The sequence below is a fragment of the Oncorhynchus mykiss genome, chromosome 21, assembly GCF_057628025.1.
Source record: "Oncorhynchus mykiss isolate SJ-2025 chromosome 21, ASM5762802v1, whole genome shotgun sequence".
NCBI classification, from domain to species: Eukaryota; Metazoa; Chordata; class Actinopteri; order Salmoniformes; family Salmonidae; genus Oncorhynchus; species Oncorhynchus mykiss.
This window is the reverse complement of record NC_143042.1, coordinates 6,969,993-7,080,000: the sequence shown is the minus strand read 5'-3', so window position 1 is coordinate 7,080,000 and position 110,008 is coordinate 6,969,993. Positions and strand designations below refer to the sequence as shown.

The 110,008-nt window shown below is 43.8% G+C and overlaps 1 long non-coding RNA gene across 1 annotated transcript; it reads left to right on the top strand.

The window, feature by feature from the left end:
- Positions 1-28,360: 28,360 nt before the first annotated feature.
- On the top strand, positions 28,361-90,101 carry LOC149972963 (uncharacterized). The gene is made up of 3 exons (XR_016490126.1): positions 28,361-29,054; positions 44,655-44,842; positions 88,021-90,101. It is a non-coding gene; the product is annotated as an uncharacterized LOC149972963 (long non-coding RNA).
- The last annotated feature ends 19,907 nt before the right edge of the window (positions 90,102-110,008 follow it).

Here is a 110,008-nt window from a genome sequence, read left to right as displayed (position 1 = left end):
CACTCAGATCACACCCTGACCAAACAAAACATAGAAACATACAAAGCAAACTATGGTCAGGGTGTGACAAGGGCTGATTTCTGGGCTCAGTCCATCCCTTGTAACAGTCCGTTATTGCAAAGTGAATTCAGCCTTTTTCAGCGCCCAGCCAGGCAAGCAACCCATTTACATTTTAGTCATTTTAGTTAGAGCTTTAAGGGTTAAGTGCCTTGCTCAAGGACAGATTTCCCAACTAGTCGAATCAGGGATTTGAACGAGCAACCTATCGGTTATTGGCCCAACCCTCTTAACAGCAAGGCTACCTGCAGCATTTCCAACTGTTCCTTTTTATTCCAAATGTTATCCCAGCGGGGACTTTTCCCCCCCATCAATTCCCCTCAAATCCTCCTTTACTTACACATACTACTTGGAACATTCCCTCCATTCTTCCATGAAAATAAATTGTAATGAAACACCAAATTGCAGTCCATTCTTCCTCAAACATGTTTTTATCCATTCCCAAGGCTACATATGCATAATAAATCATCCATAATAACTAATCATAAAGAAACCCAGAGTGTGAGTTCCGTGGTTAGCTGGTCTCCCCAGTGTTTGGTTGAAAAGTGACAGTTCTAATTTGGACTTCTCTAAGAACTCCCCCCACCTCTCTTCCCAGTCTCTGCCTGGAGCCGAGGCAGCGGTGGGGGGGTTGATACTCCATCTGATCTCCCTGTGTGGGGTAGATTCCCTCCAGGGACGGGCCTCTGTGGCTCCTTCGTCTCTCTAAGTGTGTGTTTAGAACCAGAAGCAGGCTTCATCCATTGGGGAGCCAGACGGCAGCACAGAGGGACCACGTTTCACACACTGTGACCACCTCGAAAAACATTTACGAGTGAATGGTAGCACTGATGAGCGTGTACTCGGAGGGGAGGTGTGTGTGTCTGTGTGTGTGTGGGTGTGCGTTCCTGCATGCGTGCGTATGCGTGTACATGGATGTGTGTATATGACTGTCAAAGACACTACTGATAGTGATATGTTTGTACAGAGCAGGTAGATGAGGCAGGTCAGTAGATACTCTGTAACATAGCCTAGCCACACTGTGGTTTTGTGTAACTGTCAGTCAACTTCATCAGCTAGGGCTCTGGGGAGGGTACCGTTGGCATGGAAACACACTTTTCATTAAGACATCCTATTGGCTCTTTTTGACTCCCGGATTTCTTTAATTAAGTGATAATGCCAGAGATGCCGTGGTTTGGAGGATATATTGGTATGTAGGTTGTTATTGAGCTAGCTAGCAAACTACACAGCTAACAATCACTTCAAACTGAAGCTGGAAAGACCGCAAACAAGCTGCATTTCATTTAGTTTGCTGTTCATTCTCTATGATATGGCTCCCAAACTTTCTACACTCAGGGCCCCCTTCCAGGATTGGGGAACATTCCACATCCCCCCTGCGTGTGCAATCCACTTGTATTCTATGAGCACAAGCATTGTTCATGACAAACTGTTTACTCCGCTCTTATTGGCGTAGAGAAAACGTTTAAAGCTTATTTCCTGCGATTCTACGGATTTTGTCATGAGGTGTAGAGACCATTTAGTCGTTTTAAAGCACATTTTTCTTGCAATTCTATTCATTTTGCCATGTCTAATGTTCATTCATGTGATATTTGAGTGACTCAAACATTATAACAAAATCTATGGGCTAAAAAACCTAGCTAAAAAAACATTAGCCGACATGGGCTAGTTGATCTGGACATTTTTGATGAGTTATAAATAGCTCTCTAAGGTCTGCAATGACTGACACGACAAGAGGAAAACTGATGATGCACTACCCAATTTCAAAGTTACACCTGGTGCATTCTACTATTACAACTTTCAAGATTAAGTTGAAAGCCGTACAGATTTAGTTGTTGTTTGGGGGGGTGTTACAAGACACACAGGCTCATGGCAGGACGTCTATTGAGCTGGGTCATGAGCAATGTAACGGATCCGACAACGCTTTATTAAGAATTATTAAAAAGTTATTTTTCAGTTACAGGTTTAAAACCAATTAGGGCTCGGGGTGTATCACCGCCTGGTACGGCAACTGCACCGCCCGCAACCGCAGGGCTCTCCAAGAGGTGGTGCAGTCTGCCCAACGAATCACTGGGGGCACCCTGCCTGCCCTCCAGGACACCTACAGCACCCGATGTCACAGGAAGGCCAAAAAGATCATCAAGGACATCAACCGCCCGAGCCACTACCTCTTCACCCAGCTACCATCCAGAAGGCGAGGTCAGTACAGGTGCATCAAAGCAGGGACCGAGAGACTGAAAAACAGCTTCTATCTCAAGGCCATCAGACTGTTAAACAGCCATCACTAGCTGGCTACCACCCTGTTACTCAACCCTGCACCTTAGAGGCTGCTGCCCTAATATACATAGACATGGAATCACTGGTCACTTCAATGATGGAACACTAGTCATTCTAATAATATGTACCTGCTTTACTCATCTCATATGTATATACTGTATTCTGTTCTGCTGTATTTAAGTCAATGCCACTCCGACGTTGCTCGTCCTAATGTTGATATATTTCTTAATTGCATTCTTTTACTTTTAGATGCCTGTGTTATTGTTGTGAATTATTAGATACTACTGCACTGTAGGAGCTAGGAACACAAGCACTCCGCAATAACATCTTCTAAATATATGTGACCAATACAATCTGATTTGAATACATATGGTGGCTTGAGCACTACTGAGACAGCTAGGATTACAATTACCTCACTGTCACCTTATGAGCAATCATTTACATTGTTACATAATTTCATCATCATAACAACTTTACCTGGCGAAGCCACCAGCATCCCGAGCATCGGGGAGCGCGAGGAGTGGGCACGAGGAGTGGGCGCGAGGAGTGGGCGCGAGGAGTGGGCGCGAGGAGTGGGCGCGAGGAGTGGCGCTTGGAGCAAGAACCACAAAATAACAAATGACAGACTACAACCCTGAACGTAGGGTGAACTACCTTCAGGACGGACGCCACTAGGAGCTAGCTTCAACCAGAGATCCGCAGCTCAGTTTGGACCGACAGCTCAGACATTTGAAGTTTGGACCGACAGCTCAGACATTTGAAGTTTGGACCGACAGCTCAGACATTTGTAGTTTGGACTGACAGCTCAGACATTTGTAGTTTGGACCGACAGCTCAGACATTTGTAGTTTGGACCGACAGCTCAGACATTTGTAGTTTGGACCGACAGCTCAGACATTTGTAGTTTGGACCGACAGCTCAGACATTTGTAGTTTGGACCGATAGCTCAGACATTTGTAGTTTTGACCGACAGCTCAGACATTTGTAGTTTGGACCGACAGCTCAGACATTTGTAGTTTGGACCGACAGCTCAGACATTTGTAGTTTGGACCGACAGCTCAGACATTTGTAGGTTGGACCGACAGCTCAGACATTTGTAGTTTGGACCGACAGCTCAGACATTTGTAGTTTGGACCGACAGCTCAGACATTTGTAGTTTGGACCGACAGCTCAGACATTTGTAGTTTGGACCGACAGCTCAGACATTTGTAGTTTGGACCGACAGCTCAGACATTTGTAGTTTGGACCGACAGCTCAGACATTTGTAGTTTGGACCGACAGCTCAGACATTTGTAGTTTGGACCGACAGGTCAGACATTTGTAGTTTGGACCGACAGCTCAGACATTTTTAGTTTGGACCGACAGCTCAGACATTTGAAGTTTGGACCGACAGCTCAGACATTTGTAGTTTGGACCGACAGCTCAGACATTTGTAGTTTGGACCGACAGCTCAGACATTTGTAGTTTGGACCGACAGCTCAGACATTTGTAGTTTGGACCGACAGCTCAGACATTTGTAGTTTGGACCGACAGCTCAGACATTTGTAGTTTGGACCGACAGCTCAGACATTTGTAGTTTGGACCGACAGCTCAGACATTTGTAGTTTGGACCGACAGCTCAGACATTTGTAGTTTGGACCGACAGCTCAGACATTTGTAGTTTGGACCGACAGCTCAGACTGGCATTTGGACGTCAGTGGCTGGAACACGGTTTTAACCAATCAGCCTCCAGGATTAGACCCTCTTGTTGTATAATTTCAGGTTTTATGCAGAATCTAGTGTGTGTTTGTATGGAAGAATGCTCTCTGACTGTCAAATAAGTATATAATTCAGCTTTAAAGAATTAATTTGACTTATTCTAAGTCATTCATCCAAAGTGTGAGCAGCATATCAACATATAATTTGTGATGAAAACGGGATTGGATAACATTGGCACATACTGTTCTCCAAGGTATGTTTAAGCAATAAGGCATAAGGGGGTGTGGCATATGGCCAATATACTATGGCTAAGGGATGTTCCTATGCATGATGCACACACATAGTGCCTGGATACAGCCCTTAGCCGTGGTATGTTGGCCATATACCACAAACACCAAGGTGCCTTACTGCTATTATAAACTGGTTACCAACGTAATTAGAACAGTAAAATTCATGTCTTGTCATACCTGTGGTATACGGTCTGATATACCACGGCTGTCAGCCAATCAGCATTCAGGGCTCGAACCATCCAGTTTATAATTTCACTTTAGCAACTGTGTGTGTGTGTGTGTGTGTATGTGTGTGTGTGTGTGTGTGTGTGTGTGTGTGTGTGTGTGTGTGTGTGTGTGTGTGTGTGTGTGTGTGTGTGTGTGTGTGTGATGCTTTTAGAAAGAACTGACATCTGCTGTCCTGTTTGTTGGTGTACAGTGATATCCTTCAACATTCCCCATATTGAATTTCCATTTCATCATCAGCTATTTTGACACACGTACAGTACATAGCCCACAGTACAGGTGGTGGCTGTTAAAAGTGGGACGAAATAGCTGTCCTTGGCTTTTCCTCTAAGAGTAAGGGCAGCCTTGTTGCATCTCCGAACTGAAGTCACCGATTGCACTGCAACCTCCAGCATCAAAGAAGTGCATCACATTTGACAGAGAAAACGTACTGTCAACAAACAGCGAGGTAAATTATGAGAGCACAACAACAAAAGGTTTGTTAACTCTGAGCTTTGTGCTTTCAAGACTTCCATTGAACTAGCTACCGAGTACAGACGCATAATTGAATGAAAGCAGCTTCGGTTTGAAAAGGAGCTATAGAATGAGGAGATATAGAATCCTTTCACGGTGGTAGAGAAGGAACATGCCTTGCAATGGATCATCTTGGTGAATGTATCCTTTGTTTTTAGTTCCAACACGTCCTTATCTAGTCAAATAGAGTCAAGTTCTGCATCCCATTTGGCACCCATTCCCTATGTAGTGCACTACTTTTGACCAGGACTCATAGCTTATAGAGTGGCATTTGGGATACACAAGAGGTCTCTGGTCTGACATCAGCAAACTTCCTCGTTCTACTGTTACTTCCTCCATGTCTGTGATGGAAAAGACTGAGATGTGTCTTCGTCACTGAGTAATGAACTCTCTTTGGGCTGCAAGTGATTGTCCAGAGGGGGTGGTGTTGTTATTATAATTCTTTACTTCAAGGCAAGAATCTGACGGATGTTATTTCTGTTCACCCATTCAACCATCCATAAACTACGTAGATGTGACGTGGGAGAATGAGGTAAGCATCCCTTGTGCTGTGGTCTCTCTGGGGGCAATAACATGCACACACAGGTATGCACCCACACACAGACGCACATGCACTCCCTCTCACACACACGCTAATTCATGCACACACACAAGCACAAGCATGCGCTTCCACACATACAATCTCTTTCAAACACACACACACACACACACACACACACACACACATAAACCACACACACACACACACAATCTCCCTGTCACGCCCTGGTCGAAGTATTTTGTGTTTATCTTTATTTATTTGGTCAGGCCAGGGTGTGGCATGGGTTTTTGTATGTGGTGTGTATGTATGGGGATTGTAGCTAGTGGGGTGTTCTAGCTAAGTCTATGGCTGTCTGAAGTGGTTCTCAATCAGAGGCAGGTGTTTATCGTTGTCTCTGATTGGGAACCATATTTAGGCAGCCATATTCTTTGAGTTTGTCGTGGGTGATTGTCCTTAGTGTCCTTGTTCCTGTCTATGCGTTAGTTTTTACAAGTATAGGCTGTTTCGGTTTTCGTTACGTTTATAGTTTTGTAGTGTTTGTGTTTAGTGTGTTTTTTTTCATTAAACATGAATCGCAATCGACACGCTGCATTTTGGTCCGACTCTCCTTCACATAGAGAAAACCGTTACACTCCCAGTCTGTCTCCCCAATTCATATACACACTTTAAAGAATAGAAGGAAGTGATGAGCTGCGTCTAGGGAGAACCCACTTTCCTCTTGTCTCCCTGTTCCATCGACTCTCTACACTGTTCATGTTTATCTATCTGGCAACAGAGCAGTTAGCCTTCATTTCACTTTTTAATCACCATGCACTCATTACCAAATGCAAATGAGAGGAAGACATTATTCTCATCATCTGGGTACCATAACCACTGTGTGCTGGTAGGGAGATGGGTTTGGAATGAATTGAATTGGATTGGTGTCTCTTTGGCTTCTCATTGGTTAATCTGTGAGAGATAATGAAGATACATTTTGATTCTTCTTTGAGAAGATTGTACAAGAACTGTACAAGTAAAGAAGCATTTCCTATATTTTCCAATGGAAAAGTAGACTTTGTAAACACAGAAAATGCATTTGATCTCTTGCTATAACATGAGTGCAGTATAACATAACACTGATAATACAAGTGATTAGGCATTCCTATTATGAGGTAATCAGCCACAGTGTCTGAATCGTATGTAACAGTACCAGTAATGTACAGGCCACACTTACCCCCATTTACCCCCATTTCCCTCCCTCCCCCATTCTATGAAGTGAAGCCACCTGATTTCATACAACAGCAGGAGGATATAGAGCCCCGCTGGGTATCTGTCATTACATGCAGCTCTATCCCCTTCCCACAGATACACTATGGTGGCTGTGTTGCTGCCACACCACCACGACCGCCCCCATGCTGTCAAAGTCGCTCACTTTTGAATGTTCATTTGTGTCCTCCACTCTGCAGTCTTGCTCCATTACCTGTGCAGCCAGAGTAGACAGAGTCCAGGGAGCTGCTCCATTACCTGTGCAGCCAGAGTAGACAGAGTCCAGGGAGCTGCTCCATTACCTGTGCAGCCAGAGTAGACAGAGTCCAGGGAGCTGCTCCATTACCTGTGCAGCCAGAGTAGACAGAGTCCAGGGAGCTGCTCCATTACCTGTGCAGCCAGAGTAGACAGAGTCCAGGGAGCTGCTCCATTTCCTGTACAGCCAGAGTAGACAGAGTCCAGTGAGCTGCTCCATTACCTGTGCAGCCAGAGTAGACAGAGTCCAGGGAGCTGCTCCATTACCTGTGCAGCCAGAGTAGACAGAGTCCAGGGAGCGGCTCCATTTCCTGTACAGCCAGAGTAGACAGAGTCCAGGGAGCTGCTCCATGTATTTTGTCTTCGTCCTCCAGTCCTCTTGATGTTGGACCACCAGAGGTGGGTCAGCCATCATCCCCCGGACCACCCACTGCGGCTGTTCGGTTCCAACCACTGGCCTTTGACCTCCCTCTGCTGCGGGAGGAGAGACACACACAGGCAGGCAGGCAGGCAGGCAGGCATTTACACACGCACACACCAGCCACTCTGTGTCTTTGACTTTACTGCACTCTGGGTTCATGCACACGCGCACACAAGGACACACTACTATGACAGACACACACACACACACACACACACACACACACACACACACACACACACACACACGCACACGCACACGCACACACACACACACACACACACACACACACACACACCCCATGTCTACTTGCTCCTCTAGCTCTGTACATGATAAGGAAAGAAAAGCCCATAGAAGTATTGATGTTTCTAAGCTATTATCCCTGTAGCTCAGGTTGCCTACTCTGTGCATCCGTAGCTTCTCTTTGGGGACTCTGGCATGTAAAGCATGAGGATATGTGTAGGGAAGTCTCCTAAAAGAGAGTGAGAGGCTGCATCTGAAATTAGCCCCTATTCCCAACACAGTGCACTCCCTTTGACCAGAGACACAAGTAGTGTGTCAGGGAAGAAGAGGGTGTATTTTCAGACCTAGTCTGAGACAGAACGAGGACAGAGACTTGAAGCTGAACTGCTTGGCTCTCTGACAGATGTTATTGTCGTTGCAGAGAAATGCCCTCATTCCCGGCGACGGCGCTGCGGCGAAGTAATTACCGGAGTGTCAGATCCGCTCCAAAGCAGTGCCGGCACCAGCGCCAGCACCAGCACCAGCACCAGCGCCAGCACCAGCCCCTCTGCTGTGACATTTCCCCTTCCGGGCAAGAACAATACCGAAAGGCATACCCCTTGGTTGGCATAACAGAGAGAAGAAGAGAGAGGATGCATCAAATTAAATCATGACTTATCACTGGGGCTCATTAGGAAAAATGTGTTGTGAAAAAATGACCTACCTGTTGCATCGTTTAATTGGCTCAACCTGTCTCCTCACCCTTTTGTTTTCCCATAATTTCACGCTGACGCCCCGCGGGCCAATCGAGTGATAGGGGGATGTTACCTAACGCGACAAGAAGCAGACTGTGAGGAATAATGAAGAAATAAGAAAAGCAACAGGGAAGGACAACAACCCAACAGGCTCTTCTCTTCCTCTTACTCTGATTGTGTAGAAATGTGGACAGGGATGAAGACAGGGTGGCATGCACCTCTCAAATGTCTGGATGTAGCCATTATCCTACAATGATTACCAAATGTAAAATCACTGAATCAAAGAAAGGAGGACTGTTTGCTGTGCAGCTTTAATTATTCTGGAGCTCATTTAATGTGCTGGGAGCCCGCTGTGTTGACGCAGACACAGAGAGAGAACATTGAGGGAAGAGATCATCTTTACGATAGCACTTGTTGTTCTCTCTCGCTGTTTCCATTGGTCACCCATTAACATGAAAGGCAATGCATCAAATCATTTTCTCTACAAAATGTTTGTTGTTTTTTGTGACACAGATTAGGATAATATGACTTGGTGTGTGTGTGTGTGTGTGTGTGTGTGTGTGTGTGTGTGTGTGTGTGTGTGTGTGTGTGTGTGAGTGTGTGAGAGTGAGAGTGTTTGTGAGAGTGAGAGTGAGAGTGTGTGTGTGAGAGTGAGTGAATGTGAATAACACTATTATTATTCTCGAGGGTTTTGTTGCCAATCTACGGTAAACAACAGTGATACAGAGGTCTGGGGCATCTGCTGTTATCAAAACTGTGGGGGTGGTGTCAACTACAAGCATATGGTTTGTCAATACGCACCCACACATGCACGCACACACGTACACACACACATCCTCTGGCCTTGGGCCTTCAGCGCAAAATGAGTGTGTGTGTGGTTGGGTGTGAGTAGTGGTGCGTGCGTGCATTTGTGTGTGTGTGTGTGTGTGTGTGTGTGTGTTTGTGTGTGTGTGTGTGTGTGTTTGCATGCATGCATGCGTGCATGTGTGTGTGGTGTTGACAAGGGATTCCAGACATAGGGCAGGTGTGTAAGCACCGTTCAGAGACACCTGAAACCCCATAAAGGGTGTCACGTTCATCCTAGCAACAGCCTCGTTGAAGGGTAAGGTGAACTTGTCGGTAAAACACCTGCCTCCGGGCGTTGGTAGTCTTTCAGAAGGTGTACTTAGTCTATCCTAAAAGTGATACTGCGAGACTTCTAACTTCCTGCACACTGCATGCAGGGACATGCACAGTCGTGGCCAAAAGTTTTGAGAATGACACAAATATACATTTTCACAAAGTCTGCTGCCTCAGTGTCTTTAGATATTTTTGTCAGATGTTGCTATGGAATACTGAAGTATAATTACAAGCATTTCATAAGTGTCAAAGGGTTTTATTGACAATTACATGAAGTTGATGCAAAGAGTCAATATTTGCAGTGTTGACCCTTCTTTTTCAAGACCTCTGCAATCTGCCCTGGCATGCTGTCAATTAACTTCTGGGCCACATCCTGACTGATGGCAGCCTATTCTTGCATAATCAATGCTTGGAGTTTGTCAGAATTTGTGGGTTTTTGTTTGTTCCCCCGCCTCTTGAGGATTGACCACAAGTTCTCAATAGGATTAAGGTCTGGGGAGTTTCCTGGCCATGGACCCTAAATATCAATGTTTTGTTCCCCGAGCCACTTAGTTATCACTTTTGCCTTATGGCAAGATGCTCCATCATGCTGTAAAAGGCATTGTTCATCACCAAACTGTTCCTGGATGGTTGAGAGAAGTTACTCTCGGAGGATGTGTTGGTACCATTCTTTATTCATGTCTGTGTTCTTAGGAAAAATTGTGAGTGAGCCCACTCCCTTGGCTGAGAAGCAACCCCACACATGAAGGGTCTCAGGATGCTTTACTGTTGGCATGACACAGGACTGATGGTAGCGCTCACCTTGTCTTCTCCCGACAAGCTTTTTTCCGGATACCCCAAACAATCAGAAAGGGGATTCATCAGAGAAAATGACTTTACCCCAGTCCTCAGCAGTCCAATTCCTGTACCTTTTGCAGAATATCAGTCTGTCGCTGATGTTTTTCCTGGAGAGAAGTGACTTCTTTGCTACCCTTCTTGACAACAGGCCATCCTCCAAAAGTCTTCGCCTCACTGTGCGCGCAGATGCAGTCACACCTGCCTGCTGCCATTCCTGAGCAAGCTCTGTACTGGTGGTGCCCCGATCCCGCAGCTGAATCAAATTTAGGAGACGGTCCTGGCGCTTGCTGGACTTTCTTGAGCGCCCTGAAGCCTTCTTCGCAAAAATGTAACCGTTCTCCTTGAAGTTCTTGATGATCCGATAAATGGTTGATTTAGGTGCAATCTTACTGGCAGCAATATCCTTGCCCGTGAAGCCCTTTTTGTGCAAAGCAATGATGACGGCACGTGTTTCCTTGCAGGTAACCATGTTTGACAGAGGAAGAACAATGATTCCAAGCACCACCCTCCTTTTGAAGCTTCCAGTCTGTAATCGAACTCAATCAGCATGACAGAGGGATCTCCAGCCTTGTCCTCATCAACACTCACACATGCGTTAATGAGAGAATCACTGACATGATGTCAGCTGGTCCTTTTGTGGCAGGACTGAAATGCAGTGGAAATGTTTTTGGGGGATTTAGTTCATTTGCATGGCAAAGAGGGACTTTGCAATTATTTGCAATTAATCTGATCACTCTTCATAACATTCTGGAGTATATGCAAATTGCCATCATACAAACTGAGGCAGCAGACTTTGTGAAAATTAATATGTGTCATTCTCAAAACCTTTGGCCACGACTGTACATCTCACAAACAAAACACTAACTGTCAGAATCTGTAGTATCCCATTAACAGTAACACTTAAAGTTATGGGAACCTGAGAGCTTCAGTCCACATTCTGAACTCATACACAACACGTTCATAAGTACTGCCATATTCTAAACTCATACACAACACGTTCATAAGTACTGCCATATTCTGAACTCATACACAACACGTTCATAAGTACTGCCATATTCTGAACTCATACACGACACGTTCATAAGTACTGCCATATTCTGAACTCATACACAACACGTTCATAAGTACTGCCATATTCTGAACTCATACACGACACGTTCATAAGTACTGCCATATTCTGAACTCATACACAACACGTTCATAAGTACTGCCATATTCTGAACTCATACACAACACGTTCATAAGTACTGCCATATTCTGAACTCATACACAACACGTTCATAAGTACTGCCATATTCTGAACTCATACACAACACGTTCATAAGTAGTGACACAAGGTAACAGGCGTATCCCCTTAAGGTAATGTTCATTTTCTGCCAATAAATGCATTATGTATGAATGTTTATGAATGTGTTATGAATGTGTTTTAAGGGTCATAAGTACTCACCTTTAATGAGCCCCTTCACTTGGGGAAACACCCATATAAATCAATGAATTTATCACTGTTGTATTCTTTACCCAAGTTGTTTCTTTTGGCTAGTTTAATCCCTCTTAAAAAATCTTCCCCCCCAAAGACATCTTGTCTTAAAAACAGACACGTTTTACTTTTTCATTTAACCTTTACTTTTGGTCACTGGCCCAATGCTCCAACCACTAGGCTTCCTGCCGCCCCAAATAGATTTTATTTATACGTTTCCACTGAAACCGCTTCTACCAGAGCCCACAGAGGCCAGAAAAGACAACTCTATTCTGCTTCCTTCTTTAAATCCATTTGTCATGATACAGTAACAGTATATTGCATTACCAGGTCCGTGTAATAGAGCCATATCTGTCCATCAGTTTGTCAAACTGATAGCAATCAATAGATAGTACTCCCTGAGCAGTCAACAGTGGTCATCAATCCACATATAATTGAACATAATAATTGAACATAATGTATGTGTGTGTATGTCCGTGTGTGTATGTCCGTGTGTGTATGTCCGTGTGTGTATGTCCGTGTGTGTATGTCCGTGGTAATGCTTCTTATCCAAACATGTTATCAGGTGAATAGGTTGTGGTTAACACTAGTTGACACTGGCTAGGAATGACCTCTCAAAACACCTACAATTCAATGTTCCATCTTACAAGGACATGTCAACAACATACCAGTACTAAACGCATTGCTCAAAATCAACGTTCCAAAGCACGTAACCTATTACCCTGGCTTTGTTACCAGCACGTTTACCTTAATAAAACCATAAGAAAAGCGTTGAGCGTTGGACTAGTAACCGGAAGGTTGCAAGTTCAAACCCCCGAGCTGACAAGGTACAAATCTGTCGTTCTGCCCCTGAACAGGCAGTTAACCCACTGTTCCCAGGCCGTCATTGAAAATAAGAATTTGTTCTTAACTGACTTGCCTGGCTAAATAAAGGTAAAAAATAAAAAAAAATTTAAAAAAATAAAATAAAAAAAAAAAAAAAAAAAAAAAGTCCTTGACATGAGTTCAAATCACTCCGCTCGCAGTAAGAGATAGATAGAGCAAATCTGTCTTCCCCAGATGAGTACGAGCCGCCCAGATAAAAAGCAGGGATTCAGATAGTCAGTTTGTCTGATAATAAATGAACGAATTGGAGACGAATTGAGACATGTAAATTGGGAAAGAATCTATAAATATAAGGTGTCAGCCCTTTTAGAGAGGGGGTAAAGAGACAGGGAAAACGACTGCTCTCCAGAGTCATTAGAGGGGGTGATGTTGTGGGGTGATCTGGCTGTGCTTGTGTCTTGTTGCGTCTGTACCCTGTCTACTGCAGTATCACCAGGTGGTTATTATAGCTGTAGAACAATACTCAGCGTAGGCAAGAGGTCGGGGGGGAGGGGGGAGGAGAGAGGGAGGGAGGGGGGAGGAGAGAGGGGGGAAGGGGGAAGGAGAGGGGGGGGGGAGAGGGAGTGGGGAGGAGAGAGGGGAGTGGGGAGTGGGGAGGAGAGAGGGGGAAGGAAGAGGAGAGGGGGGAAGGAGAGATGGGGGAGGGGGGAGGGTCAGGAAGGAGGAAAGAGAGAGGGAGGCTACTGTCTCCACACAAACTCCCCGACAGACAGACAGCCAGCAACAGATCTGATCCTTCCTACAGCAAGCAACAAATCTGATCCTTCCTACAGCCAGCAACAGATCTGATCCTTACTACAGCCAGCAACAGATCTGATCCTTCCTACAGCCTGCAACAGATCTGATCCTTCCTACAGCCAGCAACAGATCTGATCCTTCCTACAGTTCCAACAGATCTGATCTTTCCTACAGTTCCAACAGATCTGATCCTTCCTACAGCCAGCAACAGATCTGATCCTTCCTACAGCCAGCAACAGATCTGATCCTTCCTACAGCCAGCAACAGATCTGATCCTTCCTACAGCCTGCAACAGATCTGATCCTTCCTACAGCCAGCAACAGATCTGATCCTTCCTACAGTTCCAACAGATCTGATCTTTCCTACAGTTCCAACAGATCTGATCCTTCCTACAGCCAGCAACATATCTGATCCTTCCTACAGCCAGCAACAGATCTGATCCTTCCTACAGCCAGCAACATATCTGATCCTTCCTACAGCCAGCAACATATCTCAGGGCTTGTCTTCACTTCCTCTATTCCCAGTGCAACAAGCTCCACTTTGCTCTTGGTACATTTTTCTATTAAATGAACCAGCATGTGTTTGACCGAGCCCTTTTTGCAAACACAACTTCTCTCACTCAAGGGACAGAAATGAGCTGATATCTTTCTTGTAAAGCAAGGTGACTGGTACTGTAACACCTTAGAGGTTGGACTATGTTAACACTGATGTTGTTTCAGTTTGTTAGCTCACTGTTCTATGTGGGAATAGCTTCCATAGCTTCTTCCACAGCTACTCTTGTCTCAATTTGCACTCTGATAGGGTCTGTGTCAGAATAAATAATTGAATATGCCTCGTTGGCAGGGTAAATGGCAGAACAACAATATGAACACTCTAGACAATCATGCAACATCGGGACTTGCAGCTCTGCGAGCAAACAATACACTGTGTTGGTTAAAGTCAATGCTCATGGATGTTGTCTTCTATTGGTCTGAGTGCTCTGGGTACTGATGCACCTTCACACAGGAAGGAACGATAGAGAGAGGGGGGGGGAGAAGGAAGATAGAGAAGAGTGGTAGAGATATAAGACGAGAGAGAGAGAGAGAGAGAGAGAGAGAGACCCCAAAACATTCCATCACACAGCTCTACAATGTCAAGAGATGAAAAAAGAGAAGAGTCCCCTAAGCCAGCTGGTTCTGAGGCTCAGTTCACCAACTCAAACCAACCCCATAGAGCCTCAGGACAGCAGTCAGCCAGCTGGTTCTGAGGCTCAGTTCACCAACCCAAACCAACCCCATAGAGCCTCAGGACAGCACTCAGCCAGCTGGTTCTGAGGCTCAGTTCACTAACCCAAACCAACCCCATAGAGCCTCAGCACAGCACTCAGCCAGCTGGTTCTGAGGCTCAGTTCACCAACCCAAACCAACCCCATAGAGCCTCAGGACAGCACTCAGCCAGCTGGTTCTGAGGCTCAGTTCACCAACCCAAACCAACCCCATAGAGCCTCAGGACAGCACTCAGCCAGCTGGTTCTGAGGCTCAGTTCACTAACCCAAACCAACCCCATAGAGCCTCAGCACAGCACTCAGCCAGCTGGTTCTGAGGCTCAGTTCACTGACCCAAACCAACCCCATAGAGCCTCAGCACAGCACTCAGCCAGCTGGTTCTGAGGCTCAGTTCACTAACCCAAACCAACCCCATAGAGCCTCAGGACAGCACTCAGCCAGCTGGTTCTGAGGCTCAGTTCACTGACCCAAACCAACCCCATAGAGCCTCAGCACAGCACTCAGCCAGCTGGTTCTGAGGCTCAGTTCACTGACCCAAACCAACCCCATAGAGCCTCAGCACAGCACTCAGCCAGCTGGTTCTGAGGCTCAGTTCACTAACCCAAACCAACCCCATAGAGCCTCAGGATAGCACTCAGCCAGCTGGTTCTGAGGCTCAGTTCACTAACCCAAACCAACCCCATAGAGCCTCAGGACAACACTCAGCCAGCTGGTTCTGAGGCTCATTTCACCAACCCAAACCAACCCCATAGAGCCTCAGGACAGCACTCAGCCAGCCTGTTCTGAGGCTCAGTTCACCAACCCAAACCAACCCCATAGAGCCTCAGGACATCAGTCAGCCAGCTGGTTCTGAGGCTCAGTTCACCAACTCAAACCAACCCCATAGAGACTCAGGACAGCAGTCAGCCAGCTGGTTCTGAGGCTCAGTTCACCAACCCAAACCAACCCCATAGAGCCTCAGGACAGCACTCAGCCAGCCTGTTCTGAGGCTCAGTTCACCAACCCAAACCAACCCCATAGAGCCTCAGGACAGCACTCAGCCAGCTGGTTCTGAGGCTCAGTTCACTAACCCAAACCAACCCCATAGAGCCTCAGCACAGCACTCAGCCAGCTGGTTCTGAGGCTCAGTTCACTGACCCAAACCAACCCCATAGAGCCTCAGCACAGCACTCAGCCAGCTGGTTCTGAGGCTCAGTTCACTAACCCAAACCAACCCCATAGAGCCTCAGGACAGCACTCAGCCAGCTGGTTCTGAGGCTCAGTTCACTGACCCAAACCAACCCCATAGAGCCTCAGCACAGCACTCAGCCAGCTGGTTCTGAGGCTCAGTTCACTGACCCAAACCAACCCCATAGAGCCTCAGCACAGCACTCAGCCAGCTGGTTCTGAGGCTCAGTTCACTAACCCAAACCAACCCCATAGAGCCTCAGGATAGCACTCAGCCAGCTGGTTCTGAGGCTCAGTTCACTAACCCAAACCAACCCCATAGAGCCTCAGGACAACACTCAGCCAGCTGGTTCTGAGGCTCAGTTCACCAACCCAAACCAACCCCATAGAGCCTCAGGACAACACTCAGCCAGCTGGTTCTGAGGCTCATTTCACCAACCCAAACCAACCCCATAGAGCCTCAGGACAGCACTCAGCCAGCCTGTTCTGAGGCTAAGTTCACCAACCCAAACCAACCCCATAGAGCCTCAGGACATCAGTCAGCCAGCTGGTTCTGAGGCTAAGTTCACCAACCCAAACCAACCCCATAGAGCCTCAGGACAACACTCAGCCAGCTGGTTCTGAGGCTCAGTTCACCAACCCAAACCAACCCCATAGAGCCTCAGGACAACACTCAGCCAGCTGGTTCTGAGGCTCATTTCACCAACTCAAACCAACCCCATAGAGACTCAGGACAGCAGTCAGCCAGCTGGTTCTGAGGCTCAGTTCACCAACCCAAACCAACCCCATAGAGCCTCAGCACTCAGAAAATCTGGCCCAACCAAATCACCACAAAACAAAAAGAAAAATATATCACCTATTGGAAAGACACCACAAAAAATCAAAGTAAACTTCAATGCTATTTGGCTCTAAACAGACAGTACATGGTGGCAGACTATCTGACCACTGTGACTGATAGAAAACTGAGGAAAACATTGACTAGGTATAGACTCAGTGAGCACAGTCTGGCTATAGAGACCGGTCGTCACAGACAAACCTGGCTGCCCAGAGAGGACAGGCTGTGCTCACTCTGCTCCAGGGGAGAGGTAGAGACAGAGCTGCATTTCCTATTACACTGTGACAAATACTCAGACCTAAGAGAATATTTCTTTCCCAAAATTATAATTCAATACAAAGAATTTGAAACTATAAAATATTATCAATAAATATCAAATAGTTATTGGGTGAAAAGCCAAAATGTGCAGTTTTGGCAGCCAAATATGTGTCCTCCTGCCAAAACCTGAGGGACAGCCAGTGAAAAGTGCAAAGTAATGTCGATAATATTTCCCATCTTGTTTTATTTTGTCTTTCATACCATGTCATGTGTCTTCTCAGTCATGTTGACACTGGTCTACTACCATTTATTTAATGTATTGTTGTTCTTATTAATATTGTTGTTGTAGTTGTTGTTAATGGTAATCCCATGTCCACTACGACTATTATTATTGCTGTTGGTCCCACCATTTATTTATATATAAATATATATTTTTATTTTATTTTATTTGACAATGTAAGTAATAATGAACTTGCCATGTCAATAAAGTCAATTGAATTGAATTGAGAGAGAGAGAGACAGAGACAGAGAGACAGAGAGAGAGACACAGACATAGAGAGAGAGAGAGAGAGAGAGAGAGAGAGACAGAGAGAGACAGAGAGAGAGAGAGAGACAGAGAGAGACAGAGAGAGAGAGAGAGACAGAGAGACAGAGTGAGACAGAGACAGAGAGAGAGAGAGACAGACACAGGGAGAGAGAGACAGAGACAGAGAGACAGAGAGAGAGACAGAGACAGAGAGAGAGACACAGACACAGAGAGAGAGACAGAGAGAGAGAGAGAGAGAGAGAGACAGAGAGAGAGACAGAGAGAGAGAGACAGAGAGAGACAGAGACAGCGAGAGAGACAGACACAGAGAGAGAGAGAGAGAGAGAGAGAGAGAGACACAGAGAGAGAGACAGCGAGAGAGACACAGAGAGAGAGACAGAGAGAGAGACACAAAGAGAGAGAGAGACAGAGACAGAGAGAGAGACACAGAGAGAGAGACACAGAGAGAGAGAGAGACAGAGAGAGAGACAGAGAGAGAGAGACAGAGAGAGACAGAGACAAAGAGAGAGACACAGACACAGACACAGAGAGAGAGAGAGAGAGAGGGAGAGAGAGGCAGAGAGAGAGAGAGAGAGACAGAGAGAGAGAGACAGGGAGAGAGAGAGAGAGAGAGAGAGAGAGAGAGAGAGAGAGAGACAGAGAGAGAGAGAGACAGAGAGTGAGACAGAGAGAGACAGAGACAGCGAGAGAGACAGACACAGAGAGAGAGAGAGAGAGAGAGAGAGAGAGAGAGAGAGAGAGAGAGAGAGAGACACAGAGAGAGAGAGAGACAGCGAGAGAGACACAGAGAGAGAGACAGAGAGAGAGACACAAAGAGAGAGAGAGAGACAGAGACAGAGAGAGAGACACAGAGAGAGAGACACAGACACAGAGAGAGAGAGAGACAGAGAGAGAGACAGAGAGAGAGAGACAGAGAGAGACAGAGACAAAGAGAGAGACACACACAGACACAGAGAGAGAGAGAGAGAGAGAGGCAGAGAGAGAGAGAGAGAGACAGAGAGAGAGAGACAGGGAGAGAGAGAGACAGAGAGAGAGAGAGAGAGAGAGAGAGAGACAGAGAGAGAGAGAGACAGAGAGTGAGACAGAGACAGAGAGAGGGAGTTGGAGAGCAAGACAGACAGAGAGAGAGACAGAGAGTGAGACAGAGAGAGAGAGACAGAGAGAGAGAGTTGGAGAGCAAGACAGACAGAGAGAGAGACAGAGAGTGAGACAGAGAGAGAGAGAGAGAGAGAGAGAGAGAGAGACAGAGAGAGAGAGTTGGAGAGCAAGACAGACAGAGAGAAAGAAAGAAAGTGAGAGAGGGTGTTGTGACTATAAGCAAAAACATTGACTTGCTTTCATCAATGGTGAAGAGAATTCTCAGTGGTTTTGTCAGTACCACTCTCCTCAGTGACGATGATCTAATTCTGCAGAAGTTGCAGGCGAGTTGTAACTAACCCGGCTTTCAGTTTAAATCAGATCAGGCAAAATCACACACAGGCAAGGCAAGGGCACACACCCTTACACACTCCCCCATCCTCTTTGTCACCGTTTTTCACTGTTGTGGGGATGTGTGTGACATCTGTACACTCTTAGAAAAAAGGGTTCCAAAAGGGTTATTCAGCTGTCCCCATAAGAGAACCATTTTGGGTCCAGGAAGAACCGTCTGTGGAAAGGGTTCTACATTGATCCCAAAAGGGATCTATCTGGACCCAAAAAGGGTTCTTCAAAGGGTTCTCCTATGGGGACAGCCGAAGAACCCTTTTAGGTTCTAGATATCACTCTTTTTTCTAAGAGTGTGTGCTAGGCTAGTTCCTTCAGGCAAACCTACTGGGTCTCTCTTGACGATGCTTTGTTTACTGACAGGGCCACTTTGACCATAAGCTAAGGGTCTCCTTTGAAAAGTTGGATTAGGATAGATTTAATTTATACTCAATTAAGTGTGTGTGTGTGTCTGTGTGTGTGTGTGTGTGTCAGTTTTACTTACAGCATGGAGCATATTTGAGTTTACACGCCATAGAGCATCAAATGATTTAATCAATTTAAGGTCAGCGGGAGCAATGATGAGTGTGTGTGTGTGTACGTGCATGTGGGTGTGTGTGTACGTGCATGTGGGTGTGTGTGTACGTGAATGTGGGTGTGTGTACGTGCATGTGGATGTGTGTGTACGTGCATGTGGGTGTGTGTGTACGTGCATGTGGGTGTGTGTGTACGTGCATGTGGGTGGCATAATTTACTGCAAGACTTCTGTCACATTTGTGCAACTATACTCAGTCCTTTGTTCCTAGTAAATCCACAGAATCACACTAGAGAAATAGAAAGAATTAGAAGAGGAAGAAAAAGTAGAGAGAGAGGGAATGAGAAGAAAAAGAGAGAGAGAGAGATAGAGAGAGAGAGAGAGAAGAGAGAGACAGTGAGAGAGAGAGAGAGAGAGAGAAGAGAGAGAGAGAGAGAGAGAGAGAGAGAGAAGAGAGATTTGTATTATTATTTACTACCATTTTATATTATTATTTGCTATCATTTATAATTTTGTTACAATGTATATTGTATACATTGTTGCTTTGGCAATATTGACACAATGTTTTTCATGCCAATAAAGCAGCTTGAATTTGAATTTGAATTTGAATTTGAATTTGAGAGAGAGAGAAGAGAGAGTAGAGAGAGAGGGAATGAGAAGAAAAAGAGAGAAAGAAGAGAGTAGAGAAAGAGAGAAGAAAGCGGGAGAGTGGCAAAGAGGAGAGAGAGACAGAGAGAGAAGAGAGAGTAGAGAGAGAGAAAGAGAAGAGAGAGACAGAGAGAGAAGAGAGAGTAGAGAGAGAGAAAGAGAAGAGAGAGAGAGAGAGAAGAGAGAGTAGAGACAGAGAGAGAGAATAGAGAGAGAGAGAGAGAAGAGAGAGTAGAGAGAAAGAGAGAGAAGAGAGAGACAGAGAGAGAAGAGAGAGTAGAGAGAGAGAAAGAGAAGAGAGAGACAGAGAGGGAAGAGAGAGACAGAGAGAAAGAGAGAAAGAGAGAGAGAGAGAGAGAGAGAGAAGAGAGAGACAGAGAGAAAGAGAGAAAGAGAGAGAGAGAGAGAAGAGAGAGTAGAGACAGAGAGAGAGAATAGAGAGAGAGAGAGAGAGAAGAGAGAGTAGAGAGAAAGAGAGAGAAGAGAGAGACAGAGAGAGAAGAGAGAGACAGAGAGAAAGAGAGAAAGAGAGAGAGAGAGAGAGAGAAGAGAGAGACAGAGAGAAAGAGAGAAAGAGAGAGAGAGAGAGAGAGAGAAGAGAGAGTAGAGAGAGAGAGAGAGACAGAGAGAGAGAATAGAGAGAGAGAGAGAGAGAAGAGAGAGTAGAGAGAAAGAGAGAGAAGAGAGAGACAGAGAGAGAAGAGAGAGTAGAGAGAGAGAAAGAGAAGAGAGAGACAGAGAGAGAAGAGAGAGACAGAGAGAAAGAGAGAAAGAGAGAGAGAGAGAGAGAGAAGAGAGAGTAGAGAGAGAGAGACAGAGAGAGAGAATAGAGAGAGAGAGAGAGAGAAGAGAGAGTAGAGAGAAAGAGAGAGAGAGAGGCGAGAGAGAGAGATCCTGCTATGTTGACTCTCGTTCCATGTGATGGTTCCCTCTACCCCCACTACATACATCTGATTCACTTTGCTGTAACATAACACAGCAGTCTGTTCTAAGAACCTTATTGTGTTGGAGTTTAAGATAGGCGTCTGTGTGTGTGCAAACACGCTTGTGTGTGTGTGTGTGTGTGTGTGTGTATGTGTGTTACCATGTTGTGTATGTAGGAACATTGGATGCATTACACCTTAGATGGAGTGTTTTCCTCCACACTTATAGTATGTAATGATGTCTGGATCACTGTTGACACTGGTTGGAACCAGGAGCCCCTTAAGGCACAGCATGTGTACATATACAACAAGATGAAATGGTGGAGAAAGAGGGTGAGATGGAGAGAGGGAGCAGAGAAAAGGACAGAGAGAGAAAGAAGGAGAGATGACGTGAGGGAGGGAGGTAGAGGGAGGGAAGAGGACAGAGAGAGAAAGGGTGAGTCTATGAGTCTATGTTAGCCCCTCGGGTCTCCTCTGCCCTGTCTGTGAGGGGATGGGGGGGGGGGGGGTGAGTCTATGTCAGCCCCTCTGGTCTCCTCTACCCTGTCTGTGAGGGGATGGGGGGGGGGGGGGGGGTGAGTATATGTTAGCCCTCGGGTCTCCTCTGCCCTGTCTGTGAGGGGATGGGGGGGGGGGGGGGGTGAGTCCATGTTAGCCCCTCGGGTCTCCTCTACCCTGTCTTTGCTGGGGGATAGAGTCTATGTTAGCCCCCCGGGTCTCCTCTACCCTGTCTGTGGTGGGGGATTGAGTCTATGTTAGCCCCCGGGTCTCCTCTACCCTGTCTGTGGTGGGGGGGTGTGAGTCTATGTTAGCCCCCCGGGTCTCCTCTACCCTGTCTGTGGTGGGGGGTATGAGTCTATGTTAGCCCCCGGGTCTCCTCTACCCTGTCTGTGGTGAGGGATTGAGTCTATGTTAGCCCACCGGGTCTCCTCTACCCTGTCTGTGGTGGGGGGTATGAGTCTATGTTAGCCCCCGGGTCTCCTCTACCCTGTCAGTGGTGGGGGTATGAGTCTATGTTAGCCCACCGGGTCTCCTCTACCCTGTCTGTGGTGGGGGTATGAGTCTATGTTAGCCCACCGGGTCTGCTCTACCCTGTCAGTGGTTGTGGTGGCGGTGGTGGGGGGGGGGGGGGGTCTATGTTAGCCCCCGGGTCTCCTCTACCCTGTCTGTGGTGGGGGATAGAGTCTATGTTAGCCCCCCGGGTCTCCTCTACCCTGTCTGTGGTGGGGGATAGAGTCTATGTTAGCCCCCCAGGTCTCCTCTACCCTGTCAGTGGTGGGGGGGGGGATGAGTCTATGTTAGCCCCCGGGTCTCCTCTACCCTGTCTGTGGTGGGGGATAGAGTCTATGTTAGCCCCCCGGGTCTCCTCTACCCTGTCTGTGGTGAGGGGGTATGAGTCTATGTTAGCCCCCGGGTCTCCTCTACCCTGTCAGTGGTGGGGGGTGTGAGTCTTTGTGAGCCCCCAGGTCTCCTCTACCCTGTCTGTGGTGGGGGTATGAGTCTATGTTAGCCCCCGGATCTCCTCTACCCTGTCTGTGGTGGGGGGTATGAGTCTATGTTAGCCCCCGGGTCTCCTCTACCCTGTCTGTGGTGGGGGGTATTAGTCTATGTTAGCCCCCGGGTCTCCTCTACCCTGTCTGTGGTGGGGGTATGAGTCTATGTTAGCCCCCCGGGTCTCCTCTACCCTGTCTGTGGTGGGGGGTATGAGTCTATGTTAGCCCCCGGGTTTCCTCTACCCTGTCAGTGGTGGGGGGGGTGAGTCTATGTTAGCCCCCCGGGTCTCCTCTACCCTGTCTGATGTGGGGGATTGAGTCTATGTTAGCCCCCCGGGTCTCCTCTACCCTGTCAGTGGTGGGGGGGGTGAGTCTATGTTAGCCCCCCGGGTCTCCTCTACCCTGTCTGTGGTGGGGGTATGAGTCTATGTTAGCCCACCGGGTCTCCTCTACCCTGTCAGTGGTGGTGGTGGTGGTGGTGGTGGGGGGGGGGGGGGGGGGGGGGGTGTCTATGTTAGCCCCCGGGTCTCCTCTACCCTGTCAGTGGTGGGGGGGGTGAGTCTATGTTAGCCCCCCGGGTCTCCTCTACCCTGTCTGATGTGGGGGATTGAGTCTATGTTAGCCCCCGGGTCTCCTCTACCCTGTCTGTGGTGGGGGGGTGTGAGTCTATGTTAGCCCCCCGGGTCTCCTCTACCCTGTCTGTGGTGGGGGATAGAGTCTATGTTAGCCCCCCGGGTCTCCTCTACCCTGTCTGTGGTGGGGGATAGAGTCTATGTTAGCCCCCCAGGTCTCCTCTACCCTGTCTGTGGTGGGGGGGGGGGGGGGGTGTATGAGTCTATGTTAGCCCCCGGGTCTCCTCTACCCTGTCTGTGGTGGGGGATAGAGTCTATGTTAGCCCCCCGGGTCTCCTCTACCCTGTCAGTGGTGGTGGGGGGGTGAGTCTATGTTAGCCCCCCGGGTCTCCTCTACCCTGTCAATGGTGGTGGGGGGTGAGTCTATGTTAGCCCCCCAGGTCTCCTCTACCCTGTCAGTGGTGGGGGGTGTGAGTCTATGTTAGCCCCTCGGGTCTCCTCTCCCCTGTCAGTGGTGGTGGGGGGTGAGTCTATGTTAGCCCCCCGGGTCTCCTCTACCCTGTCAGTGGTGGGGGGATAGAGTCTATGTTAGCCCCCCGGGTCTCCTCTACCCTGTCTGTGGTGGGGGATAGAGTCTATGTTAGCCCCCCGGGTCTCCTCTACCCTGTCTGTGGTGTGGGGAGTGCTCCACATTTTCACAGCCAACATCTTAATATGTTAGCATTCTAGCTAATAGGGAATTAGGCTAACTGTAGGTTTTTGCTATCTTTTCTGTTAGAATAGGCCCATAGTTATTTAAAAAAGTGAATGTTGGTAATGAAGGATTTTGTTTTAAAGGACTGTCTTTTGGGGCATATTTTCACTGGTGACTGTTTTTGTTAGTTTATACATTTTTATATGGGCTCTCATCTGAATATGTGAATCAATTTCTGAATTTGGCTAAAAGTAGGATAAAAATGGGACAAAAACTTGCCGACTAGCCTTTCATTTTGTTTTCATTAGCATCAAACAGCCCTCAATAAGCTGCTACCTTTTGTTAGTCACTATAGTGTATTCATAGTTCCACAGTCATCTATTTACAACAGTGTCAGCTCCCAGAGGAATTTGTTGAGCTTTTTATTTATGGATACATTTTATGCTAAAAATATATTCCTTATTGAGTGGCAAGGCAGAACCTGTGGCGAGGTTTTGTCTATTTCCATGTCTCTACTTAGTGTAGACGACTCGCATGCTTTCAAACACATTGTGAAACACCTTGATCTGCAGGCCTTTGTTTCATGGAGAAGGCACAAGCATGCATAATGGAAACTATTTTCAGATTATTTTTTTTGCCTGCATAATTTAGTTGTTGGTATGATTAACAAAGCTGTGAATCACTCAGTGTGCATTCAACTGCCTCTGACTAACTGTAGTCTCTCTCTCCCTCCCTCACTACCTCTATTCATCCCTCCATCCTTCCATTCCCTCCCTTTTTCAGCCATCTATCCGTCTTGTAGAGGTTTGAGGGCCCACCTCTCGGCCAATACGACTGTATCTGCAATCTCCTCCTCCCTCCGGGCCCTCTCCCCTTTCCCCCATTCCCTATATCCCTTATTATATCCCTCTCTCTCTCCCTCCCTCCATTCCCCCTCTCCTTCCTCTCCCCTTTCCCCCCTCCCTATATCCCTTATTATATCCCCCTCTGTCTCCCTCCCTCCATCCCCCCTCTCCTCCCTCTCCCCTTTTCCCCCCTCCCTATATCCCTTATTATATCCCTCTCTCTCTCCCTCCCTCCATCCCCCCACTCCTCCCTCTCCCCTTTCCCCTTTTCCCTTTCCCCCCTCCCTATATCCCTTATTATATCCCCCTCTGTCTCCCTCCCTCCATCCCCCTCTCCTCCCTCTCCCCTTTCCCCCCTCCCTATATCCCTTATTATATCCCTCTCTCTCTCCCTCCCTCCATCCCCCCTCTCCTCCCTCTCCCCTTTCCCCTTTCCCCCTCCCTATATCCCTTATTATATCCCTCTCTCTCTCCCTCCCTCCATCCCCCCACTCCTCCCTCTCTCCTCTCCCCCATTCCCTATATCCCTTATTATATCCCTCTCTCTCTCCCTCCCTCCATTCCCCCTCTCCTCCCTCTCCCCTTTCCCGCTCCCTATATCCCTTATTATATCCCTCTCTGTCTCCCTCTCTCCATCCCCCCACTCCTCCTGCTCCATCCTTCCCTCTATCCCTCCTCCATCCTTCCCTCTATCCCTCCTCCATCCTTCCCTCTATCCCTCCTCCATCCTTCCTTCTATCCCTGCTCCATCCTTCCCTCTATCCCTCCTCCATCCTTCCCTCTATCCCTCCTCCATCCTTACCTCTATCCCTGCTCCATCCTTCCTTCTATCCCTGCTCCATCCTTCCCTCTATCCCTCCTCCATCCTTCCCTCTATCCCTCCTCCATCCTTCCTTCTATCCCTGCTCCATCCTTCCCTCTATCCCTCCTCTATCCTTCCCTCTATCCCTCCTCCATCCTTCCTTCTATCCCTCCTCCATCCTTCCCTCTATCCCTCCTCCATCCTTCCCTCTATCCCTCCTCCATCCTTCCCTCTATCCCTGCTCCATCCTTCCCTCTATCCCTCTTCCATCCTTCCCTCTATCCCTCCTCCATCCTTCCCTCTATCCCTCCTCCATCCTTCCCTCTATCTCACCTCCATCCTTCCCTCTATCCCGCCTCCATCCTTCCCTCTATCCCTCCTCCATCCTTACCTCTATCCCTCCTCCATCCTTCCTTCTATCCCTCCTCCATCCTTCCCTCTATCCCTCCTCCATCCTTCCCTCTATCCCTCCTCCATCCTTCCCTCTATCCCTCCTCCATCCTTCCTTCTATCCCTCCTCCATCCTTCCCTCTATTCCTCCTCCATCCTTCCCTCTATCCCTCCTCCATCCTTCCTTCTATCCCTGCTCCATCCTTCCCTCTATCCCTCCTCCATCCTTCCCTCTATCCCTCCTCCATCCTTACCTCTATCCCTCCTCCATCCCTCCCTCTTCTAGATCTTTGAGGGGCTGAACACACTGCTTGGGCAGGATGATGTAATCCCATGTGAAACAGCACGTCACTCTCAGAGTTGAGGATTACGGTGCTAGGCTGTAAGTGTCTCCTCTTCGCCCCGGCGACTTCACAGCACTTGTCATTTCCTCTGGTGTGTGTGTGTGTGTGTGTGTGTGTGCGTGCGTGCGTGCATGTGTGTGTGTGTGTGTGTGTGTGTGTGTGTGTTGCGGTGGGACACGTGAAGATGTTAATAGAATAGTGGGTTAAGGAGCTTTAGTTGAGAACTAAATTGAGAGCCCCTCCGATGCACTTCCACTACGCTTGTACGCACACACACACACACACACACACACACACACACACACACACACACACACACACACACACACACACACACACACACACACACACACACACACACACCTCTCTCGCTCAATACCCTCCCATGATTGGCTCTTCTTCTCCCTGGCCCTTCACTCCAACAGTGGAAGCCCCCCTGGTCCATTGAGATAACATAGCTGTTGGATGAAGTCATTAGGAATGCTTGACATTATAGAACTAGACACTATTATGTAGCTATATGCACTACACACTATAGAATGGAAGAGTCTGCATCAAATGACTGTAGTATCTCTCGTTGAATGGGGACAGTGCTTGTGTTGGATAATTATTTTATTGGCAGGAATGACGGCTGGTTGAATTTGTCAGCTGGTTGTTCCGCGGAAGTGTGGCCTCGTTTCTTAGAGAATAGGCAGGTTAAATTTAGGCTGCCACTGTTTTACAAAGGATCTTCTCATGTGGTTTTCTCCCATTCTGTTTATCTACATGCACACAGTAGCTGACACTGGAACAGTTTCAACTGTCTTGACCACAGCTTGGGCTGAGATATGGCTCAGGATAGTTTTTACACATTAGCGAGTATGCATGAAAATCCAATTCAAGTGTCATCATAGACTAATGTCCCAATGGCCTGCTGTAATATCACTACCTGTCACCTACAATAGAGAACAGTTCAAGGGCTTATTATAATGCAAGCCTATTTTGTTATTTAACTAGGCAAGTCAGTTAAGAACAAATTCTTGTTTACAATGATGGCCTACCACAGCCAAACCCAGACGACGCTGGGCCAATTGTGCACCACCCTATGGGACTCCCAATCATGGCCGGTTGTGATACAGCCTGGAATTGAACCAGGGTCTGTAGTAACGCCTCTAGCACTGAGATGCAGTACCTTAAACCGCTGCACCACTTGGGAGCCATGTCTGTCAGGTGCTGAGTTCATTGTCCTACCCAGCGACCCCAACAGCCCCCTTTGTATTACGTCTTTCCTCTCAGTCCGTCGACACGCTATCTCTCCTCCGCCACTGCCTTCTCTCAGCACGCCGTCGATAAGACTCCCCCCCCCCCCGCCCTGCTCAGTAGGGAGAAACCATGGCAACTGGCCAACCTCGTGTTGACATCACAGAGCGTTAAATATAACCGCCTCACTATTCATTCCGCGATTTATCCCTGGCTCGCTATAAATACGTGCTTTACTCCTGATAATTGTAGCTCCGCCAGGCTTGTTTGGAGGGGAGGAGGGTTAGGGGAAAGGCCTGAAAGTGTGTTTTTCTGCGTGTGTGTGTGTTTGTTCTCCCTCTCTTCCCACTCCTTCTCATTAAGGCTCCATCAGGGAGATCTGTATGCATATTACAGAGAGTTTAGCCTCTATGAGATCATTCTGATCTTAATGACGATGGACTAGACTAGGTCTCTTGTATTTGGAATGCAGGGGTTGTTTCAGTGTACTCTCCTTAGCATGGCAGGATATACAGTATACTTCCTGATACATTATCTTGAGACATCCATTTGGTTAATTCTGTTGAAATTGTCTCAGCTCTGTGCCTTTGGCTCTGCAGGCTAACATAGTCATTTGGCACACTGGATGAGACCTGGACTCGAACACAAAAGGTCACATTTGCCGGTTTGTGTGAATATAAATACGCTGTTGATAAGAGACTGTTTTCTGTCCATCAGAAGTTTGATGTGTTTTTGTTTTCAACAAACAGCTGAACTGGGTTGGTGAACATCAGCAGTGTGATGTCTGTGTGATATTTTCTTTGGCCGAAGCTGCATTCTAGTGTGTGGGAGAGAAAGAGAGGGTGGCGAGGAAGAGAAAGAAGGACAGGGAGAGAAAGAGAGAGGGAGGAAGAGAGAGAGGGGTTGAGAGAGAGGGGTTGAGAGAGAGGGATTGAGAGAGAGGGTTTGAGAGAGAGGGAGATTGTGTGTGGTTTGGAAGAGGAGGGGAGGGGAGAAGAAGAGAGGGAGAGGAAGAGAGTGAGGGAGGAAGAGAGAGAGGGAAAGAGAGGGATTGAGAGAGGGAGATTGTGTGTGGTTTGGAAGAGGAGGGGAGAGGAAGAGAGAGGGAGAGGAAGAGAGAGAGGGAGGAAGAGAGAGAGGGATTGAGAGAGAGGGAGATTGTGTGTGGTTTGGAAGAGGAGGGGAGAGGAAGAGAGAGGGAGAGGAAGAGGGAGGGGGAGGAAGAGAGAGAGGGAAAGAGAGGGATTGAGAGAGAGGGAGATTGTGTGTGGTTTGGAAGAGGAGGGAGAGGAAGAGCGAGAGGGAGGAAGAGAGAGAGGGATTGAGAGAGAGGGAGATTGTGTGTGGTTTGGAAGAGGAGGGGAGAGGAAGGAGGTTGCGTGCCATGAGTCGGCTGGCCTTCCAGCAGCCACTTCCTTCGTCACGGCCCTGGGGGGTCTCTGGGGGTCAGTTTAAGGTCGACCAATCACACTGAGAATCACTCATGGTAAGTGGCCTCACTTGCTCTTTAAATGACGCTGGGCTGACTCCAATGGGATAAAGGGCCTCAGTCTGGGCAGTGTGTGTGTGTGTGTGTGTGTGGGGGGGGGGGTTAGGCAGTCTGCTGTTTTCCACTATCTATTAATCTAGTCTGGTCTCATTTTAAACCACACACACACATACAGACACACATACACACACACAGACACACAGACACACTCCTCCCGTCTAGTCCAGCTAACTCCTCACTAGACATCTCTGACACGCAATGGAATACACACACCTCTCTGTCTCTCTCTCTCTCTCTCTCTCTCTCTCTCTCTGAGTGATTACTCACCATCCTAATGGCATTTCCAATGTTACTAATGTTACTGATTGCTACTAATATAACATTTTGCTAAGACTGCTGTAATTTGAGAATCGCCAAATATGTGAGGGCAGCTCAACTTGATAACGCGCAACAGTAGAGTTATGGGAAATATGTGATGAAAGGGTTTCCGAGAAGCAAAGAAGGATTACAGTATATATTGGATTGATATCAAGATAAGTAGATTCGGAATCAATGGATATCAAATATTCATGCTCTATTTGCAAACTTTTTCCCTGTGGATGAATTGTATAGACTCAGCCTCTCTGTTGAACAATATCTCTCTCTCTATTTCTCACTTTCTGTCTCTTTCCCTGTCTCTCCCTCTTTTCTCTCTCCCTGTCTCTCGCTCCGTCCACAGCCTCTCTCTCCCTCTCTCTCACACTCTCTCGATATTCCGCTTCTGTCAGAATAGCTTTTTGCTACAGGCTTGTATGTGGGTCTAGTGACGGGGTTCAACTACTGTCAAAGATGCATGCTGTGTCTCAATGATTATGGATCCTCAGTATTCTATCCACTGTGTCTCAATGATTATGGATCCTCAGTGTTCTATCCACTGTGTCTTAATGATTATGGATCCTCAGTGTTCTATCCACTGTGTCTTAATGATTATGGATCCTCAGTGTTCTCTCCACTGTGTCTTAATGATTATGGATCCTCAGTATTCTATCCACTGTGTCTTAATGATTATGGATCCTCAGTGTTCTATCCACTGTGTCTTAATGATTATGTATCCTCAGTATTCTATCCACTGTGTCTTAATGATTATGGATCCTCAGTATTCTATCCAATGTGTCTTAATGATTATGGATCCTCAGTATTATATCCACTGTGTCTTAATGATTATGGATCCTCAGTATTCTATCCACTGTGTCTTAATGATTATGGATCCTCAGTGTTCTATCCACTGTGTATTAATGATTATGGATCCTCAGTTTTCTATCCACTGTGTCTTAATGATTATGGATCCTCAGTGTTCTATCCACTGTGTCTTAATGATTATGGATCCTCAGTGTTCTATCCACTGTGTCTTAATGATTATGGATCCTCAGTATTCTATCCACTGTGTCTTAATGATTATGGATCCTCAGTATTCTATCCACTGTGTCTTAATGATTATGGATCCTCAGTATTATATCCACTGTGTCTTAATGATTATGGATCCTCAGTATTATATCCACTGTGTCTTAATGATTATGGATCCTCAGTATTCTATCCACTGTGTCTTAATGATTATGGATCCTCAGTATTATATCCACTGTGTCTTAATGATTATGGATCCTCAGTATTCTATCCACTGTGTCTTAATGATTATGGATCCTCAGTGTTCTACCCACTGTGTCTTAATGATTATGGATCCTCAGTATTCTATCCACTGTGTCTTAATGATTATGGATCCTCAGTGTTCTATCCACTGTGTCTTAATGATTATGGATCCTCAGTATTATATCCAATGTGTCTTAATGATTATGGATCCTCAGTATTATATCCACTGTGTCTTAATGATTATGGATCCTCAGTATTCTATCCACTGTGTCTTAATGATTATGGATCCTCAGTATTCTATCCACTGTGTCTTAATGATTATGGATCCTCAGTATTATATCCACTGTGTCTTAATGATTATGGATCCTCAGTATTCTATCCACTGTGTCTTAATGATGATGGATCCTCAGTGTTCTATCCACTGTGTCTTAATGATTATGGATCCTCAGTGTTCTATCCACTGTGTCTTAATGATTATGGATCCTCAGTATTATATCCACTGTGTCTTAATGATTATGGATCCTCAGTGTTCTATCCACTGTGTCTTAATGATTATGGATCCTTAGTGTTCTATCCACTGTGTATTAATGATTATGGATCCTCAGTTTTCTATCCACTGTGTCTTAATGATTATGGATCCTCAGTGTTCTATCCACTGTGTCTTAATGATTATGGATCCTCAGTGTTCTATCCACTGTGTCTTAATGATTATGGATCCTCAGTATTCTATCCACTGTGTCTTAATGATTATGGATCCTCAGTATTCTATCCACTGTGTCTTAATGATTATGGATCCTCAGTATTATATCCACTGTGTCTTAATGATTATGGATCCTCAGTATTATATCCACTGTGTCTTAATGATTATGGATCCTCAGTATTCTATCCACTGTGTCTTAATGATTATGGATCCTCAGTATTATATCCACTGTGTCTTAATGATTATGGATCCTCAGTATTCTATCCACTGTGTCTTAATGATTATGGATCCTCAGTGTTCTATCCACTGTGTCTTAATGATTATGGATCCTCAGTATTCTATCCACTGTGTCTTAATGATTATGGATCCTCAGTGTTCTATCCACTGTGTCTTAATGATTATGGATCCTCAGTATTATATCCACTGTGTCTTAATGATTATGGATCCTCAGTATTCTATCCACTGTGTCTTAATGATTATGGATCCTCAGTGTTCTATCCACTGTGTATTAATGATTATGGATCCTCAGTTTTCTATCCACTGTGTCTTAATGATTATGGATCCTCAGTGTTCTATCCACTGTGTCTTAATGATTATGGATCCTCAGTGTTCTATCCACTGTGTCTTAATGATTATGGATCCTCAGTATTCTATCCACTGTGTCTTAATGATTATGGATCCTCAGTATTCTATCCACTGTGTCTTAATGATTATGGATCCTCAGTATTATATCCACTGTGTCTTAATGATTATGGATCCTCAGTATTATATCCACTGTGTCTTAATGATTATGGATCCTCAGTATTCTATCCACTGTGTCTTAATGATTATGGATCCTCAGTATTATATCCACTGTGTCTTAATGATTATGGATCCTCAGTATTCTATCCACTGTGTCTTAATGATTATGGATCCTCAGTGTTCTACCCACTGTGTCTTAATGATTATGGATCCTCAGTGTTCTATCCACTGTGTCTTAATGATTATGGATCCTTAGTGTTCTATCCACTGTGTATTAATGATTATGGATCCTCAGTTTTCTATCCACTGTGTCTTAATGATTATGGATCCTCAGTGTTCTATCCACTGTGTCTTAATGATTATGGATCCTCAGTGTTCTATCCACTGTGTCTTAATGATTATGGATCCTCAGTATTCTATCCACTGTGTCTTAATGATTATGGATCCTCAGTATTCTATCCACTGTGTCTTAATGATTATGGATCCTCAGTATTCTATCCACTGTGTCTTAATGATTATGGATCCTCAGTATTCTATCCACTGTGTCTTAATGATTATGGATCCTCAGTATTATATCCACTGTGTCTTAATGATTATGGATCCTCAGTATTATATCCACTGTGTCTTAATGATTATGGATCCTCAGTATTCTATCCACTGTGTCTTAATGATTATGGATCCTCAGTATTATATCCACTGTGTCTTAATGATTATGGATCCTCAGTATTCTATCCACTGTGTCTTAATGATTATGGATCCTCAGTGTTCTACCCACTGTGTCTTAATGATTATGGATCCTCAGTATTCTATCCACTGTGTCTTAATGATTATGGATCCTCAGTGTTCTATCCACTGTGTCTTAATGATTATGGATCCTCAGTATTATATCCAATGTGTCTTAATGATTATGGATCCTCAGTATTATATCCACTGTGTCTTAATGATTATGGATCCTCAGTATTCTATCCACTGTGTCTTAATGATTATGGATCCTCAGTATTCTATCCACTGTGTCTTAATGATTATGGATCCTCAGTATTATATCCACTGTGTCTTAATGATTATGGATCCTCAGTATTCTATCCACTGTGTCTTAATGATGATGGATCCTCAGTGTTCTATCCACTGTGTCTTAATGATTATGGATCCTCAGTGTTCTATCCACTGTGTCTTAATGATTATGGATCCTCAGTATTATATCCACTGTGTCTTAATGATTATGGATCCTCAGTGTTCTATCCACTGTGTCTTAATGATTATGGATCCTTAGTGTTCTATCCACTGTGTATTAATGATTATGGATCCTCAGTTTTCTATCCACTGTGTCTTAATGATTATGGATCCTCAGTGTTCTATCCACTGTGTCTTAATGATTATGGATCCTCAGTGTTCTATCCACTGTGTCTTAATGATTATGGATCCTCAGTATTCTATCCACTGTGTCTTAATGATTATGGATCCTCAGTATTCTATCCACTGTGTCTTAATGATTATGGATCCTCAGTATTATATCCACTGTGTCTTAATGATTATGGATCCTCAGTATTATATCCACTGTGTCTTAATGATTATGGATCCTCAGTATTCTATCCACTGTGTCTTAATGATTATGGATCCTCAGTATTATATCCACTGTGTCTTAATGATTATGGATCCTCAGTATTCTATCCACTGTGTCTTAATGATTATGGATCCTCAGTGTTCTATCCACTGTGTCTTAATGATTATGGATCCTCAGTATTCTATCCACTGTGTCTTAATGATTATGGATCCTCAGTGTTCTATCCACTGTGTCTTAATGATTATGGATCCTCAGTGTTCTATCCACTGTGTCTTAATGATTATGGATCCTCAGTATTCTATCCACTGTGTCTTAAGGATTATGGATCCTCAGTATTCTATCCACTGTGTCTTAATGATTATGGATCCTCAGTATTATATCCACTGTGTCTTAATGATTATGGATCCTCAGTATTATATCCACTGTGTCTTAATGATTATGGATCCTCAGTATTCTATCCACTGTGCCTTAATGATTATGGATCCTCAGTGTTCTATCCACTGTGTCTTAATGATTATGGATCCTCAGTGTTCTATCCACTGTGTCATAATGATTATGGATCCTCAGTGTTCTATCCACTGTGTCTTAATGATTATGGATCCTGTCACGTATTAACAAGGTAGGTGGAATCAAGCGCAGAGAGCAGGTGCAGTGAGTCGATAGTTTATTCTCCGGAACAAACACTGAAAACCCGAAAACAGGGTGAAATAATCCAACACAGGATTAAGATAATTCGGAGCAAATAACACAATACGTATTCACTAAAATACATGAAACCAAAACAATCCCGCACGAAACAAGGGCGGGACAACCTACTATAAATAAGGACGTCAATAAACTAAAATACACACAGGTGAAACTAATAAGACAAAACCAACAGACAAACGAAAAAGGGATCGATGGTGGCTAGTAGGACGGTGACGACGACCGCCGAGCACCGCCCGAACAGGCAGGAGAGCCAACTTCGGCGGAAGTCGTGACAGTACCCCCCCCCTGACGCGCGGCCCCCGCAGCGCGCCGCCACCGTCCTCGAGGACGACCCGGAGGACGAGGTGCTGGGCGATCCGGGTGGAGGCGGTGGAAATCACTCAGGAGAGAAGGGTCCAAAATGTCCCTCACCGGAACCCAGCATCTCTCCTCCGGACCGTACCCCTCCCAGTCCACGAGGTACTGTAGGCCCCCCACCCGGCGTCTCGAATCCAGAATGCCCCGAACTGTGTACGCCGGGGACCCCTCGATGTCCAGGGGGGGCGGAGGGACCTCAGGCACCTCACCTTCTTGCAGGGGACCAGCCACCACCGGCCTGAGGAGAGACACATGAAACGAGGGGTTAATACGGTAATACCTAGGAAGTTGTAACCTGTAACACACCTCGTTTATTCTCCTCAGGACTTTAAACGGCCCCACACACTGCGGCCCCAGCTTCCGACAGGGCAGGCGGAGGGGCAGGTTCCGGGTCGAGAGCCAGACCCTGTCCCCCGGTGCAAACACGGGGGCCTCACTGCAGTGTTGGTCAGCGCTCCTCTTCTGCCGTTCGCCCGCTACCCGTAGTGAGTCCTGAACGGCTTTCCATGTGTCCTTGGAGCGCTGTACCCATTCCTCCACCGCAGGAGCCTCGGTCTGGCTCTGATGCCATGGAGCCAGGACCGGCTGGTAACCTAACACACACTCAAAAGGAGACAAGTTAGTTGAGGAGTGGCGTAGGGAGTTCTGAGCTAGTTCAGCCCAGGGAACATACCTTGCCCACTCACCAGGCCGGTCCCGGCAATAGGACCGCAGAAACCTGCCCACCTCTTGATTTACGCGCTCCACCTGCCCATTACTCTCGGGGTGAAAACCTGAGGTTAAGCTGACCGAGACCCCCAGTCTCTCCATAAACGCCCTCCATACTCTGGACGTGAATTGGGGACCCCGATCAGAAACGATGTCCTCAGGCACCCCATAGTGCCGGAAGACATGGGTAAACAAGGCCTCAGCAGTCTGCAGGGCCGTAGGGAGACCGGGCAACGGGATGAGACGACAGGACTTAGAAAACCGATCCACAACGACCAGGATTGTAGTACTTCCCTGGGACGGGGGAAGGTCGGTAAGAAAGTCCACCGATAAGTGTGTCCACGGCCGTTGTGGAACGGGGAGGGGTTGTAATTTCCCTCTAGGCAAGTGCCGAGGAGCCTTGCTCTGAGCACACACGGAGCAGGAGGAGACATAAAATCTCACGTCTTTAGCTAGCGTGGGCCACCAGTATCTCCCTCTCAGACTCCGCACTGTCCTCTCGATGCCAGGATGACCCGAGGAGGGGAGAGTATGAGCCCACCGAATCAGCTTGTCCCGGACCCCCCTCGGTACGTACTGGGTTCCTACTGGACAGTTGGGAGGGGCCGGCTCTGACCGTGAGGCCCCCTCTATCTCTGCGTCCACCTCCCATACCACCGGTGCCACGAGACATGACGGTGAAATGATGGGAGTTGGCTCAACGGGCCGCTCCTCGGTATCATAGAGGCGGGACAGCGCGTCGGCCTTGGTGTTTTGGGAGCCGGGCCGGTATGAGAGGGTAAACCGGAATCTGGTAAAAAACATGGCCCATCTAGCCTGACGTGGATTCATTCTCTTCGCTGCCCGGATATACTCGAGATTACGATGGTCAGTCCAGATGAGAAAAGGGTGTTTAGCCCCCTCAAGCCAATGTCTCCACACCTTCAGAGCCTTGACTACAGCTAACAACTCCCGGTCCCCCACATCATAGTTTCGCTCTGCTGGGCTGAGCTTGCTCGAAAAGAAAGCACAAGGGCGAAGTTTGGGTGGCACGCCCGAGCGTTGGGACAGCACGGCTCCGACCCCAGCCTCGGACGCATCCACCTCCACTATGAACGCTAAAGAGGGGTCCGGATGCGCCAACACGGGTGCATTGGTGAACAGCTCCTTCAAACGAGTGAATGCTCTGCCCGCCTCTGCTGACCAGCGCAAGCGCACCGGTCCTCCCTTCAGCAGCGAGGTGATGGGAGCAGCTACCTGACCAAAACCCCGGATAAACCTCCGGTAGTAATTGGCAAACCCTAAAAACCGCTGCACCTCTTTCACCGTGGTCGGAGTCGGCCAATTACGCACGGCTGTAACGCGGTCATCCTCCATCACCACCCCAGAGGTGGAAATACGATATCCCAGGAAGGAAACGGACTGTTTGAAAAACTCACATTTCTCCGCCTTGCAATACAGATCATGCTCCAGCAGTCGCCCAAGTACCTTACGCACCAGAGACACATGCGCCGCGCGTGTGGCAGAATAGATCAAGATGTCATCGATGTACACTACCACTCCCTGCCCGAGCAGGTCTCGGAGAATCTCGTCTACGAAGGATTGGAAAACGGCTGGAGCATTCTTCAACCCGTATGGCATGACGCGGTACTCATAATGACCAGATGTAGTACTGAATGCAGTTTTCCACTCATCCCCTCCCCGGATACGCACCAGATTATACGCGCTCCTCAGGTCCAGTTTTGTGAAGAAGCGCGCCCCGTGAAATGATTCCACCGCCGTGGCGATGAGAGGTAGTGGGTAACTAAACCCCACTGTGATGGAATTTAGACCTCTATAATCAATGCACGGACGCAGACCTCCATCCTTCTTCTTCACAAAAAAGAAGCTCGAGGAGACGGGTGATGCGGAGGGCCGAATGTACCCCTGTCTCAGTGATTCAGTAACGTATGTTTCCATCGCTACCGTCTCCTCCTGGGACAATGGATACACGTGACTCCTAGGAAGTGCAGCGTTCTCCAGAAGGTTTATCACGCAGTCCTCTCGACGATGAGGTGGTAATTGGGTCGCCTTCTTTTTACTGAAGGCGATAGCCAAATCGGCATATTCAGAGGGAATGCGCACGGTGGAAACTTGGTCTGGACTCTCCACCGTAGTCGCACCAACGGCAACTCCTCTACACCTACCTGAACACTCCTCTGACCACCCCTTAAGAGCCCCCTGTCGCCAGGAAATCACCGGGTTGTGTTGAGCTAACCAGGGAACCCCCAACACCACCGGAAACGCAGGTGAATCTATAAGGAACAGACTAATCTGCTCCTTATGATCCCCCTGCGTTACCATGTCCAGTGGCACCGTAGCCTCCCTAATCACTCCTGACCCTAATGGTCGGCTATCTAATGAGTGCACGGGGAAAGGTTGATCTACCGACACCAGGGGAATCCCTAGCCTTAACGCAAGCCCACGATCCATGAAATTCCCAGCTGCGCCTGAATCGACTAGCGCCTTATGCTGTAGAGAGGGAAAAAACCCAGGGAAAGAAATCAAAACATACACATGACCGACAGGAGGCTCTGGGTGAGTCTGGTGCTTACTCACCTGGGGTGATCGAGCAGTGCTCCGCCTGCCCTCCCGACTCCCAGACGAGTTCCTCCAGCACCGGTCTGACGTGTGCCCTCGTCGACCACAACTGGTGCAGGAGGACACTCCTCCTCCGGTCTCCCTCGAAGCTGCCCCTCCTAATTCCATAGGGATAGGGGCAGGAGGGCTGGGAAGTGGAAACGACAGGGCCTGATCCGAACGCCCGCGAGCAGCCAGCAGATTGTCGAGACGGATAGCCAAGTCAATGAGCTCATCCAGTGTGCAGGTGGTGTCCCGACATGCCAGCTCCCTGCGGACGTCCTCCCTGAGACTGCATCTGAAATGGTCGACCAAGGCCCTGTCGTTCCATCCTGCTCCTGCGGCCAAGGTCCTGAACTCCAGAGCAAAGTCCTGAGCGCTCCTCGTCTCCTGCCGCAGGTGGAACAGCCGTTCACCCGCCGCCCTACCCTCTGGTGGATGGTCAAAAACAGCTCGGAATCGGCGGGTGAACTCTGGGTAATTATCCCTCGCCGAGTCCGGGCCATTCCATACTGCGTTGGCCCACTCGAGGGCTCGCCCAGTCAAGCAGGAGACGAGGGCGCTCACGCTCTCCTCTCCAGAGGGAGCAGGACGCACGGTAGCCAGGTATAGCTCCAGTTGAAGGAGGAAACCCTGGCACCCAGCCGCCGTTCCGTCATACTCCCGTGGGAGTGTCAACCGCAGAGCCCCGGAGCCAGATGTGGTCGTAGGAACAGGAGGTGCTGGAGAAGGGGGTGCTAGCGATGATGTGGGAAGACCACTCCTCTCCCATCGATCCATCCTCTCCATCATTTGGTCCATGGCAGAACCAATCCGATGGAGCACGCTGGTGTGGTGGAGGACTCTCTCCTCCATCGATGGGAGAGGAGACGCGGCTGCTCCTGCTGATTCCATGGCGGTGCGGGATTCTGTCACGTATTAACAAGGTAGGTGGAATCAAGCGCAGAGAGCAGGTGCAGTGAGTCGATAGTTTATTCTCCGGAACAAACACTGAAAACCCGAAAACAGGGTGAAATAATCCAACACAGGATTAAGATAATTCGGAGCAAATAACACAATACGTATTCACTAAAATACATGAAACCAAAACAATCCCGCACGAAACAAGGGCGGGACAACCTACTATAAATAAGGACGTCAATAAACTAAAATACACACAGGTGAAACTAATAAGACAAAACCAACAGACAAACGAAAAAGGGATCGATGGTGGCTAGTAGGACGGTGACGACGACCGCCGAGCACCGCCCGAACAGGCAGGAGAGCCAACTTCGGCGGAAGTCGTGACAGATCCTCAGTGTTCTATCCACTGTGTCTTAATGATTATGGATCCTCAGTATTATATCCACTGTGTCTTAATGATTATGGATCCTCAGTATTATATCCACTATGTCTTAATGATTATGGATCCTCAGTGTTCTATCCACTGTGTCTTAATGATTATGGATCCTCAGTATTATATCCACTGTGTCTTAATGATTATGGATCCTCAGTATTCTATCCACTGTGTCTTAATGATTATGGATCCTCAGTGTTCTATCCACTGTGTCTTAATGATTATGGATCCTCAGTATTATATCCAATGTGTCTTAATGATTATGGATCCTCAGTATTATATCCACTGTGTCTTAATGGTTATGGATCCTCAGTATTCTATCCACTGTGTCTTAATGATTATGGATCCTCAGTATTCTATCCACTGTGTCTTAATGATTATGGATCCTCAGTATTATATCCACTGTGTCTTAATGATTATGGATCCTCAGTATTCTATCCACTGTGTCTTAATGATTATGGATCCTCAGTGTTCTATCCACTGTGTCTTAATGATTATGGATCCTCAGTATTCTATCCACTGTGTCTTAATGATTATGGATCCTCAGTGTTCTATCCACTGTGTCTTAATGATTATGGATCCTCAGTGTTCTATCCACTGTGTCCTAATGATTATGGATCCTCAGTGTTCTATCCACTGTGTCTTAATGATTATGGATCCTCAGTATTATATCCACTGTGTCTTAATGATTATGGATCCTCAGTATTATATCCACTGTGTCTTAATGATTATGGATCCTCAGTATTCTATCCACTGTGTCTTAATGATTATGGATCCTCAGTATTATATCCACTGTGTCTTAATGATTATGGATCCTCAGTATTATATCCACTGTGTCTTAATGATTATGGATCCTCAGTATTCTATCCACTGTGTCTTAATGATTATGGATCCTCAGTATTATATCCACTGTGTCTTAATGATTATGGATCCTCAGTATTCTATCCACTGTGTCTTAATGATTATGGATCCTCAGTGTTCTATCCACTGTGTCTTAATGATTATGGATCCTCAGTGTTCTATCCACTGTGTCTTAATGATTATGTATCCTCAGTATTCTATCCACTGTGTCTTAATGATTATGGATCCTCAGTATTCTATCCACTGTGTCTTAATGATTATGGATACTCAGTATTATATCCACTGTGTCTTAATGATTATGGATCCTCAGTATTATATCCACTGTGTCTTAATGATTATGGATCCTCAGTATTCTCTCCACTGTGTCTTAATGATTATGGATCCTCAGTGTTCTATCCACTGTGTCTCAATGATTATGGATCCTCAGTATTCTATCCACTGTGTCTCAATGATTATGGATCCTCAGTGTTCTATCCACTGTGTCTTAATGATTATGGATCCTCAGTGTTCTATCCACTGTGTCTTAATGATTATGGATCCTCAGTATTATATCCACTGTGTCTTAATGATTATGGATCCTCAGTATTATGTCCACTGTGTCTTAATGATTATGGATCCTCAGTGTTCTATCCACTGTGTCTTAATGATTATGGATCCTCAGTATTACATCCACTGTGTCTTAATGATTATGGATCCTCAGTGTTCTATCCACTGTGTCTTAATGATTATGGATCCTCAGTATTATATCCACTGTGTCTTAATGATTATGGATCCTCAGTATTCTATCCACTGTGTCTTAATTATTATGGATCCTCAGTGTTCTATCCACTGTGTCTTAATGATTATGGATCCTCAGTATTCTATCCACTGTGTCTTAATGATTATGGATCCTCAGTGTTCTATCCACTGTGTCTTAATGATTATGGATCCTCAGTATTATAACCAATGTGTCTTAATGATTATGGATCCTCAGTATTATGTCCACTGTGTCTTAATGGTTATGGATCCTCAGTATTCTATCCACTGTGTCTTAATGATTATGGATCCTCAGTATTCTATCCACTGTGTCTTAATGATTATGGATCCTCAGTATTATATCCACTGTGTCTTAATGATTATGGATCCTCAGTATTCTATCCACTGTGTCTTAATGATTATGGATCCTCAGTGTTCTATCCACTGTGTCTTAATGATTATGGATCCTCAGTGTTCTATCCACTGTGTCTTAATGATTATGGATCCTCAGTATTCTATCCACTGTGTCTTAATGATTATGGATCCTCAGTATTCTATCCACTGTGTCTTAATGATTATGGATCCTCAGTATTATATCCACTGTGTCTTAATGATTATGGATCCTCAGTATTATATCCACTGTGTCTTAATGATTATGGATCCTCAGTATTCTATCCACTGTGTCTTAATGATTATGGATCCTCAGTATTATATCCACTGTGTCCTAATGATTATGGATCCTCAGTATTCTATCCACTGTGTCTTAATGATTATGGATCCTCAGTGTTCTATCCACTGTGTCTTAATGATTATGGATCCTCAGTATTATATCCACTGTGTCTTAATGATTATGGATCCTCAGTATTATGTCCACTGTGTCTTAATGATTATGGATCCTCAGTGTTCTATCCGCTGTGTCTTAATGATTATGGATCCTCAGTATTATATCCACTGTGTCTTAATGATTATGGATCCTCAGTGTTCTATCCACTGTGTCTTAATGATTATGGATCCTCAGTATTATATCCACTGTGTCTTAATGATTATGGATCCTCAGTATTCTATCCACTGTGTCTTAATTATTATGGATCCTCAGTGTTCTATCCACTGTGTCTTAATGATTATGGATCCTCAGTATTCTATCCACTGTGTCTTAATGATTATGGATCCTCAGTGTTCTATCCACTGTGTCTTAATGATTATGGATCCTCAGCATTATATCCAATGTGTCTTAATGATTATGGATCCTCAGTATTATATCCACTGTGTCTTAATGGTTATGGATCCTCAGTATTCTATCCACTGTGTCTTAATGATTATGGATCCTCAGTATTCTATCCACTGTGTCTTAATGATTATGGATCCTCAGTGTTCTATCCACTGTGTCTTAATGATTATGGATCCTCAGCATTATATCCAATGTGTCTTAATGATTATGGATCCTCAGTATTATATCCACTGTGTCTTAATGGTTATGGATCCTCAGTGTTCTATCCACTGTGTCTTAATGATTATGGATCCTCAGTATTCTATCCACTGTGTCTTAATGATTATGGATCCTCAGTGTTCTATCCACTGTGTCTTAATGATTATGGATCCTCAGTGTTCTATCCAAAGTGTCTTAATGATTATGGATCCTCAGTATTATATCCACTGTGTCTCAGTGATTATGGATCCTCAGTATTATGTCCACTGTGTCTTAATGATTATGGATCCTCAGTGTTCTATCCACTGTGTCTTAATGATTATGGATCCTCAGTATTATATCCACTGTGTCTTAATGATTATGGATCCTCAGTATTATATCCACTGTGTCTTAATGATTATGGATCCTCAGTGTTCTATCCACTGTGTATTAATGATTATGGATCCTCAGTATTATATCCACTGTGTCTTAATGATTATGGATCCTCAGTATTATATCCACTGTGTCTTAATGATTATGGATCCTCAGTATTCTATCCACTGTGTCTTAATGATTATGGATCCTCAGTGTTCTATCCACTGTGTCTTAATGATTATGGATCCTCAGTGTTCTATCCACTGTGTCTTAATGATTATGGATCCTCAGTATTCTGTCCACTGTGTCTTAATGATTATGGATCCTCAGTATTATATCCACTGTGTCTTAATGATTATGGATCCTCAGTGTTCTATCCACTGTGTATTAATGATTATGGATCCTCAGTGTTCTATCCACTGTGTCTTAATGATTATGGATCCTCAGTATTATATCCACTGTGTCTTAATGATTATGGATCCTCAGTATTCTATCCACTGTGTCTTAATGATTATGGATCCTCAGTGTTCTATCCACTGTGTCTTAAGTCTCGTCATATCTGCTTTATTAGCCCTCAAGTGTTTTTTTTTATGTTATTTGTTGCTTGCTGGCTACTCTGCTAACTAGCTTGTTAATTGTTTACAAACAAATGAGTGAATGTGCTATAAAGCTAAACAGCTAGCTAACTGACTGCCGTGGCTATCCAGAAAGGATCCGTTTTGAAAGTTGCATAATCTTATCCTTTGAAGCTTTAAAAATATCCTTTCACTTTGATTTTGAACATTCAAAGCAACTGTGAAACGTCCATGGCAGAACTTCTGAGTGACAGGAAGCACCACCACCAGTCACCGTACGACACACAGTGCACACACCCGCCGTTACTATGACAACTAGTGTAGCCATGTCAGAAACTGACTGCTGTCTGAACACACACAAATACGATTTGGTAACTTGTAACTTGCTGTTGACAGTCAGTATTTCAGAACCGGATTTGAAAAAAACAACAGTTGATTTGAGCGTTAAGGCCTGCGGTGTGAACAGGGCTTTAATCCGTTTGGATCCTCAGTATTCCATACACTGCCTCTGCTACTTTCACTTTTAACCAGTAGCAAGGCTCAGTGTTTGTGTGTTGTAAAGCCTAAGGTGATTCTCTTTGGACAGAACCTCTTAGGACATCCAGACATGCACGTTTATACCTTCAGTGTCCACCACAGTCAAGCCTACAGCTTACAGAAGGCCTAGGCAATACAACAAGTTAGTTCTGCCCAACCAAAAAGTTCTGTCATATTATCATGTTTTTGTTGGGAAATATGCATCAGATGACATTAAAATGCATTTGTGTTGATTTTCTAGCAAATTTGAGTAATCAGAGCAAAGCAAATGTATTTATATGACAACAACATAATGTGGTGGCCCTTTAGGGGTTTAAACCCAGGGTTTAGATATGCTTGGCCCACTGTGACACCAATCAGATCAGAGTCCAAAGACTTCTCTGTATCCTCATCATCATTACGCATCATCATTAGTCACCTCCATCACAGCCCAGAAGGACACAGAAGTCAACACAGATCCAAACAAAAGGGAAAATCAGTGGTCAAGTGTTTCAATGCTGTGCATGTGAATAGAGGATGACTAACTCGTCTCGTTATGTATTTCTATGGCGCCCTGGGAAGAAGAATGCTATGACTCACACACAGGTGTGATTTCTGAACTGGACATTGGTTTCTGCTGCGGCACGAAATGTAATGTTCTATTCATCCTCCATGCAGAAATGAATAGCCTCCATGTATGTGGGTTGGATACATCTGTAGCTTACACAATGGAACTCAGTCTCTCTCTCTCTCTCTCTCTCTCTCTCTCTCTCTCTCTCTTCCCTCTCTTCCCTCTAGACATGTTCACACTGCAGCAGTACTAGCTGGAACTGACCCAGTTTAGCTTGGCTTGACTTGCCTTGACACAAAGGGTTAACCATAGAAATGGAATGACTGCATTTCTATTTCTCTGGGGTTAACGTTCATCAGTTCCTCTGCCACTCCCTCTTCTACACTGTCTCGCTCGTCACTCAACAAGGTCAAAGGTAACTAAATGAAGCATTTTCTCCCCCCATCTCACCCCCAGAAGGAGCACTGGGGTCCATGTCCAAACTGGGCATGTTTAGCCTGTGGAATGCCTGGAACTCAAACATGAGATAAACACAATACGAACTCTGACCCCTCTTGGATTCTCGGTCCAATGCTCAAGACGGTATCTGAGCTTTCTTATCTACCCCAGAATGGGGCCCTGTGCTGGGCTTGAGTGTAGATAGTGTAGACCCCCACCACCACACCCCCCACGTCCCGTTCCACAATGCTTTGAAAAGGATAAAAGCTTCACAAAATTGAGTGCACAGAGAGAGAGATTGAGAGAGAGAGGGGGAGAGAGAGAGAGAGAGAGAGAGAGAGAGAGAGAGAGAGAGAGAGAGACTAAACTCGAGTCGGGTCCAGCTCATACTGCTGCAGTGTGAGCGTGTTGACTGCAACTCAACCACAAACACACTTCATTAACCTGACCAAACCTCACTTCATTGGCCTGACCAATAATTACCTATTAGGCTAACCAAGAATGTCCTATTAGCCTGACCAAACACACTTCATTAGCCTGACCAAACACACTTCATTAGCCTGACCAAACACACTTCATTAGCCTGACCAAGAATTACCTATTAGGCTGACCAAGAACGCCCTATTAGGCTGACCAAGAACGCCCTATTAGGCTGACCAAGAACACCCTATTAGGCTGACCAAGAACGCCCTATTAGGCTGACCAAGAACACCCTATTAGGCTGACCAAGAACACCCTATTAGGCTTTGGCGATCATCTCTCATTGAGCAGGTTAAACATCTACACACACTCTCTCCCTGACCAAAAACCTTTCTTCCAGAGCGATGAGGAATATTCCCTAGACCACCTCTCTCTCTGTGGGTATACTGCCTACGTATGCAATCATACCTCAGACCTCATAGATAATTGCCTGGATCTTGGATATTGGCTACTCACTAACATGCCATGGATTTACGCTGAGCTTTCCTATACCCCCGTTAAACATTGCGAAATTGCATTTCGGGAGCCCGGAGGCTCATTGAAAATCCTCAGGAATAATGTTTGAAGCTTCCCCCGTGATCACATAAATATATATGAGAAGCTTGACTGGCACAAGATAGAAATACAGACAGTTAAGTGAGTGAGATGGTTTGCAGTTGGTTGGTTGTCAGCATTAGCGGGCTGCTGTGAAAGTTACTGCTGTTCTAGTTCTGAAACTGGACTGTCTGACTGTATTTAAGTATTTGCTTCCTCCATCCTTGTTTCCGCATCTCCTGGCCTCCCTCTCAAACCTCATTGCTGGAGGAAATCCAGGGGAGGGACTTTGGATTCTCTGTTCCAATGCCATTAGAAAGAGAGGAATTGGAGGAAACAAGGACGGAGGAAACAAGGATATGGCGGCTAGTAACATTTTCCTGGGAGTGACTGCCCTATACCACCTCTGTTGAATTAACAGGTCTATTCCAGCCCACCCTGCCCACCACCAGATCCACAATCCCAGCTCCTGTCATGCTGTTTTAAAAGGCACCGTACTATAGCTGGGGATTATTGTTAAACTCTCTTGGTAGTTCTGTACTTTAAACGCTCTCTTCCCTCTCCCTCTTCCTCTCCCTCTCCCTCTCTATCTCTCTCTCTCTCTCTCTCTCTCTCTCAGGCAGAGAGAGGGAGAAACAGAAACAGAGAAACCAAGAGGGAGAGAAGGGAGGAAAAAACATAGAGAGAAATGCATTATGACTGGAGAAGGTTCTAGACCTCACAGGGAGAGGGAGAAGGAGAGGGAGAAGGAGAGGGAGAAGGAGAGGGAGAAAAGCAGGGTCCCCATGGTGTTCCAGACCGAGGCAGGGCATTAATAAAAGCCTATCAGACGTCTCTCTCCTAGAGGACACACAGTACAGGCATGCACCGAGACACCACAAATAGCTACCACTGAAAGGAACAACTGGCCGGCTAATGTGTTCCCCAAGACAGACAGGGTGAGGGAGAGAGAGAGAAAGAGAGGGACAAAGGGAGCAAAGAGATAGACAGGTGGAAAAAGAAGGAGAGAGAACATGGGGGGAGAGAAAGAGAGAGAGAGAACATGGGGGAGAGAGAAAGAGGGTGAGGGAACATGGGGAGAGAGAAAGAGGGAACATGGGGAGAGAGAAAGAGGGAACATGGGGGAGAGAGAAAGAGGGTGAGGGAACATGGGGGAGAGAGAAAGAGGGAGAGAGAAAATGGGGAGAGAGAAAGAGGGAACATGGGGGGAGAGAGAAAGAGGGAACATGGGGGAGAGAAAGAGGGAACATGGGGGAGAGAAAGAGGGAATGTGGGGGGAGAGAGAAAGAGGGAACATGGGGGAGAGAGAAAGAGGGAACATGGGGGAGAGAAAGAGGGAATGTGGGGGAGAGAAAGAGGGAGAGAGAAAATGGGGAGAGAGAAAGAGGGAACATGGGGGGAGAGAGAAAGAGGGAACATGGGGGAGAGAAAGAGGGAGAGAGAAAATGGGGAGAGAGAAAGAGGGAACATGGGGGGAGAGAGAAAGAGGGAACATGGGGGAGAGAAAGAGGGAATGTGGGGGAGAGAAAAATAGGGAGAGAGAGAACAAGTAGAACATGGCAGAGTTTGATCTTGAGTGACTTGCTTACTTTACTGTAATCTGTATTTATTCAAATGGTGCGTGTGTATGTGTGCGTGTTTTTGTGTGTGTTTGTTTGCATCTGTGTGTGTGTGTGTATGTGCCTGCCTGTTTCTGAGTGTGTGTGTATGTGCCTGCCTGTTTCTGAGTGTGTGTGTATGCGCAGGTACCCCTGGGTGTGTGAGGTATGCTGCTGACCTTACAGTGTCATAGCCAGACCCTGTCCAGTCCCTCCTCGGTGCCAGATACGGCAGAGCTATGAGCCTGACCAGTCCCTCCTCTGTGCCAGACACGGCAGAGCTATGAGCCTGACCAGTCCCTCCTCGGTGCCAGACACGGCAGAGCTATGAGCCTGACCAGTCCCTCCTCGGTGCCAGACACGGCAGAGCTATGAGCCTGACCAGTCCCTCCTCGGTGCCAGACAGGGCAGAGCTATGAGCCAGACCAGTTCCTCCTCGGTGCCAGACACAGCAGAGCTATGGGCCTGACCAGTCCCTCCTCGGTGCCAGACACGGCAGAGCTATGAGCCTGACCAGTCCCTCCTCGGTGCCAGACATGGCAGAGCTATGAGCCTGACCAGTCCCTCCTCGGTGCCAGACACAGCAGAGCTATGAGCCTGACCAGTCCCTCCTCGGTGCCAGACACGGCAGAGCTATGAGCCTGACCAGTCCCTCCTCGGTGCCAGACACGGCAGAGCTATGAGCCTGACCAGTCCCTCCTCGGTGCCAGACACGGCAGAGTTATGGGGTCTCCCCTAATAGGTGAAAGCTTTACACAACACACATATTGGATTCTCAATCTGAGGTCACCCGCTTGTTAAAAATAACAGACCAAATGAGACCAAGGGTTTGACATTTCCAGACCAGGGTATCCCCTTGTTTGTGTACTTTACTGATATGTGATTCTCTATTCTCAAGTGATTTCCCACAGGGTGGGCTCACCCGTTTATGCTGAAAGTAACCATGAGGGTAACAGAAAGGAGGGAGGGTGTTGATATTTCCAGACCGGGGTATCCCCTTCTTTTTTGCTCCCAACAGGAAAAACCCTGCAAGCATACATACTGTAAATCCCTGCTAGCATACATACTGTAAAACCCTGCTAGCATACATACTGTAAAACCCTGCTAGCATACATACTGTAAAACCCTGCTAGCATACATACTGTAAATCCCTACTAGCATACATGCTGTAAAACCCTGCTAGCATACATACTGTACATCCCTGCTAGCATACATACTGTAAAATCGTGCTAGCATACATACTGTAAAACCCTGCTAGCATACACATTGTAAAACCCTGCTAGCATACAGACTGTAAAACCCTGCTAGCATACACACTGTAAAACCCTGCTAGCATACACACTGTAAAACCCTGCTAGCATACATACTGTACATACCTGCTAGCATACAGACTGTAAAACCCTGCTAGCATACACACTGTAAAACCCTGCTAGCATACACACTGTAAAACCCTGCTAGCATACAGACTGTAAAACCCTGCTAGCATACATACTGTAAAACCCTGCTAGCATACAGACTGTAAAACCCTGCTAGCATACAGACTGTATAACCCTGCTAGCATACAGACTGTAAAACCCTGCTAGCATACAGACTGTATAACCCTGCTAATATACAGACTGTATAACCCTGCTAGCATACAGACTGTATAACCCTGCTAATATACAGACTGTATAACCCTGCTAGCATACAGACTGTAAAACCCTGCTAGCATTCAGACTGTATAACCCTGCTAGCATACAGACTGTATAACCCTGCTAATATACAGACTGTATAACCCTGCTAGCATACAGACTGTATAACCCTGCTAATATACAGACTGTATAACCCTGCTAGCATACAGACTGTAAAACCCTGCTAGCATACAGACTGTATAACCCTGCTAGCATACAGACTGTATAACCCTGCTAATATACAGACTGTATAACCCTGCTAGCATACAGACTGTAAAACCCTGCTAGCATACAGACTGTAAAACCCTGCTAGCATACAGACTGTATAACCCTGCTAGCATACAGACTGTAAAACCCTGCTAGCATACAGACTGTATAACCCTGCTAGCATACAGACTGTAAAACCCTGCTAGCATACAGACTGTATAACCCTGCTAGCATACAGACTGTATAACCCTGCTAATATACAGACTGTATAACCCTGCTAGCATACAGACTGTAAAACCCTGCTAGCATACAGACTGTATAACCCTGCTAGCATACAGACTGTAAAACCCTGCTAGCATACAGACTGTATAACCCTGCTAGCATACAGACTGTAAAACCCTGCTAGCATACAGACTGTATAACCCTGCTAGCATACAGACTGTAAAACCCTGCTAGCATATAGACTGTATAACCCTGCTAATATACAGACTGTAAAACCCTGCTAGCATACAGACTGTAAAACCCTGCTAGCATACAGACTGTATAACCCTGCTAGCATACAGACTGTATAACCCTGCTAATATACAGACTGTAAAACCCTGCTAGCATACATACTGTATAACCCTGCTAGCATACAGACTGTAAAACCCTGCTAATATACAGACTGTATAACCCTGCTAGCATACATACTTTAATGACTTTGGCTCAATTGCAAAAAAAGTGTGTTTATATTTCATAGTTTGTGAAAAGGAGGCAGTGGAGAGAAGAAATGTCTCTCTCTCTGTCAATTAAATACAATTTAAGAGGCTTTATTGGGACGGGAAACATATGTTTACATTACCAAAGCAAGTGAAACGGATAAACAAAAGTGAAATAAACAACACAAACGTGAACAGTAAATATTACACTCACAAGTTCCAAAATAATAGAGACATTTCAAATGGCATATTATGTCTCTCTCTCTCTCTCTCTCTCTCTCTCTCTCTCTCTCTCTCTCTCTGTCTCCCTCTCGCTCTCTCTCTCTCTCTCTCTCTCTCTCTCTGTCTCTCTCTCTCTCTCTCTCTCTCTCTCTCTCTCTCTCTCTCTCTCTCTCTCTCTCTCTCTCTCTCTCTGTCTCCCTCCCTCTCGCTCTCTCTCTCTCTCTCTCTCTCTTTCTCTCTCTCTTTCTCTCTCTGTCTCCCTCTCTCTCTCTCTCTCTGTCTCTCTCTCTCGCTCTCTCTCTCTCTCTCTCTCTCTCTCTCTCGTGCTCTGAGGGATTTCCCCCTCTTGCTGTTAGCACAGCTCTTCTCTGTCAAGAGGCACCTCAGCCGTTTGTCATTGACGTTTCCATGGCAACGTCGCTTAAAAAATACAATTGTATTATTTCTTCTGTAGGTTTAGGCCACTAATAGTAATGACGGTTTAGTTGTGGGAACGTTGTGGGAACGTTTTGGGGAAGTCGGGGGGATTCCAAGACTGGAATTTCCCAGACTTCCCAGCTTCTGTGATATCAAAGCTGGGTATCAGAACTTGAAATGTGAGTCAAATATCCCCCAGCCGGTGACCGTCTGTCCATCCTCCTCGTGATTCACTCTGTTCCAAGTTATGTCACCAATGTCTTGGTAAAGGTTAGGAACTACTAGAAATAGTAACAGACTTACACAGTCGGATTGGAAAATCCTTAAGATGTATAGCCCCCTAACTTGTCACTGGTGACTTTTAGGAATCTACCTCGATCTGTGTACGGTTGACATTTAGGCGACGTTGTCTTAGCATTTAGCCTCTTCATAATGCTCCTATCAATCTGGTTTGCACTGGTGCAGAGAAGTGACGAAAACTCCATAAAATATCAGATATATTGCAGAGCCTGACTAGGTTAGAATGGTCCCATTGAAATGTCCTCTCAGGAGGGGCATTGATTTCCATTTCAAATGTGTCTTTTTACTGTGCATGTTATCCACTGCATGTGCTTCATTATGTTGGTTGATGTGTCTGCATGTGGGAGGTAGTTCCCCATCACTGAATAAGCGTGTATCCTTTGTGTGTGTGTGAGGTAGGTTTCTCTGGTCGTTTCCATGGTTTCTGTTGACTTCAAGGCCAATGTGTGTGTGTGTGTGTGTGTGTGTGTGTGTGTGTGTGTGTGTGTGTGTGTGTGTGTGTGTGCGACTGTGCATGTGTGCATGTTTGCCTGTTTGATTGCCTGTGTGTGTTTAAGTTTGTATATGCCCGTGTGTGTGTGTGCCTGTGTCTGTGTGTGACCATATACCCAGGCTCACTGTCAGAGGAGGGTTGATTCTCTTCCATTTCCATCTGCCCTCCTTTACCACACTGCCTGCGTCTTTGTGTCATGGAAAACCCCTGTTATTTAAACATCATTCTGTGGATCGTCAGATATGATAGAATAAGATCTACAGGCCAGATTACTCACACACACACTCTCTCACACACACACAATCTCTCACACTCAAACACACACTCACACTCACACACTCACTCACTCACACACACTCAAACACATAAACCTTGAAATCAACAGAAACCACAAAAAGGAACAGGGAAACCACTGGTGACACTACCTCACTGTATAGACTGCAGAGGCAGCCTGTGTTGTGTTCCATTAGACTTCAGAATACAGAGTAGTCTCTGGGTCACCCTGACACCTCGGTCATGTAAGCAGTGTAACAAAGGATGCATTTTCCCAGCCAGTGGAAACCTCCCGTCATCGTTCCACTAGCAGGTGGCAGGTCATCCTCTGAAATAAAGTGTGACTGTGTGTGCATTTAGGATGACGGCAGGTGGATAATTGATATTTGATGGGATGATAGGAGTTTGTGTTGTTAACGGAATGTGACTGGCAGAACGGGTGTTGTGGAGGATGAGGGCTGCAGTAGGTATCTCAGATAGAGGGGAGTGAGGCCTGTCTGTCTGCCTGTCTGTCTTTCTACATGTCTGCTGGTCTTTCTGCCTGTCTGCCTGTCTGTTTGTCTGTTTGCCTCTCTGTTTACAGCCCATATACATTGTAGTTCATTAAAAGTTATCCCCAAAGCACACACATTCCTGGGTCGCGCCTCCTTTCAGTTTGCTGCAGCAAGTGACTGGAACGAGCTGCAAGAAACACTCAAACTGGACCGTTTTATCTCCATCTCTTCATTCAAAGACTCAATCATGGACACTCTTACTGACAGTTGTCGTTGCTTGGCTTAATGTATTGGTTGTCTCTACCTTCTTGCCCTTTGTGCTGTTGTCTGTGCCCAATAATGTTTGTACCATGTTTTTTACTGCTACCATGTTGTGCTGCTGCCATGTTGTGTTGTTGTCATGTTGTGTTGCTACCATGCTGTGTTTTCATGTGTTGCTGTCGTGCTATGTTGTTGTCTTAGGTCTCTCTTTATCAGAGATTAAGACCCTGATGCAGACTGTCGAAGTAACAATGTTCAATGTTCCAACGGAGACAAGCAGTAGACAGGTCAAGGCAGGCTGAGGTCGGTAAACCAGAGACAAGCAGTAGACAGGTCAAGGCAGGCTGAGGTCGGTAAACCAGAGACAAGCAGTAGACAGGTCAAGGCAGGGTGAGGTCAGTAAACCAGAGACAAGCAGTAGACAGGTCAAGGCAGGCTGAGGTCGGTAAACCAGAGACAAGCAGTAGACAGGTCAAGGCAGGCTGAGGTCGGTAAACCAGAGACAAGCAGTAGACAGGTCAAGGCAGGGTGAGGTCAGTAAACCAGAGACAAGCAGTAGACAGGTCAAGGCAGGCTGAGGTCGGTAAACCAGAGACAAGCAGTAGACAGGTCAAGGCAGGCTGAGGTCGGTAAACCAGAGACAAGCAGTAGACAGGTCAAGGTAGGCTGAGGTCGGTAAACCAGAGGGAGGCAGAGGTACAGGTCGGCAGGCAGGCTCAGGTTCGAGGGCAGGCAAAGGGGTCAGGCAGGCAGGCTCAGAGACAGGACAGGCAAGGGTCAAGACCAGGAGGAATAGCATAAAGAGAATAGATGCAGGAGTACTGACCACAGTTCATTACCTACACCCTGACCTCAGTTCATCACCTACACCCTGACCTCAGTTCATTACCTACACCCTGACCACAGTTCATCAACTTCACCCTGACCTCAGTTCATCACCTTCACCCTGACCTCAGTTCATCACCTACACCCTGACCTCAGTTCATCACCTTCACCCTGACCTCAGTTCATCACCTTCACCCTGACCTCAGTTCATCACCTTCACCCTGACCTCAGTTCATCACCTTCACCCTGACCTCAGTTCATTACCTACACCCTGACCTCAGTTCATTACCTACACCCTTACCACAGTTCATCAACTTCACCCTGACCTCAGTTCATCACTTTCACCCTGACCTCAGTTCATCACACATTTAATCTATAATGAACAACTCCCAGAAAAGGGATGAAAAAGTGACTCATAATCCCCTCAGTAGGACGTTGATCATCAGGTCTGTTTATCAGTACAGTGACGTGATGTGGCTAGGCAGCAGTCCCATGGTGGCTTGCTGGCTGCTCTCTGCTGGGATGCTGAGAGGACCATCCCTTCTGCCCAGCCATGACATAATGGTCACAGTGCTGCATGGCCTCATCAGCCTGACATTGCCCTGTGTACAGTACCAGCATCCCTAGAGGACCACAGGCTGAAGTGCTTTTTCATACCCTCGGAGTGTGGTGTCAGGAAAATAACCTCACACTCAACATCAACAAAACTAAGGAGATGATTGTGGACTTCAGGAAACAGCAGAGGGAACACCCCCCTATCCACATCGATGGAACAGTAGTGGAGAGGGTAGCAAGTTTTAAGTTCCTCGGCATACACATCACAGACAAACTGAATTGGTCCACTCACACAGACAGCATCGTGAAGAAGGCGCAGCAGCGCCTCTTCAACCTCAGGAGGTTGAAGAAATTTGGTTTGTCACCAAAAGCACTCACAAACTTCTACAGATGCACAATCGAGAGCATCCTGGCGGGCTGTATCACCGCCTGGTACGGCAACTGCTCCGCCCACAACCGTAAGGCTCTCCAGAGGGTAGTGAGGTCTGCACAACGCATCACCGGGGGCAAACTACCTGCCCTCCAGGACACCTACACCACCCGATGTTACAGGAAGGCCATAAAGATCATCAAGGACATCAACCACCCGAGCCACTGCCTGTTCACCCCGCTATCATCCAGAAGGCGAGGTCAGTACAGGTGCATCAAAGCTGGGACCGAGAGACTGAAAAACAGCTTCTATCTCAAGGCCATCAGACTGTTAAACAGCCACCACTAACATTGAGTGGCTGCTGCCAACACACTGACACTGACTCAACTCCAGCCACTTTAATAATGGGAATTGATGGGAAATGATGTAAATATATCACTAGCCACTTTAAACAATGCTACCTTATATAATGTTACTTACCCTACATTATTCATCTCATATGCATACGTATATACTGTACTCTATATCTCGACTGTATCCTTATGTAATACATGTATCACTAGCCACTTTAACTATGCCACTTTGTTTACATACTCATCTCATATGTATATACTGTACTCGATACCATCTACTGTATCTTGCCTATGCTGCTCTGTACCATCACTCATTCATATATCCTTATGTACATATTCTTTATCCCCTCACACTGTGTACAAGACAGTAGTTTTGGAATTGTTAGTTAGATTACTTGTTGGTTATTACTGCATTGTCGGAACTAGAAGCACAAGCATTTCGCTACACTCGCATTAACATCTGCTAACCATGTGTATGTGACAAATAAAATTTGATTTGATTTGATTTGATATTCTACTTGGAAACAAGTACACGGTGCTTTCCTATTGGTTGAAATCTGTTTCGAGATGCTTTCCTATTGGTTGAAATGGGTTTTGAATATTTGAGATTCTTTCCTATTGGATGATATCCTGCTTAAGTATTTGAGATTCTTTCCTATTGGTTGAAGTGGGTTTGGGATGTTTGAGATGCTTTCCTATTGGATGATGTCCTGCGTAAGTATTTGCGATGCTTTCCTATTGGTTGAAATTGTTTGCAAGTAATTGTGCTTGGATACTCGCTGAGATCTGTTGCAAGCAAGTATTCAAGGTGGTTTCATGTTTTGGCGAATGAGACATACAGAACTACTAGTGCTGCCTCAATAGTGAATGTATTGCCCTTTTAAATAGGAATCATTAGCGATGCTATTTAGTAGGTAAATACATCCCTTCTAGTGAAATGGGAAGCTATTGGTGCTGTGTGTATCCAGTGGGTATTCGAACCCTTGTAATACCTGGCATTGGTGCTGCTTCAATAGGTAGATGGCAGCCAGCCGATTGACTGGGAGGAGGAATTGGAGCTGTTTTATTATGGTAAACAGGCTGTGCTGCAGAGATAGCACTGAGGCCATTTACCCAGATGACACTGAGCTGATGATAGCCAGGCACACACTGGAGCTCTCTGCCCGAGCAGGCGGCATGCATACATACATTCATGCACGCGCAGATGCTCACACACACACACAGGATTGCAAATGCACGCTCACACACGCACACTGCCTGTCCTACTGTCCTCCATGTTCTGAGTCTCTCTCCCTTTTCTCTTTTCCAGAATAACACACCTCAGTGCCACTGGAGATATCATAAACCACAACGCAACACAACAGAATCAAATGTCATCACAATAAATCTGAATGTAAACCCTTCAAATACGGTTTTAGTTTGGGGCAGTTCAGAGTTTATTTATTTTTTTGGCGTTTCATTATCTGTGTCCTATTTGCGCTGGTGGTTGGATTTTGGGGGGGATGACCTCATGCCGCAAGACAGCTGCCATCATCCACCAGACTGCTTATGATACAGAGCCACTCTAGACTTAATACGCTGGGTTGTAGAATGGCCGGGACTGAGGAGTGACACCATGGTTAAACCAGTGTGATTACATAATGAGTGTAGGAGTGATGCTGTGGTTAATCCAGTGTGATTGTAAGGGTTTTCGTCGGGAGAAAGAGAGGAGGACCAAAGTGCAGTGTGGTAAGTGTTCATGATGATGTTTAATTAAACCTCAGAACACTAAACAATAAATGACAACGTGAAATTACAAAACCGAAACAGTACCGTGTGGCCCAAACACTCACACGGAAACAAACACCCACAAACCAAAGGTGAAACCCAGGCTACCTAAGTATGATTCTCAATCAGGGACAACAATTGACAGCTGCCTCTGATTGAGAACCACACTAGGCCGAACTCAAAAAACCAACATAGAAAAACAAACATAGACTGCCCACCCCAACTCACGCCCTGACCATACGCCCTGACTGTGGAGAGGTGCTTAGAGAGCAGCCCTCTGAGTGCTATGGTATAACACAGATGCATGCATGCGCTCAAACGTGCATGTTCACACACATACTGTGTGTACTTATGCATGCACACACGCGCGCACACCCACACACACTTGACAATTTCAAACCCCTTCTAAATGACCTGGCCAGGAAACAAAAAGAAGATAGAATGTTCTCTGTCCTCCAAACGCAACCAGACCATGTTACACACCAATGACCACTATTCACTGACTGCTGTCGTCAAATGCCCCTACTATAATCCCAGGACCAGCTGGTGTCCATGTATCCTATAGAGATCTGTCTGGATGAATCCCTGGGCTGTGTGCTCTGTGTTGGCTGAGACGTTGGTTCCTGGAAAGATTTATTCTATCAGTTATTTCATATTATTGAAAACCAAGTCTCCTTTCAATCTTTGTATTTGCAGAATAACCCCAGAAGATAAAGTTAGCGGAGATCTCTACTTTATTATACTGTAGCAGGTATTTTATGTGACACGTTTCGATTTGTTCCCTGTGTAATGTAAGGTACCCCTGTGTCACCAGGCGGAGCTGGTGGTCATGTTTCAGCTTGGGGACAAAGTGACACTGTGCCTCACATGCCCATAATTCCCCTTGGTACTAGTAACTCTTGAACTCCCTCCTTCTTTCCAAAACTTCTCTTTTCCTCCTCTCCTCCTCCTAGAAACTTTAAATAATAGATAGGTGCCTTGTGTCACCACAATGTTGGCATGTCAACCCATGGCATCTGATTGCCACTTCCAATGACATGATGGAATATGTTTGGCTGGTGTTGGTTTTCACCACGTAAAAGCTGCAATATTGATGAAGGGGTGAGGTTGATTTTTCCACTGCCTCAGTCCCCTGCTCTCTCTCTTCCTGTGCCTGTCCCAATCACCTGATACGGGTGGCGTGCTGCCGGGGCAGGGCCTGGCTACTGGGTGGATGGTTAGGCGGACGAGCAAGAAGAGGAGAAGAGCGAAGGAGAGAAGAGAGGAAGTGTTGTACATTTTCCATCTGCTGTGAAAGTGGAGCAGCTCATTATGGCAGAGTGCTCTCCACTGAGCTGATCTGAAGAGAGAGTGGGAGAGAGAGAGACAGAAACAGAGACATAGACAGAGACAGACAGACAGACAGACAGACAGACAGACAGACAGACAGACAGACAGACAGACAGACAGACAGACAGAGACAGAGACAGATAGACAGACAGAGAGAGAGAGAGAGACAGAAACAGAGACAGAGACAGAGAGACAGACAGACAGACAGACAGACAGACAGACAGACAGACAGACAGACAGACAGAAACAGAGACAGAGACAGAGACAGAGTGTAGGAGTTCACAGAGGCGTGCATGTATGAATGTATCTTTGTTCATGTTTACGGTTGTATGAGTATGCCAGGGTTTGTGTCTGTCTGAAAATGTGCACTCATGCGTGTCAGTGTGGCGCCTGAGTGTTTGCCTTTGGGTGCTGATTCTGAACACTGAGACTGAGCAGTGTGTTAGATCCATAAATTAGGCTATTTGCTCTAGTCTTTGTTGAAGCGCCGTGGCTATAGTATCCCCCTGGGCATTACCTACAATATACTGGCCAACCCCTGAGACACTAACTTAGGCTTAGGGCTATGTCTCACACAATCACACACAAACACACAGCCTGTTTCTTTCTTTGTGTCTGCCTGTGTCGTCCTCCTCCTCTGCAGTGTGTTTCAGCTGCTTAGATAGTTAATGCAATTGGGTCTCACTGAATAAATCATGCTCTCAGAAGTGTGTAAATAATGAAGGGAGTTTGCAGTCATACTGAGGGAGGTGCTTAACAGGATCAGTTAGAAACTCAGAGGATAGGACTCCAAGACATGGTCTGGTGGCCTGGTGGTCTGGTGGTCTGGTGGCCTGGTGGTCTGGTGGCCTGTTGGTCTGGTGGTCTGGTGGCCTGGTGGCCTGTTGGTCTGGTGGTCTGGTGGCCTGGTGGCCTGGTGGTCTGGTGGTCTGGTGGCCTGGTGGCCTGGTGGTCTGGTGGCCTGTTGGTCTAGTGGCCTGGTGGTCTGGTGGTCTGGTGGCCTGGTGGCCTGGTGGTCTGGTGGCCTGGTGGTCTGGTGGCCTGGTGGTCTGGTGGCCTGGTGGTCTGAAGGCCTGGTGGTCTGGTGGCCTGGTGACCTGGCATCTTAATGGAAGAGAGACATGGCCTGGCATCTTATTGGAAGAGAGACATGATCTGGTAACCTGGCATCTTAATGGAAGAGAGATGTGGCCTGTTGGCCTGGCATCTAAATTGATCAATGGAAGAGAGACATGGCCTGGTGGCCTAGCATCTCAATGGAAGAGAGACATGGCCTGGTGGCCTGGCATCTCAATTGAAGAGAGACATGGCCTGGTGGCCTGGCATCTTAATGGAAGTGAGACATGGCCTGGCGGCCTGGCATTTTAATGGAAGAGAGATGTGGCCTGGTGGCCTGGCATCTAAATTGACCAATGGAAGAGAGACATGACCTGGTGGCATAGCATCTCAATGGAAAAGAGACATGGCCTGGTGGCCTGGCATCTTAATGGAAGAGAGACATGGCCTGGTGGCCTGGCATCTTAATGGAAGAGAGACATGGCCTGGAAGAGAGACATGGCCTGATGCCCTGGCATCTTAATGGAAGAGAGACATGGCCTGGAAGAGAGACATGGCCTGATGCCCTGGCATCTTAATGGAAGAGAGACATGGCCTGGTAGCCTGGCATCTTAATGGAAGAGAGACAGGGACTGGTGGCCTGTTTTAATGGAAATGGGGCATTGTCCTCTCCTCTCTGTTGTCCCCAACCCTGTGATTAACACAAAGCAATTCCCTGGTGAGAGTTTCAAAGAGAGTTTCCTTCTGTGCTTTTTGTCCCTTGGGCTTGATGTCACACTTAAAGATTCATCATGGCAAGCAATCATGTCCCTCTGCTGCTGGAGGGCACCATGGAAACACGGATAAAAGAATGACAGAGAGAGAGAGAGAGCAAGAGAGAGAGAGCAAGAGAGAGAGAGAGAGCAAGAGAGAGAGAGAGAGAGAGAGAGAGAGAGAGAAAAAAAAAACCCAGAGGAAGATAGAGAAAGAGGGAAGAGGGAATTCCTCACAGACATGCTGCTGAGAAGACGTCCATTCCAGAGTATGTAAAAGTTATTTCAAAGTGTTTGAATTGTTTTATTGCCACAGGCTTGGTCACAGGCCCAGTGGAGGTTTGTCAGGAGGACAGATAGAGGCACAGGAGCCTCATTAGAAAAACCAGCACCAAAGTGCTCACTGTGGATACATTCACATATCCTTGTCCTTGTCAGGAACGGATCTCCAATCCCCGAAGGTTGAGTTCCTGCGCCGGACCTCTGAGATTATATCGTGTTGAATTCATCTTTCAATATGTTTTCAAATCGGCCCCCTCTTCTTCACTGAATTACCTACCCCCTTCAACTGTAATGATTGATTTCAAGGTCTGGCTGCCAACCTCCCTGAGCTCAGCGGTGCACACAGTCCCACAGGATTCTATTCTCAATAGCCACAACAGCCATTTTATATTCGTCCCCCCACCATTTTGACAGAAGGGATAACACAGAGACATAATTGATTATCCGCTGTGACCCTGTTATGTCTACAACATCAGACTTGGAGAGCTCCAGATGTCTCGTGTGGTATCGCTAGCCATAGCAGCAATAGAACCACGGCCTCATCTGTGGAAAAGAAGAGCAGGCCTAATCCTGCAGGTAAACTGGGAATTGAGTGCATTTGTAGGTATGGTGGTGAACTTTTTGGAGCAAAATGGCCGCCTGGCATCACCCAGGTGGGTGCTACACAATTGGTAGTCGTTCAGATTACAAGGGCCCGGGGGAGAGTACGGCAATCCCATAACAAATCAGTCCCCCCCAAATGTCAATGTCTATTTTGGTAGCCTTATGGGGTGAGTTTCTGGTTCCCAGTCCCCCTTACTATTCAACTTAATGTGTTATCACTGTGCTTCATCTAATAGCACAACCACATGACCTGGATTGCAATTGAGATGATTAAAGTGCATGTGACGAATGATCAATGCCGTTTGAGATTCTGTGCAGATTATAACAGTTGTGAACATTTCCACCGACCTGCGACCCTGAACATACACACTTTCTATGATTACATAAGAATACATTTATTGTTACAGTAACCTCAAAATATGGCCATGCATGTGTTATTCATTTTAAGGTTGAATAAATACGGTTGAGTTTGTAAGATAGCCTTAATATTAGGCTCTTTACTGTCTTACAAAAGTCATATTGACTTGTGTTTGGTTGATAACAGCCAAATATCAACATTTAAAGGAGATGTATCTACTGCTTGGATAGTGCCATTAATCCCATTCTTTATTGGTTTGTTTTTGTTGAGATATTAATCCATCATTTGTTAATAGCCTGTTTACCGTGTTAAACAAGTGATGTTGAATTGTGTTGAGTTGTCAATGCAACCAAATTCAGACTTCTGAAAGATGTGTATCTTCTGTAGCGTCATTGATGAGATGCACTGTGTGTACAAAACATTAAGAACCTGCTCTTTCCATGACCAGGTGAATCCAGGTGAAACCTATGATCCCTTATTGATGTCCCGTGTTAAATCCACTTCAATCAGTGTAGATGAAGGGGAGGAGACAGGTTGAAGATATGATCCCTTATTGATGTCCCGTGTTAAATCCACTTCAATCAGTGTAGATGAAGGGGAGGAGATAGGTTGAAGATATGATCCCTTATTGATGTCCCTTGTTAAATCCACTTCAATCAGTGTAGATGAAGGGGAGGAGACAGGTTGAAGATATGATCCCTTATTGATGTCCCTTGTTAAATCCACTACAATCAGTGTAGATGAAGGGGAGGAGACAGGTTGAAGATATGATCCCTTATTGATGTCCCTTGTTAAATCCACTACAATCAGTGTAGATCAGGGGGAGGAGACAGGTTGAAGATATGATCCCTTATTGATGTCACCTGTTAAATCCACTTCAATCAGTGTAGATGAAGGGGAGGAGACAGGTTGAAGACATGATCCCTTATTGATGTCCCTTGTTAAATCCACTTCAATCAGTGTAGATGAAGGGGAGGAGACAGGTTGAAGAAGGACTTTTAAGCCTGGAGACAATTAAGACATGGATTGTGGATGTGTTCCATTCAGAGGGTGACTGGGCAAGGTCAAAATAAGTGCCTTTGAACGGGGTGCGGTAGAAGGTGCCAGGTGCATCGGTTTGTGTCAAGAATGCTGCTGGGTTTTTCCCACTCAACAGTTTCCCGTGGTGATCAAGAATGGTCCACCACCCAAAGGACATCCAGCCCACTTGACACAACTGTGGGAAGCATTGGAGTCAACATGGGCCAGTATCCCTGTGGAACACTTTCGACACCTTGTAGAGTCCATGCCTCGAGGAACTGAGGCTGTTCTGAGGGCAAAAGGGGAAGTTAGGAAGTTGTTCCCAATGTTTGGTATACTTCGTGTATGATTGATAAAACATGGTTACATTTCATTTGCTCTGTTGAACCTGCCCTTTGGGATGACTTCGATAGCGACAGTGAATCTACTTAGTTATTAAGGATCTCTCAATAATCATTCTCATGATAGCACATTGGTAATAGTCCGTGACAAATGTCAAAGCTAAGCAGGGCTGGGCCTGGTTAAATCTGGATAGGAGACTAAAGGGATATCTGTAGGTAGATCATTCAGTAGGAGGTGCTGCCCAGCCTGTAGGGTTTTTTCTTATAGTGGATATTACGTTGAAGATCTGTAGCTGTTCCAAAGGTACAAATTCTACATATTTTATGCAAGGTTTGTCTTTGTTCAAAATTGGTTACCATCGTGACAATTCTGTGGTTGAAATTTTACCCTCAAAACAACAGATTACTTTTTTCAAATCCAATGTATATTCCACGTCACGACGTTGACAAATTACGTTACGAAACAATATTGATTTAACCAGTTGGTGCTCAGTGGGTTACGATCAACATTTGCAAGGCAGAGCATTTTCATAATGTTCCTTCATAGCTTACAACCAAATGATGACATGCTACTTGTATTGACTATAATCATCTAGTTCATAACAAGATTTTTATTTATTTATTTTTATTTTATTTTACCTTTATTTAACCAGGTAGGCAAGTTGAGAACAAGTTCTCATTTACAATTGCGACCTGGCCAAGATAAAGCAAAGCAGTTCGACAGATACAACAACACAGAGTTACACATGGAGTAAAACAAACATACAGTCAATAATAAAGTATAAACAAGTCTATATACAATGTGAGCAAATGAGGTGAGAAGGGAGGTAAAGGCAAAAAAAGGCCTTGGTGGCAAGGTAAATACAATATAGCAAGTAAAACACTGGAATGGTAGTTTTGCAATGGAAGAATGTGCAAAGTAGAAATAAAAATAATGGGGTGCAAAGGAGCAAAATAAATAAATAAATTAAATACAGTTGGGAAAGAGGTAGTTGATAGGGCTAAATTATATGTGGGCTATGTACAGGTGCAGAAGATGAACCATCTCATCTTAAAACCTGAACTATCTTGCATTTGCATTGTATTGCTTTGTTTGCATTGTATGTCCTACAGTCTGTGGGTAGAACACTTGTAGCAAATCCATCTCAAACACATCAACTGCTTACAGGAAGTGAACTTTAGCACAGAGAGAGCTCTTCCTGTTTCAGTTCCTTGTGGCCATAAAGCGCTGACAGCTTCATAAATCTCAGCACTGTTCTAACATCAACAACAGTAGACTTCCTTGCTTATCTTAATGGGATTTTATCAAATCAATGTCACCAATTTATTTTCTCTCTTACAATGGAAAAGTAATTTGTTTGGACATTTTTCAAAGATCAGCTATCTGACCCTCTCCATCCTACTCTTTCTTACTAAACATTTAACCCACCTATTTAATCATTTATTTTCCCGCCATAAAAAATCTAAAGCACTTTGGCAGTGGGTGGTGTTATGTAGCGTGCTGTGCATCCATGACCAAAGGTAGCAGCTAGAAGATTCAGTGAACTTGGTATTGGGTCACCTGGGGTGAAGTCCGCTTCTTTATAAGCCAGGTCAGTGGGTTTGTATCATGCATGCAGGGCTGTTTACTTAACCTTATATTGTTAGATGGGGATTTTTCTTCACATCGATCTTGAATGTGACTTGAACCCATAAACCTCAAGTAGATACGGTGGATATCGTTGACCCGGTTATTTCATTTATTGAATGTGCTCCAATTTGGATGATTGTTATGTAGCTATGAGAGTTCTTCACCTTGTGAAGTGCAGGTCGAGGTGTGTGTGTGTGTGTGTGTGCGTGCATGTATGTGTGCGTGTGTGCGTGTGTGTGTATGTGTGTGGGTGCGTGTGTGTCTGTGTGTGTGCTTGTGCGCATGTGACAGATGTTATTTGTCACATGCGCCGAAAACAACAGGTAGACCTTACAGTGAAAATAACAATAGCGAGATAATAACAGAGAGTAGCAGCAGCGTAAAGGGGGGAGGGGGGAGCAATGCAAATAGTCTGGGTAGCAATTTCATTAGATGTTCAGCAGTCTTATGGCTTGGGGGTAGAAGCTGTTTAGAAGCCTTTTGGTCCTAGACTTGGCACTCCGGTACCGCTTGCCGTGCGGTAGCAGAGAGAACAGTCTATGACTAGGGTGGCTGGAGTCTTTGACAATTTTTAGGGCCTTCCTCTGACACCGTCTGGTATAGAGGTTCTGGATGGCAGGAAGCTTGGCCCCGGTGATGTACTGGGCTGTACGCACTACCCTCTGTAGTGCCTTGCGGTCGGAGGCCGAGCAATTGTCATACCAGGCAGTGATGCAACCAGTCATGATGCTCTCGATGGTGCAGCTGGAGAACCTTTTGAGGATCTGAGGACCCATGACAAATCTTTTCAGTCTCCTGAAAGGGAATAGGTTTTGTCGTGCCCTCTTCACGGCTGTCTTGGTGTGCTTGGTACATGTTGCATGATATGTGTGTTTATCTTGCAATTGAACTCCATATGACCTCTTTGGACCTGGGTGTGTGGAGGAGTGGGGGGGGTTCATAACACATCAACACTCTGCTGCAACTCTTACTGCCAGCGCCATCACACTAATGTGTGTAAAGAAGTCATTACAAGCACCCCTGCTCTCTCTCCCTTTAGTCATTAAGCTTCTCAAGGGGCTTCGCACCATTTAGAAGGAGATTACAGATATTATTATGTTGCAGCTAGTATTTGTTTGGTTTCTTTAAAGCTTGTTGAGTTATCACCCAGAGGAAGCTAAAGCTGTACGCTTCCCATAACCATTGACAGCATAGGTACTTTGTGGTTTATTCAGTTGTGACTTGATTCTTGACTTTGTTAGCATGCTAGCTCCTAAATAGCTAGCACAGCAGGCTAGCAGCTGTGGCCCATTGCTCTACATGTTGAATGGCACTGTGTTGTCACTGTGATGCTCCATGTAGACACACAACCATTACAGTAGTATCAGCCCCCCCTTCGCTAGCCCCATTGTCTCCTTGGTATTATAGTCATTAGCGGCGATAGCTGTTAGATCATGCTCATGAAGTCAAAGCTGCCTGTGGTGGCAATTAAAATAACCATCACTGTCTGTGGTGGGACGATGGATAGGAAGGGGAGGGTTCTTGGGATCATTTGGAATAATTGGAATGGCTGGAGCTGTCCCAAGAGATGGGTGTGTGTAGGGAGACGAACTGTGTGTGTGTGGTGTGTGTGTGTGTGTGTGTGTGTGTGTGTGTGTGTGTGTGTGTGTGTGTGAGATTACCACCCTCTATGGGTGCTTGTTTCCAGTCTTTCTCCCTCTCCCTTTACATGCCCCCCATCCTGTTCTCCCTCTCCTCTCCTCCTCACCCCTCCCCCTCACTCTCCCACTCACTGTCTCTGTCTCTGTCTCTCTCCCTCCACCTCCCCTACCCCTCTCTCCCCCTCTCTCTCTCTCCTCCCCTCTCACCTCTCTACCTCTCCCTGTCTCTCTCTCTCTCCCTTCTTCTCTTCCTACCCCCCTCTATTCCCCTCTCCCATTCTTTGCCTCTTTCCCTCTCCTTCCCCCTGTCTCTCTCTCTCCCTCCCCCCTTTCCACTCTCTCTCTCTGTATCTCTCCCCCCCCCTCTCTCTCTCTCTCTCTCTCTCTCTCTCTCTCTCTTTCTCTCTCTCTCTTTCTCTCTCCCTCCCCCTCTCCACTCTCTCTCTCTCCCTCTCTCTGTCTCTCTCTCTCTCCCTCCCCCTCCTCATCTCCCATTTTCTGTCTCTCTCCCTCTTGCTCCCCCTATCCCTCTCCCACTCTGTCTCTCTGCCTCTCGCGCACTCTCTCCCTTATGGCCACAGACCCTGGCATTCCACTCACTCAGCACTAACAGTTTAACTCAGGGAACGACAGGCGTGTTTTTGTGTGCGTGTGTGTGCACCTGTGCACGTGCGTGTGTGTGTGTGGTTGGCAGTGTGGCAGGCAAGCAGAAAGGCAGGCAGGCAGGGCACATATGTCCCGACAGCGATACTAGGCCATGGCAACACATTAACACTTGTTAATATCAGCAGGATGAGCCGTGGTGGCACAGTGACAGGTAGTGATGTAACGTGGCCCTCAGGGCACCCAGTAACTGGCAGCAGTGCCCGCTGTGGTGAGATCTCTTTCCTCTTCACCTTTCCTATTAAGAAGAGGAACTCATGTGCTAGGATAGTGTAATGCTAATAATGATAATAACAATAATAATAACACCACTAGTAAGTAGAGCGATGTTCATTTACAGACAGAAATTACAAAGTGCTTTACATTGTGAGCGACCATTAAAAAGTTACTTTCAAAAACAGGTAACAACATTAAGCGGGAATTAAAAGATCACTAATGGCCTAGTTAAATACAAGATACACAAAATAATAAAGGCTTGTGTAACGCTAGCTGTGTGCTATGCTAGGCTGGATGTAGTGTGGTAAGGCTTGTGTAATGCTAGCTGTGTGCTATGCTAGGCTGGATATAGTGTGGTAAGGCTTGTGTAATGCTAGCTGTGTGCTATGCTAGGCTGGATGTAGTGTGGTAAGGCTTGTGTAATGCTAGCTGTGCTATGCTAGGCTTTATGCGGTGTGGTAAGACTTGTGTAATGCTAGCTGTGCTATGCTAGGCTTTATGCGGTGTGGTAAGACTTGTGTAACGCTAGCTGTGTGCTATGCTAGGCTGTGGTCATGTATTCCAATCTGTTTGCTGATATGGAAGGCTTCAGTTTTCCAATGGATGATGTCATTTAGCCAGAGGAAGAGAACTTCAACCCAGTTAACGTTGCTCCTATTCAAGACTGCCAGAGATACTGTCCTGAATGCTTGTAGGCCCATGTGTCAAGGTGTACATGTCTGTGTGAGAGGGTGAGTGTATTGCATAATCACTTATGTATAGCCTAGTACCTGCATAATAAACCTGCCAGCCATATATAGTCTCCATTTCTCAGGTTGTTTCCTTCTACAGATGTAGGATCTTAATTTGAGCCAGTTGCTACAGAAGGAAAATAATCCTGAAGCGACAGGAAATGTGAATTATTATTATAATTAATGGAGGAAAGCAGCTTGTGTCGTACATTTGACTGCTGTGTGATATCATTTCAAGACTTGAACCTGAAGATCAGTCAAGGAGTTTTACCATGTACAGTGAGCTCCAAAAGTATTAGGACAGTGACTCATTTTTTTAAATGTTCTTTGTACTACAATCACTATGAGGTTAAGGTGCAGACTGTCAGCTTTCATTTGAGGGAAATTACAGCACTTTTTGTACATTGTCCCCCCATTTTATGGGTCCAAAAGAATTGGGACAAATTCACCAATTTGTTTGTTAAAGTAGTAAAAAATGTCGTATTTGATCCCGTATTCCTAGCACGTTGGAGGCATTGCTGTTTGTTTTGGTTGTGTTTAAAATTATGCATGGTAAATAATGTATGAACTGTGACTAATGATGAGTGAGAAAGTTACAGATGCATAGTATTGATACTCACTTATCATTATTCACCATTCATTCAGGACTATCCATAATTATGGTAGCACCCACGTTAATGTAGAAGTGTTTAGACACATATTCTATTCTTCTTTGACCCCAAAATGACACAATACAATTATTTACCTTTGTCCAAGAAACCGAGCTTGGAAACAAGCTAGGTTTCCATCCAATTGGGGATACATTTTAATGCGAATATTCTAAATCTGCATAAAAACACTATGCTAATTTTCTCAACATAAATGTGTTTCCGTCAAATTGACATGTTGTCCATCACAGGCTGTGCGTGCATATAAAAAGTACTCTTGTTGTGATGTTCTCATGTACAGCCTAAACAAGACCAGTTGGTTTCCCACTGCATTTTCAACCCCACTGATGGTTGTGTCACTAAAAATGTTGCATTATATAGTGAAGGTGCCCACTCTGGTCTTGGTACCTCCACTCTAGGCAACGGCTCACAGATACAGTGAGATTATAGCCGACATGATGACATTATTATGGGCTCACAGATACAGTGAGATTATAGCCGACATGATGACATTATTATGGACTCACAGATACAGTGAGATTATAGCCGACATGATGACATTATTATGGACTCACAGATACAGTGAGATTATAGCCGACATGATTACATTATTATGGGCTCACAGATACAGTGAGATTATAGCCGACATGATGACATTATTATGGACTCACAGATACAGTGAGATTATAGCCGACATGATGACATTATTATGGACTCACAGATACAGTGAGATTATAGCCGACATGATGACATTATTATGGACTCACAGATACAGTGAGATTATAGCCGACATGATGACATTATTATGGACTCACAGATACAGTGAGATTATAGCCGACATGATGACATTATTATGGACTCACAGATACAGTGAGATTATAGCCGACATGATGACATTATTATGGACTCACAGATACAGTGAGATTATAGCCGACATGATGACATTATTATGGACTCACAGATACAGTGAGATTATAGCCGACATGATGACATTATTATGGACTCACAGATACAGTGAGATTATAGCCGACATGATGACATTATTATGGACTCACAGATACAGTGAGATTATAGCTGACATGATGACATTATTATGGACTCACAGATACAGTGAGATTATAGCCGACATGATGACATTATTATGGACTCACAGATACAGTGAGATTATAGCCGACATGATGACATTATTATGGACTCACAGATACAGTGAGATTATAGCCGACATGATGACATTATTATGGACTCACAGATACAGTGAGATTATAGCCGACATGATGACATTACTATGGGCTCACAGATACAGTGAGATTATAGCCGACATGATGACATTATTATGGACAAAATATTATTTATTTTTGTCAAATGGCAGCTAAGCATCGGTCATCATGTCACCAAAATTCGACCTTCGATATTTAGCGTTTTAGACCCTCGATATTTACAGATTTTGCCGATTGCTTTACACACTGAAAGTGAATGCTTAGATAAAAGCATCAAAGCCATGCCTTAAAAGTACAAACACATGTTCTGCTTTGCACTTTATTTGCAACACACTTGCAAAACACTACACACTGTTTCTTACATTAGACACTTCATTCAAGAATGAAATCTCTTGCAATCATTGGGAAAACACTTCTATTCAAAATGCAAAACATATGGAAGGCCACCTGAATCCTCCAGGCATTAAATTGATGTAATCAGCAATCACACATTATCAGAAGTCATTCATATGCTTGTATGAAAGTGGCTGTTGAGAGTCAAGCCTTAAAGTGTGTGTGTGTGTGTGTGTGTGAGCGTGTGTGTGTGTGTGTGTGAGCGTGTGTGTGTGTGTGTGTGTGTGTGTGTGTGTGTGTGTGCACGCGCTCCATGGCTTTATGATGTTTCACTTATTTCTGTAGCCTAATCCCTGTGAGCTGTTATTATCGGCATTCACTGTGTGTGTTAAGATGAGAACGCATGTGTTAAGAGGAGAGCGCGTGTGTTAAGAGGAGAGCCCGTGTGTTAAGAGGAGAGCGTGTGTGTTAAGAGGAGAGCCCGTGTGTTAAGAGGAGAGCCCGTGTGTTAAGAGGAGAGCGCGTGTGTTAAGAGGAGAGCCCGTATGTTAAGAGGAGAGCCCGTGTGTTAAGAGGAGAGCCCGTGTGTTAAGAGGAGAGCCCATGTGTTAAGAGGAGAGCCCGTGTGTTAAGTGGAGAGCCTGTGTGTTAAGAGGAGAGCCCGTGTGTTAAGAGGAGAGCCCGTGTGTTAAGAGGAGAGCGCGTGTGTTAAGAGGAGAGCATGTGTGTTAAGAGGAGAGCCCGTGTGTTAAGAGGAGAGCCCGTGTGTTAAGAGGAGAGCCCGTGTGTTAAGAGGAGAGCCCGTGTGTTAAGGGGAGAGCCCGTGTGTTAAGAGGAGAGCATGTGTGTTAAGAGGAGAGCATGTGTGTTAAGAGGAGAGCATGTGTGTTAAGAGGAGAACGCGTGTGTTAAGAGGAGAGCCCGTGTGTTAAGAGGAGAGCGCGTGTGTTAAGAGAGCCCGTGTGTTAAGAGGAGAGCCCGTGTGTTAAGAGGAGAGCCCGTGTGTTAAGAGGAGAGCCCGTGTGTTAAGGGGAGAGCCCGTGTGTTAAGAGGAGAGCCCGTGTGTTAAGAGGAGAGCATGTGTGTTAAGAGGAGAGCATGTGTGTTAAGAGGAGAACGCGTGTGTTAAGAGGAGAGCGCGTGTGTTAAGAGGAGAGCATGTGTGTTAAGAGGAGAGCCCGTGTGTTAAGAGGAGAGCCCGTGTGTTAAGAGGAGAGCCCGTGTGTTAAGGGGAGAGCCCGTGTGTTAAGAGGAGAGCCCGTGTGTTAAGAGGAGAGCATGTGTGTTAAGAGGAGAGCATGTGTGTTAAGAGGAAAGCGCGTGTGTTAAGAGGAGAGCCCGTGTGTTAAGAGGAGAGCATGTGTGTTAAGAGGAGAACGCGTGTGTTAAGAGGAGAGCCCGTGTGTTAAGAGGAGAGCGCGTGTGTTAAGAGAGCCCGTGTGTTAAGAGGAGAGCCCGTGTGTTAAGAGGAGAGCCCGTGTGTTAAGAGGAGAGCATGTGTGTTTGCATCCCGTCTTCCCTCTCTATATCTCTGTGGTGCAGCACCTAGCCAGCTGTCTGACGGCTTGTCAAACTGTGACTAACGGAATACGTCCTCCATCTGAGGTAAATTGATACAATGCTGGGCTAAATTGGACGAATCTTGTCGAAAAAGATGATCCTCTGTAACTGTAATGCCTTCACAGGCAGGGAATAGGAAGAAGAAGAACAGTGTAAAAAATATCAGGAGATGAAACACTGTGGCGAAGTGTGTTGGTATTATTCTGGTTGTTTCCTGGTGTTTGAGGTTTCCAAGCATTAACTTGAACCCCTAATGTTATGTGAGATATACACACGTACACACACTCACATGCTCACTAACACACACACACACACACACACACACACACACACACACACACACACACACACACACACACACACACACACACACACACACACACACACACACACACACACACACACACACACACACAGCCTTTTCCCTCCTGGTTTGAAGACAGAGGAACACACACACACACACACAGCCTGCTCCCTCCTGGTTTGAAGACAGAGGAACACACACCATACATACACAGAGAGAATTCAGTGTTGATGGAAACAGGGTTTTTCATTGTTTTATTTTGGAAAAACACAAAATTGCAAATGTGTTACAGATACAGGCTAAGTGAAGAAAGCTCTGATTTTGCTTTGTGGAAATGTGCTTTTCTTTTCTTCCTAGTTTCCTACAAAACACAGAATGTTCTGGTACAAACTCCCTGCACCAAGACTTGACATCTGGGCAATGGTTTACAGTATTTTGTCAGCCCTCCGCAAAGTCATAAGCTGTGTGTGTGGGTTAGAGACGGGGAGCGAGGGAAAGAGAGAGTTGCAATGACATCATCGAAGTCACTGTGTGTGTGTGTGTGTGTGTGTGTGTGTGTGTGTGTGTGTGTATGTGTGTGTGTGTGTGTGTGTGTGTGTGTTCTTTCATCTCTATTTCCACTGGCAGAGGTTCTCACCTATATGACAAGACCCCCGTTCTCTTCTGTCTTCATAATATCTAAAGGAGATTAGATATGTTGTCACTTCAGATGTGTATAACATTGACCAGATGAAAAGCTATAACCAGCTATCTCTCCTATCATGAAGGAGCCTATTACCTTTTGATGACTGTTTTCTCTTGTCTTCCAAAGAGGCAGTCCTTTATGTACTTTTTGTACATGTACCCATCCTCCCCCCATTCCCTCATCCTCCCCTCCCCCCCATTCCTCCTCCTTCCCCTCTACCCCCGTCCCCCCTCCCCTTCCTCCTCCCTTTCTCCTCCACCCCCGTCCCCCCTCCTCTTCCTCCACCCTTTCTCCTCCACCCCCGTCCCCCCTCCTCTTCCTCCTCCTCCTCACCTTCTCCTCCACCCCCGTCCCCCCTCCTCTTCCTCCTCCTCCACCCCCCTCCTCCTCCTCCACCCCACCCCACTCCATTCCTCTTCCCCTCCCCTCATCCCCCTCTTCCCTCTCCTCCCTCTCCTCCTCCCCTTTCCCCTCCTCCTCCCATCCTGCTCCTCCTCCTCCTCCTCCTCCTCCCTATCCTGCCCCTCCTGCTCCTTCTCTACCTCCATCCTCCCTCCATCAAAGTCCACCGCTCTTTGTTTCCCTCCTCTGCATCCTCCTATGGTGCTTTGTGTGTGTACTGCTGTGCACCCTGGGAAGGCAGTGATGGTGCCAGATGGCGAACGTGGTCGGCTTCACGGTGGGGGATCCTAATGCATGCTGGGAGATTAAGGCTAAGGTCAGTGACTGGCCTAAAATACCCCCCCCCCTCCCCCCCTCCCCCGGGGAGATATGTTTTTGATAGACCCTCCGACTGGACTGGGACCCTCTGCCCAAAACTACTGACTGGTGGCACAAGCTCACCAAGGGGTGGAAAATGCTTATTTATAGCACCGAGACCATATTTGGCAAGAGCAGAGGAAATCCCTACACTTGGTTTTGGTTTCTCATCCAACCCACGAACCCCCAGCTTTTTTGTACTCCCTTTGATAAACATCAAATGGAAATATTTGTGCAACTTTGCGAGAAACTGCTTTTATGGTCATGACTGGGCTATACCTCCAAGAAGAGCACGTTATGGTCATGACTGGGCTATACCTCCAAGAAGAGCACGTTATGGTCATGACTGGGCTATACCTCCAAGAAGAGCACGTTATGGTCATGACTGGGCTATACCTCCAAGAAGAGCACGTTATGGTCATGACTGGGCTATACCTCCAAGAAGATCACGTTATGGTCATGACTGGGCTATTCCTCCAAGAAGATCACGTTATGGTCATGACTGGGCTATACCTCCAAGAAGATCACGTTATGGTCATGACTGGGCTATACCTCCAAGAAGATCACGTTATGGTCATGACTGGGCTATACCTCCAAGAAGAGCACGTTATGGTCATGACTGGGCTATACCTCCAAGAAGAGCACGTTATGGTCATGACTGGGCTATACCTCCAAGAAGATCACGTTATGGTCATGACTGGGCTATACCTCCAAGAAGATCACGTTATGGTCATGACTGGGCTATACCTCCAAGAAGAGCACGTTATGGTCATGACTGGGCTATACCTCCAAGAAGAGCACGTTTAAGATACAGTTAATGTTCTGTTGACTGTTGAATTCTCCCTTTTAATCTTTCAGTCTACAATGGTATTTAGGAGCTATATTTAACAAACCACACAGTCACAACGATTGGTAACCCTGGCTATGAATATGATGTTTATTCATAAGTTGTGTGATGTTTGTGGTATGTTTACCGCCAGCTTGGTGAAATAAAGTCATCCGGTATAGTTGGATAATTATTTGTCCACTTGCCTTGGCCATTAATAAGACTACATTGATATTTCTCTGTTGGGCTGTGTGCCATTCTGATTTATTCATCTCATCCAAATACACCTGGGGTCATTTAGAAACCTGACAAAATAAGGCCTGTGCATCCCAAATGGCACCCTATTCCCTATACATGTATAGTGCACTACTTTTGACCAGAGCCCAATAGGTCCTGGTCAAAAGTAGTGCACTACATTGGGAATAGGGTGTAATTTGGGACACTGACAATATAATTTCACTGCCCAGCACCTATGACGGATGTCTTGTATAAATTAGAATACTAAGGGGGGCCTCCCGGGTGGCGCAGTGGTTAAGGGCTCTGTACTGCAGGGCGCAGTGTGCGCTAACCAAGGTGGCCAGGTGCATGGTGTTTCCTCCGACACATTGGTGCGGCTGGCTTCCGGGTTGGATGCGCGCTGTGTTAAGAAGCAGTGCGGCTTGGTTGGGTTGTGTATCGGAGGACGCATGACTTTCAACCTTCGTCTCTCCCGAGCCCGTACGGGAGTTGTAGCGATGAGACAAGATAGTAGCTACTACAACAATTGGATACCACGAAATTGGGGAGAAAAAGGGGTAAAATTAAAAAAAAGAAATAATAATAATTTGAATACTAATGCTAATGCCGTGTTTGTTTGTTAATTAAGAAGAAATGGGGGACGAGGGCTCCGTTTACCTTCATGTGAAAGAACGTAAAGATATTACATTTCCCGAAAAGCTTGTAGCCTATTTGTAAAAAAAAAGACAGTACAAAACGCAATAACTTGTAACTGTGATTGTGACGGTAGCCAAAGCTATTGTGATCGCCAATGAAATGGGGAAAGTGTTGGATTGAACCCCGTTTAAATTAGTGTTAATGTATTGAAAATCAATGCTCATTTGCACAGCGATATAAAACAACAACAACTAAAATGGAGACCGTACTTTTTAACCTCTTCAATTGGCCAAGGAAAGGTTACAGGAAGACTGCATTCCTTAAATAAGGTGATCCAGAGTTATTTGCCAATGACTAGCTTTCCATAGAATTTCTACATATGCGCATATTTACTATTCAGTGGTGTCTTTACCATATAAATGGAATGATACTGCAGTCATGTTTATAAAAAGTGCTACTGTATACTAATGATACAGTATGTGTAGAAATCATCTGCACAGAAATCCATCATTGAATGAGGCCTACTATTGGATGGTTTTTAAGTTCATCGTCTCTGAATATCAATTGGACTGTCTGTGGTCCTGTATGACTCAGATGGCATGGATCTTGCACCACCAGGATTGTGGGTCACCCATATGTAAAATCTATGCAGGCATGACTATACGTGGCTTTGGATAAAAGCGTCAACTAAATGGCTTATTTTCAAATCAAACGGTATTATTATGTTGAATTTGCTATATAAAAATCACAGGAGGTTGGTGGCACCTTTATTTGGGAGAACGGGCTCGTGGTAATGACTGGAACTGAATCAGTGGAATGGTATCAAATACATCAAACACATGGTTTCCATGGTTTCCAGGTGTTTGATGACATTCCATTTGCTCTGTTCTGGACATTATTATGAGCTGTTCTCCCCTCAGCAGCCTCCTGTGATAGAATTAAGCAATAAGGCATGGGGGGGTGTGGTATATGGCCAATATACCACGGCTAAGGGCTGTTCTAAGTTACGACGCAACGCGGAGTGCCTGGATACAGCTCTTAGCCGTGGTATATTTGCCAAATACCACAAAACCCAGAGGTACGTTATTGCTATTATAAACTGCTGACCAACATAATTATCAGTAAAAATACATGTTTTTTCATACCCATGGTATACGGTCTGATATACCACGGCTGTAAGCCAATCAGCATTCAGGGCTTGAATCACACAGTTTATAAATCTATATTTTCTATGAATGTATGACATCATTAGATTTATCCTGTGGATGCCATGGGCTTGTCAAAACGAGGGCCTGATTGGACAAGTGATTAAGCGTTGATATTTCTCATATCCTGTATGCAGTTCTTGAGTTGATACATTATTCATGGTTCATCATGTTGCACAAAGCACAAATGTCATGCCAAAAGCTCTACTTTCCTTCAGACAGTACATTTTGTGTGTGTGTTGTGTGTGTGTCGCGTGTGTCCATGTACATGTGAGTGCCTCTATAAGGGTTTCAGCATGTTGACTGAAGCAGCGAATGTAACCATGTGATCTCCAGTGTAGACTGCTTCACCTCAGTCGCACAGACCCAAGTGATTATTGAGTGGTTTGACTCTGTACCTTCTGCCGGTCAATAACAGTATGACTCTGTACCTTCTGTCTGTCAATACCAGTATGACTCTGTACCTTCTGTCTGTCAATACCAGTATGACTCTGTACCTTCTGTCTGTCAATACCAGTATGACTCTGTTTCTTCTGTCTGTCAATACCAGTATGACTCTGTACCTTCTGTCTGTCAATACCAGTATGACTCTGTACCTTCTGTCTGTCAATACCAGTATGACTCTGTACCTTCTGTCTGTCAATACCAGTATGACTCTGTACCTTCTGTCTGTCAATACCAGTATGACTCTGTACCTTCTGCCGGTCAATAACAGTATGACTCTGTACCTTCTGTCTGTCAATACCAGTATGACTCTGTACCTTCTGTCTGTCAATACCAGTATGACTCTGTACCTTCTGTCTGTCAATACCAGTATGACTGTGCCTTCTGTCTGTCAATACCAGTATGACTCTGTACCTTCTGTCTGTCAATACCAGTATGACTCTGTACCTTCTGTCTGTCAATACCAGTATTACTCTGTACCTTCTGTCTGTCAATACCAGTATGACTCTGTACATTCTGTCTGTCAATACCAGTATGACTCTGTACCTTCTGTCTGTCAATACCAGTATGACTGTGCCTTCTGTCTGTCAATACCAGTATGACTCTGTACCTTCTGTCTGTCAATACCAGTATGACTCTGTACCTTCTGTCTGTCAATACCAGTATGACTCTGTACCTTCTGTCTGTCAATACCAGTATGACTATGTACCTTATGTCTGTAAATACCAGTATTCCTCTGTGTGGTTTTATAGAGTAATATATATATATATAGCTTCTAAACGTGACCCCTTCAAGACAACATACCCTACTACCTATGCTAAAATCTGCTTGTTTCTCCTAAACTATTACATTTGAGCACCTAATGGGTCTAGAATATTAAAACCTCTTAAATCCTTAAACCTCTCAATGTATTCTGTAGATGTACCCCTGCCCATTGGTACAACCTTTGATTTATTAAGCCAAACCTATCCACAAACAACCTAAAACTCCCTGCCTGGAGGCATAGAAACAGCACAATTGGCCTATCTCAAAGAGGACTGATTGATGCAGTTCCAGACCTATACATAGTCTCGTCTTTCTTTTGAAGTGTTTTCGGGGAGGGAGGATGATAGGTGGGGAGGGAACGTGGAGAGAGGGGCTAGCATTAGTGCTAGTGATCCATAATAGCTGTACTCGAAGACCCACTACTCTCCTGGATGCTAGGGAACGGGAGGAACAGCCACTTTCCCGCTGTAAACGCCACTAAAAGGTTCTTCACCAGGAACTGCTTTTCATTTGGTTGTGGCAGCATTCCTTTGGTAGTATGCTCTAGATAAATGCACTGACGCAATAAGTCGACGTCTTACTCCCCTTGCGTCCATTAGTTCACGGTACGACGTGTGTGACGCCATTATATCTGCTGTGCTCTGTGTTTCCCTGCGCTGCGTTTGTGTCCGTTTTGTTGGGTCAATAGCGGAACTAGACAATAATAGCAGTGTCATGACAGCGTCCTCTTAAAACACTGCGCCCTCCCAACGTCGACGTCACGGCTCCCCTTGAACCTTGTTTCCTGTCAGCACTTCCTGTCATTAAGAACTTTCAGACGCACCACTCATCGGAACGGACGGAGAGACGGGTGGATGGATGCTAGAGTGCTGTTGATGGAAAGTGTAAAGAGGAGAAGTCAAGCAAGGTACACTGGCTTTCATTAAGAAAGTACTACATCTTAGTTGCGTCTCTTGAGAGCAGTCTCTTTCTCCAAACCTCCACTCGAGTGCCATCAGTAATCCCTTGTCGCTCCCGGGCAGGCAGGCTCTCTCATCACAGTGAAGAGAGCGGTATTGATAGGTGTCAAACTCTCCGTGGGATACCTGTCACTCTTTACAGAGCTCTGATTGGCCCGTGTCACAACGGATCACCCTCACACCCAGCAGCAGCACAGTTTATTATTAGGAGCCCAACTTGAAGGCGGACATTTTGGCTGAAAGTATTTTTAATGAACTAGCAGAAAGAAGTAAAAACTAGCTGCTTTACACCATTGCCCTGGCAGGGGATTACCTTAGCAACATCAGTGCTCTGAAAGGAGGAAGGTTGCTTGACAGGTGGCCATTTTGGGTAAAATACTTTAAATAAACCAAAAGGAAGCAGTGACAAACTGTTGCTTTGTCCTATTGCCCTGGCACCTTAAAGGATCTTAGCGACGTAGCCCTTTGACATGAGACAGCTTGCTTGATAGGCGGTTCTTTTGGCTTTGATTAGGGAATGAACCAAAAGTTAACAGGAAGCAGTGACAACTCACAGCTTTGCACCATTGCCTTGGCAGGGGCTAGCTAGCTTGATAGGCGACCATGTGGCTCGTCAATAGCAGACCCAGAGTCATGCTTGAGTGTGTTTGCACTAACCTGGTTGTTGGCGCACACATGGAATGATTAGCGTAATGAGTTATTTATAGCCGGCTGTGGAATTGCCAGGCAACCCGGGGGGGCTGATTAAGCCACTTGCCAATCACTTATTTATGGCTTCCTGGAGGTGAATAACTTGTCTGTCTTTGTGTGGAGCGCCATGGCAACACAACAGGAAGATGGTCCTGTGGAGAGGAAGTGGAACCCTGTGATAGTATCACTTGTCTCTCACTCACTATGACGTTTTCATCGTGGTTACACACACACACACACATGCACGGAGACACACACGCAAATCACTTTAATCAAAACAAGCCCTCCTTGAACTTACGAGACCTCATAAAAGGTGTTTATGTAAAATGGTGTTATTTATAATTGGAGCGACTCTTGAGGAGTGGAATGCTACCAAAATGTGATTCTCATTCAGTGTTGTTATGAGTGTGTGGAAACTGCTGCTGTGTGACAGAAACGGTTCCACATCATATTCTCAGTTCCTCAAAACTGCTGGCTCGGCACTTTCTGGTTGTTTTTAGAGAGCAGGAAGGCCTCAGTGTCAACCTTCTCTAGTCTACTCCTATGGTGTTTCCCAAACCTCTCCTCGAGTACCCTCTGCCAGTTCAACATATTTGACCTATTGCAGTACAAGCACACCTAGTCAGCTAAATATCAAACATTAGCTGAGGTGCGTTTGTACTGGAACAGATCAAATACATGGAACGGCCTGGAGGTATTTTTAAAAGTGGTTTGGGAAACACCATAGAAGGTTGACACTGAGGCCTTCCTACTCTCTAAAAACAACCAGAAAGCGCCGACCCAGCAGTTTGAAAAGTGGTTTGTGAAACACAGCTCTTGTTGACATCCTTTCTCTAGTCTCCTAGTGCATGATATTTTACTAACAGCCTCCCAGTAAAATCTGCTGCAATGGATGTGCACTCATTTCAACTCTTTCAACTGCTAACACAATAAGTAAATTGCTGCGTGTGACAGACCACAGTCACTCACACGCTCTCTGATACACACACAAACAAGACGTTTGTTTCCAGGTATCCAATGTCTCCCCACCTTCTGGGTGAACTCCACAGAAACACTGGGAAAAGGCAGAAACAACCCACTTCAAAGTCAGCCAGACCACTTTTACCATCAGTATCTTGAGCTTTCCCCACAATTCCCACCTGAGTTGAGAGTGTTATTAGTGTTGTGTTGATTGGCACGGCAAATCTGTGCTTTTGACATCAGTGGCCTGGATTGACTCAATCATGCCGCGAGCCATCAGTCCCATCATGCATTGCATTGGCCTCTGGGGCGTGGCCTCAGATCAGCTTGCTGTCTAGAGTTGCCACATCCATCATTAGCTCAACTGAACACACACACACACAGCTGAACACACACACACACAGCTGAAGACACTCACACAGCTGAACACACACACACAGCTGAAGACACACACACATGAGAGTGGAGGTTACCACTGACAGAGTTTATAACGGACAGAGCCGTGATAAAATGCTTGAATAAAGACGGCTTTATTTAATACTAAATCGTAAAGAGGTTGGGAGGATATGTCTAAATTAACACATTTTGAAATAGCCAGAAACCCAGAATGAGGATTCTAGTTATTCAATCAGTCCATTCAATCCCACCAGTTCTGATTGAATATGCATCACAGATTAAGTTCAAAACAGGTTGTCCCTAGATGGTAAGAGGAATCTCTATTTCTCATATTTTCTCTCCCTCTCTCTCTCCCTCTCTCTCTCTCTCTCTCTCTCTCTCTCTCTCTCTCTCTCTCTCTCCGTTGTCTGGCAGTGACCCTTACGTCATGTTTCCGTTGCTCAATGAGAGCGTGTCATGTGTCACATGCAGTCCAGGCACCCATGTCATCACTGGGACAGACACATTGTTGTTCTTCTCCCCGTCCGGCAGTCCCTCTGTGGGGGTTTCAGCCCGTTGAAAGACACAGCCGGAGGGGAGAGGGGGCATCCTCTCTGTGTCTGTCTGAAAAGAGGAACAGGAGTCAGGTACAAGGTGAACAGAAGATGTGGACTCAATTAGAATTCCAGTTCATTCAAGTCCTGCATTAATGGGTGTTAACAATTGAGTAGAATTGCAGAACGGCAGGGTTGGTACCAATTCAATTTAACTGAGGAGTTGAACTGAAATTTCTATTCAACAATTGAAAGTGCGCTGTTCCGTAGCGAATGGCTAATACTCTACCCTGGTATAGTGTTATTCTACCCACTCTACCCCACTCTGTATCTACCCCTGTCTCAGTCCTGTACTGTGCCTCTTCTTCTCTTCTATTTGAATAATATTCATCATCCTTCCATCCTCACCTCTCCTTCCCCCTCCACCCCTCCCACCCTCCTCTCTCTTCTGTAATGATGGGTCTCTGGGGACATGGCCCCCGCTCGCCATGTTGGTTGAAAGCTGCTGATGTGTCCTGAATCCCCCAACTGCCCCGGCACACTAATCCCTCCAAACACACAATACAGGGAGACCTATGACATCATCCTGGAAAGCCGGATCCACCTTCCCCACCCTGACCCGACTCTCTCTCTCTCTCTCTCTCTCTCTCTCTCTCTCTCTCTCTCTCTCTATCTATCCCTGTCTCTGTCATTCTCTCACTCTCTCTTTGTCTCTGTCTTTCTCTCTCTCTCTCTCTCTCTGTATCTCTGTCTCTGTCTTTCTCTCTCTTTCACTCTCTCCCTCTCTATACATATTGGTTTGTGTCTCTGTCTGTCTGTATTTCCTTCTCTCTCTACTGTTTCTGTCTCTCTTTCCCCCTCCCTCCCTCGCTCCTTCCCTCCCCAGAGAAGCCTAATTGTTATTATCTCAATTGGTGTATCTGCAGGGATAAACCAGCTTACCCACACATTTTATTCAATGGTGTCAAATCCAGCATGGTAGACCAGTGTGTATGGGGAAGGATACTACACTGTATATCAACTATAGTGGCTTTGTTGATTTTCATTTACAGTTCATTCAGTCAGTTTATGCACTGACCGATATGCCAGTGCTATTCTATTGTGCAGACATATGTCTCGCAGTAGGAGTGCTGATCTGGTGTCAGTTTTGCCTTTTAGATCATGGACAAGGGGACCTGAAATGCTTTGTCATACCTATGGTATACAGTCTGATATACCACCGCTGTGAGCCAATCAGCATTCAGGGCTAGACCATTATACAATATCTCAGAACTTGTTACAGTAACCAGGTTGGCCTGCTTCTCATTACCAGGGGCCTTGTAAGAGTTACCGGGTCTCGGAAACACACATACACATACACACACTTTACACACACACATGCACACGCACACGCGCACATACACTGACACACAAATACAGTAACACCCACACACATACACACAGAAAGAAAAAGAGGGAAATGTAGATACAAACACACACACACATACGCACACACTCACACTGGATCAGCTCTCTGCTAATTTGAGACATGGTTTAAAACGTTGTTGAGCGGAAAATACTGGGTGTCAGCTCAGTGGCTCGTATAAACGTCCTCTTGAACTTCCTGTATCAGCAGCTTACAGACCTAGCCTGCCAGTGGGAGGGAGGGAGGTAGGGAGGGAGGGAGGGAGGGAGATGGGAGAGAGAGAGAGAGAGAGGGAGGGTTGGAGAGAGATGGGAGAGAAAGAAGGGGAGAGAGGTGGGAAGGAGAGAGAGAGAGAGAGCGAGAGAGAGAGAGAGAGAGAGAGAGAGCGAGAGAGAGAGAGAGAGAGAGAGAGAGAGAGAGAGAGAGAGAGAGAGAGGGGGAGAGAGAGGGGATGAAGCAGACTGATGACAGAACCAGTCATGCTTGACTACTCACTCCAGTACACAGTGTGATCCTATTCTTGTGTTATCTATACAGACCTTTCCTCTGATGGATGAACAACCATTAACTCATCACCTAGTCAGCAGAGTTGCTGGGACTTCATCATAGCCTCTAGTCATGTGTGGTATCTCTATTTTGAATGGGTCTTTGTCTTTGAGGCAGCTCCTTTCAGAGATAATGGCAGGAGCATTAACACAACACAGTGAGATGGTCTTACATTCCTTGTTAGGACTGTCTATTTTTTTTCATTTTGGGGGGTTGGTGGCATTTAACATTTAGCGGTTTTGTATGTGTCGTGCCTATAAACTGAACATGCCTTCTGCAAACCCTCAAGAGACTGACATTAACAACCGTTTAACAAGCTAACAACTTTTCTCTGTTGAATGTTCTTGTGTGTGGAGTTTGAACCTTGTAAATGGCCATCAATGTGGCTTCGCTAGCCTTTCTCACTTGCTTGGCTTGCTCTCTCTCTCTCTTTATCTCCTCTCCTCTCCTGCTGTGTTTTGCTTCTCACTCCTGCCCTCTGGGCAGTGTGTCTCCCTGCTTGCCCGTGGACAAACTCCTTTCAGCGATCCCCTATGGTTCCCTCTCCCCGCTGACACACACACGCACACATGCTACACAACACACACACGGAAAGCATACACACACACATACAGTATAAACACACAGATACACTAAGTAATTCCCTCCCCTCACTGACGCACACTCACACCCACAAATACACACACAGAAACCCTCTTTGCGATTACCTCTCCACTCTGACACACACACAGACAGTGTCTCACACTCTTTTCTCTGCATGCTCCGGTGGAATGTTAGTGGCACATGGACATTGCCAAGGCAACGGCAGGTTAGGCAGAACAGAGCAGAGAACAGAGTAGAGCAGTCTTTCTCTCTTTCTCTCTCTTTCTCTCTGTCTCTTTCAGCTTGTCAATGTCAACCTGTGTTACACAGAGAATAAATCAGTTTCTCTTCTTTCTATCATTCTCCCCAGTCTCTCTTCTCATCTCTATCATTCTCCCGTCTCTCTTCTCTTCTCTATCATTCTCCCCAGTCTCTCTTCTCTTCTCTATCATTCTCCCCAGTCTCTCTTCTCTTCTCTATCATTCTCCCCAGTCTCTCTTCTCTATCATTCTCCCCAGTCTCTCTTCTCTTTATCATTCTCCCCAGTCTCTCTTCTCTTCTCTTCTCTATCATTCGCCCCAGTCTCTCTTCTCTTTATCATTCTCCCCAGTCTCTCTTCTCTTCTCTTCTCTATCATTCTCCCCAGTCTCTCTTCTCTTCTCTATCATTCTCCCCAGTCTCTATTCTCTTCTCTATCATTCTCCCCAGTCTCTCTTCTATTCTCTATCATTCTCCCCAGTCTCTCTTCTCTTCCTGTCTTTCTTCACTCCAATTCCTCCTCTCACTGTGATGAGTGTAACATGTAATGGTTTTGTGATTTTCTATTGAACCAACAAACTGGGATCGAAATTCAATTATCTCCCTCTACCTCTCCATCCTCCTCTCCTCTCCTCTCCTCTCCTCTCCTCTCCTCTCCTCTCCTCTCCTCTCCTCTCCTCTCCTCTCCTCTCCTCTCCTCTCCTCTCCTCTCCTCTCCTCTCCTCTCCTCTCCTCTCTCTCCCTCCTTCTATTCTCTTCTCTCTCTTCTCTCTCATCACAGCCGAGTCAAGGTAAATTAGGTAATATGTACATGCAGGTAGCGGTAAAGTGACTATGCATGGATAATAAACAGAGAGTAGCAGCAGCGTAAAAATGGGGGTGGGGGTAGGACAATGCATACACCCTGTAGTGCCTTGCGGTCAGAGGCCAAGCAGTTGCCATACCAGGCGTGATGCAACCAGTTCTCGATGGTGCAGCTGTAGAACTTTTTGAGGATCTGAAGACCCATGCCAAATCTTTTCAGTCTCCTGAGGGGGAATATGCGTTGTCGTGCCCTCTTCACGACTGTCTTGGTGTGTTTGGACCATGATAGTTTGTTGGTGATGTGGACAGCAAGGAACTTGAAGCTCCCAACCTGCTCCACTACAGCCCTGTTGATGAGAATGGGGGCGTAGTCGGTCCTCCTTCTCCTGTAGTCCACAATCATCTCCTTTGTCTTGATCACGTTAAGCGAGAGGTTGTTGTCCTGGCACCTCACTGCTAGGTCTCTGACCTCCTCCCTATAGGCTGTCTCATTGTTGTCGGTGATTAGGCCTACCACTGTTGTGTCGTCGGCAAACTTAATGATGGTGTTGGAGTCATGCTTGGCCATGCAGTCATGGGTGAACAGGGAGTACAGGAGAGAACTGAGCACGCACCCCTGAGGGGCCCCCGTGCTGAGGATGAGCGTGGCAGATGTGTTGCTATCTACCCTCACCACATGGGGGCAGCCCATCAGGAATTCCAGGATCCAGTTGTAGAGGGAGGTGTTTAGTCCCAGGGTCTTTAGCTTAGTGATGAGCTTTGAGGACACTATGGTGTTGAACGCTGATCTGTAGTCAATGAATAGCATTCTCAGATAGGTGTTCCTTTTGTCCAGGTGGGAAAGGGCAGTGTGGAGTGCAATAGAGATTGCATCTGTGGATCTGTTGGGGTGGTATGCAAATTGGAGTGGGTCTAGGGATCCAGGGATAATGGTGTTGATGTGAGCCATGACTAGCCTTTCAAAGCACTTCATGGCTACAGACGTGAGTGCTTGTCAGGTATGCATAAATGGCTGCAAGGGAGTCAGGCGCAGGAGAGCAGATAGTGGGTAGCAAACGGAGCATCTTATTTAGGCGAACCAAAAGCACACGGCACAACGAACACGAAATACAATACGGGTTGATATAACCCAGCGCAACCAGACATATGTGCGCATACATGAAACAGATAAACAATACCACACAAAGACATGGGGGGAAACAGAGGGTTAAATACACAACACCGGTGCGAACACGGTGACGGTCTGCGCCCACTTTCTGGTGCAGTACGGTGCGCTGAAGGTGGATATGGGTGGCGTCCCATCTTTCCTCCGCGCGCCGGAACTAGTCGTCCACCGCAGGACAGGAACCTCAGTCTGACTCTGATGCCAAGGAGCCAGAACCGGCTGATACCCCAATACACACTGGAAGGGGGTGGGGTTAGTGGAGGAGTGGTGGAGCGAGTTCTGGGCCATCTCTGCCCAGGGTACGAACCCTGCCAACTCCCCCGGCCGGTCCTGGCAATAGGACCTCAGAAACCTACCCACATCCTGGTTTACTCTCTCCACCTGCCCGTTACTCTCGGGGTGAAAACCTGAGGTAATGCTGACCGAGACCCCCAGCCTTCCAGACCCTTGAAGTGAATTGGGGACCAGACACTACATCCTCAAGCACCCCGTAGTGCCGGAAGACGTGCGTAAACAAGGCCTCCACAGTCTGTAGGGCCGTAGGGAGACCGGGCAAAGGGAGGAGACGGCAGGACTTAGAGAAACGATCCACAACAACCAGGATCGTGGTGTTTCCCTGTGATGGGGGAAGATTTGTCAGGAAATCAATCGACAGGTGTCCAGCTCCCACACTACCGGTGCCACCAGGCAGGAGGCCGGGAGTATGGGAGTGGGATACATGGGCCGCTCCTCTGTGTCATACAGCCGGGACAGTGCGTCTGCCTTCAAGTTCTGGGAACCTGGTCTGTAAGAAAGTGTGAAAACAAAACGGGTGAAAAACATGGCACACCTTGCTTGGCGAGGGTTCAGTCTCCTCGCCGCCCAGATGTGCTCCAGATTGCGGTGGTCAGTCCAGATGAGAAAAGGGTGTTAAGCCCCCTCAAGCCAATGTCTCCACGCCTTCAAAGCTTTGACGACAGCCAACAACTCCCGGTCCCCCACTTCATAGTTTCGCTCCGCCGTGCTGAGCTTCCTCGAGAAGAAGGCACAGGGGCGGAGCTTCGGTGGCGTATCCGAGCACTGAGAGAGCACAGCTCCTATCCCAGCCTCGGACGTGTCCACCTCCACTATGAACGCCAAAGAGGGATCCAGATGAGCCAGCACGGGAGCCGAGGTTAACAGGGCTCTCAGGCGACTAAAAGCCCTGTCCGCCTCAGCTGTCCACTGCAAGCGCACCGGGCCCCCCTTCAGCAGTGAGGTAATGGGAGCCGCTACCTAGTTGGCAAACCCAAAGAACCGCTGCACCTCCTTTACCGTGGTGCGAGTTGGCCAATTACGCACGGCTGCAATTAGGTCTCCATCTCCACCCCTGAGGTGGAAATGTGATACCCTAGAAAGCAGACGGACTGTTGAAAGAACCGGCATTTCTCAGCCTTGGCGTACAGGTCATGCTCCAACAGGCAACCAAGCACCTTGCGCTCCAGGGACACATCCTCGGGCGTGTAGTGGAGTATATCAGAATGTCACCAATATACACCGCTACACCCTGCCCGTGCAAACTAACCAGCACCACGGGAAACGCAGGAGAATCAATCATGAAGAGACTAATTCTCTCCGTATGACCCCCCTGCGTCACCATGCCCAAAGGAGCGGTGACCTCCCTAATCAACCCTGACCCTAATGGTCGACTATCTAAGGCGTGAACGGGGAAGGGTACATCAACGGGAACGATGGGGATCCATAAACTATGGGCAAATGATCTGTCAATAAAATTCCCAGCCGTGCCTGAATCGACGAGCGCCTTATGCTGGGAATGCGGGGGAAACTCAGGAAAAGTAACAAACAAAAACATGTGTGTAACAGAGGGCTCTGGGTGAGAATGATGCCTTCTCACCTGGGGTGACGCCAGAGTGCCCTGCCTGCTGCCTCAAACCCTATTGATTATATTATGTGGTTATATTATGTGTTTATATTATGTGGTTATGTTATTGGTTATATTATGTGGTTATATGATGTGTTTATATTATGTGGTTATATTATGTGGTTATGTTATTGGTTATGTTATTGGTTATATTATGTGGTTATGTTATTGGTTATATTATGTGGTTATATTATGTGGTTATGTTATTGGTTATGTTATGTGGTTATATGATGTGTTTATATTATGTGGTTATATTATGTGGTTATGTTATTGGTTATGTTATTGGTTATATTATGTGGTTATGTTATTGGTTATATTATGTGGTTATATTATGTGGTTATGTTATTGGTTATGTTATGTGGTTATATTATGTGGTTATATTATGTGGTTATATTATGTGGTTATGTTATTGGTTATATTATGCGGTTATGTTATTGGTTATATTGTGTGGTGATGTTATTGGCCCAGTATCATGTACGGTAAGACATGTTCTCCTCTCTATTGGACATAGACATGCCAGATCTACAGTGAGTATACAAAACATTAAGAGCATGACATAGACTGACCAACATGACATCTTTCCATGACATAGACTGACCTGGTGAATTCAGGTGAAAGCTATGAACCCTTATAGATGTCATTTGTTAAATCCACTTCAATCAGTGTAGATGAAGGGGAGGAGACAGGTTACAGAAGGATTTTTAAGACTTGAGACGATTGAGACATGGATTGTGTGTCATTCAGAGGGTGAATGGGCAAGACAACATACTGAAGTGCCCTTGAACGGGGTGTTGTAGCAGGTATCAGGCACACTACTTTATGTCTACTTTATGTCTACTACTTTATGTGTACCCTAAGAATCCTGAAGAAAGTACAGGGAGGGAATTTAAACGGAACATGGAACAACACAAGAAACCACGAGTAGCGTACAGACATGAAACACAGAAACAGAGTCAATAACGCCTGGGGAAAGAACCAAAGGGAGTGACAGATATAGGGGAGGTAATCAGGAAGGTGATGGAGTCCAGGTGAGTCTCATTAGGTGCAGGTACGCGTAACGATGGTGGCAGGTGTGCGTAATAATGAATAAACTGGCTACATCGAGCGCCAGAGAGTGGGAGTAGACGTGACAGGTTTGTGTCAAGAACTGCAACTCTGCTGGGTTTTTCACACTCAGTTTTCTGTTTCTGTTTGTATCAAGGTCCACCACCCAAAGGACATCCAGCCTACTTGACACAATTCTGGGAAGCATTGGAGTCAACATGGGCCAGCATTCCTGTCAACATGGGCCAGCATTCCTGTGGAACGCTTTCAACACTTTGTAGGGTCCATGCCCCGACGACTAAAGCCTGTTCTCATGGCAAAAGGGGGAGGGGTGCAACTCAATACTAGGAAGATGTTCCTAATGTTTGGTATACTCAGTGTATGAGTGACTGTGCCACTATTGTTGAATCAATGTTGTTTCCACATCATTTCAACCTAAGAAATGTATGTGATGACATTGAATCAAAGTGGAAAATGTATTCGATTAGCAAAAAGTCACCAACATAAGGGCCTTTCGTCTTTTCTTCACCAAGTTTGAACCTAAATCCATTGACATGGTGACCCTTTTTGTGGATTTCACGTTGAATTCATGTTAGTCGACAACTCAACCAAATGTAAATCAAAACTAGACATTGAACTGACGTTAGTGTCCAGTGGGGGGTTCTATTGGATAGGTCACACAGTGGGAGTTAATAGACCCACCACCACAGAACTTTCATCCCATTTTCTCACATCACTTTCAAGAAAAGTGTGTGTGTGTGTGTTCCCAAAACCACATTCTGCTGATAGGATTACAGGACTGCTATTTGTTTTGCAGTTAACATAGACTAATGAGTATTAATGTTGGTCCTAGGTTACTGTATGTGTGAGTCAGTGGCCGTCGGTGCCGTTTAAGATGAGGGAGGACATTTTTTTTTTTTTCACGAACATGGCCTTATTTCTATTACAGCATGTTGGATGACTGTCATTCATATTCCATTCACCCAGTTAAATATAACATCAGTAAGTTTAGGCTACTACATGATACTTGATATTTCCCTATACCCATCATGAGGTTGCTACAACCTATAAATAAAAGTTTTGAACGTAAATGTACACAGGTTGAGAGATGACAGACGGTGACACATGGACAGACAGTAACACATTCAATACCGCCTTGCACACTCTTGCCTGCATCTACAGTAGCTGATCTAGGGTGTAATCATTAGTCCAACAGTTGCAAACAAGTGTTTTTATTGGGCAGATTCAAGTATGTTTATCCCCGTTTTGTTCCGTTCGCTTCCGTTTAAGAAATGTTTCTCAACAGAATTGGCGGAATGAATACACCCCTGATCACACGTAAATACAGTTCAGTTTCATAGCAGCCACGTTGTATTCCTTTTTGAAAATATGCGCTCTCCTCTCAACTTTTCCCTTCGCTTGTGGACTTCAATGCACAACATAACAACTGTATGTGACCAGGTGAAAAAACCTTTCAAAGCAAAACCATATTATAACCATTACATACAGCCTACATCATTGTCACCATATTAGCTGAAGTAACGTCATAGTCAACATAGATAATAGAACTAACACGTTAGTAAACCAGCTACAATCATGCAGTACAGTGTACAGTCAGTAAGCAGTTTAGCAGTTACACCGGTGGGCCGTGGTTGCAATAAATGTGTAAAACCAAGAGCTTACCTTGACTTGGAAGAGTTCCAGTGTTGTGTTGGATATTCATAGCCAGCTGGCAAACATAGCATCCCTCGTTTGTAGCTGGGTGTTTCAGCAACCTAAACTAGCTAGCTGCATTTGATAGCTAAGTAAGTGAAAGTCAATTAAAAAAAAAAACTTTCTCTCTCTCTCTCTGTCTCTTGCTTCTTTATTTTTGAAGAAATGAATTTGTTCAAAACTGTCAAACTGTCTTTGTCTCTCTTTGAGTCAACTACTCACCACATTTTGTGCACTGCAGGGCTTGCTAGATGTAGCTTATGCTTTCAGTACTAGATTAATTCTCTGATTCTTCGATTGGGTGGACAACATGTCAGTTCATATGCAAGATCTCTGATAGGTTGGAGGACGTCCTCCGGATGTTGTTATAATTACTGTGTGTGTCGATGGGAGAGGGGTGAGAACCATGAAGTCAATGTACCCAGAGGAGGATGGAAGATAGCTGTCCTCCGGCTACACCATTGTGCTACCATACAGAGTGCTGTTGAGTCTACTGTAGAACTTAATTGCAAAACAGTGTGTTATAATCAATTATTTGGTGACGTGAATATATAGTATAATTTTACTTAAAAGGTTAACTTTTAAATGTTTCACTATTTTTATTTTTATTAAATTCACTGAGGAGGATGGTCCTCCCCTTACTCCTCTGAGAAGCCTCCACTGGTGTGAGTGTGTGTGGAGACAGAGAGAACGTGTTGCTGTATCACATGTCTATTTCAGGAGTCTACCTCACCACCCTGGGCTGAGGAGAGGGATCTATGTCTCAGAGGTGCTCACACAATAAACACTGAAATACATCTTACTCTACACATACACACTGAAATATACATTACTCTATACACACTGAAATATACCTTACACTATACACACTGAAATATACCTTACTCTACACATACACACTGAAATAATTCTTACTCTTTACACACTGAAATATACCTTACTCTATACACACTGAAATATACATTACTCTACACATACACACTGAAATATATCTTACTCTATACACACTGAAATATATCTTACCCTACAATATACACACTGAAATATACCTTACACTATACATACACACTGAAATATATCTTACTCTATACACACTGAAATATACCTTACACTATACATACACACTGAAATATACCTTACACTATACACACTGAAATATATCTTACCCTACACTATACACACTGAAATATACTTTACACTATACATACACACTGAAATATATCTTACTCTATCCACACTGAAATATACCTTACTCTATACACACTGAAATATACCTTACACTATACATACACACTGAAATATACCTTACACTATACATACACACTGAAATATACCTAACTCTATACACACTGAAATAAATCTTACTCTATCCACACTGAAATATATCTTACTCTATACACACTGAAATATATCTTACTCTATCCACACTGAAATATATCTTACTCTATCCACACTGAAATATACCTTACTCTATACACACTGAAATATACCTTACACTATACATACACACTGAAATATACCTTACTCTATACACACTGAAATATACCTTACACTATACATACACACTGAAATATACCTTACACTATACACACTGAAATATACCTTACACTATACACACTGAAATATACCTTTCTCTATACACACTGAAATATACCTTACACTATACATACACACTGAAATATATCTTACTCTATACACACTGAAATATATCTTACTCTATACACACTGAAATATACCTTACTCTATACACACTGAAATATACCTTACACTATACATACACACTGAAATATACCTTACACTATACACACTGAAATATACCTTACTCTATCCACACTGAAATATACCCTACAATATACACACTGAAATATACCTTACACTATACATACACACTGAAATATATCTTACTCTATACACACTGAAATATATCTTACTCTATCCACACTGAAATATATATTACTCTATCCACACGGAAATATACCTTACTCTATACACACTGAAATATACCTTACACTATACATACACACTGAAATATACCTTACTCTATAAACACTGAAATATACCTTACACTATACACACTGAAATATACCTTACACTATACACACTGAAATATACCTTACTCTACACATACACACTGAAATAATTCTTACTCTTTACACACTGAAATATACCTTACTCTATACACACTGAAATATACCTTTCTCTACACTATACACACTGAAATATATCTTACTCTATACACACTGAAATATACCTTTCTCTACACATACACACTGAAATATACCTTACTCTATACACACTGAAATATACCTTACTCTACACATACACACTGAAATATACCTTACACTATACACACTGAAATATACCTTTCTCTACACTATACACACTGAAATATATCTTACCCTACACTATACACACTGAAATATACCTTACACTATACATACACACTGAAATATATCTTACTCTATCCACACTGAAATATACCTTACTCTATACACACTGAAATATACCTTACACTATACATGCACACTGAAATATACCTTACACTATACACACTGAAATATACCTTTCTCTACACTATACACACTGAAATATATCTTACCCTACACTATACACACTGAAATATACCTTACACTATACATACACACTGAAATATATCTTACTCTATCCACACTGAAATATACCTTACTCTATACACACTGAAATATGCCTTACACTATACACACTGAAATATGCCTTACACTATACACACTGAAATATACCTTACACTATACACACTGAAATATACCTTACACTATACACACTGAAATATACCTTACTCTACACATACACACTGAAATATACCTTACTCTATACACACTGAAATATACCTTACTCTACACATACACTGAAATATACCTTACTCTATACACACTGAAATATACCTTACTCTATACACACTGAAATATACCTTACTCTACACATACACACTGAAATATACCTTACTCTATACACACTGAAATATGCCTTACACTATACACACTGAAATATGCCTTACACTATACACACTGAAATATGCCTTACACTATACACACTGAAATATACCTTACTCTACACATACACACTGAAATCTACATTACTCTATACACACTGAAATATACCTTTCTCTACACTATACACACTGAAATATATCTTACTCTATACACACTGAAATATACCTTTCTCTACACATACACACTGAAATTCATCTTACTCTATCCACACTGAAATATACCTTACTCTATACACACTGAAATATACCTTACACTATACATGCACACTGAAATATACCTTACACTATACACACTGAAATATATCTTACCCTACACTATACACACTGAAATATAAATTACACTATACATACACACTGAAATATATCTTACTCTATCCACACTGAAATATACCTTACTCTATACACACTAAAATATACCTTACACTATACATACACACTGAAATATACCTTACTCTATACACACTGAAATATACCTTACACTATACATGCACACTGAAATATACCTTACACTATACACACTGAAATATATCTTACCCTACACTATACACACTGGAATATACTTTACACTATACATACACACTGAAATATACCTTACACTATACATACACACTGAAATATACCTTACTCTACACTATGCACACTGAAATATACCTTACACCATACACACTGAAATATACCTTACACTATACATACACACTGAAATATACCTTACTCTATACACACTGAAATATACTTTACACTATACACACTGACATATATCTTACTCTACACTATACACACTGAAATATACTTTAAACTATACATACACACTGAAATATATCTTACTCTATCCACACTGAAATATACCTTACTCTATACACACTGAAATATACCTTACACTATACATACACACTGAAATATACCTTACTCTATACACACTGAAATATGCCTTACTCTATACACACTGAAATACACCTTACACTATACACACTGAAATATACCTTACACTATACATACACACTGAAATATACCTTACTCTATACACACTGAAATATACTTTACACTATACACACTGACATATATCTTACTCTACACTATACACACTGAAATATACTTTAAACTATACATACACACTGAAATATATCTTACTCTATACACACTGAAATATATCTTACTCTATCCACACTGAAATATATCTTACTCTATCCACACTGAAATATACCTTACTCTATACACACTGAAATATACCTTACACTATACATACACACTGAAATATACCTTACTCTATACACACTGAAATATACCTTACACTATACATACACACTGAAATATACCTTACACTATACACACTGAAATATACCTTACACTATACACACTGAAATATACCTTTCTCTATACACACTGAAATATACCTTACACTATACATACACACTGAAATATATCTTACTCTATACACACTGAAATATATCTTACTCTATACACACTGAAATATACCTTACTCTATACACACTGAAATATACCTTACACTATACATACACACTGAAATATACCTTACACTATACACACTGAAATATACCTTACTCTATCCACACTGAAATATACCCTACAATATACACACTGAAATATACCTTACACTATACATACACACTGAAATATATCTTACTCTATACACACTGAAATATATCTTACTCTATCCACACTGAAATATATATTACTCTATCCACACGGAAATATACCTTACTCTATACACACTGAAATATACCTTACACTATACATACACACTGAAATATACCTTACTCTATAAACACTGAAATATACCTTACACTATACACACTGAAATATACCTTACACTATACACACTGAAATATACCTTACTCTACACATACACACTGAAATAATTCTTACTCTTTACACACTGAAATATACCTTACTCTATACACACTGAAATATACCTTTCTCTACACTATACACACTGAAATATATCTTACTCTATACACACTGAAATATACCTTTCTCTACACATACACACTGAAATATACCTTACTCTATACACACTGAAATATACCTTACTCTACACATACACACTGAAATATACCTTACACTATACACACTGAAATATACCTTTCTCTACACTATACACACTGAAATATATCTTACCCTACACTATACACACTGAAATATACCTTACACTATACATACACACTGAAATATATCTTACTCTATCCACACTGAAATATACCTTACTCTATACACACTGAAATATACCTTACACTATACATGCACACTGAAATATACCTTACACTATACACACTGAAATATACCTTTCTCTACACTATACACACTGAAATATATCTTACCCTACACTATACACACTGAAATATACCTTACACTATACATACACACTGAAATATATCTTACTCTATCCACACTGAAATATACCTTACTCTATACACACTGAAATATGCCTTACACTATACACACTGAAATATGCCTTACACTATACACACTGAAATATACCTTACACTATACACACTGAAATATACCTTACACTATACACACTGAAATATACCTTACTCTACACATACACACTGAAATATACCTTACTCTATACACACTGAAATATACCTTACTCTACACATACACTGAAATATACCTTACTCTATACACACTGAAATATACCTTACTCTATACACACTGAAATATACCTTACTCTACACATACACACTGAAATATACCTTACTCTATACACACTGAAATATGCCTTACACTATACACACTGAAATATGCCTTACACTATACACACTGAAATATGCCTTACACTATACACACTGAAATATACCTTACTCTACACATACACACTGAAATCTACATTACTCTATACACACTGAAATATACCTTTCTCTACACTATACACACTGAAATATATCTTACTCTATACACACTGAAATATACCTTTCTCTACACATACACACTGAAATACATCTTACTCTATCCACACTGAAATATACCTTACTCTATACACACTGAAATATACCTTACACTATACATGCACACTGAAATATACCTTACACTATACACACTGAAATATATCTTACCCTACACTATACACACTGAAATATAAATTACACTATACATACACACTGAAATATATCTTACTCTATCCACACTGAAATATACCTTACTCTATACACACTAAAATATACCTTACACTATACATACACACTGAAATATACCTTACTCTATACACACTGAAATATACCTTACACTATACATGCACACTGAAATATACCTTACACTATACACACTGAAATATATCTTACCCTACACTATACACACTGGAATATACTTTACACTATACATACACACTGAAATATACCTTACACTATACATACACACTGAAATATACCTTACTCTACACTATGCACACTGAAATATACCTTACACCATACACACTGAAATATACCTTACACTATACATACACACTGAAATATACCTTACTCTATACACACTGAAATATACTTTACACTATACACACTGACATATATCTTACTCTACACTATACACACTGAAATATACTTTAAACTATACATACACACTGAAATATATCTTACTCTATCCACACTGAAATATACCTTACTCTATACACACTGAAATATACCTTACACTATACATACACACTGAAATATACCTTACTCTATACACACTGAAATATGCCTTACTCTATACACACTGAAATACACCTTACACTATACACACTGAAATATACCTTACTCTATACACACTGAAATATACCTTACACTATACACACTGAAATATACTTTACACTATACATACACACTGAAATATATCTTACTCTATACACACTGAAATATACCTTACACTATACACACTGAAATATACCTTACTCTATACACACTGAAATATGCCTTACTCTATACACACTGAAATATACCTTACACTATACACACTGAAATATACCTTGCACCATACACACTGAAATATACCTTACACTATACACACTGAAATATACCTTACACTATACACACTGAAATATACCTTACTCTACACATACACACTGAAATATACCTTACTCTACACATCCACACTGAAATATACCTTACTCTATACACACTGAAATATACCTTACACTATACATACACACTGAAATATACCTTACTCTATACACACTGAAATATACCTTACACCATACACAATGAAATATGCCTTACTCTATACACACTGAAATATACCTTTCTCTACACTATACACACTGAAAAAAACCTTACACTATACACACTGAAATATACCTTTCTCTACACTATACACACTGAAATATATCTTACCCTACACTATACACACTGAAATATACCTTACACTATACATACACACTGAAATATATCTTACTCTATCCACACTGAAATATTCCTTACTCTATACACACTGAAATATATATTACTCTATCCACACTGAAATATACCTTACTCTATACACACTGAAATATACCTTACACTATACATGCACACTGAAATATACCTTACACTATACACACTGAAATATATCTTACCCTACACTATACACACTGAAATATACTTTACACTATACATACACACTGAAATATATCTTACCCTACACTATACACACTGAAATATACCTTACACTATACATACACACTGAAATATATCTTACTCTATCCACACTGAAATATACCTTACTCTATACACACTGAAATATACCTTACTCTACACATACACACTGAAATATACCTTACTCTATACACACTGAAATATACCTTTCTCTACACTATACACACTGAAATATATCTTACTCTATACACACTGAAATATACCTTTCTCTACACATACACACTGAAATATATCTTACTCTATCCACACTGAAATACACCTTACTCTATACACACTGAAATGTACCTTACACTATACATACACACTGAAATATACCTTACACTATACACACTGAAATATACCTTACTCTACACATCCACACTGAAATATACCTTACTCTATACACACTGAAATATACCTTACACTATACATACACACTGAAATATACCTTACTCTATACACACTGAAATATACCTTACACCATACACAATGAAATATGCCTTACTCTATACACACTGAAATATACCTTTCTCTACACTATACACACTGAAAAAAACCTTACACTATACACACTGAAATATACCTTTCTCTACACTATACACACTGAAATATATCTTACCCTACACTATACACACTGAAATATACCTTACACTATACATACACACTGAAATATATCTTACTCTATCCACACTGAAATATTCCTTACTCTATACACACTGAAATATATATTACTCTATCCACACTGAAATATACCTTACTCTATACACACTGAAATATACCTTACACTATACATGCACACTGAAATATACCTTACACTATACACACTGAAATATATCTTACCCTACACTATACACACTGAAATATACTTTACACTATACATACACACTGAAATATATCTTACCCTACACTATACACACTGAAATATACCTTACACTATACATACACACTGAAATATATCTTACTCTATCCACACTGAAATATACCTTACTCTATACACACTGAAATATACCTTACTCTACACATACACACTGAAATATACCTTACTCTATACACACTGAAATATACCTTTCTCTACACTATACACACTGAAATATATCTTACTCTATACACACTGAAATATACCTTTCTCTACACATACACACTGAAATATATTTTACTCTATCCACACTGAAATACACCTTACTCTATACACACTGAAATGTACCTTACACTATACATACACACTGAAATATACCTTACACTATACACACTGAAATATACCTTACTCTACACTATACACAATGAAATACACCTTACACCATACACACTGAAATATACCTTACACTATACACACGGAAATATACCTTACACTATACACACTGAAAGATACCTTGCACCATACACACTGAAATATGCCTTACACTATACACACTGAAATATACCTTACTCTATACACACTGAAATATACCTTACTCTACACATACACACTGAAATATACCTTACACTATACATACACACTGAAATATACCTTACTCTATACACACTGAAATATACCTTACACCATACACACTGAAATATACCTTACACTATACACACGGAAATATACCTTACTCTACACATACACACTGAAATATACCTTACACTATACACACTGAAATATACCTTACTCTACACTATACACACTGAAATATACCTTACACTATACACACTGAAAGATACCTTGCACCATACACACTGAAATATGCCTTACACTATACACACTGAAATATACCTTACACTATACACACTGAAATATACCTTACTCTACACATACACACTGAAATATACCTTACACTATACACACTGAAATATACCTTACTCTACACATACACACTGAAATATACCTTACACTATACACACTGAAATATACCATACTCTACACATACACACTGAAATATGCCTTACACTATACACACTGAAATATACCTTACTCTATACACACTGAAATATACCTTTCTCTACACTATACACACTGAAATATATCTTACCCTACACTATACACACTGAAATATACCTTACTCTACACATACACACTGATATATGCCTTACTCTACACCTACACACTGAAATATACCTTACTCTATACACACTGAAATATACCTTACACTATACACACTGAAATATATCTTTCTCTACACTATACACACTGAAATATATCTTACCCTACACTATACACACTGAAATATACCTTACACTATACATACACACTGAACTATATCTTACTCTATACACACTGAAATATACCTTACACTATACATACACACTGAAATATACCTTACAATATACACACTGAAATATATCTTACCCTACACTATACACACTGAAATATACCTTACACTATACACACTGAAATATACTTTACACTATACATACACACTGAAATATATCTTACTCTATCCACACTGAAATATACCTTACTCTATACACACTGAAATATACCTTACACTATACAAACACACTGAAATATACCTTACACTATACATACACACTGAAATATACCTTACTCTATACACACTGAAATAAATCTTACTCTATCCACACTGAAATATATCTTACTCTATACACACTGAAATATATCTTACTCTATCCACACTGAAATATATCTTACTCTATCCACACTGAAATATACCTTACTCTATACACACTGAAATATACCTTACACTATACATACACACTGAAATATACCTTACTCTATACACACTGAAATATACCTTACTCTATACACACTGAAATATACCCTACACTATACACACTGAAATATACCTTACTCTATACACACTGAAATATACCTTACACTATACATACACACTGAAATATACCTTACTCTATACACACTGAAATATACCTTGCACCATACACACTGAAATATACCTTACACTATAAACACTGAAATATACCTTACACTATACACACTGAAATATACCTTACTCTACACATACACACTGAAATATACCTTACTCTACACATCCACACTGAAATATACCTTACTCTATACACACTGAAATATACCTTACTCTATACACACTGAAATATACCTTACACCATACACAATGAAATATGCCTTACTCTATACACACTGAAATATACCTTTCTCTACACTATACACACTGAAAAAAACCTTACACTATACACACTGAAATATACCTTTCTCTACACTATACACACTGAAATATATCTTACCCTACACTATACACACTGAAATATACCTTACACTATACATACACACTGAAATATATCTTACTCTATCCACACTGAAATATGCCTTACTCTATACACACTGAAATATATATTACTCTATCCACACTGAAATATACCTTACTCTATACACACTGAAATATACCTTACACTATACATGCACACTGAAATATACCTTACACTATACACACTGAAATATATCTTACCCTACACTATACACACTGAAATATACTTTACACTATACATACACACTGAAATATATCTTACCCTACACTATACACACTGAAATATACCTTACACTATACATACACACTGAAATATATCTTACTCTATCCACACTGAAATATACCTTACTCTATACACACTGAAATAAACCTTACTCTACACATACACACTGAAATATACCTTACTCTATACACACTGAAATATACCTTTCTCTACACTATACACACTGAAATATATCTTACTCTATACACACTGAAATATACCTTTCTCTACACATACACACTGAAATATATCTTACTCTATCCACACTGAAATACACCTTACTCTATACACACTGAAATGTACCTTACACTATACATACACACTGAAATATACCTTACACTATACACACTGAAATATACCTTACTCTACACTATACACAATGAAATACACCTTACACCATACACACTGAAATATACCTTACACTATACACACGGAAATATACCTTACACTATACACACTGAAAGATACCTTGCACCATACACACTGAAATATGCCTTACACTATACACACTGAAATATACCTTACTCTATACACACTGAAATATACCTTACTCTACACATACACACTGAAATATACCTTACACTATACATACACACTGAAATATACCTTACTCTATACACACTGAAATATACCTTACACCATACACACTGAAATATACCTTACACTATACACACGGAAATATACCTTACTCTACACATACACACTGAAATATACCTTACACTATACACACTGAAATATACCTTACTCTACACTATACACACTGAAATATACCTTACACTATACACACTGAAAGATACCTTGCACCATACACACTGAAATATGCCTTACACTATACACACTGAAATATACCTTACACTATACACACTGAAATATACCTTACTCTACACATACACACTGAAATATACCTTACACTATACACACTGAAATATACCTTACTCTACACATACACACTGAAATATACCTTACACTATACACACTGAAATATACCATACTCTACACATACAGACTGAAATATGCCTTACACTATACACACTGAAATATACCTTACTCTATACACACTGAAATATACCTTTCTCTACACTATACACACTGAAATATATCTTACCCTACACTATACACACTGAAATATACCTTACTCTACACATACACACTGATATATGCCTTACTCTACACCTACACACTGAAATATACCTTACTCTATACACACTGAAATATACCTTACACTATACACACTGAAATATATCTTTCTCTACACTATACACACTGAAATATATCTTACCCTACACTATACACACTGAAATATACCTTACACTATACATACACACTGAACTATATCTTACTCTATACACACTGAAATATACCTTACACTATACATACACACTGAAATATACCTTACAATATACACACTGAAATATATCTTACCCTACACTATACACACTGAAATATACCTTACACTATACACACTGAAATATACTTTACACTATACATACACACTGAAATATATCTTACTCTATCCACACTGAAATATACCTTACTCTATACACACTGAAATATACCTTACACTATACAAACACACTGAAATATACCTTACACTATACATACACACTGAAATATACCTTACTCTATACACACTGAAATAAATCTTACTCTATCCACACTGAAATATATCTTACTCTATACACACTGAAATATATCTTACTCTATCCACACTGAAATATATCTTACTCTATCCACACTGAAATATACCTTACTCTATACACACTGAAATATACCTTACACTATACATACACACTGAAATATACCTTACTCTATACACACTGAAATATACCTTACTCTATACACACTGAAATATACCCTACACTATACACACTGAAATATACCTTACTCTATACACACTGAAATATACCTTACACTATACATACACACTGAAATATACCTTACTCTATACACACTGAAATATACCTTACACTATACATACACACTGAAATATACCTTACACTATACACACTGAAATATACCTTACACTATACATACACACTGAAATATACCTTACTCTATACACACTGAAATATATCTTACTCTATCCACACTGAAATATATATTACTCTATCCACACTGAAATATACCTTACACTATACACACTGAAATATACCTTACACTATACATACACACTGAAATATACCTTACACTATACACACTGAAATATACCTTACTCTATACACACTGAAATATACCTTACTCTATACACACTGAAATATATCTTACTCTATCCACACTGAAATATATATTACTCTATCCACACTGAAATATACCTTACTCTATACACACTGAAATATACCTTACACTATGCATACACACTGAAATATACCTTACACTATACACACTGAAATATACCTTACTCTATACACACTGAAATATACCTTACTCTATACACACTGAAATATACCTTACACCATACACACTGAAATATACCTCACACTATACACACTGAAATATACCTTACACCATACACACTGAAATATACCTTACACCATACACACTGAAATATACCTTACTCTACACTATACACACTGAAATATATCTTACTCTATACACACTGAAATATGCCTTACTCTATACACACTGAAATATGCCTTACACTATACACACTGAAATATACCTTACTCTATACACACTGAAATATACCTTACTCTATAAACACTGAAATATACCTTACACTATACACACTGAAATATACCTTACACTATACACACTGAAATATACCTTACTCTACACATACACACTGAAATAATTCTTACTCTTTACACACTGAAATATACCTTACTCTATACACACTGAAATATACCTTTCTCTACACTATACACACTGAAAAATATCTTACTCTATACACACTGAAATATACCTTTCTCTACACATACACACTGAAATATGCCTTACACTATACACACTGAAATATATCTTACTCTATCCACACTGAAATATGCCTTACTCTACACATACACACTGAAATATGCCTTACACTATACATACAAATCAAATATGTTTTATTTTGTCACATGCTCCAAATACACGGATGTATTTTTTTATTTTTTTATTTGACCTTTATTTATACAGGTTTTCCTCATTGAGATAACATCTCTTTTCCAAGAGAGACCTGGTCCAATAGCAGCAGGGGGAACAATGTTTCAGACAAAACAACTTACATACACTAACACAACATTAAACACAACTATAAACACACATACAGTACAACAAAAACATTTTATATTAAAAACATGAAAGTCTTGACTAAAAACAGCTGGCATAAAACAAGTACACTTTCCTATGATATATACATCGATCAAGTGTTTAATCTCCACCAACAAAACTAGATCATCAAATTTTCAAATGTTCAGGAGAGAATTCCAGGACCACGGAGCTAAGTAACTAAAACTATTTCTACCGTGACCTGTTCTAAGTTTTGGTTATGTTAGAAGCAAATGAGAATGGGACCGTAATTGATATTTATTTACCGACCTGGCTAAAAAATAACAGAGATAAAATGGCATTTGATGCAATATTGCCTTTTAAATCAGTGTATACCAGTGTTTAAGCCTACGCAAGGTCAATGATGACCAGTCAACAGCGCTGTAGAGATCACAATGATGTGTTAGACATTTTTGATTTGTAATGAACCTGAGGGCTGCAGGATACACTGAATCAAGTGCTCACAGGGTAGTGGTTAAGGCCTGCATATATATGACATCACTAAAATCTAAAACCGCCAGTAATGTACATCGTACCAGCTTCTTCCTGGCCTCAAAAGAAAAACAAGCCTTATGCAGGTAATAAAAACCTATTTTCAGCTTGAGCTTCCTTATCAAGTTCTCTACATGCACAGTGAAGCTCAGCTTATCATCAACCCACACACCCAAATATTTGTACACTTTAACTTGCTCAATAGTATGTCCAGCCAATGTAGCAATGACATAATTAGTAACATACCTGGCATTTGAAAATACCATGCATTTTGTTATACCTGAATTTAGAACCAGCTTTAAATCATACAGATTCTGTTGTATGATGTTAAATGCTCTTTGGGAATTTTCAAAATCCAAAGATAAACTACTACCACTTGAATAAAGAACAGTATCATCTGCATAAAAATGAACATCAACTGTTTCAATAAGATCCCCAATGTTGTTGATATACAAAATGAACACCAGTGGGCCCAACATAGAACCTTGCGGAACACCTGAGCACACCTCTATGGACTCAGATTTACAACCATCCACCATTACACATTGTGTACGACTTGATAGGTAATTTATAAACCAGTCTAAAGCATGACCAGTAATTCCACAACATTTTAACCTTTGCACTAACACAGCATGGTCCATGGTGTCAAAAGCCTTCGACAAATCAATAAAGACAGACACACAATGTAATTTCTTATCAAGAGCACAGTGGATGTAACTTAAATCAGCAATGTTCAGCAATGTTGCTGAAACAGTGCTGTGGCCAGACCTAAAACCTGATTGCATTCCATTTAAGATGTTGTTTTCTTGGAAGTAGGCCTTTAGCTGACTACTAACTAATGACTCCAGTACCTTTGACAGACAATTTTGATATGGGTCGACTAGCGAAGGATCTCCACCTTTCAGGAGAGGCAGTACAAAAGCAGATTTCCATAACTTGGGGATTTCCTTAACATCAAGTGTGAGGTTAAAAATACATATTAAGGGGGAGCAATGATGTCTGCAGTTAGGTATAGGAAGCGGGGGTCTAGTTCATCAGGGCCAGGGGATTTTTTCCATCAATTTCTTTCAGGGCTTTACACACTTCTGAAACAGAGAAGGATGAAAAGGAGAACCTGGTGAAGGAGTGCACAGGGGTGTCAGGTAAATTCATAGGGGGCTAAATTATACCTTTGACTTTTCAAATAAACTGCCTGCATCTAAAAAATGCTGATTCAAGGCTTTCAGAATGGAGGTTCTCTCAGTTACATTCTGTGTGTTGACCAACAATTGTTTGGGAAGCTGTGTGTGTTTTTTGCACTCCAAACACTTCACTACTTTCCAAATTTTGGATGGATTATTTCAATTACGTGAAGTAGATTTCAGGGAGTGGTCTGCTTTAAATGTACGGATCATAGCCACACCCATACTTCGAAGACGTTTAAAAGCCATCCAATCATCTGCCGAACCAGTCCCTCTTGCTTTAGCCCACATAGCATTTTGTTCCCTTATGATTTTTGTAAGTTCCTCAGTAAACCAAGGGCTCTCTCTGCCCTTAATCCTGAATTTTTTAAAAGGGGCATGGCTATTGCACACATCCTGGAATGCGTTGTGGAAGTAAGAAAAGGCTAGTTCAACATCAGGGATTAATTCCATTCTATTCCATTCAATGCTTGATACATCATGTCAAAACCCTTGAATATAAAACCGCTTTCAGTTTCTTTTCGTAATAACACGTGGATATTTCTTAGCAATTTTGCCATCTCTCACACAGGCAATAGCACAGTGTGAGAGCACAGCAAAAATACCAGAAGCATTAAAACGATGAGGAGTCGATTTGTGTCTATGTAACACACACACACACACACACACACACACACACACACACACACACACACACACACACCACCCAGCTACCACCTGTGTGTGTTTCTAGTGCTGTGGCTGCCTGCAGTAACTCCCGCTGCTCAGCCCTTGAACTCCCCCCTCCTCCTCCCTCCCTCCCTTCTCCCTCCGCTCCACAGTTTGACATTTATTAATATCTGGGACGGTGTTGCTTGAGGTGGGGGGTTGTTTAATGGTAATGAGCCTTGGGCATGTGTCTCAGTTATTTATAAAGTGTTTTGTGCTCAAGGGTACCACACACTCCCCCTCTATCCTGTTTCACCCAGCTCCATTTGAAGAGGACACACACACACATGCTTTCCAAGGTTCGCTCAAAGAAGTAAAGAGAGGGGTGGGGTGAACCCACATGCATACAGGATGGAATATTCTAAGCTTAGAGAGAGATTCTAGTCATTCAGTCATCAAAACAGAGTAAATCAAATCCTTTTGTTGCAATGCAAAAGAACATGCAGTCCCAATCCATCCAATCCACCCTTTATAGGATCAGTTCAGCCATATTGGCCCAGTGAGGCTGTGTTGGCTTTAGTAGAGAAGAAGGCAGCTATAGGGGGAAAATAGTTCAGTATTGAGAGATATGCTCCAATCAGGGAGCAGCCTAAAAAAGCCATTATTGAAAAGTGACCTGAAGATTTGGTGACAATGACGACAAGATGGCATCTCCCCCCCTGTACCTCCTTTTTTTCTCCAAATGACAAATGATGAATGATTAAAAAAGAATGCCACATGAGACAAGTGAACATGTTAGATGTTTTGACAGAGCTGTGGTGGGCTGTGTGAAAGTGGCACGTGTCAAAAGGCTGGGTCGTACATGAAGAAATGCTGCTTTGATATTTGAACGATAAGATCAGATTATCACACGATTATGAGTCAGTGGCTGTGTAAAACCATTCTATCTGATCTTGCACTGTATACATTCCATAGGACTTTAGTGCTGCTGTAACATCAAGACACATGTTGCCCATTCACTGAAGTGCTCTTAAACACTCAGTCCTTATTGGTGTTCTATGTATGAGTCTGTATGCAACGGTATGGGGTCTGCTGATTTGATGTGCCCTGTAGGGTTCCACAGTCATCGTGCTCAGTCATATTCATATTCCCCTCTGGGGTGTGTGTGTGAGCGGGGGGGGGGGGGGGGGGGGGGGTGCGTGCTTTTGTGTGACGTAGAGACAAATGCATCCGTGCGTCTATGTGTCTGCTTCGGCACACATAAAAGGATACATTTTTGAGATGACAACAGAATCCTCGCTCCCCCAACCTCCCTCCTGTTGCCGTGACACAGCTTCCGCTGCCTACCCAAGGTGCAACTGGTGTTTAATTTGAAGTGGTCTGGTCCAAGGGCGCTGCAGTGGTGGACTCACCGCTGATGACTCGTCAGTCACTGTCACCGGGTCAAATGTCCAATCAGGAGGACCTTGCTCACGTCATGTCCAATCAGATTGATGGGTGATCTCTCATTTTCTTTCTGACAGCACTGGATTGAGCTGCTTTCCTTCCTTAGTGTTTAATAACACCATGGAATGCTATGGTCCTATCTCTAACAAGACGATATCTCTACTTCACATTGCTTATCAAATAGTCCCTCAGCCTGTTTGTAGCACCAATCACTCACAAGCCAACCGTTCTACATATGTGTTGAAATAAGAGTAACACTGTCACTATCTGCATTCATACATTTCAATATCTACTGTTTTGTTTTGTTCAACTAATGACATAAGGGTAAATACTAACTTCCACTTAACTCAAATATTCACTTTGTCTCTCATTGTCATAAATGCATGACTATGTGAGAATTCAACTAAGGTGGAACTCAGTATTTGCCCCTTACACTATTTTTTTTTGCACATATCACTCACAAGCCAACAGTTATATGTATTGATTTCATGTGAACTATCAGCATTCAACAATGTTGGATTCCTACTGTTATGTTTCACTAGCCATAGGATCCCATTATGCTCAGCGCTTGTCCAGCTGTATGATGGATGTGAACATACAATGGATTACCAGCTAATCATTTCCCACCAAATCAAATTAAAGTGTATTGGTTGCTTATACAGAAATGCTTGTGTTTCTAGCTCCAACAGTGAAGCAATAATAACTAGCAATACAAAACAATACGTACATAATCAAAAAAATACAAATTAAGAAATATCAGAACGAGCAATGTCATAGTCCGAAATATATATATATATACTGCTCAGTACCAGTCAAAAGTTTGGCCACAGCTACTCATTCCAGGGTTTTTCTTTATTTTTAGTATTTTCTACATTGTAGAATAATAGTGAAGTCATCAAAACTATGAAATAACACATATGGAATCATGTAGTAACCTAAAAAGTGTTAAACAAATCAAAATGTATTTTAGATTTGAGATTCTTTGAAGTAGCCGCCCTTTGCCTTGATGACAGCTTTGCACACTCTTGACATTCTCTCAACCAACTTCTAAAAGCATAATTCCACATTCACATTATGGGATATTGTGTGTAGGCCAGTAACACACCAATTTCAATTTACAGTTTTTTCCAATTGCTAACACACTAAAATGAAATGCACAGCACAATTATTTAAACTGACACATAGAGAGCAAAACCTCTTCTGAAGTCTCCAAAAGTCTAAACACATTTTCTGCATTACACACATTTTGCAATTCAAAATGACACTTTCTAAATGCACTGTACACAGTTCTCTGCATAAGACACAACAATCTGACATAAAGTCACATGTTTGCCATTTCAAAACACTGCCATTCAAAATGACACTACATGAGCCAATACACTACATTGGCCAATACATGTGCCACCTGGCCAAACACCTCAATGGTTAATTGTTACCACTTCAATCAGGAAGTAAGCACTATGAATAGACCACACCACCTTTGGTTTTACAACAACAATGGAAGAGGGAGGGTGAGAATGAGAGGGGGAGGAAGAGTGAGAGGTAGGGGTAGAGCTGGTAGAGGAGTTCATGGCCAAAGAAGACAACAACTTTCAAATGAAATCAGAGCAACCTTAGTTGATCATGTCATCAACCATGGGCTGACAATGCGAGAGGCTGGACAGCGAGTGCAGCCCATCTTGATCCTTTTTACTGTCGCCTGTGTCATCCGGACATTTAGACTGGAGTACAGGTATGTAACCTAAATTTCTTTCACACTATGTAGTACACCCCATGTCATAGTGTATCAGTTGGGTGACACCTGTTTACTTCGTGAATGGCTGATGTCATACACTAACTGCACAGATTTCCTGTAGAATTGTCCAAGCCCAAAATATATATATATTTTTTTTCTAAAGGACTGAGAGACACAACCATGGTGGAGGAAGGGGCCAAATGTTCACCGGGGTACAGGAAGCTGCCATTGTAAACTTGGTTTTGGAAAATAATGAAATCAGATTACGAGAAATTCAAAGCCACATCATCCAAGACAACACCATACTCAACAACATTCAACGAGTCAGTCTGTCCACATTGGCTCGCATTCTCACGCGAAACCAAATCAGAATGAAACTTCATAAGTTTGAGAGAAACTCTCAAAGAAACAAAGAGGTCAGACGACCATATGTGGATGTAAGTACAATATTGACTGCAGTCAAAGAACCCGGTACGTTGTAGTTTGGGACAACGTGAGCTTTCATCGTGCAGCCCCAATCCAAAACTGGTTTGCTGACCACCCACCATTTCTCGTGCAATACCTCCCACCGGTAT